The sequence below is a fragment of the Callorhinus ursinus genome, unplaced genomic scaffold (assembly GCF_003265705.2).
Source record: "Callorhinus ursinus isolate GAN/ISIS: 27379988/994484 unplaced genomic scaffold, GSC_fseal_2.0 scaffold12, whole genome shotgun sequence".
NCBI classification, from domain to species: Eukaryota; Metazoa; Chordata; class Mammalia; order Carnivora; family Otariidae; genus Callorhinus; species Callorhinus ursinus.
The window spans coordinates 30,981,187-31,125,365 of NW_027397074.1; the positions used below are offsets into that span (position 1 = coordinate 30,981,187).

Consider the following 144,179-nt stretch of genomic DNA (forward strand, 5'->3'; position numbering starts at 1 on the left):
GGAGGAAGGAAAGAAGAAAGGGAGGGAGGGAAAGAGAAACATGCAGAGTCAATAGTTATATTTATAATGGATAAATGAAAGGCGGGTATATTAGAATTTGAAGTTTTATTCAAATAGGTTATTGAATCGGTTTGTCAAGAATATTCTGATGTTCCTGACAAATCCTTGTACAAAAACCATTGCATTTCTAATTTTATGGCATATTCTTGAATCAGTTCTTTAATCAAAGGGAAGGGTGAAATTTAAAGACTATTTCTCATATAGTGTCTCCCCCTCTCAGAATTTTCATTTTTACTAATGTGACTGTAAATTTATTTATTATAGTTTTTTTTCCAGTTGGGTGTTTTTTCCTGCCCTTTACAAAAGTATTTATTCTCTTTTGCTACTTTTCTTAACAGATATTATACATCTGCTGGCAAATGTTATCATTCCTTCCCCTTTGAACCATAGTGTACACATCTTGATCCTTCACCACGAGCCCACCCTAGCACTTGACAGTCATTCTTTGTGGCTACGCTATGATTTCCCTCTCTACCTTTTGTTATTCTAGAAAAGGATGTTTCCAAAGGGAATACATTCAGTCTTCCAGAAGGGACTTTAGCATTGTATTCAGAAACTGATGAATCTTTTTCAAACTCATCTGTTAGATCAAACAGCATCTTACATCTCTTGGGGGATGGCTGGCATGGTAAACTCACGTGCGCGTTGCTGTTCCGTCACTCACCTTGCTGCATCCTCTGGCATTACTGCTGAGTTTTCCCCTTTCCCAGTCACCTTTGTGCTTTGCATTTGACATAAGCATTTCTCAGTTATGCCAGGGCACCGCTGTCATCTTACTGGCCTCAGTGCTTTGAGCAATACTTCCCAACTTAGTATCAGCTGTGAATTTCACTGCAATGCTTCTACTCCTTTCTATTGATTTAATTAGGTATCATATTTAACTTGCACCTTGAGGGCAGTTTCCATCATGAGGTCCACACACCATGGTAGTAGAATTCAAGTCTCCTGAATGCTGAGGAGTCAGGCGACCAAGAGAGTTTGTGCTATCTTCTTGGTACATCTTTTGTTTAAAGCTAGGCAGAATAGGTGACAAAGCACTGGCTTGTCCTGAGACACAGAAAAAGATCAAATAACAGCATCATGATAGAATCTTAGAAAACTAAGTGAATTAAATGATCCAGTGACATAAGTAACTATTTTCAAAAGCAACAGAAATGTTTGAGGTCAAATCTATTTTCTCCTTCCCCTAAATCTGGATTGATTGTATACATTGTCTGAAATAATGGGGTGTGTGCTGAATCTTTTATTCTTTCTTTTTTTCAAGCCTGAGAAAGCTGTGTGAATGTTAATATGTACTGAATAAATCCTGTGATCACTGTAGCACCTTATAATGATGTGTTCCCAAGCTGCCATATCACGGTTGATTATTACTTCTTTTTCTTTGCAATCCTTCATTTAATTTCCACTCCTTACATTGGTGTTAATACTCCTGACTATTTGAATTCATTTTTGAGTTCATGAGATGCTGTATCAAATGTTTTGCTAAAATCCAAATGTATTACATCTCCCACATTGCATTCATCCACTAATCTTGTAATTCAATAAAAAAAGCAATCAGATTTGTTTGGCATGATTTGTTCTGTGTAAACCCATGCTGCTTATTGCTCAATGGTGCTTAAATGATAAGTAGTGCTCAACGCAAATTTCCTCATCTAACTTCTCATTTTAGCTCAGAAAAGTCTATAGTGTTTTTTGTTCATAGATTTTTCTCCTGGCACATAGTTAGTTTTTAGGTCCTAAACACCAGAGAACAGCAAGAACGTACTACTCTCATTACAGTACCATTTTCCTTCTTTTGCTTTTCCATTGCTTGTTTTTTCCCATTTATTATCCCTACATTTTCGTATTAGATTTCCATTAAATTTACTATGTGAGCAATCCCTTTATTTCCGTTTTCCTGTAGTATCTTTTGAGGAAAGTGGTAACTGGGGGAGGGACACAGTGAGGACACAGTTTATTTCGAACATCTTTGAGAATGAGGGGCAATGCCTTGGCTATATTTATACAACCTCTTTAGCTCTATTCGTCACGTAAAATAAGAAAGATAGAGTTGCCTTTTATCTCTGAAGTCTGAATCTCATACTTGACGGATGATAATTGTTTCATTTTAATGGATTCTTTCATTTTCACTTGACCATAACTTAAATACTTGTTATGGGTTGAATTGTATCCTCCCTCCAAAAAAGAGGTATGTGGCACGCTAACTGCAGTGCTTTGGAACGTGATCTTATTTGGAGATAGGGTTTTGACAGAGGTGAGATAAATTGAGGCCATGAAGGTGAACCCTAATTGAATATGATTGACATCTTTCTGAAAATGGGAAATTGGACCAAGGGCAGAAGCAGTGGGAAGACAATGTGAAGAGATACGGGGGGAAGAGGCCAACCATTAGCCAAGGAGAGAGTCCTAGAACAGATCCAGCCCTCGGGAAGTACCAACCCTGCCAGCACCTTCATTTTAAACTCCCAGTCTCCAGAAATCGGCACAAAATTTCGGCTGCTTAAACTACCCTGTCTGTGTTACTCTGTTATGGCAACCTAGCAAATGCATAGAGTACTTGCCCTATCTCCATATTATTTTATTCTCATCATTGGTCCTCTTAGATTATACTTTTCAAGAACTTGGTAAACATTTCCATTTCTTGCTAACCACTGCTTTTATGCCCAGTACCACATCACCAGCCTTGAAGTTCCTGCAGGACTCAAAGAACTCTCGAAAGAAACGGGAGAACAAAAAGCAATTTTCCCATTCGGAAGAGGAACGATACTGTTATTTTTAGGGACTGTGAAAAAGCCTGGACACCCCGCGGGCAATTCTGTTTCTTTTTAAGTTGCCAATGACTTGAGGGAATTACTTCTCATCCATGGTACAAGGGCTTGATGGGGCCGCAAGAGAGACTCCTTGCCCTTTTACGGGCAAGGAGAAAACCCAAGGGCCTACTCTTCGGTTTTCTCTCCTGGGCTCTGAATCTTAAGTCAAGTGATGTTCGCAGGGGAAGAGGGTTGGTAATAATTGATTTCAGGAATGGTGACCTGAAAAGATTTATCATTATTTCTTGCTACTGGGATTTTTTTTTTTTTAACTAAGTTATCATACTCACTCTTTTACTTTGCCATCTTACTCTCCTTCTACTAAGCTCCTTTTCCACTTAGAACAGAGTCGCAGTGCATTCATTTTCATGAAGATATTTCTAAAATTCAGAAACCTTAAAATCCAGCTCAGCCCCACAGATACTCATAGAGATGCCTATGTCCCAAATGCTTATAACCTTCCACCATTCCTGGACTGATAAAATAGAAGATACAGGAATACAAAAAATAAATGTCTTGATAAATATTATGAGTCACCACAGATATGGGGGGGAGGGAGGTTAATTTTGTGAGGTCCAGGAAAGAGTCCCTCAAGTTTATCTGTCCCGGAGGGACGGTGTGATGATTCGACCACAAAAAATCATCGTGCAAGGCAAGCCAAAAAGAGCATTCTAATCAAGCCTTCTGATCTACAGTTCAGGTAGAAAGTGAATTTATTTTCCAGAGTTTGAGAGTGAAAAGTGGACACTGTTAATAATATGCAGGGACAATAAGTGAATTGTTCTGGGCAAATAGGGACTATCCCAGTATCCCAGGGCTTCTTAGGTAGGTATCAACCCATGAGCTCTCTGCTATAAAACAGTCACTGCCGCTGCAACTTTGAGGTGGGATGCATCAAAGACTGGAAATAACTCAGTGTTAGAAGATGCTTTATTCATCTCTACTGACCTTTTTAAGCATCAGTGGTAGGTTGGGGACAGGAGGCCACTTGGGGTGGGTAACAAGAAAAGCTACAGCATCTGCAAAATGGGGCCTCTTGGGTTTGAAAAACACCTCATCGGTTGGTTATTGTTCCTTGGAACCGTAACTAGTAACTAATACAATAACCCCTTCGTGACACAGTGAGAAATCCCAGTAGGTACATGTACACAGCAAGTGGGCATTTGACAAATATTTTTGATCAAGATGTTCAGGATCAGGACAGTCCAGAAGTTAGTCAGCAGTCTGCTCTGCCTTGATTTATAAATCAATTTGACCATCCTCCTGCCTTAGGGGCCACATTACCCTTAGTGATTAATTAAATGCTTCATTTTACGGTAATAGGCAGGACTGAACTTACACACTCATTATATTTAAAAAAAAAAAGTACCCTTGCTTCCCACTGTCACCAGCATTCTTAAGGCTACTTCTTTACCATACCCTTTTTGCATAGAATCTGTGCACTAAATGATAGACAATTTTAGCCTGATATACCACATCATATCATTCTCTAAGTGTGTGTTAGATTTACATGGGTTAGTCTTACTTAGTTTGAGTGCAGGGATCACTTTTTATAAATCTGTTGTATATTCCAAAAGGTCTACCTATGAAATGCGACATTTGCTTTGAATGCGGAAAGGACACAATCAGCTGATTTTATAGCAGTGTTTAATATGAATTTGTGGAAGATTCATATCAGGGGATTTTGAGAGATTAAATCAATAGATTTCCCATAGAACATAGAACAAACTGAAATGAATAATCTCAAGTCTGTCCTAATATGAACGAATTAATATTCACTCAATGAATAAATCAGTGTGCAATGCACTTTTCCTTTGGGATCTAAATTATCCAAATATTTATTTTCATTTTTCGCCTTGCTTTGGTTTTAGAAATGCTGCCTCAGGGTTTCTACATAATCACAGTTTTTTGTGAAAATAAGCAAACAGCAAATTGTGTGGAAAAAGTTATTTTTCATTTGATTCTATTTCATAATTTTGTTCACAGATAAGCATGCAAAATAATTAGAATGGCAACTTTGTGTGTTATTTGTAACATTTACTATTTACAAGCTCTTCATGAAACAAGTAAAAATCAACAAACAAAATTGGAATGTATCACATTTGGGCCTGGTATAAATCTGAGAAAAAAATTAAATATAATAATAGATTCTTATCTCTTCACATGCTACCCTTCCAATAATGAAGCAAAAGTTTACTCCATAAGTGAACGATTCTAAACAGGCCACCTTAATATGTATGTGATTGAGTACCATAATGCAAGGAATAGATTTTGAATCTATAAGAGATTTGGCAAGTCAGAGAAAAATATTCTATTTCTTTTCATTTAGAAAGTTCTTCTTGTTTAGACTTAAGGATATGGTGAGAAGGTGGTGGAGAGATGCCCATTTTATCTTGATAGCCTAGTTTAATTAATTATTGTTATTTAATCCAGCATGTTTGTGTTTTTTAAATGGTTTATTTATTTATTTATTTATTTATTTATTTGACAGAGAGACACAGTGAGAGAAGGAACACAAGCAGGGGGAGTGGGAGAGGGAGAAGCAGGCTTCCCGCGGAGCGAGGAGCCCGATGCGGGGCTCGATCCCAGGACCCCAGGATCGTGACCTGAGCCGAAGGCAGACGCTTAACAACTGAGCCACCCAGGCGTTTGTGAATTAAAAAAAAAAAAAAAATCATCTGAAATTATCACTCTTAAAGAGTTTAAGCATACCTTCAGTATGTTTGTGTTTTTATGATATGTTAATCACATCTGTCACTTCAAATTTTAAAAACATGAATGCAAAACAGCAGTTCACTGCTTGACATGGCTTGTGTAAAGTGACTGTTTTTATTTGTTAACATACACCTAAATAACGGAGTTATTTTCAAAATAGCCAATAAGCTGGTTATCTAAATGAACTTTTCTCCCTGCAACAATAATTGGGGCTCTGTAGACATAGTGTTTATGCATAATGTTTATTTTTTTTTTCTTTAATAAAGCCATCAAACTACAGGGTAAAACCAAGAACAACCTATTAATGAAGAAACTGCAAGTAATATGAATTACTAGAAAGCAGAAAAAGCTGCATGTTTTACCTTTTTAATTCTTACGTATAACAAAGTACCTCCTGTGGTATTTTAAATAATACTTTAAGAATAAAAGGATCTAGATGTTTTGGGAATAGTGGTGACGGTTGCACAACATTCTGCATGTAACAAATGCCACTGCATCACACTCTTAAAAATGGTTAAAATGTCAAGTTTTGTGTTATATATATTATACCACACTTTTAAAACAAAAAAATTAAAGAATTTAATATTATGATTAAGTATAAAGTAAAATATTTCTGCAGTATTAAAAGTAGGCTAGCATTTTAAGTTGTAGTTTAAAAAGTAGTGCCACCTGCATTGTCTTTCTCTTCTCCCATTTTTTCCCCACGTTTTTCTTCCTCCAATTAAATTCATGTTAAACTATAGGACAAGTACTTTTACTAGCTCTTCAGAAAATTAAAATGTACATAAGAGGTCACCATCCCCTTTGCAGTAATGTGACATTTAAAAAAATTAAGATTTCTATATAAAATAATTTCTATGCTTTCAGTTCTACTTTCTAAGTTAAAAATCTGTCTGTTGCTTCTTCTGAATCATGTAAATTCAAATTCACTGTGCCTTAAAAGTTTTCTGGAAAATCCATTACTTTCAGAAGACATATCTAATAGCATAAATCATGGGGGGCAGCGTTTACAACTTTCTGATGAATTTGATCATACATCTGTCTCTTTTGGTAGCATTAAGCTATATCCTTCTCCAGTAGGGGAAAAAAAAAAATAAAAACAAAACACCACCACCAACAAAGTGATACTTCAATCATTTTGATTTCTAAATGCTTAAAGACATGGAAAAAAAATCATAGTTTGATGTTGCTGTGTTTAAATAGCACTTGATTTCTTTGTCAGATTTTTCTATAAAGACTATTAAAATGGTTAAAGAAATGTCTTAAGTAAGACTGTGTTTCAGCAAAATGTGAATCATTGTTACATACATTTTTAAGTCGTTAGAAATTTAAATCAAGAAAGTAGTTAGATCCAAGTTACAGAAAAAAGTAGAGTTTATGAATTTGCCTGTGATCACATGACATCTTGACACAAGGACATTTTTGTTTTGCCACGAGCCTCAGCTTCTCCTCGATAAAGCCAATGAGTGATGGAGGCATGCATGCTGGCTGGCACATGGGAGTCACTGAAATAATTTAGATAGCTCCCTTCCCCAAATTTCTTCTCGATACAGTTGCTGAAAAGATTAAGTGAAATAATGTATTAAGAGAGATTAGAACATAAAACTAGAAAAATGTTTATCAGATGTCCTGGGACCTAACTTACCAGAAAGAGAATAATACATCGGAAGTGGGAGAAGGGCAGCAAAGACATTACTCAAGTGCTTTGGTCATACATTAAATGATTACAATGATTCAGATGGTTAGAAGCAAGTCAAAAATTTAGGCAACCTTTATCTAAGTTTTAGATATGCCACTTTAACTTAATAAGCCTTAAGTTTTAGATGTGTCACCATCCAGAGTGATAACGATCATACTTTCAGGGTCTGGACTTTTATTTTAGATTTAAATTTTGAGCCTATTTAATTTGCTATAATCACAAATTTCGTAGGGTGTTTTCTCAAACCATAATTTCAATTCATCCAAGTGAATTAAAAATGTCTTCCCCATAGAAACATAAATACCATTTTAGAATGGAAGTAAATAAGAATATAGGAGTCTATGTGCAGAATAAAAACAAACAAAAAAAACCTACGCTACATATGAATTCCTAAACCATAGCTGTTTTATATATAATTTAACATTCTAAAATCATTACTTCTATAAAGTTGTCCACTCTTCTTAGACTGTATTTTTCCATAATTTTTTTATAAATTAGTCTTTCTAAAGGAGTCTCATGTTAAAAAATTATATATTAAAGTCAAGCCCTGAAAGTACTAGTTCAGTTCTGAGTTATTAGGCCAAATTCTTCAGTATCATGTCCAACACTGATATTTTCTGGAATCTTGGCTATTATGAAATTCTTACCACAATTTCTTAATATGCTCAATAGGGTTTTTAATTTCCTTTTATCATTTTGACCTAATTTCTTTTTTTTTTTCAATCTCTTTCCTCCTTCTTCATGTCAAACTCCAATTGGAAAATAGCTTACTCATTTATTTTTAAATTTTACTTTTTCTCTTTTAAGATGCCCAGTACAAAACATTCAAATAGCCTTCTCTCTAATGTTTTGTCCTTATATGCTCTTGAAAGTATTGCTTGATAGACCAAGTCACTCATTTTAGAAACTCCCATCACCGGGCTAATTAAACACTATAACAGGGGGTAAAAGTTTTCTGTCCTTGTCATATAAAGTTGACTCATATTTTAGAATTGTTCTTTTGAGCAACAGACATACTCTATAATTCTCACCTAAAAAATAGGAATCCCTTACAGATGTTAAGACGGTATAGTAACAAGTCATTCTAGCACGAAAAGAAATTTATTTAAAAAATATAACTCTGGCTTGGACAACAGAATTAACTGTGCTACTACTCTGTAATTATCACACCTTACTTTTTTTTGTCTCACTACCTAATATTTACATGAGGGGTTATTAAATCATGTAAAGGCTTGACGCCATTACCAGATGCTTTAGTGGAACAGGCGAACTTTAAGAGAATGCTCTCAGTACCATTTCTCCAAAGTAAAACTATTTCAATGATAAACAAAAATGTTCTTCAGTAACTTCTAATCCTACCTCCGACAACAGAACTTTTTTTGCCCATAGGTAAATCAATCAGGGTTTTTACTAGTGTCTTCATCTACGTGACAGGCTGAGTAATAGCACCCTCCTCACGCCCCTCCACAGCCACGTCCTGACCCTGGGAACCCATGAATGATACTGACTTCGAAGATATGATCGAGTTAAAGATCTTGAGAGGGAGAGATTATCCAGGGTGGACCTTAAATGAAATCACAAGTGTCCTTAGAAGAGGTAGGCAGAGGAAGAACAGACTTTAGTAGACAAAGGGATGTGACCAGAGAAACAGATTGGAGTGACCAAGCCAGGAGCCAGGAGCTGGAAGCCAGGAACGTCAGCAGTCTCTAAAAGCGGAAGAAGTTAAAATGGGATTCTCCCCTGGCGCCTTTGAAAGGGAACGGGCCCTACACACACGCTTTGATTTTAGCACCTGTGGACTCATTTTGGATTTCTGATCTTCAGGACTATAAAAGGACACATTTGTGTAGCTTCAGCCCATTAACTTTGTTATAGCAGCTACAAGAAAGTTAAAACAATCTGTAAAAAGGAGGTTCAAATAAATGACCTCTAAAATCGATCCAGGATTTGAGAGACCTGATCTGCACTGTTGGCTTTGTGTGGATTTTTATTTTTCAGCATTTTTCATAGGCATAACTTATGAAAAGTCGTTTTTAATTAGTTATTCAGGATATACTATTCTTTGAATCTTTGTTGGAATCAGTCTCCTGGGTAATAGCTTGTCATCATCAAGAGGTGGCAAACACCAAGGGAGATATTTCTTTTAGTTTATTTTACCAAGTTGAAGGAAAATGTTATATTTTTAATTAATTTTCTACGTTTGAGGAGCCAATTCAATTAGAAATTCAAAACACGAGAATCTTGCAGAAATCAGCTGCCAGATTTATTAATCTATCTGAAAATAAAAACACAAGCGAACAAAAAGTAGAATAAAAACAGAACTTAAAAAAAAAAAAAAGAAAACGTTGGAATACATTTCCCAAAAGAGTTTATAATGCAAAGTTTTGAACCCTTCTGTATTGGAAATATCCTTAATGTTGGCCAATTACTCATTTTGTTTTGTGAGTCACTACCTTAAGCAGAAAAATAGTTTGTCCTTAAATATTATATAATTAACACCAGTTCTTCCTTGATCCCTTAAGATAACTCATAGTCCAATTCTTCCCCAATGGGAAATTAGAACTAGAATTTTAAAAAGAAAAAGGAAAAAGGAAACAAAGAAAAAGCGGGGAAAAAAAGAAAAAGAATCCTCAATACAATTTCATTTAGATGATATTTTAAAGACCCACTTTTAATTTCTCCTTCAATTTCTCCAAATACGTTAATTCTCTTTCCAATAAATCTTTAGCTGAATATTTTAAAATTTGTTTTTATTCTAAGTGCTGTAAATGGCCATATGAGCATAGTGGGGGGGGGGAGTTCTCATTTTTAAGGCATACTTATTAGCCCATAATGGGCCAAATGATATGTAAGGTATATGCAGAACAATCATTGAAATCACAGGTTACATACATACGTTGAAATTAAAATAGGCCCTTTTGTAGGATTAAATGTGAGTAGTATTGATGACGGTATGTGGATTTCCCAATAACTGTTTGATTTAGACACACAAGCTGTGATCTGTGCCACGCTGGGAAATGGGTAGCCAGGAAATCATCTTTCGACAATCTTTCCTGTGCTCGTCAAGAAGTGCTTTTATAGGTTCATTTTGGCTTCGTGTTTAGGATTTTCTTGTTTCTTAACATTTCACTGTAGGTGCTTAAAAAATGTTGTTCCTCTGGGATATTGATGGATTGAATAAAATTCAGGCTTCTTGTTTGAATGGTTTAGCAAGCTATTCAAAGATATTATAACACCACCTTTTTTTTTTTTGTCCAAGGTGAATGAAACAACATATCCTGCTTTCAATTATTTTTCCAAATGCCAAACACAAACAAAACAAAAACCTTTGAAACTTTAAATCTTTAAGTCTTCTTTCAAACAATCCAATCACATTTACACAAGTGTCCAACTGTCCAAAACAAGATGAGTATCAGTGCCAGCACTATGTCATACAGCAACTTCCTCAGATTCTTCGACAGTTTGTAAATAATTTTCTATTTCACCAAAAGTTACAAAAGTTTCCACAGTTTCCCTTAGCAAGCTGAAGCTTACTCCTCATTTGTCAATGTGCATCAAAGCTGCTCAGAGCATAGCATGGCATAAGCTATTTTTAAGCAATAAATGGTCTGAGTCATCTATTTTGTCCTGAAATGCTATCTGTAGTTCACTGCATTGCTTATAAATGGTCATAGTAAATTCAGCATGAAAGAGAATATTACAGAAAAGACAGCAGCAGAAGCATTAGCATTATCTAATATTTATATATGTTATCAACATAACACAGCAGTAAAAGGTTTAAATGCATATCAACGGGTACCATGTCTAAAAATTACTATAGTACCTATTTAGTGTATTGGATATTTTTCTTAAGGAGTGCTTGCTGTATCTAGAACAGCATAATATGTGATTTAGTACAGTTAATTCTTATCGATTAAATAATGTTTCTTTATGTACTCAAGGAAGTGAGATAGATTTTTTTTTTTTGCTTCATTGTGATCCCAGATTTAACATTTAAATGAAGATCTCAAAGGACCATGACATATCATTATTTAACTGAAATGGGCTTCAAAATATTTAAATGACAGTATGATTTGCGTCTCAACAGCAAGGTGGCACCAGGTACACGGAATGCTACTGGCCTGTGACTCGGTTTGGAGCCAGAGTCCAAAATTGTGCCCCTCATTTACAGTCATGGTGATCACTCAACTTCAGAGAGAATTACCCATTTTACGGTTATCCTCTGTGAGTCAGATAGCAAGCAAAACAAAACAAAAAACAGCAAATGCGATCTCTAAATACCTTTTTACAACAGGTGCAAAACCAGTCATTTCTAACAGGTAAACTGCCATTTACAGTAGTTTTTTTTAGTTTTTTTTTTTTTTAGTTTTTTTTGTTTTTGTTTGTTTTTTGTATACCTTGCAGAGACTCAGAAATGAGAGGGGAAAATGCCCAAGGCAAATAGTCTCCATGTGGATATTTACACAATGTGAATTAACTGTACCATAGATACCCAGAGAAAATGAACATTTTCTTATGTTGTTTGAAATCAAATAAACATGATATAGCTTCATCATACTTAAAACCTGTGGACCCCATCCCACGCCTAAGTAAAAAGTAATCCCCATATTCCCCCACCCATTCACCCATTATCCTCCTGTTACACAGAATAAATGTTTAGATTACACCTACCCACCCTCAAATAAAGTGCGCAGTCCATGGCAGACCATAGAATAATGCAACAGGAAAGCCCCTTTTTGTGTATTATTATTTAAAAATAAAATACAAACAACAAAAATCAAACGAAGATTGAAGAGAACTCAGAGAGTCTCTGCATCCTGCAAAAAGAGGAGAAGCACGAGGAGGCCCTGCGTGACTGTCACTTGTGTTAATACACGTAGCCTTCATTGTAGGGGTGGGGGTTGCAGCAGCCCCCTTCAGGCATGTAGGCCATGCTCTCGTCAAAGTGAGACAGAGGCACCGTGTCTTCTTCATTGATGTGGCGTTCCATGTCCGTCTTCAGCAGTGGGCGCTGATTATCTGGGAAGGCCATGGAGAACAGGGCTTCTGGATCACAGACAAATTTGTAGACATATCTCTCTCCGGCCACCTGATGAAAATACGGAAGAGAAAAACCCATCCTTATGTATGGTGACGGATGTTAACTAAGCTTACCAGGGTGATCATGTCACGATAGATACAGACAGTGAATGACTAGGTTGTGCACCTGAAACTGACGTAAGGTTATATGTCAATTAACCTCAGAAGAACCACAATCTTCACAATCCCCAAATGGGGAAGAGCAGGGAAAGGAAAGAACAAAAACACGGTTTAATATGTCAGAAAGGATGCATAACAAATGTTAAAAGATATCCATAAAAGCAAAAACAGTCCTTACTTTGTGGAATAAACTTCTGTCCAAGAGAGGGAAATGTGGCCTTGAGTAATGATTGACCTTGAGTAATAATTACATTCATTCCAGGCACAGCTAGAAAGCTTAGCGGTTTGCTTGTTTTAATATAAAGGTAAACTTACATTGTTATTTTGGGGGGGGAAAGATCAATGATTTCATGCAGGTATCTCACAGTGAAATTTTGTTTCCTTTGCTTTAAATGGTTTTATCGTTATTTATAAAATAACTGGACCTTTAAGGTGTAGTGTCTCCCTCTTAATATCACATTTCTGAAATTAGAGAAAACCTAAACTTCCAAACTTTAAAAGAAAAATGTGCTGTGTCCTTAATAAGACTAGACTAGTGACTGACTGATTCACAGGTGAACTGGTTCTTTTCTCTCTCTCTTTTTTTTTTTTTTCGTTTTTTTGGCACTGTGTATTCTCATCTAAAAAAAAACCCACAAAAGACGCATGGCCTTATCTAAATGAAAGACAGATCAAGAGGACGGCATCATCTTGGGTACGTCACTTTTAAAAATGAAGGCAAGATGCAATCGACAGAAGTGAAGGATGTGTGCAAAGTGTCACGCTGAAGTAAGAGGTGCAAAAAAGTGAAGGGAATTTAAAATATACAATGCATAGGGAGCAAATGAGAAAAAGAAATGTGAGAGCTGCCAGAAATAAAGGGGAAATAGCATAATTTGTAGGGAATGACATGTCCCAAACTTAAATTTTGAAGACTAATGTTTCTCTAAGAAATTATAAACAATTGAGTGAAACAAATGTGCAACCCCCCCCTCCATTAACAGAAAAAACTGAGGTTCTCAAAAAAAACAGGGGCGGGGCAGGGGTGAAGGGTGGGAGGGGGGGGTGCATATGAATACAATTCTTTGTATTGACATTGAGGTAAACCTTCATGTGTATGCAGAGATTAGTAATTTTAGAAAAGCGAAAATTACTCAATGCCTCTGGGTTCCTATGTATCAAAAAAAGGCACTGCTGGTTGCTTTGCCATGGAGAATGTTCAGTTCATGGTTTATAAACTATCTGCATGTGTTTGGAAAAAAACACTCTAGCAAAGAGTGCTACTCTTCTGGACTCAAGATTTAGAACACTGTTTTGTCCTGGATGTTTTTAGCTTATAAGGCGAGCCAATTTAGAGAATCCAAATAATCTGAATATTCTTAGGTTTGAATACAATGAACATTTAGCTTTTATGAATTTGTACATGTTGCTTTTTTTTTTTTAAAAGATTTTATTTATTTGACAGAGAGAGACACAGTGAGAGAGGGCACACAAGCAGGGGGAGTGGGAGAGGGAGAGGCAGGCTTCCCGCGGAGCAGGGAGCCCGATGCGGGGCTCGATGCGGGGCTCCATCCCAGGACCCCAGGATCATGACCTGAGCCGAAGGTAGATGCTTAACAACTGAGCCACCCAGGCGCCCCTTGTACATGTTTCTTAGTCAGTCCTCAGTTCCCCTGTTTTTGTGAAACAGAGGTGGGAATGGCTTCTTTGGAAAGCTTCTTGTAAAACTGAGAAGGAAGTCTCTAGGACATTGCACAGCAAACAGAGCAGTTGGTGTAAATTCACTTACTTTAGTCCCTTATAAAAAGGAAATTGAGTTCATAAAGGTGAAATTGCCATAAAAATAAAGACAGGCAATATCAGAAACAAAGCTAAGATATGAAATCCTAGTTTTCCTTTATTTCTTTATTCAAAGCATTTTGAGAAAAAAAAATAAATGGCCTGCAGACCTTAGAGCTTTTAATAACCTGCTTTGTTTTGTTTGGAGCCGCAGAAAAAGAGGTATTTGCTTCAGGCTACTGGTAGCTTTTTTATCCAACCTGTTGCTATTGGTTATAATTAGAAATGATTTGATAAATCACTGTGGGGAATTAAAATGTACAGCATGCGATCAAGATTATAAAATCTCTTAAGGAGTCTGCCTTAACTCATGGCTTCCTACTATTTTTTGTACAAAAAAAAAACATTTTTGGAACTACCACTATATTTATTGAACTGTGTTAAATGTCACGGAGTTTAGAACAAGGGCTGATAATTACCAAGGGAAATAATGTCTTTCATTATTAGTAATACAATTACAATCTAGAAAATGCTGTACATTAAATATACCCAAATCACAGTGCTGATATAGATAAAACATGAATTTTTTTTAGGAGATGAGTTGGAAGTTAACAAGGAAGTATCTTTTGAACTGTGCTTTGAAAGACTAGATATTTAAATTATGTGTTCATTTTTTAAATCTCAGAAGTAACATAAAAAAACTGGCGGAAAATTAAAAATTATAGACTAAACCAAAAGAAATGGTGATCTATCATGATATCATCCACAAATAACTGCTGTTAAAATATGTGCACAGATTTCTCTAGGCATTTCTAAGTTTTGAAATAGGAGGTCACACCTGTACAATCTAAAAGCCAAACTCCATTATTTCTTATCTCTTTCAGAACTACTGAAATAAACAGGGTTTTTCTACATGTTTAGATCCATTTGATTATTTTTATTTCAATTTCTAATCTTTCCAGGTAATTGTCCTGAATATACACCACATACATATATAATTTAAGTTTATAAACAAGTGTGGTCATACAAACATTTTCCCCTACACACTGAAAGATAAAATTCCACATCATAGGGTTGTCTTTTTTCTTTTTAAGGACGGCGTAATTACCCTCTGAACGATTCTGTTAGAATTTGCTTAGCCATTAGAATGGTACAGATGTTAGGTACAATCAGAAGGCAAGACATTCTCCACAGAGGGCATGACATCAGTGAGGCAATGAGGGAGTCACAGGTGTGTCAAATGGTAGCAAGTAAAATGGCTCAAGGCATGTGAGGAAGAAGAGTAAATATGTCTGTAAAAATGGTAGAAAGCTTTCATTTGTGTGCTCATTACAAGTAGACTTCAGTTTTGTATGTTTCACCATTAAACAGCCTATGCTTTCTTATATTATGCAGCAACACGCCAAAAGTTCTGTCACATACAGACATTTTGCTAGTCTATCTTAACTGATAAAGAAATAGTCGCAAATAGTTTCTTTTACCTTATTTCATTTAATAATGACAATAACTTGATGAAGTAAGAACACCACCATTTAGCAGGCGAGGAATCTGTTCAAAACGGTGATCCACAGAGAAGGCAGCGTGCAAACCTAAATCCTGCGTGCATCTTCTTTGACATCTGCGCACCACTGCCCAGGGGACCTGAGCACCTAACAGCGCCAGCCCTCTCCACAGCCAGCCCACTCCATGTGTCAGGAATTAGCTAGACGGTGAGGGAAATGAAAGGAATGGAACGCGTCTGAAAGGATTTGGCTGCAAATGGGAAAGGTGGGTTGGGAGGAAGGAAGGAATTAAAAAAAGGACCGCAGGGTCGAGGTGAAGAAGACAGGGGAGCAGGTAGGTAACGGTTATATGTCTTGAAGGCAAGATTCAGGGAAATAAGAAGTAAGTAATGAATTCAGCCTTATCTTTCAAGCATCTCGGGCACTGTAACTTCTGAGAGCTGGCAAACTCCAGAGCACCGATTCCCTTTGGTCTAAAAACTCAATGAAGCTGTTTCCTCTATTCTAGCATGTTTCATGTAGCAAATGGTCTGGTTTTTCTTGGCGTAATTACAGTGGTATAAAAATATGCCACAATCTGCAATATATAACTAAGTTTGTGTCCCCCACATGAACAAAGGATACAAAATAAAACAGTAATGTTCACAAGAGATAAATCATAAAATTAGTTCACAGTCTAGACAATAGGAATGAATACACATGCAAGGCTGAAGGATGTAACAATAACAAATATCCGACGTTTTATCTTTATTCATTTATTCATTACCTTCTTCAAAAAGTGTATATTTTGTTCTATGTGGATTCCATTTGTTTTATCTTAAGTTTTTTAAAAGCCACCTTCAAATATTTAGAGAAGCTCATTTGAAATAAAGTAAAACACATTTACCTTAACTTCATTCACCAATGAAATAATATCAAACACTTATTTTTCATAAAGGTTTAGGTAACGAAGCTGTCAAACAGCAAAACCAGGCAAGACTTCAGACAAGGAGGGGAAAAGTAAGAATTCAGTTAGTAATGGAATCCATAAACAAAAGCATTTCAAAATTATGTAACTGTGGAGAATGTCGCAGACTATCAACAACTTTGGGAATATATGGGACTATTAGTACTGAAACAACATTTTTTACCAAATACGGTAAAGTTGGGACTTCCAGAAAGTCTACTAGTTTCTATAAGATATTATTACATAGTTCTATAATGCCAATGAATTTATAAATAGAAAGGCTTGTCGTACCAAGACCAAGAGCTAAGCGTATGTTAAAATGAGTGAAAACCTTGCTTCAGCAATGCAAAGACATGTGGCTTTTAAAGTATTACATGCAGATTAATGTGCAACATTTCAATGAATTTTAATGCTGCTGTAGCTGCTCACCTTTTGCATGATTCCTTTCTCATAATAATAGCGAAGCGAACGGCTAAGTTTATCATAGTTCATAGCTGGCCTGTTTTTCTGAATGCCCCAACGCCGGGCCACCTGCCACCAAAACAGAATTACATTGTACTGTTAAGTATTACCTTATCAAGATATTTCATAAAACATTAGTGAATTAATCAGTTACTTCCAAGTCACATCCAAATTAAAGACATAAGTAAAGAGGCAAAAGCTATCATGATCTGAATTTTCCTGTGTCCTGATTTGCTTTTAAACCAGGCATGCAGTGATCATTCTGCGACTTCACAATAGAATTCTTTGTCACTATTGTTTTGGATACAAAATTAAATGGAAATAGGGGGATGTGTTTACAGTGGGAATGAACAGGCTGCAATTCACCAAAGTGAGGCAAGTTTCCCATTCTGAGATATACTGCCTGTTCCTTCCTAATTAGTTTTTCTGATAAAACCTATAGACCAAGAACAGCTTAGTGATCGCTTTGTAAAAGCGTTTTCTACGGTTATGATAAACTGAAGAAAAAAAAATACGCTGTTTGCTACCAAAGAAAAGAATGAGCAAGAGGCACTGCATGTTAACAGAGGAAATAGTATACAAATTCATAATCTGAACTGCAAATAATTTTTATTGCCCGAAGCAGCATCAGAATAAAACTGTAAATAATACTAAAGTGGAGAATTAAGCATTCATTTAGAGAACAGTAACTGGATACTGAAAATAAGAAGTGGAAAAGGTCACCATGTACATGAATCCACAAACAAAAATTTCTAAAGCAGAATGTCCACTTTGTTGTTTAGTGAAAAATCTCAGAGCTTCTGAGGAGGTGGCTTTGGAGGAGCAACTTATCTGGCAAAGCAGAGTTTTCCAAGGAACCCTCCTTCCTCAATGTATATATACATACCCCCCACACCTCACCACCACTCTGGGCTGGCTGAAGCATTACACTGAACCATGTAGCCTGCTTCTGCTACCCCAGCTAAAGGCAAGTTCCCATTAATTTCCGTATTTTATTCGTCTGAGCAGAAACTACAGCTGTCATGCATACCTAGGCAACCCCAAGAGTTGCTTTGTCACATATCCTAAAATAGACTGCTTTTCAGAGAGATCGTTCTCTCTCCACTTTATTATTTTTTATTATCTCTCCCAGGGTTTGTTTTTTTCTTTCAAAAATACTGATCCTTGCCATTTTCTAATTTGTATTTCCTGAATGAAGATACCATGTAATTTAGCCACATGCATCAGGATACTTCTTTAAGAGCAGAGAGATGTGATGTAACGGGAACATGACTACGTATCCAAGCAGTCACCATGGCAGGCACACCCAAATTTTCCAGAGATAAACTTCATTTTAATCTAAGTGTTCGAAGCAATAGTGCAATGGGAGGGTGGCAGTAAGAAATGAAAGCCATACTATCTAAATAAAATGTCTTTTAAAAACCTAACAATGATTCATTGTTTGCGTATAACACCCAGTGCTCCACGCAGAATGTGCCCTCTTTAATACCCATCACCAGGCTAACCCATCCCCCCAACTCCGTCCCCTCTGGAACCCTCGGTTTGTTTTTCAGAGTCCATGGTCTCTCATGGTTCATCTCTCCCTCCAATTTCCCCCTTCATTCTTCCCCACCTTTTTTTTTTTAAACATATAATGTATTATTTGTTTCAGAGGTACAGGTCTGTGGAACCCTACATCAAAAGCTAATGATGTAATGTATGGTGATTATCATAACGTAATAAAAAAAAAAACAAAACCTAACAATGGACATCAGCAAATCTTTAACAGATTTGGCAACTGAAGAGCATGCTAACCTGGAAGGGCCATGAAAATAAACTCTTAATATTTCCTTAAATTAAACACCAGTTTCTGTATACCTTTTCATTTATAAATGATTCTCCTCTAGAAATTCACCAGGATGCACCCAGAAAGTAAAATACTTGCAAACAACTTTAAGACAACCCTGTGGAGGGCGCCTGGGTGGCTCTGTTGGTTAAGTATTTGCCTTTGGCTCAGGTCATTATCCCAGGGTCCTGGGATTGAGCCCCAAATCAGGCTCCCGGCTCAGTCTGCTTCTCCCTCTCCCTCGGCCCCTCCCTCCCCGCCGACCCTGCTCATGCTGGAGTGCGCTCTCTCTCTCTATCTCTCTCCCTCCCACAAAAATAAATAAGTCAATAAAAATCTTAAAAAAAAAAGAATAAAAGACAACCCAGTGGAAGTCTCTAGAGAGAGAAAGATGATTTTTTTTTTTTTTGGATACCATAAGCAGATTCTGACGTTTAGAATGTCAGTTAATTCTCAGCACACGTGGGTATTAGGAGACATTTTAAAAGAATAAAATATATTCTTAGAGGTGTTTGGATTCGTTCAATGTCACATTCATCATAAGGAGAAGGGGGACACACAAAAACACCTCTGAGATGCAGACAAGTTATACAAGGTAAGTTCTAGAAACCTGCTCTACCACAACGTGCCCACAGTTAACAATACTGTACTGGACACCTAAAAATTTGGAAGAGGGCAGATCCCATGTTAAATGTTATTACCACAAGAATAAAAATAAAAAAAGACTGAAACTTAAAGTCAACAGATAATAAAACTAATTTCCAGGATAGGTTAGACCACCTACCAACTCAGAAAGCCCACTCAGCCCTCATGTGTGAGCCACCCATCACTACTATCTCCAGCACCGCTCAAAGCCAACGCAGCGTTCTCAACATGGAGTGGGTGTTGTGTTGGCAACACTTCCAGTGACTTCCTTATGATATGCCTTCAAGTGAAAACTTCAACTATTTGTAAGGAAAGTGAAAAGGCGACTACACTATAAAAATCTCTCTTGGGGCACTTGGTGGCACAGTCGGTTAAGCAGTTAAGGGTCGAACTCTTGACTGCAGCTCAGGTCAGGATCTCAGGGTCGTGGGATCGAGTCCCATGTCGGGCTCTGCGCTCAGCATGGAGTCTGCTTGTCCCTCTCCCTCTGTTCCTCCCCTCACTCACACTCTCTCTCTCAAAGACATGAATACATAAAATCTTTAAAAAAAAAATCACTCTTATTGTCAAATGAATTAAGTAGGAAAATGTAATACCTCAAGCATTAATTGATTTTTAAAAATCATGTTTGAATACCCAACAGTAAACCTGGAAACCACAATCAGGTCCCGGTTATCAGAGTTCCTGGTAACTCTTCTAGCTCAACAAATTTGAATGACTTTGAAAGACTTCTTCTCTGAGTCCTAGAGACGCTTTACTATGTTAATAATCGTTCCCCGAGACAATTCCCTAGGATCTATGATGAATTTGAAAATAACATCTCATTATCTCAAATATCTCAAAAAGAGAGATGTTAAAGAGCACGTGCTTGCTAATGTTACCCAAACACACTGAGCAGATCATCAGCCCAGGATGACAGCCTCACTCAATATCATTTTAAACTGCAAAATGAAATAGAAAGAAATGAACCAAGGAGTATCTCCTACAAGAATGGCTTCAGAGGCACCTTCCAGGAGCCATGCTGAGAGAGACCCTCAAAAAGTTCCTGTGTGGTATAAGGAGGAGGGCGACTGTGGGCCACAGAGGCTAAAGAAATTGCACAAAGACTTTCCAAAGAATAAATTTAAATGGCACAGCCATTGCCTAATGGAAGCAACTGCAACAGTGAGCAAAGAGGAATCAGAAATGTGATGTTTCATTGTGAACAAAAGCCTTAGGAGCCTTAGTACTTACTGAACAACTACCACTGAGTTAGTTACTCTTTGGAAATGGTCTACTGACTCTCAATCACCTGGCTGTTTTTTACTTTATGAGTCTTCCACAGAAAAGGTATCTAAATGTTTGTTGTACTGAACAGAGGTAACGGTACGTCTTTCCTGCATTTAAAAATCCCAGAAATTCAGAATCTGATGAAGTTAATGGTCATCTGTTCAAGTCTTCTATTCTACTTATTCAACCTGAACATCATGAAAGTCAACAATTGCTAAATAAAGAACTTAATTACATTCATAAGGATTTTATTCTTCTGAGATCAATAGTGACCAACATAATTCAGTAATTTTTCCACCTTAACAAATATATGGCAAAAATAAAAAGTTCTGTTTCTGCTCACTTCATTTTAGTCGTAGGTAAAGGGAAATAACTGATATAAATTCCTGTTGAATGTACTCAGTTCTAGGATGAACCAACTCTTGCAGTGATTATTAACATGTGTGATGAGGTGAAGAGCACACACTCCCATTACGTTAAAGGGCTTGCAAGTTACTTTAAGTGTTTCCAGTCTCCCTTTGTTAGTGCTTCACATTTTTATGGGTCTTTCACTTACATCATTTAAGCACATCTGCATAAAAATGAATTTCCTTTGACAGGCAAATTAAGGCTCAGACACACTATGAAATTCAAATACCCAAATACTTAGCCCATACTAGATGATGGGTATTTTCAAATTCTGATATCGAGCCCTCTGTGCATGTGTTTCATTAGCGCAATGGAGATGCAAAGCTAACCCTCTAGACTACTAGTGTATTGATATAATCTGAAGTAGACATAATTATGCTAACCAGCTCCTCTTATTTCAAACTTCTTTTAATACAAATTTGAATCAGACCATCTCTTAAATAAGGAAGATGACTTATTTTCTGGATATCAAACAAGGACATGTTATCTGATTATGAATGAATATATGGTTTCAGAGGGCAGAAAATTTAAGATGTATGGGCCCATTAGCCTCGGTTGTAGATGTCCAGTCTATACTAATCTAAACTAATCACTTTGGGTTCAAAATAGCTGGATATCTTCCTAGATTTTACACGTTTTTGAGGCGTTTAGACCCTACAGCCAATATAAGCAGGCATAGGCATGTTAATTGCAAGTCATCCAGGGACACCTGGGTGGCTCCGTTGGTTAAACGTCTGCCTTCAGCTCAGGTCATGATCTCAGGGTCCAGGGATCAAGTCCCGCATTGGGCTCCTTGCTCAGCCGGGAGCCTGCTTCTCCCTCTGCCTGCCACTCCCCCTGTTTATGCGCACTCTTTCTTTCTCTCTCTCTCAGATAAATAAATAAATAAAATCTTAAAAAAAAAAAAAAAGCTATCCATTGCTTTCTTGACTAATGCAAACTAAAGTCGATTTTAATAGTAGCTGAGAAAGCACCTTTAGTAAGATACAAATATTTTATATAAAAGTCACCTTTCTGTAAAAGTCCAAAATGCTATCGGTGGGTTATGCTGTAATAATAATAGTAGTTTTAAGCCTAAAGCCAGACCTGAGGAGAATAAAAATTGATCTGAGAAGTTTTTCAGGAAAACACTCCATCTGCATGTGCACGAGGGTCATATTCATTTCTTATTTTAAATGTAGACTTTTTTTTTCCCCTTTGCCCACTTTCTAATTCAGGTTTCCCTAAAGTTTTAAAATTAAAAAAAATATATTTTTAGCATATTAATCAATATTTGTTTCTTTATATTGTAATGTATCCAATTTTCCTAACAAAAAACTACTAAACCCACCTCTTCAGGCTCAATCAGTTTAAATTCCATGCCTCGCCCAGTCCACGCAATGAAATGAGAATTAGAAGGGTCATCCAGAAGAGCTACCAAAAACTGCCAGAGCTGAAGTGATCCCCGCCGCTGGTATGTGGGTCCTTCCCGATACATTCCTGGCTCCTGTTTGATGTCTCCTAAATTTAAAAATGTTAAAGTTTCTATTATTAGCAATATTACAACATTTACATAAAATTTACATTAAAGCAATCATGAAAATGGTTCAGCCACAACCACTTTACGGGTTTCTATAAAATATAACGTTACCACTTTAAATAGGGCTTTAAAACAGTTAAAGGCTTTAATGTAAACCAAGAACCTGTACAAACTTACAGGCAACTATATCTAACATATAAGGGTCAAAATAAATGCGAACGGGTGTAGAATAAATCCACGAATGTCATTTGCTTATTAAAATTTTGTATAACTATCTTTGTTTTCACTCATTTATTTAAAAACCATACCATCCAATCACACTTCTTGCTTTTATTGTTAATGACATTATTCATGGCTCTAAGCAACATGGAAAAGGGAGTAATTGATTTTAAGCTCTGGACATTTTATTTGTACAAATTCTGCAAACTAACCTTGTAATACTTCATTGGTCAGTACATGAAAAAATTTGCAAATTATAATGCAAATATTTCAAAGCAAATTTACTTTTATTTATTTACTTACTTATTTTTACAGATTTATTTACTTATTTGAGAGAGAGAGAGGAGGGGGAGAGGCAGAGGGAAAGGGAGAGAATCCCACACAGACTCGCACTGAGCCTGATGTGGGACTCGATCCCATGACCCTGAGCTCATGACCTGAGCCAAAATCAGGAGTTGGACACTCAACCAATGGAACCACCCAGGCGTCCCATCTCAAAGGAAATTTAATTCTTAAATTCTGAGTTAAGTCATCTGTACTTTATGTAAATTAGGAAAATCACACAGGTAAATCAGGGCATATCAGATTATCATCAGCCCACCTTTTTCCCACACCTTCATACTGGCACTACCACTTTCTTAACCGGCAGCAAATAAAAACTCCTTCATTTTTCTTTATCCCTTGTTTGCATTTCAGTCACGTGAATTTAGCTTGCTAGTCTTTTTCTAAAAGTGCAATCTAAAAACACATATACAGGAGCTTTCTGTAAATCTATCTTTTTAATCAAGAAAGGCTGGTTTGTGTTACATTTATTTGTTATCTACATATAGTATAAAAACCAGTAGTATTAAGTAGATTACGGCAATAAGGGTGTTAGTGTTGTAATTCTTCTGGTATAAATCTGGTCAGGTACCTTGTTTTTAACAAACAAACAAAAATTCAGTCATAACTCCTGATTATTTACATCTACCTCCAGTCAACCATCCCCAAAAATATGCGGAATTGGTCACACTGGGGATTGAGTGTCTAGGGCCCTACAAACATATCATTCATTGTTAATGCATGAATTTCTCTTCTCCACTATAGAAATAATTCAGACAGAATATATTCAAGCCAATCTATTCACAGTAAGTGTGAATTATAAAACAGACCAGATCAGAAGCTTCTTAAAACTTTCTTTTGGTTAACAGACAGACATACACCTCTTAAAATAATTACAAAAAGAACAACACTTTAAAAACCACAACCAAAATAAAATCATTCAGTCAATAGCTGCAAGAAATCATTATGTCATTTTGGTCTAAGCTAGATAATACAGAAGTGTCTCTTCATATTGATTTCAATGACAGTTTTATTTATTTCAGTTTTTCCTTCTGAGACAAATTTTTTCATGGGGGTAACAGCAATTATGCAGAGAGAGTGAAACACTGTCAAATTTTATAATCTCTAGATTGCTTCTGCCTATAAATGTGACGGACTATTCTAGCCTTGTCAATGAAAAAATAAATTTTGGCTTTTCTATTCCCTTGTTCTCTAGTCCTTATCAAATATAAAACTATCTTCCAAAAAACATTTTCTTAGTACAAAGTTGAAGAATATTTAAAAGTCAAAGGGAATAAATAATCAAGACAGATTGTTTCTCTAAACATTAGTGTGACTTAGGCCTGTTAGATTATATCATAATCCCACTTGTAGTTTTGAGCTCTTTTTATTTCCTTAAATGCCCATACTGGTAATCAAGATTTCTTAAAATGTTAAGCTCACTAAGAATGAAAAACAAAACAAAACAAAAAAACCGATGGAGGTCATTCCAAAAAGTAAAGGCTTTATGCTTTGTCTTAAGAGAAAAGGCTGTGTTTTAAGAACTGTGATGCTGTTAATGATGCTAACTAGCACATACCACACTAAAGCTCGAAGCTTAAAACTAACAGCTATTTAGAATAAGGCCAAAAAAGTGACCCCTACGGGAGCTTAACCCTGTGACCTTGAGTGAATGTAGCCATTTAAAGGAAGACTAAGGAAACAGATCTTCCCCAAATTATCATTCTTTCTGAGAAGGACCAGAGTAGCAAAAACCTCAGGAAGAAAGTAGTCTTCAAGAAACTAATTAGAGATGGAGAAGCAATCTGAGCATGCACTTTGCTGTTTAAATAATGACAATTAAAAACTTCTGAGAGCTACCAAGTCATTACAGCCATGATCCCCAAAGTTTGTGCAATCAGCTAATCAGAGGGTCCCTGCTCATTTCCTGTTAAACAATCAAAGCAGGAAATACGGAGCCCACTCTGAAGAACCACTAAATCAACTAACTGTTCACTTTTCCCCAAGCTTCCTCGTAGATGCTGACTTCTGCCACCTTTGTCAAGAAAAAAAAAAAAAATTCTAACTTGACACTCTTTTCTAAAATCTGGGACCTTTTCACTGCAATAGAGAGTGATATTAAAAAGGTAATGCTTTCCTAACTCCATCTTAAGCAATTACAAAGTAATTGCACATTAGTAATGAACATCTTCCCAGGGGAAAAAAAAAGGAAAAACAAAAAAAGAACGACTAACAATCACTAACTAAATGGGCAGCTATGTTGTTCCTGTGTTCCATAATGCATCTTTTCATGAACAATAAAAGGAAAGAGGCTGCATTAGTCATCTGTGCATCCACAGTAGCATGCTTTCTGTTCTGCTTTGTTAATTATGGGATCAGCTTTCAATAAATCTCGAACAACAAGCTGCATGTGCTCAGCAGGGCAATGGAAAGACCCCTCGTACTCTACACAAAGCTCAGCAAGAATGATAGTCTCTGGTTATATCTTTAAAAATGAGATCTCTCATAGGACAAAAGAAAAAGCTTCTAAATAGGGGAAGGAAGAGAGAATTTATAAAAGGTAAAGTTTAGCAAGAGTTGAATGCATCATAAATGATGTGCATGGAAATCTTTAAGTAGGGATGTCAACTGTTTTCAGGAGAGTCAAGGGTGATCTCTCCACTCCCTCTTAAAAAAATGGAACCTGAAGCACAATGAGAAACCTACCATCGAATTTCTCCGGGACAACACAGGTGTCATCGTAAAACTGCCTGGGGCCCTTCTCAAACATACAGCCTGTGGGAGGAAATAGGATACATTTATTCATGATACAAATGAAGCTCACAAGCAATTTAAAATACAGCCATTAACCACAAAAACTGGGGTAGAAAAGGACTTTGCCATTTTTTAGCTCCATGATCTTAGACACACTATTCAGCCTCTGTGTCTCTGTTTCCTCACCTATAAAATGGGAATAATGAATCACCTGTCTTAAAGGGGTTGTTCTGGAATTAACTGATTTAATACAGCAAGTTTAGAACAGTACCTAGTGCACAGTGATATATGACAAGTAGATATTTATATTATTACTACCCCAAGCACAAAGCAGGTAAACCCTGCCAAACCTAGAAATTACAAGATATCATCTTTTTCATTTTCTTCCAAGTTTTGTTATTCATGAGACAAGAGGAAAATCAAGACGAGTTACTTATATTTACCTTGCACAATTACCCTGATAAACTGAAACACATTCAGTTTACCTCTTACTTCCCCGGAGAAATATTTAGCTGGGCTAACCTCATGTTTTCATCTTCAACAGCCAAGACAGTTTTAATTTTCTTTTTTAACTTTCCTTTTTTCCTGTAACAAAACTAAGTCCACAGAAAAAATGCAAACTAAATCAAAGGCTTTTAGCAATCATTTTCTCCCCCATATATCCTTGACTGTGACCTTCACTGAATCATCATCTTTAATTACCAGGAAGAAATTTCATATACTTTAGTCACAGTTTTCTTTCTCAGATGTACTGGTCTCTACAGTGAGTACATAATAATAACAATAGCAGTGACAATAATTACACTGCATTTCTGCTAAATTTTTGGTCCCAAATATTTTGGATTTACCAGCTTATTATACTCTTCTTCAAATTAAGCATTTACTTCTATCAGTATCACTTATACCAAACAACCAGTATTAGACCTAACCTAAAGAAGATGAACCTATGCCATCTTACCGAGGAAACAGAACGTTTATGTCATGAATCATGCACATATTTCCAGAAACACTTTAATAGGGAATGTATCCAGAGAAGATCCTTTGTTATCCATTACTTTGCAGGTATCAAAGTCCATTAGATGAAAGCTTTCCCACCATGGTTACCATGAACACATCCACAATAAAAACTCCCTTCTGTAGGCCTCTTATGTGAAATTCCATTCTTAACAATTACTTGTCTAAAAATGAAAAATCCAGGATATACAAAGGCAAGTATATTTAAATCTACTCTCTTTTATTTCAAAACACAGACTTAGCTCTTAGAGCAAAACTGAAATTCCTCAAAGATAAATTTCAGTAGAGAGTAGTAAGGAAGGCTAATCTATAAAGCACATGTTCTGTTTTTAAAGGATGTGGTTGTTGACAAAAAAAAAGAATACAGAAATTCACTTTTCAGCTGTTTATGGGCACATGACTCTTAACCAAATTCAAGATAACATGACCTGAAACATCTTCCTTTTACTTTAAAAAGATTAAGTTTTAAAATAGTGGTTTAGGGAACATAAGTGATTTTTTCCATAAAATATAATGATTAATCAAATGACTGCATCTTTGGTACCTCTGATAATTTTGACTGTATTCACAAAGAATTTCAATAATAGAAAACTTAACTTCTGTTCTGCTGGGATGAGCCAGGAAGCCTTCTTGCCTCATATAAATGGAGTGGCAGCTAGGCACTTCTGAAAGAAGAAAAAAACATCAGTCAAAGAGAAGTTTGGAGCTGAAAATGTGCTGTTACCAACAGAGTGCAGATAGGAACTGACATGAGTCTCCCTGAGGGGAGCTTCTCAATGGGTAGATAACATTTCAGACAGGGCCCACACAGGAAATGGGAAAATGAGGGGCACCTCAGTGGCTCAGTTGGTTTACACGTCCAACTCTTGATTTCGGCTCAGGTTATGATCTCAGGGTTGTGAGATGGAGCCCCGCGTTGGGCTCCAAGCTCAGCAGGGAGTCTGCTTGAGATTCTCTCTCTGTACCTCTGCTCCTCCCCCAGGTTGCTCTCTCTCTCTCTAAAATAAATAAATAAATCTTAAAAAAAAAAAGGAATGCAAAAATGAGAAGCATATCATGGCAGACACGGATTCTCTTCAACAGGCATGTAAATTCAAAGTTTTCCCCACGTTTACTAAAGGGTGGTTCGCCTGCAGCCCCACATGAATGTGAGAGTGCCCTTGGAACAAATGGGGTCATGAGTAAAGATACATTTGGGGCATTTGTGGGATAAATTTGTATATCCCATGGTATTCAAAGCAAAGATCAACAAAGACTCAGTCATGGTTTATTTCAGGAACACTGTTAGAAATTATTACAAAAAGACAAAACTGCCACATCTCTTAAAATTACTCTAGTCTTTTAAGGTGACTGCTATTTTTCACCCCCAGATAAAAAGTATGACTGCCTTTTTATTTTGTTAAGCACACAGGTAATATTCAAAACAAATGCAGCTATAAAACAGAAATCCAACAATTTCATAGCAAACACCATTATGACGCTAGGAGTGAGGCCTTGCCTACCTGACCAAGTTAACTCATCACTGAGAAAATAAACTTGGTTAATGGTTAAACTTGAGTCATAGTGATGGCTGTGTATTTAACATGTTTAGTAGCGTAGGTATAGGGGAAAGGACAGACATATGGATTAGGAGACAAAAGATTAAAATTCGAGTTCTTAACTTACTTCTAATAAAGCTAAATGACTTTAGATAAGTCATTCTATATCTAAGCTTATATAAAATAAAGGGCTGGATCAGATATTATCTAAAGTCTATTACAGTCAGGGCGCCTGGGTGCCTCAGTCATTAAGCGTCTGCCTTCGGCTCAGGTCATGATACCAGGGTACTAGGATCGAGCCCCACATCGGGCTCCCTGCTTGGTGGGGAGTCTGCTTCTCCCTCTCCCACTCCCCCTGCTTGTGTTCCTGCTCTCACTATCTCTCTGTCAAATAAATAGATAAAATCTTTAAAAATAAATAAATAAATAAATAAATAAATAAATAAATAAATAAAGTCTATTACAGGCTCAAGTTCTTTGATTCTGAATAGAATGTCACTCACATGACCAGAGGTTGATTTCTGGTGAAACCAATGAAGTTGTAGCTTCAGGAAGGACCCTCCATTTACAGGAATCCCTTCCAATGCCCTGCAACTCATTTTGTAGATGCTGTTGCTTTTTCTTTTTCTTTCAGAAGGTTCCCCAAATTTTATATTTTAGGTCTCATGAACCTGGGCCCAAGCCTGTACATAACATATACAGATTCTACAGGAATGTTTAAATATATGTGACTAAATTAATTCTATCATCTGCATGTATCCTCAAGTTTTTGAAACTTTCAACACATACAAAAATAAACTTATAAAATACATAGGACAAATGTCCTATTTAATATAAGAGTATGTCCTCCATTCCACCACTTGTAGCAAGTACATGATTTCTGAACAAGGAATAAAGAACATATAAATGAATTGGGAGCTAAAGACCCTCATCTCTTCTTAACTATCCATCCACAGACTTTCATGTTATAACAGATAATTAGCACTATTTATTTGGCCTAGAGGTCGTTCTTTCTTGGTCTGGAATGTTCCATTTTTAAAGTCTATCTGATTTAAAAAAAAAATTGCCTGGTGATTAGTGTCAACCAAAATATGAGATAATTTTTCACAGAAAAAAGTTTACGTGGTTTTAGTCAAAACTATCTTAATGGCAATTCGTAATAGTGGTAACACTTAAAAAGTATGTAGAAATCAACAAGCTTATGAGTTGAAAACAATATAAAACTCTTTATCAAACATTTTAGAACACCATGCTTTCTTTATATAACATACGATCTAGTATGTAATTCTGACCCTGCGAAAGGCAGAGTTTATCTTGTTTCCTGATATCAGGAAACTTATAATGGGGTTGCAGAGTAGTTGAACTTCTGGGTTACCAAAGAGCTAGCAGTCCATTTTATCCATACTTTTTTAACCAGTGGTACTTCAAATTAATTTTTAATGTTATGTTGATTTATCGCCAGGCATAGGACCCTCAAAGCAGCTGGGCCTAGGAGGGACAGTGTTAATGACTCCGCTATCAGTTCAGCAGCTGTTTAGAGGTAAGAATTTTGTTGTAGCAATGTTGACAGCCTGCCACAAAACACTTTTACTGACTGCTGCCCAGCTGGGGTATGGCTGTAGGCTGCTCTCGAGGCAGCTAGAGGAAAACCTATAGATTAAACTCTATTATATGTAAGTGTGACTAAATGCAGTCTTTCCTCCCCAGAGGGGGACAAAAAGAGGAGGAGAGGAAATCCAAGCATTTATAAGAAACGCATGAGTCAAAGATGAAGGAACATCTTATAAAAGTGCTGTAACGTAATACAAAATAAGCATGATCCTGGGCATGTGACATCAAAGATAGAATGTGATGATCATTTCACTAATTCCCACGTCTCTACAGACCTTGCTGATTTGTTATTTCTTGTGCTAATTCTGTAATATTTTTTCATAAATTCTATTTATCAAGATGACATTTAAAGTACACTGATTTAGGGCCACCTGGGTGGCTCAGTCATTAAGCGTCCGCCTTTGGCCAGACCATGATCTCAGGGTCCTGGGATCGAGGCCCACATCAGGCTCCTGCTCTGCGGGAAGCCTGCTTCTCCCTCTCCCCCTCCCCCTGCTTGTGTTCCCTCTCTTGCTGTGTCTCTCTCTGTCAAATGACTAAATAAAATCTTTAAAAAAATAAAGTATACTGATTTAAAATTCATAATAAATTAATGATTTATAATAAGGTTAAAGACAGTACCTCCATTACAGTTCCAGAGACCAAACTTGTCATCTAAGTTCTAAGAAAAGCCATGAATGGCAATTTAGGGGAAAAAAAAAAATACATACATAAGAATATAATTGTGTCTTTGCCATCCTTAATACTATTGATTATACTCCAGAGTAAATAAAATTAACATCAGCTCTTGAAATTGAGACACTTGGCGAGCGTTGTTTAAATCCAGTCTATCCTTAAAATCGGTATCCCTTATAGAGTCCAGAGAAGCCTGAAAAAATATGACTAAGAGGAGTTTATTCCCCTCAAGTAACTAAAGTCATGTTATCCTAAAGTGGTATCAGTTAATTTATGACTATCAGAGTGGGTCAGACTCTAATCAAATTGTAGAAACATTTCCAAAGTGATTATTCAATCAAATGACTAACATGGTTAATTAGGAGCCATAAACATTGCTCTGAAGTTCATCAAAGTAATGACTTGCCCAGAAAAATTACTGCTAATTAAATTGCCTGCTGCTTTCATTTCTACCTTATCTAATAAAAAATCCAACCAATGAAGTTTGGCATTACATTTTAACTTTTGCTAAATGCTCAACTAAGAACCAAACTAGCTAAGCGGGGACTTCAAAGGCAAACGTTCTGTGGTAGGAAATGGAGGCCTTGCATACATATGCATTCATATGTTTTCATGGAATAAAGCTCCCAAAATTCAGCAACAATAACGAACTGCTGTTTAACTACCGCACAAATGTTACTAGGACAGTGTATTTATTCTGCTCTATTGTGTGTCCGTAGCTTGTGACGTTAGGGCCATGAGCACAGCACTGTGATTACAAATGTGCTCCTTGTCTTCTAACAGACCTGACTTTGAACCTCAGTTCTGGTATTTTGTGGGAGTATGACATTTTGTTAGTTTTTTCACATCCTCAGCTCTCAACTTCCACATCTGTAAAATGGGAATAATACGTGATATCCTTCAAAGGGTTGTGGAGAGGAACCCTATGGGCAACATTTCACTTAGTGCCAACAGTGAGGATTCAAGATACGTGCTTATCGTTAACAACAGAAACTATTTTTAAGTGTCCCTCATGAGTGTTTAAAGTGAGTGAACCACAGTACTTAAAACTAAAAATAATTATGTATTTACATTTTTATATCTTAATTTGCTGTTCTTAAAACAATTACTTAGTGAGAAGGATGAACCTGTGATATTTAAAACATACTGATTTAAAATTCATTACAAATTTATGATTTATCAGGTTTAAGTGAGAATCTCTATTACATTTTCAAAATATTTGGAGGTACCTCTTTTGAGCTTCTTTTTACAATGTTATGCCCTGAGGTTTGCTGCTAAATGACTTTGGTTTAAAAAGTTTTTAATTCAGGGGTGCCTGGGTGGCTCAGTCGGTTAAGTGTCTGACTTTGGCTCAGGTCATGATTCCAACGGTCCTGGGATGGAACCCGGTGTGGAGCCCCATGTGGAGTCCCACCTTGAGCCCCCAGAGAGTCCTGTGCTCAGCGAGGAGTCCACTTGCCCCTCTTGCTCTGCCCCTCCCCTCCACTCGTGTTCTGTTTTTTTCAAATAAAAAGTTTTAAATTCAATCTATATATTGAATTATGTAAATTTAAGACAAAGGATTTTATATTATTTTGAAATGTATGGATCAAAAAGCACTACAATAGGACACTTAGCATGGGCCCAGTCAGCTTGCTGAAACTAAACTGCCTGTAATTTGTCACACATGAATTTGGGGGATGGTTAGCTGATCTAATATGCTACAAAAATTCAAAGCAGCAAAGCACTGTTGTCATTTTAATGCACTAGTTAATGCAGGGGCACTTAAGAAGAACAGTAAACTAACACCTCAAACTATCTGATTTGATTAGTCTTCACCTTTAGTAACACCATTAAAATTGCCTTTAAATTAAGATAGTCAGGTATGAAACTAAAGAGTTGAGTTTTCTGTCTCTTGCATCTTAAAGCCATATTGGGAAATACAGTGCTGATTTGGGGAAAATGCCTCTCTTTCACTGGATGCTTTTGGTTAAATGCTTCTAGCAATAATGTGTGATAGCTTAATTAGGCATTCAAGTCTCTGAGAGTAAATGAGAAATCCCTATAAAAGAGGAATAAGTCCAGTGTTGTATTTTAACATGATCTTGCCTTCATATGAGCATGCAATGGAGAAAGATGGATTTTCTATACACTTGACCAACTCCTCGAGGAGGTAATGGGAACAAAATCACAGCTACCTAAACTTATGTGTCATACATTGATGATGGTGGAAAACTTGGCACATTAAATGTCCAGGGCTAAAATATGTGTGTAGACATACATCTGAAATTATCAGATACTTTGTGGAAAATGTGTGCATGTGTGTGTAATTCAATGCACACAGAGGAGTCTAAACAAGTTTTTCAAAGACATGTATCTATTATCTTAGGGAATATTGAGTTGTACCAAGAACTAATGACACTATTCTCATTCAAGAAAGAGGAGCTTTTAAAACATTATATGTTAAAAAAAAAAAAGATAAAAAAAGAGGAGTTTTATGACATATCTTGCCCAAGTTTTATCCATCTTAAACTTCATGTTTTACTGTTTTGTTTGTTTCTTCCCATTTCCTGGCACAGTGTTTAAAATCCAAAGCTTTTCTAGAGTGCATAAATAACAAGAGCTTTGTGAAGATGTAGTTAAATGCAAATGCATTCACATACAGTCTAGTGTAGCATCGTTTTACTATGCGTTTCCACTTGCCGCATGAAGAGATTTCACGTAGCTAATCGAGAAAATTATATTTTATAAAGTTTTCTGAAAAGGATGTTAAGGGGAAGGAATTTTTGTTTACACCCATGTGATCTCTCTATGAGCGAACAAATCTAAAAGTAATTAACTCTATAAATAAGGCCCAGCATAAGTATGTCTGAATTCACTTGAGAAAGAAGGCCAGTGGGGTGGCACAAAAATGAAGTTTTTTAAGACCTGTTTGTCATCAGTCACAAAAGCTCCACATGGATGTAATAACATCTTAGTCACTGAACCTCATATAAAAAAAGCAAAATAGTTGGACTTGGATGAAATCTTAAGAGAATGATGAAGTTAGTATGACCTCATTCACACTTAGATGGGATCTTTTCCATTAGGATTTTTAGTAAACTGTGAATATAAATAATGTAAAATCTGCAGAGATATTCTCTTCCACTACAGCTCAGAGATAGACTCTACTGTTGATAGATTTTGAGGACAGAAAGAGCACCACGTTAGTCTTTATAGTGTAGTGTTTGCAAGATATCAAAAAAAAAAAAGTAATGTTGTTATCTGCATTCAGGTACTTTTTAAAACATAAAGGCTATGTAACATGAAGTAACAGTATAGAATAGTATTGCTATGAGACAACAAACTTCTCTTGTAAGCGTGTGGGTTTTGGGGGGAAACAGTATCCTACACAAATAATGACCAGATTCAGGTTTAGCTTATATGATCTGGTAGGCTGACAACTTTACAAGTTTTACAAGCCTGTGAAGTTTTATTAAGTTAGAGTCAAAAATAAAATTGAAGTGATAGGAAATATAAGTACAACTGTAACCTTGACTGTTTATTAGATAGTATTGTACTCTGACAGTTTACAAAAGTTTAAAAGAAAACACAAGAAAAGATGCCATTAGCTGCTAAAACAGGGCCACACGAGAATTCTGAAGAGGGGAACGTTTTAAGGTTGAGTTTCCATACTGAATCATTCCCCTTCTGGAATCTACATCATGTGCAGAAAACACATCATGAATTGCTTTGTCTTCTCCCTTTCATCCCTCCTTGGATCACTGCAATATTCAGATATTTATTCTACTTGCTTCGAACATGAATATACTAGTATGGAGTTCTGTAGGATGGCTTCACTCCGCTGCAGAGAGAATAGTACTAGATCTTGTTGGTCTTACACAATAGGACTCTATTCACCGAAGAGTATCTCTCTCACTTTGTCTTATCCTCTAGCCCCTAAAACGGTATTTGCAAGCGTTAGAAATAATAATGGCTTACTCAAGGACTAGCAGGTTTTCAGGAAATCTCTAGGAGTCAAGATAAAAATCATACGGACAGAAATCCCTTACTCTTGCCTGGACCCCTACTACTAGAGATATGAGTAACTTTACAAACATAATCCTATCTAATCCTTACAAAAACAGAAAGGTAGAGGAATTATGTGCCCCTTCTTATAAATGAGGAGATGAAGGACAAAAGGTATAACAAAACATGTCTGCTGTGACAAAGAGAGGAAATAGTCATCGGGCTCAGAATTCAGTGTAATATTTCCAGTGTCATACAAAGTGGGTGGTTTTGTTTTTTATTGCTAAGAATAACAAAAACAGGCGGGTAAAGCAGTGCACAGTGGAGGCCCACACACTGAAATGAAGGGTCACCAGGATGGAGTATTCCAAGATTCTTCTCTAAATTTAAGAAAATGGTAAATAAATCACAATGACACATGCTTGTCATTCTCAGTTTTGTTTTGGTTGCTTTTCACATCTATCTTTGAATATCATTCCTTGTAAAATTTTCCAGATGGTATTTGAAACAATTAACTAAAAATTCTCTCTCACACACATGACAAAAACCACAATCATCTATTTAATGTGATAAAAGTTCCTTGAAAACGTTTCAATTAAGTTAGTCATGTGTTAGGTAAAAGTATTTTGTGGAAAAAAAAAGTCTTCCTTTTCCTCTGAACTATTAAATAGTAACTCACTTAAGTATACAAATCCTATAAGTGAAAAAAAATTCTATAACCACATTCTATAATTAAAAATCTATATTCAAGTACTTTTTAAAAAATAAATAATATTTATCTTACCTCTCTTGTTCACATTCACGAAACACACGTACGCACATGCGCACGTCCGTACACACACACACACACACACACACACACACACACAGACCCAAATAGGCATCCTTAAACTGTTTCATTTAATTTCAAATCTTGGTTGCACATATAAAAACAGTTGTATGTTCATTTCGTCCACTTGCAATAAGCAGTTCTGGCCTAAACATCCTGATGGTTTTCTTTAAAAAGAAACTAAAAATCCCACACTATAAAACTCCTCTTCCCCTCCCCCTTTTAATTCCCTTTTTTGTTGTTAGTACAAGTCACAAGCAGATTATCCCTCCCTTCCCCCTTTCCTGCCTGTAAAATCCAAGTTAGACAAACACTGTGTGGCTGAAATGACATATTTGAATGGAATTCAGACCCACCAGTTCCTGTTTATGTTTCTGATTTGAGAATGTTGTCTTCTCATTCACTATACATTAGGAACACTGCAAGGCCATAAATAGTGTTGGGTTACATGCAGGCAGAACCAATGAGCATTAATCATTACTTCCAGTCAACTGGCAAAAGCAGCAGCTGATGGAACACTACACCCTTCAGCTCTGTATAAATGGACATTCCAGAGAGTAACAGTGTGTGTATGTGTGTGTGTGTGTGCGCGCGTGTGTGTTTCCTTTCAGTCTCCATTTTATGAATGAAACTCCAGGCTCTATAGAGTCCATTCATGTAAGACAAATGCTTCCAGGGCTCTGCCCCCAGGGATCAATCAGTCATGGGTAAAACTGATATGATTGGTTTAAGACAGCCTTCAGCCTTCCATTACTGACTTAAAATGCAGTCCCTGTCCATTTGACCTGTGTTAATGCATAAAGAGTAAATCCAGACCATAGTCTCAATTCTCAAATCAAATCACTAGCCAGTGCCACTTACTGTAACTGTAGATTTAGAGCATATTTAAGTATTTCTTAGAAAAAGCGATAGAGTGGACCAGAGTACTGTTTTGGGAGATTTGCTATTTTAACTCAGAAAAGTGAGGAAAACCCATATGAGGCACACGGGGCAATAAAAAGCAAAGTCACGTTGTGAGGCCAATCCCTGACCTCTACTGTAATAACAAAATCAATTAGGAAGATATCACTGTCACTTTTCACAAGTGAAGCACCTAAAAATCAGAGATTAAGTGATCCACTAGTCCACAAATCACTGGCTGAGTAAAAGAAAATTATCTTTGGATGTTAGAGAAACAGAATGTTAACATTTTCTGAAGGATCAATAGCTCATTCCTTTAAATTCCCAAGTGATTCTCCAGCTGAATTTCTTTAAGCAATAGTTTTAAAGTTAGGATGGAAAAAAACAATGAGCTGCCATGTTTTAGGAGAAAATGTAGCCATAAGCAAATGATGCTTACTAATGGAACAGGGCCAAGGCTTGGCCTTTGGGAGTGTTAAATATCAGGTACAAAAAGCCAAAGTTCATGAAACCATAATCATCACTGCACTGGAAATTACTAAAGATGGTAATGCCTAAAAATATCTAGAGTTTTAGAAGGAAAAAAGCTATTTATGAGCAATTATGGGAATGATTTGTGAAGAGTCAATCGTATACCAAACACTGTTAAGCACATAATAGGTTTTATCAGCCATCTGTAACTTGGTCCTTGACTCCAGAGGGAAGAAACCACTTCTCTCTTCCAGGGGCCTAAAGCCATACGGGAAAACAGTTGCAGTCAACAATCTCTGTATACATCTCCACACAATTTCTCATGAAATTTTTACCATGCCTGTTGAAGAAGGAATGAAGAGAAACATAAAAGATGCCTAGTCTTTGGTTTTAAACCTGTGAAGGATTATCTACTGTGGCGTCATGACAATTTAATATGTACCTTCCAATTTCTAATATCTGACAAATAAAAGAGGAGAGAATAAAGTTACCAACATATTTTAGAATTCAGAATTGAAATATCTGACAGAGCCAGGCGGGGAGATAATAAAGAATTCTACAATCTCCCAGCCAGAGAAAATATGGAACAGAGGCAAGACCACTGACGAGTGAACATACAGCGAATTATTAATTCCTAAACGACACTCTTTATTCAAGGCCTTAAATTTTTTTTCTTCTACTTGAGGTGGTTCAACGATATGTAAATAAGGGGTGAAATTAAGCTGAATATTTTCAAATGTAATATTTCATATTTAGAAATTTTAAAATTATCATTATTGGCCATAGGACCTTCCATTTTGGAGATGAGGAAGCCTGCTGGTTTATGGCAAGCCTGGGCGTTTAAAGTAAGTATCAGGAGCTCTTACTCCCTCTGTTCCGTCTGACTTTAATTAGCATTTTTCAACAGTTTCCTTTTGTAATCACTACATTCCTTGTGTTTCTTGAACAATATGTTTGGTTGTTTATTTATGTGTAACTCAATTGTCCAGAAAAGATGTAAGAAGATTTATTAGAAAATATGCATGAGGTCAATTTCTCTAAAATACATATCTCCTCTTGTAAATAAATAATAAAAATCATTTAAAAAAAATAAACACTGATGACAAAATTTGTGAGATACTACTCTAGTCGTAGTAGTGGTAACACTCATTCTGGTAATAGTTTAGAGCTAAACTACTAGGTAATTGTGGTCTTCTGAATTTTGTTCTCTTGTTTTCACTTTTTTGAAATTTTCTGTCAGTGGAATCAATCGACGGAGGCCCTGAAGAATCTGCTCCAAACTCATAAAACACTATTTATTTATATTTCCATGTGGCTGCAGAAAATAATTACGTTCATCTTGCTCTCTCATCCACTGATTCCAACCTGTAACTTTAAAACCTTATTATAAACTTCGCAAGGGGAACCCCAAGCAAGGCTTACTAGAAACAGCATTAAAAATTACTTGACCAGGGTGCCTGGGTGGTTCAGTCGGCTAGGCGACTGCCTTCAGCTCAGGTCATGATCCTGGAGTCCCAGGATCAAGTCCTATGTCTGGCTCTCTGCTCATCGGGGAGCCTGCTTCTCCCTCTGACCCTCCCCCCTTCTCATGCCCTCTGTCTCTCTCTCAAATAAATAAAATCTTTAAAAAATAAATAAATAAGTAAAAATTACTTGACTACTTTTCCTATGATTTGACTAAAATGAGTAGCCACCAACACAGCAAAAGCACAGAATAAGAGTGACAATGGAAAAATCTTCCTCCCCTGCCATTTTAGAAACCCAAGAGGATTTATATTTAACTCTCTTTGTCTAAAGTGCCAGCTTGGGCCTATATGAGGACCAGATATATTTGTCAGCTCTGACAGCTGAGAGTTGAATATGTTCTTAGTTTTCACATACTTAACATGAGGTAAATATGTTTTCAGTATTTATTTCATCATTTCTCTACCTATATACAATTTTTTCATATGCTAAAGACAGAAAATCTTTCTTTAAATTTATGAAGGCTTGTCTATTGGCTTTTACTAAAGTCCTAAGGTGACAAAGAAGGATATGGGGGAACTTGGGAAGGTTGCTTGGATGAAGAATGGATTTAAAAATGGAGGATGGAAAAGTCCTACCATATTCTTCCAGATGTAAGCTTTCCTTGTATCTGTTTTATATAATGCAGTCCCTCATAAGACTTCTGGAGAAAAAATGGATTCAGCTGATAAAAGTTTGAAAATGACTGCTCAAGTTAAATTCTAAGCCTTTGAGAGCTATCAAAAAAAAATTTTTTTTAAGATTATTTTTAAGTAATCTCTACACCCAACATGGGGCTGGAACTTATAGCCCCATGATCAAGAGTTTAATGCTCCACTGACTGAGCCAGCCAGGCGCTCTGAGCTACCAAAACTTTTAACAAAGAATGGGTGATACCCAATAAGAAGGCTCAGATAAACTCAAAGTTCATATATAATCCAAGCATTTTAGAGCTGGATGATCTGTTAATTAGCTAACTTTTCCTTCTAATTATTACTAAGCCTTTTCCAGAAGACCTATTATGGAAAGTTACTTCTTTGACAATCTCAACTATTGACAATGTTTATATTTTTTTAAAAAGAAACAGAATGCATTTTAATCCTAAATGTTACTGAAGGTCCCATAGTTTCCTCTCTTACAACAGTGAACACCTAATAATTAGAATAAAATTTGGGGACCATCTAATGTAAAGGAAAAGCACACATTAGGTCTCAGTGCAGATAATTTCATTGCTCTGAATCAGGTAGAGTTTTGACAAACCACAGAGAAACTGAATCCAAAAATTAGAGTATAGGATCAATAACATAGGTAAGAAATGGTGGACTAAAGTACTTTATTTTGGGCAACTATGTAGAAAGACAGTGGTGAACAGTGTACTAAACTAAGAAAATTTTGGTTCCAGTTTTAACTGTTTCACAAAATACCTGTGTACCTGGAGATAAGTTAATAGGAATGAGCCTCAGGCATTTTATCTGTACAACTGAGGCGTGGGGAAGGAATGTGAACTAGATAATATCCAAGAGCTTTCAGGAGTTTAAAATTTTCTAATTCTGTGAAACAACTCTTTGTGTCAATTTCCCAATTTAAAATCAGCATTCACAACATTCGCTACCATATGTATTATATGCCTCCAAACTGAAGGAAGGCCTTCAGTACCAGCAGAGTGGCCCTACAAAACATCATTAAAAAATATAAAACAACTAATGAATCATTGAACACTATACCAAAAACTAATGATGTACTATACAGTGGCTAACTGAACATGATAAAATATATATATAAAACATTTTCTTCAGGAGACACATGATGTCAGCTTTCTCCACTACCCTCTCCTTTGACTTCTTCCTCTCCTGAAGCTCAAACCTTGTCTGCCATTTTCTGATTTCAGCAACTTTCTTCCTGCCCTTGAAAGTTCTCCTTTCCTCCTCTCCATCCCCAGCTCTTAAACTGCTCCACCTCTTGGCTGGGAGGCATCGTTTAAACTAAGGAGAGTAATAGAATAGGCCCTGAGGGCTAAAAACATCTTATTAATGTACTACCCCTCCAGTCAACTCTTAGGTTGAGATTTTTTGTGTATCCCAAAATGCAAAGGAACAAAGCACTAATTGTGGATTGCAAACACCACGCAGGGATGAACTGGAAACCCACCAAGTAGCATAATAATTTTGGTCCCACCTCTAAGGCACTACTGGACACAAACTAATAGCAAATCAGTTAGCTTTGCATCATGTGAGACTATAATATCATCCTTTACTTAGCACTCTTTTCACTTAAAGGACTGGACACTTCTGCAACTCCAAATGGGTTGATATTTTAAAATATAATACTTATTCTGTCTGATTAGAAAAGTGGTACCTAAGCATGGTTAAAATGCCAAGCACTTTACAGACAAAATAGAAATTGCTTAGAATATCATCACCCATATAGAGCCACAGTATGTCTGTATTGGGTCTTATTTTGAATGAGCCATACATTACATATGTAATATTCTTTTTTACTCAGGTTTCATTTCATTAAATTTTTTTAAAGATTTTATTCTTAAGTAATCTCTATACCCAACATGGGGCTCAAGCTCACAACCCTGAGGTCAAGAGTCACAAGCACTAGCAACTGAACCAGCCAGGTGCCCCTTATTAAATTTTTTTTTAATATTTTTTTTTAAACCTGACTTCAAATGGCTGCATAATATTTCTCTAATGGATAGCTATAACTTATCCTACCTTTCAGTTACTATATATTTGTAACATTTCTCTCTCACTAAAACATTCATTGTGCTTTCTATTCCCTAACATAATTTCCACGGTGAAATGACCTGATTACAGTGTATGAACATTGTGTGCTGATATTTTCTTGAACCAAACTTTAGTTTAATCTTCCCACCACCCCCCTAAAAATACTACCATGTAAACTACAAGGAAGGAAGGAGGGAAGGAAGGGAAAGAAAGAAAGAATCAACTAACACAAACAACTCCAATGAAATATGTTGCTCTGAATATATAAAATATTTGCCTTCTTGGGTATCGTGAATCTGCAAAACCTCATATGCAAACATGAAAATGGGAAATATAAAATATAAAAATAACTATGATTCTATGAAAGTGGGGCACTGCATAAGGAACTCCCATGGAAGCATTCAATGCACATTCAATTAATGTAGTCACTTGGCCGTTAGGGCAAGAAAGAGAAAATCATGTTGGATTCAGGAAAAACAAACCAACTAACAAAAAAACCTGTGTACTGCTTTCTGCAGTATTATTAGGCTAGAGAAGATGAGAAAGAAAACAATAATAACAGATGTGATTATTTAGAACTCAATATCCTAATATAATCGTGATCACACTCTACGAGGTCACCAAATTGTCCCTAAATACACTTTTTTTATCTTCTCCAAGTGTCCTCTGATACAGGTTTTCTCCTCTTCTCCTGAATAAAAATTTCTACTCAACTAACATAATATTTTGCATTTTTTTTAGCTTGAATACTCGGCAGTTGAAATTACATTCCTGTAATTATAATTATAACTAATAGACCTTCCATTTCCCATGTCATAATTAATGTCAGGCTTTATTAGAGCATAATCATGCTGCCTTTTCACTTACAAAGCTTCTTTTTATTTTCACAACATTTATGTTATATTGAATTAAGCAATAAAGAGTTCTAGAGGCCTTCTGAAAGGAAAACCTTTGGATCACAGATGCTAAGTAAACTATGAAACGTTTCCGCATTGTTCTTAAATCACATAAACTATTTTCTAATGTCCCATTTGCTCAACCTCAGTAAGTGAACCAAGAAATCAATGATCCAGCGATAAGTACATTAGATTCCCTAAAAAGATTATTTAATGTGCTCTCAGCAAGAATGAAAAAACGAATGACCACAAAACAAAATATTTGGAGATCATACTTGTTGATTGCAATGTATGAATGTATGACATATACAGACATGTCAACCAACTCAATTGCAGCAACTTAGTGGCCAGGGAAATACATTTTGATACTTGCATATTAATTTTTCACAGGCCCTGGTTACACACTGTTACTGAAGTTTTTTTTTAGACCACAACCAGAAGACACAATTTTAGGACTTAACTATTCAAACAAAATAGAACTGTATCCTATTGGCAATACTGAAATTAGAATTCAAAGGTGCCATACAACTTCTTTAGCAATCCGCAATAGAATTTAGAGGGAAGAAAGGAATCTAAATTAACAGCTTCCCAAAAGTTAAACAACTATTCTACAAGTCATTTGCAAGGTATTTTATTATTTATTTATTATTATTTAATTGTGGTACACTTAACAGAAGACATGCCCTACATCCCTCTAAAATAGGATACTGGACAGTTATGGACAGAATGATTATGTCCCCCACAATTCACTGTAGATGCCCTGATGCCCGGTGTGATCGTATTTGGAGATGGGGCCCCAAGAGAGGGAATAAGGGTCGGATTAAATCAGGAGGGTGGGACCCCATGATGGAATCAGTGCCCTTAGAAGAAGAGGAAGAGGGATCAGAGCTCGCTTACTCTCTGTCACATAAGGGACACAGTGAGAAAGTGGCCATCTGCAAGGCAGGAAGAGGATCCTTCCCAGGCATGAAATCTGCTGGCACCTTGACCTTGGGACTTCCCAGCTTGCAGAACTGTGAGGAATAAATGTGTGTTGTTTAAGCTTCCTGGTTGATGGTAGTTTATTAGAGCAGCCTGAGCTAAGCTATGCCCTATGCTTTTTAGGCTACATCTGTGCTTTTGAGGGTCAGACAGTGACTGATTCTGAAGTTCATATTATGTATGGTCCACTAATAATGCATCTTCTCAAGAAAAGGTACCTATGCTCAACACCATGTTATACGTAATTTTACATGTTACATAAATATGAGGAAAAGAGATCTATATGGAGCTAACTATAGAATCAAGAAAATGGTTTCAATATCAATCTTGCTAAATTATACACATAAAAACATTTCTAGAACACACAGATACTCTCTAAATGTTATGCCCTATAAGTCCTTTTGAACAAATTATTTGGGCTATTTTATATGTATTTTCTATGTAAAGTTTCTTGAAATCATGGTGACTTCAAAAAACCGTGCAGCAAATAAAAATATGGTTTGAGGGGGGAAGAGAAGATCAGTTAAAAGGATTTGAAATTTATAGAGAAAAATGAATCCCATCTATAAAATTATTAGATAATAGGACAGAATTATGGACAGAAACTATGGACAAATATACAAAGTTCTAAACATGAAACTACGGTACATTTCAGGTACACTTAGTCTCCAAATTACAGAGCGTGAGAGGCAAGCATTCAAATAAAGTCCCTCATGCCATATGTTTAATTTTTTTTTAATTGTAAACCAACCAACAAACAGATAAATAAATGTTTTCTCCTCCCATGCCTTGAAAATATACCATTCACAACAAATGGAAGGCCACATCAAATTTAGAATTTGAGGAAATCTCTGAGATTAGCCCTGGAATAGGATGGTAGGGAACCAGCTTCTAGTCTTCAGACCCCGGCTCACCCTGCTTCCTGCTTCTTTTCCTATCCCCATAACCCCACATTGTGCCACATACCATGGGGGCCTCACACACAGGCAAAGGGGCGCATGCAAGCTCCATCCTCATTCAGCTACAAATAGCTACCTGGTGGCTACTTCTTTGGACCTCGGAGTGTACACAGGAGTAATGTGCTCTGCCTTCAGAAAACTAAGCCTGGGATGAAACTGCTCAGGCTCTGGAAGTGGACTTAGGGCCTGTGAGGCAGGGAATTCATGGGTCCTTGGTAGCTGGTGCTCTTTCTAAAGGTGGAGGTCTGACCTCCGAGTAGGCAAGTCCTCTGACAATCCTTTGAACCTCTTGCCCAAAGAAGAAGGGTGGCCAAAGGGAGACTCTGAATTGTAGGGCTCCTCTGAGTTGTAGGGCTCCCCTTTGCTGAGCTTCAAGAGCAGTTTATAAAAAGCAGGTAATTTTATGCAAGTTAAAAAGTCAAATTAGAGATAATTTTCTTTCCTCAACTAGAACTGATAGAAAAACTCAGCAGTTATTCCTAGAGGAGCAACAGTCCCCTCTCAAAGAACAACCATAACGTTGCATCTAAACAAGAGGAAATTACATTGTTTTCAAGTATTTCCAAGTCCACAACCATCTATTCACATGTTACAATAATGTTAATAACATTTTATAGGAACATTGTACCCTTCTTATAAGCATTAGCTTTGATTTCATACTTTCTTTCAAAATTCCTGAGATATCTGAAAAGCAGACATCCTGATTTTGAGATTGTAATGGGTGAAAGTGAGAGGAGTTACATAATTCTTCTAAAGTCTCAAGGTCACATGTTGGCGAAGTTGGTGATAATACTCGTAACCAATTTACATTTCCTTACTTTCAGAAGACCCCCTTTTTTCTCCATCTTAATAAACTTCTCTGGGAGGGGCGGGGCTTTCTGGCTCAGTGACACCAAAGCTGAGCTCTACGAATAAACCATTCTGAAACTCAGACGTTGTATTTTTGCTCTTCTTCTTCTAATATGTAAGAATCTTACTTTTGGACCAGTGGAATCTTGCCATCAATAAAGGGAAAAACAAACAGTTTTAAGCACTAAATGAGCTAATACAAAAGAATATTACTTTCTGGAAGCATTGTTATTAAATAATGCTGCAGTAGCAAAATGGAAAAAAGCCCCAAATCAAGAAAAGAATTACAATGTTACACTCTTGGACTGAGAGTGTGCCTAATTTTACAAATTACACCTTTTTTTGGGACTGGTTTCGTTTCTAGACACTACTTCAACCATCAGCTCAAGCCAAAATGATCTGATGGTCCAGCTTCACATAGATTCAAAGAAGGGATAAAATCAGAAAGATTCCACACCAAATGGTCATGAGCTACCCCATGTGATGCAAAGATTAATCAAAGTGACAAACAAGTGAAAAGATGTCTTAAATGTAACTTAAAGCACGGGCCTACCTGAATCATATGCAAAGTCTCTGGGTTCCTGTTTAATCATCAGAGGAGGAGGGAAGCTTTGCCCGGCAGCACCGCCAACCATGGTGTTGTGTTCATACACTGGGTCATGGTACTCCTGCTTAAAGCCTTGAGGTGGGAAGGGGATGTTTGGCTCAGACATCTGCCGTTGGTACATAGGACGGCCTTCCCTTGGCATTGTTGGCAGAGGAGGAAAAGAATTACAGGGTTCAGAGAGCTGGCGGCGAAATCTGGGAAACAGGAGAGCATGTTTTAAGTAAAAAGTTAACAAGGAATACTCCTTAAAATACAGATACAATATTCAACTTTTTTGTTAATGAGCATGATACCAATTAACCCGAAGTGCAAATCTTTTGCTTTTTTAAGATTATTTATTTATTTATTTATTTATGCTGGGGGGGTGGAGAGAGAAAATGAGTTGGGGGGAGGGACAGAGGGAGAAGCAGACTCCCCACTGAGCAGGGAGCTCAATGCGGGGCTTGACCCTAGGACCCTGGGATCATGACCTGAGCTGAAGGCAGACACTTAACCAACTGAGCCACCCAGGCACCCCTGAAGAGCAAATCTTTAACAAGGACTGGATTTCTCCTTCCTGGGTCAGTAGTACCATGTTTTTTTATCACAATAGGACTTGTGTTCCTTGATAAACTGTCCCTTGCAGCACCATTTTGGTACACCACAGTGAGTTAAAGGCGTGCTTTGAGTAGGGATAGGAGAATACTGTATTATTTTGTGAAAACACACCCCCTAACAAGCTAAAATGCCCAATTCTAAACAAATTGGAATATTTACCAAATTTTCAAATTAAGAGAGTCTCAAGTAATTATAGACAAGAAAAAATAAACCAGGAAAAACAGAATCTGATTCCAAAGTACATCCCCTGCCTCTTAATTGTTACCACACTAATCAACAAACACCAAAAAAAAAAATCAACCAGGTTTTTATTAACCTACTTATTAACTAGTTTTCCTTCCCTTACCATCAGTTACTGAGGAAGCAAGAGAGGAATGACCCTCCTCTCAAATGCGCAGGACTCTTAAATCTTCAACAATGTTCTAAATAACATTGTATTCCGGTGAGAAATAAAATGGGAAAATATTAGACAGACTAAAGCCCAGGCTGGTTTTTAAAAGACCACCTCTCTACCATCAAACTGCAGTACAGGACACATCAGCTTCCGATAGCTTCAAACAAAGTATCAGATTGATACAAATGAGCATCAGATATACTGATGGAAAGAAGATGTATGAGCAGAATAGATTGGGGACAGGTTGTGCTGTGGGGTCATGAGGAATTTCTGAGGCCTCAGTAGAAGGCCGACAGCGAGTCCCTCTCTTCCTTCTCGGTTATGCTGTGTAACGATTGGCTAATCACATAATCGTTAGGTTCTGTGTTTCTCATCTATAATATCATTGACCCACCACAAAGATGTGGATTAATTAAAGATTCAAAAGTACTCTAAAATGCCCCAAGAGTGCTTAAAAATAACCTACTCAACATTTCTATGAGCAAATATAAACCTATTAACCGACCACCCCACCACCACCCCCCCCCCCCCGCCAACACTAAAAGCATTCCGGAGACTTTAATTTGGAAAGTTAACATTTAATTTTGGTAACGGTTGGTAAATGAAAATAAGGTAAAAGCTAAAGAAGGGCAAAGCAAATCGCTTTAGCATTTCCACAAACACTCCTTCCTCTCTATCCTGCCACGATTTAACTCTAAGTTTACTGGCTGCCATAGAAAGCACTGAAATTCCACCTACACCTGCAGAAAATAAACTTAGAAACTCCGATATTGCCAAACACGCTGACTGGCACTGCATTCATTTCCCTTCTCTTGCTTATTTCATTAGCCAAAAAAAGAAACAGAAATTATCATTAAGAACTGTCAAGGAGTGAATCAGAAAATTGTAACTTGAAGTTAAAATAAGAAACCAGCTCACTTGTGAAAGCCTTAAAAGGAAGTTAATAATACTTAGACTAAAAGCTTTGTAAGGAATCAAACCATTTGTTTTTACGAGTCGACACGATTCTCGTCGGTACCTGCTGAGGACCACATATATATGCAACACGCAGCCTTCACAGGAAGCTACAAGTGTCTCGTGCCATTCTTAGGAGGCACTGGCAATGATAAAGGTAAAGTGACTCAAGTAGCTTCTGGAAAAGAGTTAATGCGTAAGGAGAGCACGCTGATGCTTCTTGGATACAGAAAAACAGTGTATAAGTGGTGGGAAACACTGAGAAAGAGAGACAGGGCTCCTGCACAGTGGGTTCAGGGACAAGTGCCAAAGGGCTGGCCCAAGGAACAGAATGAGCCTGAGGAAAGGAAGCAGGGTGCAGCCCAGTTGGCCATAAAGCATTCCCAGAGTGAGGTGGGGTGCCCGGGATGGAGGGGGCTATTTGGAGAAAGGATCTGTTCCCAGAGCAAATTTTGCCATTTATAACCGAGGAACTGTCATTGGTTGGCTAGAACCCTCCAAGAAATCCTCCTCAGAAACATACGGCTTCCGAGATTTTCCTGGGATTGGCCAGCTGGTACTGTCCTCAAAACTCAGTGGGGGGCAGTGGGAAAAGACCCCGAGCTTCCCTCTTCTAGTTCCGGGCCGGCTGTTCTCAGTCTCAAATATTTGACTTCAAGTAGAGAAGCTAAAATGGATTTGGCTAAAGCCTCTCACGTTAGGTCACCGAAACCCAGGCATTCTGCCTGTTCAGCAGTCACCTTCCCGAACTGCTCCACACAAACAGCCGACAACACAAGCTTGCAAGTGGGAGAGGCTCACGAATGGGGGACTCGGGGAAGTCACTGCAAGTGGACAAAAGAGGACTTGCTTTTGTTTGTACTCTTCCTCCCTTCCAGTCCTGCACAATGTGCATCTGTTCAATGGCCCACCCTGCAATAAGATTTCTTTCATCTGTATTTACAAAACTGTTTACACAGATGCACATACCATCACGGTCTGACAAGGTCTCCAGTCTACGGAGTGAGAAGGGGATGATCATAGGAGGCATTTCATAACCAAAGCACAAAAGGACTCAGTGATGGAAACAAAGGTGGCAAAGATACGGTTTAGTTGCACATTGTAAAGACTGCTTTAATCTTATCCATCATACCAAAAGAGAGTTAACTGAATCTGAGATTGAGTCACATTAGTAACCTATAAAAAGTAGATCTGAGTCCTCCCGTATTTTCAGAAAGTTGCCAGTGACACATCTTCTGGTTTCCTCTGCTGATCCAGAGGATTCCTTTGGCTAAGTTATTTTTATAATGGTGTGTCAGAGCCAGTTTGCACTGGCTTATTGTTAAATTTTCAGAAATACGGCAAGCCAATTGTTAAACAAAGGATTATTAAGAATTAAATGACGTCAATTTATAACTTTCTAAATACTGTATTAAAACAAAGGCGATAGGTACTCAAAACTCATCCCTTGCCAATTATTTTACTACATATTACTACTGATTGTGTTCCAGAGCTCACGTCCATTTTATCTGTATGGTAGAAATACTAAATAAAGCTGTGTTGCTACTACTCATCTCTTTCTGACTCCACCTCCAGAGCTGTCAGAACGATAGCTCCGAGTTGGAATATTTACATCACAGACGTATCAAATGCCATAGATGACGTCTTTGGGCTTTTCTCCCATCAGGCCCACCGTTAAACCCTTCCCAGCACACCACTGGCTCCATATAATTAAAAGGCAGAAGGGAAAGGAAGGATGCTGTATACAATCAACCTGTGTTTTAAGCTGTATTATTAAAAGTGCTAAAGGTACTTTAATATTTTATTTAAATATGAATTCATCTCTACGAGTCCAGAATTATCCACCACAGCATGCTCCCTAGCTCCACGTTCTGGCTCTTGCCTTCCTTCTTTCTAAGGAATAATTCAGTCTCCAACTCTTAACTTTATATTCTCAGTGTCCAGGGTCATGCATCTACTGCCATTAAATATTCACCACTTGGAAAGGACGGAAAATAGTTTTAATCAAATAAGTTCTATTCTGCAAAACTATGCACAGCTAAACCATTCAATCTAAGGTAAAGAACCTAATTCCATAAGCCACCTACTAAAATTAGTCTCCTAACTTTATAGAACAAGTACACACATATGCTCATAAAAATGGGATGATCTGATTTAAAGTTTAAGTGAGGCAATTTAATTCAGGCAAAGCGAAAGGGAAATGTTCAAATGCCGGTATATAGATTAATTTTCCACTGTAGCAACCAATTTAAATGTTTATAAAAGGAATGTTTATAAATGACCTTCTCCACAAATTATTTGTAACTATGGATAGGGCAAGCTCTTTCTAAAAATATTTTGCAAAGATGTGCAAAATTAATATGCTCACCTTAAATCTGCCATAGGTCTTAGGAATTAGTAATAGACCTTTCTTCCAAGATGCTAAAAACATTAAAAAATATATAGTACTTGCAGTTTACCTGTGGTCCATAGGGTAGCTGCTGTCTTGTATGGGCTGCGAAGGAGGGAGGTGAGCTGGGAAGGCGCGGTCAGGCTTCGGAGTGTGAGTGGAGTTTGGAGATGCATGATGTAGTGGGGATACTGGGGTGCTGGATGGTGTTGGGGGGTTGGAGGGCCTCATTCCCACTTGTGGCTTCTGATCATAGGCACTACCCAAGGAACAAAACAGAAGAGAACATCTGTTTCTTTGGAACGATTAAACAATTTTTCTTCCAACCCAAGAAAAGCAAAAAATATTCTAGGCTCAAGTCATAAGGAAGTGAGAATTCTGTAAGTATCGGTTTTTTATAATCCTAAAACATGTAATCTGCAGAATCACCCACCACTTACACAGAAAATAGGATAATTAATATATAACTCGGTATTAGCATAAATATAAAACACATATTTTAATACCTACCCAAACAACTTAGTATACGGAAAAATCACTGTCTATGACAGCATTGGAACTATGGAAATAATTATTGATGTATCTATTCTTGGTATGTTTCCTTGAGCAAGTTGGATAGATCTTTTCTAAATCATTAAATATTTCTGATACTATCATTGTTCCATATTACATAAGATTTTAGAACAAGACACTAACCTCAATTTCATAAGATGGAGACCAATCCTGGCTTGCCTTTATTTATGATAAAATTCTTAAGAAGGCAATCCTTTCATCTTATTTTCATTTTTTAATATGAAATAAATGATGCCTGGCATTAACTTCCTCACATGGGATAATAAAGAGTAATGAGGCAAATTAAAATGTCTCTGATATAGTTAAACTTTCTTGGAGTATAAAAATAGGTACAAGGGCGCCTGGGTGGCTCAGTCGTTAAGCGTCTGCCTTTGGCTCTGGTCAGGATCCCAGGGTCCTGGGATCAAGCCCCGCATCGGGCTCCCTGCTCAGCGGGGAGTCTGCTTCTCCCTCTCCCACTCCCCCTGCTTGTGTTCCCTCTCTCACTGTGTCTCTCTGTCAAATAAATAAATAAAATCTTAAAAAAAAATAGGTACAAAATGAGATTCTTAAAAAGAAAATCCTATTGTCATAGTCTAACTTTTAAACAAAATTACCAAGGAATAAAATGAGTAAGCTTGTTTTTATATATACTATGGATTTAAGTTGCTTTCCTTTGTTGCATTTCCTCTTGGGAATATGATTTAACTAATTTTTATAATCTAAAAAATATTTTACTAAGAATAAATTTTACTTAAATTTCTGAATAAGAAAGGTATTTCTAGGTTAAAGTGATATATCTTTTAAATAAAGAGTGATTATCAATACATAGTTTTTCCTTTTTAAAAAAGAAACACTCTTTTTGGGTTAACTTCTGAAATAATTTATTCAGTTGCTACATCTATACCACAGAATTACATCCAAGCGCAAAAATACTTCACAGAAGTGTAGAGAAGTCAACTGTTGGCTTTAAAGCAAAGTCAACAGTACTCATATTATGTTTGGTTCTACCTATTTCCTTTACCAATATTTCTGAATGAGAAACCCCTTCTTCTACAAAATAGTTTGCCTGTCTTATTCCCATGTAAAAAGAAAAAAAAAATCTATCTTCTGCCCTAGGACACTACTTTTTTTTCTCCATGAAATACTGTATTGAGTTATATTGTTCATACAGAAATGGAAGTACTAGGGTTTAATCCATATATCACTGTGGAAATTATTGGTCCCAAGAAGGACCTCAAAATATTCAGGTGACTCGTCTACTATTAATTTATGAATGTCAGACAGGTCATACAAAGCAGATGCAATTTCATAATCACACTTCTGATCAATGCTGAGATGCAATGACAATTCTTTGCCTATCTGGTTCATTAACTTGAAATTTTTCAGTATGTTAAATAACTATTCTGTGAATATACAGTACTCTTAAAGAGAAAATGCAAAATTTAAAAACACTATAAATAAAACTCAGATTGATCAACATGATTTTAACTGAACTCAGTGTGCTTTAATGGCTTCTACAAGAGATCTTTTTAAATAAAAGCTTTGCAGTTTCAAGTGAGCTGGCTCATAATTTCAGGCTCTGGTGATCCTCATAGAAAAGCAGATATAAAAGACAAGTTTGCAAGAACAAATAGCAATAAAATATCCCAACACTGGTCAGCTGCCATGAGATTGCACAAATCTAAGTTTCTTGAATCTTAGGTATCTTGGACATAACATTACATGCTGTAAATATATGAGAATACAGAACACTTTTTTGTATCATAATGTATATGAACTTGAATCTATGTTAACTTCTAAAACTGCAAATATTTGTAATCATTTTTATAAGTTTCCAAATGAGCTCCTTTTAAGAACTACGTTTCTACTGTAATTGAGAATAATGATACTCAATATACAGAGCCAACTTCTCTCCTCATGCAATTAGAGGCCAATATGAAAAGTAACAGAATGCAATTTACTGTGAAGGGTTTTTAATGAACATATATGTTATCAAATCTTCTAACAAATGAACAAAGTAATTTTACTGCTCCACCCTTTATTATCATCAAAAGGAACAACTGGCTTTTTAATAGATAATAGCCTGTACTAAGCCTTATAAAATACTAACTTTATTGCAATTCTCCATGAACGCATCTTATAGATCATCTGCAAAGCCTGTCAGATAACTAATGTACTGCTCAGACCTGCCAAATGTTTCATTTTTTTCTACAGACTCTATCTAAAGTGCATAATGCATCCATTCTAATCAGAACTTTCAAGAGCTGTTCATGCCAAGTAAGACCCTCTTTTCAAACCCAGGATGCATCACTACAGTAGAAAAGCAACTAACGATTTGGATGAAAATTATTGCTTTAAAATGATTCTAAAAGTGTTTGATCGGATGGTGTACGGTTCTTCAGAGTTCAGCTAAACACATTAGCTAATGAGCTTGTTATGTGCTGAAGATATAACTCAGATAAAACAGAACTTGAGAATTGATATTATTCCGGATTTTTTGTTTTAGTAAGAACCACCACCCTCGCTATACATCTGATGGCTTTACCTGACATTATACAGGCACTTCTCTCCATAGCTGAATTTAAAGGGCTGCTCCTGACTGCAGGCAGAGCCTAGTTCTGAACATGGACTGTGGGGTTCCTTCTTGATTTTCAGTGGTAGGCCATGAAAAGCCACTAGAAAACAAACAAACAAAATATCCACACAAATGAAATGTTGTTAGGAATTAAGTCATCTGTTTGACTTCTCTTGGTTAAAATGCCACTAACATTTCATACTGAAAAAGAAAAATCACATTTAATGAATTTCATGGAAGAAAAGATTCTAGAGAATCCCTGTATTTTCTGCTTTCACTGCTTAACAAATGCATGCTTGAACTCCCATTACTTAAAGTGAATTGCTTATAATTTGCTTAGCTGCTATTAATAATACTAAAAGATCAGTTTTCAGAAAGTTTTGAAAACATTTCCAAAAAATTTCCAGTGATTAAAGACGAAAAGCCTCAACTAATTATCCAAGAATTAAGTGAGGACTGGAACACAATTTTCAGCATTACTGAAAGGAAAATATCTCAAGCCCATGAAGAATAATGGTTTCATGGAATGACAACTGGACTATAAGAAAGAAAATCCAAATGCAGGTCCAGTTGTAACTGATGATAATTTGGGCAAAAAACTCAAAATCTTTGAGGCCAATGTTCATCTATAAAATAAAGGTAAAAGTACCTGCCTATCTACTCACCAGAGTTATGAGATAAAATGTGAGAAATATGTGAAAATTATTTGTCAAATGACAATTTTTCTATATCAAATGTTTTATCATTTTTCATGTGACTTAATGGTTATACTTATATTCATTAATGCTTAATATAATATAAACATCACATAAAATATGAAGGCTAGAGGAAATATGTATGTTTGGGAAGAATCAGCTTTAAAACCAATAAATAAATAATGCTATGTATGTTTTTATTCTTTTTCCTATTAAAGATCTTATTAGAAGTTTTAGTATAAATGGAAAATTAGTAAAAAGAAAAAGGAAAGCACACATGAGAATGGATTTTATTTTCATGTACGATATGCACAAATATTACTAATCAAGGGATAAACACAAGAAGAACACACATTCTGGAGATTTATTCTAACTCCTATAAGAACTGGAATTAAAACACAAAATACTGTTTTCTATAAAGGAAGATATGACAAGAGAAACTTCATGATTTATGATGCCATTCAATCTTGATTGTGACATGACAGCATTATAAACTTGTACTAGTTTGAACGTCATATATAATTTAACATAGTAATTTGATATCAAGAGCTACCAAGCTATAGGCAAATACATGCTATTTGTTTGGATATGTACATAATTTTGACAGAAATGTTCTATGGTACTCAAGAGCCATCTGAAACATTGTAGAATATACATTTGCCAAAGAAATAAACAAATTTCACCTAAATTAGTTGTCTAAGAAAAACTTAATAGATAGTGATAAACTAATTCCACTGGGTGGTCTATTTCAAAATATTTTCTTGATACACTGTGAGTTTAACATACCTAAAGTAGAGAGTAGAGGAACAGAAACAAAGGAGAAATTACTTGTATTTTCATATGTCAAGGGTACTCATGCTCTTTAACTTTACCAAGTCAGAAAGTTATAATTTATTATCCACTGAGACAGAAGAGATTTAAGAACATGAGGTCTTGTTAGGATTCTAATTTGAAAAACAACAACTATAAAAAGGCAACTTGGTGACAAATAAGACATCTAAATATGAACTAGATATTAGATATTGAAGAAATTATTGTTCATTTTGTTGGATGTGATCATGGAATGGCAATTACACACACAAAAAAAGATTTAAAGTTAGAGATTCATAAAGTATTTGCAGAAAATAATAAGATGCCTGGGATTTTCTTTAAAATAGTCTAGAAAAATGATGTATGAGAGAGAAATCAAATTAGAAAAATACTGGTAAATGTTAAAAGCTGATTGATGGGTAGGTGGGAGTTCATTATATTATTCTCTTTCCTTTTAACTAAATTCCAAATTGTACAATAAAAACTTTTTAAAATGTGAAAAAATCCACAAAAGATTTAAAGTAGTGTAAGAAAATTCTCTGCCTGTGTGTGTGTGTGCTGCTTCTTAGAATGACAAATATTGTATGATGAAATCACTGACCATACATGTGTTGCTTTCTTAACAAATAGTGTTCAACTAGTTACTACTTCTTTGAACATATACAGTAAAATGTGTATGCCCAAGTTTAGCACTTTGGATTACATATTGGGTTTTACACTTTCCTAAGAAAAAACAGCAGCAACACATCGGAAACTCAGTTTGTCATTCATAGTAGCGCCAAATCATTATACTTGAGAAATCGGATCTAAATCATATGAATAAAAGTAGGTGAGACCTCAAGAACTAATAAAAATACAGTATGATGCAAAGTTTATCTTATTTATCAAAATACCAGGTTCATCAGAGACTACTATATCCAATGGTAGTATATTTTAAAAGTCTTTAGGACCATGAGGGAGAATGCAGTTAACAAACAGGACACTAAAAGCACTAACCATAAAATAGAATAACCTACAAATTATGCTTCACTGAAATTCAGAATTTCTCTTCATCAAAAACACTATTAAAAGACTACAGTGTAAGCCACAGACTCCAAGATATTTTGTATAGGAAGACCTGACAAAAAGCTCATATTCAGCATAAGAATTGCTACAAATTAATAGGACAAAACAAATGACCCAATTAAAAAAGTGGGCAAAAGCCTTGAACAGGCAGTTCATAACAGAAGACATCCAAATGGTAAAACAAACAAATGAACAACAAAAAGCCTATGTAAAAAGGTGGTCAACATCTTTACTTATCAGGAAAATGCAAATAAAACCACATAAGATAATCATTATACACACACTAGAATGGCTAAGCTGCAAAAGATTGACATTACCAAGTTTTGAAGAAGACCTAGAGTCAACAGGAACTTTTATATATGCTGCTGGGAGTATAAATTTGATATCAACACCTTGGCAAACTTTTTGGCAGTATCCACTAAGGCAGCAACATAAATGTACCCCATGATCCAGGAATTTCCCTCTTAGGTATATATCCAAGAGAAGGGACTGCATATGTTCACCAAAAGACATGTCTAAGAATATTCATAGCAGCTTTATTCAACATAGGAAAAACTGGAAAAACTCAAATGTTCATTAGCAGGAAAATGGGTAAATAATTCATGGCATATTCACACAATGAAATACTATTCAGGAATAACAAAGAACAAATTACTGACACACAAAGAAATATAGATGTGAAGTTGAGTAAAAAGTCAAGCACAAAAGAGTATGTAGCATTTGAATTTCAAGAACAGACCAAACTGAATGAGAGAAAGAATTCCCTTCTGCTGGTAAATGGGAGTGTTAATTCCTGAGAAAGGGCACTAGCAACCTGCTACAGTACTGGGAATATTTTATACCTTGCTCTGAGTGGCACTTCTATGAATGTATACATATGTAAAATTCACCAAACTGTGCAGTTAAAATTTTACATTATCACAAATGCATATCTCAACTAAAAGGTTAAAAAATGAGGGGCATCAAGCAATGCTACACGACTTAAAATATTTGAATATGTCTGGCCTCCTGTTCCAACAAAGACATCTGAGAACGGGTCCTTGGAAGTGTGTTTTAATTTCATAGGATAAATGATTCCAGATGAGTCAGGGGAGGAATGACAAGTCTGGGGTGCCATCACAAATGGTTGTTAGCCTAACAGTAGCCTCCTATCAAAGTGTCTACTGACATTCACTTAAAAGAAAAAGCATGATCCATCCTAATGGAGACACTATCTGGAGCACTATTGCTTTCAGACATGAGCTCCCTAACTTGACTTCAGATGAAGAGATGCAAGGATTCCCACAATGCTACTGGAGGCAAGTTGATCCCTAAACTTAGGATGTTCAAATCTGACCCATCATCAAATTTAACCAGGTACTTTTGAAAACAAAACAAAACAAAACAAAAAAACAAAAAAAAACCCCAGGGATTCCCATACCTCAGATGTTGAATTATGGTTGAATTATGCCCCCTCCAAAATTCATGGTGAAGTCCTAACCCCAATACACCTCAGTATGTACCTTCTTGAGAAGATTAGTTTAAGATGAGGTCAATTCAGGTGGAATCTAATCCAATATGACTCATGTCCTTATAAAAAAGCATTAGGATATAGAGACCCTCACAGAAGACAATGCCACATGAAGACGAAGGCAGTGATGATGCGATGCTTCTACAAGCCAAGGCATGCCAAAGACTGCCAGCAAACCATCAGAAGCCAGGAGAGATATGTGGACTGTCTTCTCTCTCCAAGCACTCAGAACTACCCTACCAACACCCTCATCTTATACCTCAAGCCTCCAGAACTGTGAGACAGTAAATGTCTGTTTTTTAAGCCACTCCATTTGTGATACTTTGTTACAGCAGCCCTAACAAACTAATAGACCACTTCTTGGGGGACCTGGGTGGCTCAGTTGGTTAAGCGACTGCCTTCAGCTCAGGTCATGATCCTGGAGTCCCGGGATCGAGTCCCACATTGGGCTCCCTGCTCAGCAGGGAGTCTGCTTCTCCCTCTGACCCTCTTCCCTCTCGTGCTCTCTATCTCTCATTTTCTCTCTCTCAAATAAATAAATAAAATCTTCAAAAAAAAAAAAAAATACACCACTTCCAGAAATGACGATTCACTAAGGCTAGGCTATAGATCAGGATTCTGTATCTTACAAACATTTCTAGGTGATTTTCATAACTGGGCTAACTTCAAATCCACTGTGATGCTTATCCATACCTGGATCCAGTGTGTGCTGCACCGAAATAGATCCAGTACTTGCAAAGACTTAAAAAAAACAACAACAACAACAAAAAACAAACTAACAATGTCTTTCTTTTCAGTAGATACCCACACTTGAGGATTTCCCAGGTTCTCCAAATCCAGAGGTTTTGGGCTTCCCTACTCCTAACATAACTCCACAACATCAATGTGTCTCTAACACATGCAACGTGTGTGGGCCTCTTAATCATCATGGGCCCTTGGAACTGTGATTTTTTTTTTTCTAATTGTAAGACAAATAAGTAATCCAATGAATTTGAGTTGGCTTGGAATTTTTAATTGCTGTGGGGGAAAAAAAGAAGCTAACCTGAAGATCTCTAACGTTTTGCACAAGAACCACAGGCGACTTTATTTTCCCCATTTTCACTTCCCTGCTTCCTAGAGATCCTGTATCACAAAAGTGACTTCTCTTATTTATTCTTAAATAAGGATGGTACAGAGACTCCCACCAGAGCGGGCTGAGCCGAGAACGCGCTGGGTATTCCTTCACCGGGCTGAGAGTCTGAGCGTCTGCTAACAGGCAGTTTTCCAGCTCACTGGCACAGGCACGAGTGAAAGCAGCACATTCATTTTGTGCAATTTGCTTTACCTTCCCACATGGAGTTGGTGCATGTAAAAGGCTGTTAAGTACTAAATTATTCCTTATCAAATCACCATCATCTGGAGTCATGATCAACACTAATTAAATTACTTTCACTGAACACAGCTCCAGCCTGCTGCCGAGGCTGCTAGGTACATTTCATTTCACTTACTGTACGGTCCTTGCAGGGTCTGAAACAGGGAACGACATGTGTCTGCATTGTTGGTAGTTTTAATTAAAGTGAATCTTTCCTTCTTCCAGTGTGTCAAATCGAGTGAGTTAGCTTCTTCATTTCATTTACAAAGAAGCAATAGTTCAAATAATATTACTTTGTATCTTTATCCCTGACTTCTTCCCACAGTTTCAGAAAATGTATCTATGAAATCTACAGTCTTCAGGCATTCCTCAGATGCGTTTCCATGCAAACTTCTATGACCCCCAGCTCCTCCGGACAGCCAGATCTTTAGGAGGAGAAGCAGAAAGAACACGCAAGAACTGCATCTTACATTTTTTCTTTGATGAAGGCTTGACCTTTAAAACCACATCTTAAGGCTGACTAATGATGACTGAGTTCTTCTAATGGTTAAATTTAAGAGCCCCAAAATACCAGGACTTTTAAAAGTGCACTTCCAAAATAAACTTAACCACTTCTTAATTTAAAAGTTTACTTGGGGTTATGGTACTCATCGTAAAGTACTGGTTAAATTAATAATTGTTTTCATTTTAGAACTATGAACTTTGAGGTACCATCTTGCTTCCTTTTTTTTTTTTTTTTCTGTCTACATTCTAGAACAGAGACAAAAATCTTGTCCTCATTCTGCTGGAGCAGAGAAATGCCCTCCACCTTTCCATAGAGCAACAATGCTGACATATAACCATGTCTTTGGTTCAAGCTACATCTGAACACCTTAAAATAAGGATGAAGATAAGGACTTTAAAATTCACTCATAGGAGAATAATCTCCTAAACAATCATGACATTGGAACATTTTTGTACCATTAAATTGAAAACAGACCATGTTTGTTTTAACAGGCTGGTTCATGTTAGTCCGGAGAATAAACAATTTAATCTGTACATTGAGTTTCTGTTTATATTTCTCGAATGAAGAGCACGTCGTCTTCTGATACATTTAAAGAAAGATAAGATGTTTAACTATAGGTGTGACTTACTGAACTGTGGTTGAATTTAGAATCACAATAGAAAACATTAGTTACAATGCTTTTTAAAAAACCCTCAAGTTCACAAAGTATTACAAAGTTTTCAAAGAATCTTCACCTACTGCATTAATTCTCATCAGTCAAGACAAAAGGACCTTTATTATATCTTCCACTTCTGCAATTTTTTTTCCTAAAGGCATAAAAAAGCTAAGCTTACTATCTCTCCCAAGACCTAGCACTAACTTACAATAGGTTAAGAATAAAGAGCCCTAGACTTCTGGTGACAACTCTTGAATTCTTGAGCGCATCATTCAAATTTATTTTGAATAAACACAATTATTATTTCCTTCATGTAGAAGCACCACTGGAACCTCCTATCAGATATTTATCCGTTCAGTCTTTCATTAATTCATTTACTATGGCCCAGATACTATGCCAGGTGCTGAGAGGAGACAGAATATAAAGGTATAGAGCAAGGATGAACAGTAAGACACAGTCTTACCTTCAAGAACTCAAAAAAGTCCAATTAGAGCTTTATTTAGTTTTTTAAAGTGTTTTCTCTCACAAAGATACTAGCCAGTCTCCTTTAAGTTTGATTAATTCATGTGTGTGGAATGCATGTTTATACATATATGACATTAATAATATATTCGTGCCACTTGTATCCAAAACACTTCTCAGAGTATTCATTCCTACTTCTAGGCATTCTGCTTTCTTTCAATTTATTACTGTGATCGAAAGCATTTAAAAATTCACACCACTCATATTCCACTAAGGAAAAATGCTGCCATCCAGAATCTAAAGCTTCCCCTAGAGTCTGATAACCAAAATGTCACAAGTGATGGGTCCCCTTCTATATGTGGACAGTGGATATAATTACAGTGATAAGTTGCCTTGACTCTGACCTTTCACTCTGCTTTCCTCGCAATCCTTATCATAAGAGTGAAACAGAGGAGCAATTTCTATGAGTACAAAACAATTACTCTGGGAAGAGAAACCCATCACATTTTAATTACTTCTTCACTAAAAAGAACTATGTCTTTGAATCAAATCTGTAGCCTTTAAAAAACATTTTCAAATCTGTAGTTCTTAAACAAAACTGACTTAGGAATACAGAGCCTTTATGAGAGTCTCCTGGAGTTTGACGTTGAGATTTCTGATCTGCTCAAAAATTCTGCTTTAGAATAGTCGGCTTTATGTTCCTGAATAGGGGTTGGCAAATTACAGCACATGGATCAAATCTGGCTTCCCACCTGTTGTGGTAAATGAGGTTTTATTGGACCACTGTCCCACCCTTTCACTGGGGTAGAGTCTAGGGCTGCTCTGATTTACAATGGAGTATTTGTGACAGAAACCCCACAACCTACAAAGCCTAAAATATTTACTGTCTGGGGGCACCTGGGTGGCTCAATCGGTTGAGTGTCCGACTGTTGATTTCAGTTCAGGTCAGAATCCCAGGGTCCTGGGATCAAGCCCCATGTCAGGCTCCTGAATCAGCAGGGAGTCTGCTTGAGGATTCTGCCTCTCCTTCTGCCCCTCCACTGCTTGCGTGTGTGTGTGTGCGCGCGCGTGCACACACACACACACTCTCTCTCTCTCTCTAATAAATAAATACATCTTTTTTAAAAAACATTTACTCTCTGATTCCTTACAGAAAAAAAGTTTGCTGACACCTGTTCTAGATTAAGCGAGATTATGGTATATATTGAAAGAGAGAGAAAACATAAAAGTGAATAGGTAGAATAGTGACACCTGCTACTGATAAGGTTTAGGTAAATTAGTTAATAAAGGCCAATTGATTTTACTTTATTAACTCTTTGTTTATATTGACTCTCAAAACCAAGTGTGCAGCCTTATGTAGCAAATTTATAGGGGTATACACAAACAAGATGATGAAAAATGACATGATACTCAGCCTCTAGAACAATACAAATTTATGTTCTTTGAGGAATTTTAAGGCATTTATATAAACCATGGTTATGTATAACATATAATTTTTTACACTTGTCTACAAAATATAACTGAGAAAGTCAAAACAAATCATTTTGTGGACACTAAAGTGCTTGTTAAAAAAAAAAAAAAAACCTTTCACTTGGCCATAGCAGCAAATTAAAAAACAACAACAACTCTGTAAAAGTGGAAAAAAATAAATGGTATACATAAATTAGATTATTTCAGACCAGATACAAGCATGGCATGAAAAATGCATGCAGCCTTTTACACAAATATATGTAGTTGGGAATACACTCACTAGATGAAAAGCATTCACTTTGAGTTAATATCATTTCAATTTCAGGTGATAAATGGATGGCAATGACCTCAATTAGTACTCGGTTAAATTCCAGAAGCAAAGGGGAAGGCCTGTATACAAATAAAGACAATAGAGTCACATGTTCTGTAAATCCATCTTCCAAGACCCAGAAAAACAGAAGGCACTTCTGCTGCATCTGAGCCTCTCAAAGAATCTTTTCCAGTACATTTACCTCTTCCAGGCCCTCCCCGCCCCCACTGTGCACACATACCACTCACACATACGCGCACCAACATCCATTACTAAAGGGCCTAATCTCAGATATCAGCAGAGTGCCTTTATGGGGCCATTAAACCATTTCTCTTGTTTACAGTGCCTGAAGAAAGATGTGAATTATGTCTGTGACAAAACAAGTGATAACATTTCTAAACTGCTATCAAAATGCAAACTGAAACACATTTAAGGACAGGGACCCTGATTCGAGTTTTCATGATTTTCCATTATTTGCAGCTTCTGGAAATACATTCAACTATAATATTTCCAAGACAGGAATTTAGACCACAGTTTAGCAAGGTGATATTTATTTTTTCTTAAATAATATTCTTTAAGTGGGATAGTTATTTAAAAAAAAAAAGATGATACAATGTTTTCAAAGGAATATTACCAGTTGGCCTGGATCCCAAACCTAGTCTGCCCTTTGATGTTATTTTGGCAATATATAAGATGTGGCTTAGTAGCAATCACAAAGGCAAAATAAGGGAAACTCTTACCCTTGTTATGAATCTTAAGAGTTTCTGGATTATAGAGGACATTAGGTATGGTCCAGTTTTAGGGACTGAGCTAGGGTTTGTACTCAGAAACCACTGTACTAAAGAAATCACAAGTAGAAGTCAACTGGGTAAAAAGATTAAAAAAAGAGGAGCTATGTTTATTAGATGGCAAATGGTCATCAATCTGTCCTACCTTGCTCCTGGAAGTTAATATGCAGCACCTGCAAGGAAATTCCTGGGCAGACTGAAAACCAGGACTTAGCTTAGAGAAACCATGAGTTTCTCGAAAGAAGGTCTCAAACTATTTTTTTTTTTAATTTAAAGATTTTATTTATTTGAGATAGAGAGAGAGTGAGAGAGAGCACAAGCCAGGGGACAGAGGGAGAGGGAGAAGCAGACTGCCTACTGAGCAGGGAGCAGGAACATGGGGCTCGATCCCAGGATGCTGGGATCATGACCTGAGCCTAAGGCAGATGCTTAACTGATTGAGCCACCCAGGAATTCCCAAACTATTTTTTTCCTAATATCAAACTCCTATACATCTCAGTTACTACATACTCTATTGCAGACATTCCTGAATGGATCAGCCAAGAGTACTTCTGAATAAAAGAGATGTACTTTGACAAAGTCTGGGAACGATCCTACACCTCACAGCCCCATCCAGAATCAGGAGTCCACAGACTTGGAAACCGGTCCTGAAGTCAGAAGCCAGGAATCCTCATAATCTACAGAGTAAAGCCTTCTGATGATGTTACAGCCTCAAAAGACAGTTATTTCTTAAAAGTATTGTGTAAGACTGTTGAATCACAGACTTGTACCTCTGAAACAAATAATACCTTGTATGTTAAAAAAAAAGAAGATAGTAGGAAGGGAAAAATGAAGGGGGAGAATCAGAAGGGGAGACGAACCATGAGAGACTATGGACTCTGAGAAACAAACTGAGGGTTCTAGAGGGGAGGGGGGTGGGGGGATGGGTTAGCCTGGTGATGGGTATTAAGGAGGGCACGTTCTGCGTGAAGCACTGGGTGTTATACGCAAACAATGAATCATGGAACACTACATCAAAAACTAATGATGTAATGTATGGTGATTAACATAATAAAATTTTTTTAAAAAAGAAAAAAAATAAATAAAATATCTGCATCCAAGAAAAAAAATACACTTAATAATTCAACTTTCTCTACATTGCCGAGTGCCATTATGCCATCTTAATAGGCAGAAAAGAATGGACAAATGTTCTGGGTTTGGGCCTTTGCTGCTTGGACTCTGAGAAACAAACGGAGGGTTCTAGAGGGGAGGGGGGTGGGGGGATGGGTTAGCCCGGTGATGGGTATTAAGGAGGGCAGGTACTGCATGGAGCACTGGGTGTTATACGCAAACAATGAATCATGGAACACTACATCAAAACTAATGATGTCATGTATGGTGATTAACATAACATAATAAAAAAAATAGCACTGATACAGAGATGCAGCCAGTTACTGTTACTCGTCTGAAGGTCATTTATGTACCAGTCCTGATGATCTAAACCAGAGGTTGCCAATGTTTCCATTTGGCTCATGGAATGGTTTCAAATAATTTCTTGTGATCTTTTTTAAAATCACCTTCAAAATCTCTTTCTGTTTTAAAAATCCAAACTTCTGGCTTCTCTAGGAAAAAACACAATATCCAGCAGCACTAAGTCCACTTTCCAGCCTGAAAAGCAGGGCAAGACTTGGCTGAGGATCAGTACCAGTATCAGTTGCTCCTTCTGTGTTTTCTTATTTGCTGCAGTCCCCACCCCCCCCCACCACTACACACCCTATTATCTCTTGCACGAAATCCACTTCACTCACTTAGATCCTTGGCATGCCAGTTTCCTACTTTTTAGAGAACACATAGGTAAGAAACCATTAGTGCATGTGTTTCCACACACACACACACACACACACACACACACACACACACACAACCACCTCTAAACAACAAAAATATTATAAAACTCCCATTACTCTGTGTCTTAGATACTCAAGTACTCCTTCTCCAGCAATAAAGCATAGTGGCAGAGCTAAGAGACACTGATATCTGCCCGGTTTCAAATCTTCCACTGCCACTTACCAGCTAGAAGAAGGGGCAAGCCAGTTAACCTCTCTGTGTTTCACTTTCTTCACTTATTAAAAAAAAAAAAGGAGCTACTAATAATACCTGCCTCATGGAGTTGCTGATATGATTAAATGAGACACTGTAGAAAGTATAACAGGAAGTACTCAATATTATGAGCACTCGGTGTTGCCATCACTCAAACCCGTAACATTGAGAAGAGAACACACAGGTCGGAAACAAAAGAACAGAGCAGTTAAGGGTGCGGAGGCTGAATCTTGGCTTTGTTATGTACATGCCAAATGACTTCTGGTGAACTGAGTAACTGCTTATGTGATTCAGTTTCTCCCTATGTAATACGAGACCTTCCTCTTGGGGTTGGTGTCAGAATTATGTGAAGTAACGCGCATGAAGACTTAGAACAGTCCCTGGAACATGGCAAATACTCAGTAAATGTTACTTACTACCACTATGAGTTCAACCACTTCCTTTCCCAGAGGCTAAAGCAAGACTTGAGGAAGTAGAGTGACGCCGCAAGAACATGACTTCCATTCTGCAGACTATTATTTCCCTACTTCTTCTATGTCGTCCTGTTCCCAATTTTATTTTGTGCCCATCAATTACACACCAAGAGCAAAACCATTATACATGGAGAAGAATCTGTGAGGAAAAGGCGGTCCGACAGAAGAAAAAAAGCAAACAGGGTGGCCTCGCAGAAGGAGCACTGGATTAGGAATCAAATACAGTTGACCCTTGATGAATGGTGCAGGTCCACTTACACGTGAATGTTTGACCAATACAGGACAGAAGTGTAAATGTGTTTTCTCTTCTAATTTTCTTAATAATGTTTCCTTTTCTCTAGCTTTATTGTAAGAAGATAGTATATAATATATAAAACACAGAAAATAGGTGTTGAGACACCTGGATGGCTCAGTTGGTTAAGCATCTGTCTTTGGCTCAGGTCATGATCCTGGGGTCCTGGGATCGAGACCCACATCGGGCTCCCTGCTCAGCAGGGAGCCTGCTTCTCCCTCTCCCTCTGCTGCTCCCCCTGCTTGTACTCTCTCTCTATCTCTCCCTCTCTTTCCATCTCTCTTTGACAAATAAATAAAATCTTAAAAAAGAAGAAAATATGTGTTAGTCGACTAATACCATAAGGTTTCCAACCAACAGGAGGCTATTAGTAGTTAAGTTTGTGGGGGGAGGGGGAGTCAAAGTTATACATGAATTTTCCACTGTGCACTGGCTCAGCATACCTAACCCCTATGTTGTTCAGGAGCCAACTGTAATATCTACCTAGTTCCTACCTCACATGCTATCCATGAGCACACAGTAATTAGCTGTGTGCTCATGGATAAACTGTACAGCCTTCCCAGGCTTCCATTCCTACCTATAAAATGAAGGCATTAGATGAAGCAATCTTTCCTTGTAGCTTTAAAATTTAATGTCCAGGTGTAAGTACCTGCTTACTAATCAGAGAGAAGAGGAAAATGTAAAGATTTGATACAAGAATTCAAAGGGCATAACATTCTGAGTTATGCCACACAGAACTCTATATACTTCATTAATAATTGAGGGCATTACTGCATTTTAGCAAATAGTAGTCACTAAAATTTATAATCATGAGCCTTAATCACCCTGAAAAGGCAAAATCAGGTGTAATCCACTATATTCAAGAAGGGAGGGTACATAATGCACATTAGAAAGGTGTACATGCAATATGTCAGCATTTTAAAATGCTCGATACTTTAAAAGGTGTTTCATGGACCACCTACTTCCCAGCTGATACAAGTAATATATTATTATATTAATAAAACAAAAAGCAGAAATCAAAAGAAAGTTCTATTTCTAATTTTAAAAGCATCACAGGCACCATTAATTGAAAAATAAAGAGAGTACAAAATGTATCGATTCATTCCTCTAAATTGTAAAGCCCCATCCTATTCTAACAGTACTTCAGCAGTAGCGTCACTAAACGATCCTCATCTTCACAGTCTAATTGCCAGGAGAGAAGTGCCCTGGGAGGAAACTGGTCCTTCCATCTGGAGAAGGGTAAGAACAGGGAAAGGAAGGCCTAATGTAGGAACAAACCAAATCTAATCAGTTTGCATTTTGCACTGGCTTCAAATCAGATCTTCCTACCCCTACTGGTCCAGTAGATGGAAAGCAGCATGACACTATTTTTTTGGAAACAAATTCTGTACAGTGAGCCCAAACATACAGCACTTCATATCCAACTGGCAGGAATAAAACCTGAACAAGCTGCAGCTATTTGAGAAACAGATCGAATAAAATGAAGTAAAGTTCTGAAGCAAGATGCCCAACCAAATCCGTACCGCTCAAAAACTGCTCCACTTAATAAACTACCTAATTACGACCTTGATGAACATGGAAAACACCTTGTGGGCAGAGATGGTTTCACTTCGCTTTAATATGGATGCTCTGTAAGCCCCACAAAGTTACAAAAGTACATATTACTTCCCTGCCTAGTAATTCTGTAATTCCTTTCTAATAATAGAGAATATTATTTGGAAAAGACTGGGCAGTACTTACTATTCCTAGCTGATGAGAGGCTGGAAGAGCCCATCACTACCTGATGTTTCTCGGTCTAGCATGAAGAAGTTCTGAGGAAGGCTCTGACAGATGGGCCCTGCACAATACCCAGACACCAAGAGTGCTTTGTCTTCACTACCGTGTGACCGTGAAAACAGGTCCTTCCCATAGGAAGAACATGTAAGAGGTGGGCATCCTCTATCCTGCATCCTCTGCTCTCTCCCAAACCACTCTCTGGAGACTATCAATCTAGATCTCTAACAAACAGTTCAGGGAAAAAAACCTAAAGGGGTAGGGTAAGTATATTATTACCTGAAATCCACTGATACACACACAAAAAAGAAGTAGACAGATAATACACAATAGAGAAGAATCAATGTGGATGGAAACATCCGGAGATATTTTACTAAGAAGTAAAAAGAGATAAACATGATCTTTAATTTTCCCTTTTTCTTAAATCACAAACACAGGAGGCTCCGACCTACAATTTTACACTCATTACTCCACAGACCAGACTAACATGAAAAGACAAAATGAAGATAATATTTCATTGCCAAAGAAGACTGCCAACTACTAATATGCCTGTCATCACTTTGGAATAATAATTACTAAAAAGACCAGCAGTTTCTAGGGTTTGTAAGCTTCACTCACTAAGAACAAGTATTCCACCAAGTAAGATTTTTATGAAATAAAGTATAACTATTGCATCCGGTATCATTTTAAAAGCAATGAAGTAAGTAGTGATACAAATACTTGCTTGAATGAATTTATTCCTGTGTTCTTCAGAACTAAAGCAATAGAATTCTAAATTTAGAGGTCATTTACATGCATCAACATGATCTGAAAAAGTCTTTAAATAAGCCCAGAGGTAAGAAAAATGGTACATGGCCTCGAGAGTGAATACCACCACCAAGCCAACTGAAACTCTAAACTTGCACACCTCCTTCACAAATCCAATAAAATTCTATTATTGTTTGGCTTCTTCAAATATTTGTGCTCTCCTTGTTTTAATATGTATCCCCTCATTTGGTGAACCTGCACTGCTTGGAAAATTCTATTTTCTTTCAAGTTAGTGACTACTCACTTTTCATTCATAATTTCAACATATTTTTCTTCCAGGCCCTATGTGAAAAGAGCCTGTAATTTGCATGACCTTAAATTGACCTCTTCAGTACTTCACTACCAAAATAACCCACTGGATAGGAAAGAAGCAACACTCCAATGCTGAAATACACCTGCAGCATTCTGATGTCACACTACTGAAGACATGATTGAGATCAATTCAGTTATTATTAGCCACTTGGCTCCTTGTTCAAAAAGATCCCACTGGTAGACAATCAAAGTTGAAAATATGTTCTGAATACCAGAGCTAGAAAAGTTTGCCCAAAAAAAGAAAGCCAGCTGGCTAGTGCCAAAAAAAAAAAAAAGTACCTTTTCAGTAAATGCCAATAAAACTTTACAGGCTGCCAAAATAACAATGATAGAATAATTACAAAGGACACTTTGCAATTTTCCTGACAATAAACACGTTGTTCTTAAAAAGAAATTATCTGTCACCTGGCCTCAATTGTTAAAGCTGTTAATACGAGCTATGGTAAATCCTACAAACAGTTTATTTGAACCGACTACAGATTTGGCACAAAATTTTTATAATTTCTTCCCCAAAACAAATCTTTGGATTTTCTTTAAAAATGACTTGTAATAGTAAATTCAATGTATATTAGAGCAATTTCCATGAGGAATCACCATTCCTACGGAAAAGCTTTTACCCAAAGGGTTTTGCCCATCTTTAAAAATGTTCACTTAAATGTATCAGATTAAGAAGCCCCCCCCCAAAAGGAAATGGGAGATATGAGAGTTGTAATAGTAAAGACTATGACTTAGGAGCCACATTATTAACCTCAAAATAGTCTTAAAATAGATCAGTGTGCAGGAGGGGGGAATCCATCAATATTATTTAGAAAAGTGCACTTCATTCTTCATACAGCAGGTAATACTGAAGTTGACCAAACTTTCTCATACAAGTCCATGAGACTTTCTTACAAAGACTCACTGCTATGTACCAATGTTTGCTTCCTCAACTGTGACAACACCATCATCACCTCCAGATGCCAATCAAGCCCTTTGTGACATTTCTTAACAATATTAACTTAAAAACACCTATAGCTCAAGAGTGATATCAGAATAATGAACCATAAAAAGCCTCTAATGACACAAAGCCCAGCCTTCACCAACAAAACAAGAAACAAACCACTGAATGGTAATAAAGAAAACCAACCCAGAGAGTTATGGATAGGCTTAACCACAGCCATGAAATGAACAGTCAAGAGATACCATGTAAGATCCACCATACAATGTGTTTTGCATGAAGCAAATATGAATGATCGTGTATACACAGATCACATTTCCATGGCTAAAGGATATAATCTTAAGAAAACAGTCACTGGAACAGAGTTTTAGAAATATATTAGCATTTGGTAAGTAACTTTTGAGATTTCTTGACATTCTCATTTCTTAATAGATTGCTTCCTTTGAAGATAAGCTTCTTCTTAAAAAGGTGTTATATGTTAGATTAAAAATTATCTTTTTTTTCTTAGTGGAACACATCTCCAATTTTTAACTGGCATAACAGTTGGGAGTTATAAATCACAAATGAATCAAGTCAGATAACAGCATTTCATAAGAAGTTGAAGAGACTGTTCTTGTCCACCTCCACAAACTTTACAATGAGCAGTTACTGAGAAGTACTTTAATCATGGATATACAACTTGTTAAGTCTGATTTCTCTACCTTGCAGCCCAATTTATATTAAAACAGATTTATATAAAATTACAATTATATTTGACTTAGTTGATATGGATCTAGGAATATATAATTATTAGACTAGCTCAAAATACAAACTCAAGTTTGATGCCACTATTCTTTAATTATATAGACTTGTAACTAAAGACATTTTCTTCATTTTCACTCTATTTACAGTATTCCAGAAAGGCTTCCTAAGTGTGTAGAAAATGATCCTTAAATTTTTATTATACTTTATAGAGTTGTTGCTGTAACTTCCTAGCTAGTAGTTCAAAAGATGCCTGTTTCTGTTTTTTCGACTCTAGAGCCTCTCCACTGCACCATCCCGTAAGTGCATTCTTGAGACTACATAACAAGAGAAACCTCCTCATAGTAAGATCATTGTGATCCTTCAGGAACCAAGCCCTGTCTGATGGGAATCAAGAAAACTCACCAGTTACCAAATTTGGCTCCCTAACAGTAATGTCATGGCAACATTCCAATGTATATATTTTTTTTACTTTGAGCTGCTAACTGCAAATAAGGGGAAATTAGATTACTACCTTAAACATAAAATAAAGAGCATAACTAGGTAGCAGTGTTGTACAGGTGTTATCAGAAACAGAAAATCGCAGCACAAAGGCAATAATATTTGAGGATTACAAATCTTTTTCTGTCTTTGGCAGAGCATTTTGTGGTAACATCAAAATTGCACATCAAATCCTCCTCATTCTTGCACCATGCAAGTCTTTACGTTATTCATAGTATACAGACACTCTAACTAGGATGGAAATTCTACATTTGATTTGATTTTCACATAAATTTCACTTAAATATTACAGTCACTAATCCTTGTGGGTTTTTAAAATTTAGATGTAAGGTGTATATAAATGGATCTCTATTCTTCAGTGAAGTGGTATATCCAAACACTCAATGTAGTCTCATGTTTAACTGCTTTCTTCTAAACGGTCAAAACTATATTTACTGCTCTGTCAACCTAAAGCACTACTTAAATTTAGCCTTTTGAGACTCTCAGATGTTACCAGCATGCCCATGTGAAGGAACAGATATTACAAGGCCTGCTATAGGTCACCAGTTATACAAGATTCATCATTTTTCTATAATTTAGTGATCAAAGAGGATGATAAACAATGACAACAGCATTCTTCCAAGCCCATTAATGGCTTACCAACACAACACAATGCAGGAAACTCATGTGTAGAATGGGATTTTTACATTTTCTTTTACTTTCATATTCTAAAATACACTCTAATTCTTTAGAACACAGAGCTCTGCCGATGGGTCTGCTCTTTAACTCTGCGTATAAGGTGACCAGTAGGTGTGTCAAATACCATAGCCAGATGATATATGCAACAGCTTATATTAGCACTTAAACACACAAAGAAGATTTATACAGTCCTCCCTTTGTAATTGATAGTTCCAAGAAACGAGAAAAATATGAAGATGAAAGAGTCCTGCTCTCCTTCCATGTGTGCAAATAGAAATGAACTTTGGAGAAACACATGGATACCACCTGCAAAACGACTGTGTGATCACAAACATAATAGGCCTGGTTTGCATTCTCTTCCTTGCCCTTTGAAGTTAATAGAAGCTTTGTAAATTGAGGGTGTGCACAGGGGTAAAAATTAAATCAGATAAAGCATGATTTAAAAGGAGTCCTCCCTTACAATGCATGCATAAATTCTTGGCCAGTAAACATTTGTCTGAATTACCACATTAGATTACACTAACATAATTATAAAATTTCTGACATGTGCATTATGTGTTATTTGTTTTAAATACAGTTAACTACAGTGTGCCTATACGCTAAAACATATTTGCTCCCCCCCAAAAATGTATTATTCCCCTTTGGTTTTTTTTCTCCACTTTCTCCTCCTCAATAATGTGACATCAAATTTCATGCTCAGGAATTTCCAGGCTGGCTCATTTGTTCTTAGGATAAACCCGAAATACATCTGATTGAGTTTTGCTGACCCATAAAATTTGACTTTCTCTGACCTATCAGACTTCATCTCCACCATGAGCCCACGTACATCTCTATCTCCAAATGCTGCTGCCATTCTCTGGAGGGACAGAGAATGTACTTGCCTATTTCACAGCAATTAACACCTGGTCTTTATCCAGCCTAATTGGTCCTCCCTTCATCACTGTAGAAATCACACAAATAGTGAAGAGCCAACTGAGGTGTGGTAAACAGGTACACTGAAAATTAGGTACCAAGGAGGATTAAATTCCACTTCTATGACTAACTACTTGGGTACTAACTTCTTGTCACCTTGGGCAAACTGTTTAGCCCTAACCACCTTATTTCTGGCACTCAGCTTAATCTGTAACAGTGTAGGGTTATTGTTAGGAGTGTCAATTCCAGAGTCAGATCTGGAACTTGGTGGCCATGTGACAAGACACAATCCATTTAACTACTCTGGGCCTCAATTTTTCACCCCCCAAAAAGCATATGATAGCTTCTACTAAAGAGGGCTGTCGTGAAGGGCTTGGAAGAGTATCCACCAAAAAGTAAGCACTATACAAATAAGAGCTATTCTTATCCACCAAATAGAGAGATCCTGGGTGGAAAATCTCTAGGTTCATTTTATCTCTAACACTTCATAAGTCTGGGTTTCCAATTCAGGTCATGTATCATTTTATCCATGAAGCCGTTCTCAACTATTCCAATCTATGTTGCCCTCTTTAAGGAAAAAAAAGAAAAAGAACGGGGTTTTCACAAATTTGTAATGTATATGCTGCCACAACTGTAATGTTTCCTCCCTTTGGGTTGGTAATGAAGCAAAATGGAAAGAAAGCTAATGTTTACTTTTTGGAGAACAATTTACTGATTCAAGCTATCTACATTAGCTATCCTAGTAGCATTTGGTAGGTAGAGGAAATGACATCACAAACCAAACTTTTTCACTGATAAATCAATCAAATGCAATCATTTTGATTTCTTTTTAACTGTATTATTGGTGTTACTCTTTTGAAACCTGTAGCTTATGAAATCCTCTAGCCTCAAAACAATATATATGTTAAATATACACTGACAATGTCTTATTTCTACAGAACCACTGAGTTATCAAATACTAACCCGTGTGCCAAAATTTTGACATAAAATATCTCATTTAATCATTACATCAACCCATTCACTTTCCCTAACTTTTACTTAAGAGGCTCAAAAAAGTTAGGTAATTAGTCCAAGATCACAAAAATGGTGAACTGTGGAACTAGGAAGTGAACCTACACAAGCTGGGATCCAAATCCAACATGTCGCTTTGTAAGGTTAGAGCTACTTCCAGATCTTTCCTTCAGTGCTGAACAATCCTCAAATGTTAGTAATTCTAGGTATGGCTAGAATCTGTTTTTCTTACATTTAGTATTCAGGGGCCAACTATTGAAACTCTCAAATTTGAATTTTTTTTTTCCTGTGGCTTTTGATTTTCCTTGGAAACTAAAAATATAAGAATTTGTTATCCCAGAAGAATGAGTATGCTAATCCCTATGAAATGCCTTGGATCAAACATATCCAGTCTGGTAGAAGACAAACCACTGCCTAATACTTGATTCATTGGAGTAGAAGCTATTTTATAAGGATGATCTTAGGTCATTCACAATTTAATCAGCCAATTACTTTCATAGGGGCTTCCAGAAGGCCATCTCTAAAGTCAAATATCATTTCGTCACAAGTGGTGTTACAGCAAGGGTCCTGTGGATTAATTTTTATTATTTAAATAAGAGATGATCATAAAATTAGCACCCTTCTAATACAGTTCTCATCCTGATTATTGCTATTTAACTAGTGAAATTTTTTTCTTCAGGCTGAGTGAACACTATAATTATTATTGCTTTGCATTGTAAAGGTTGCATCTTAATTGAAAAATCAACACTTTTTTTTCCTTTCAGTGAATACATCAACTTCAAAATCAACAAAAACATTGAAGATGAAGGCAATTTTGCTAGACCCACAAATTAGAGTGTCCTCGATCAACCAGAATTCATAACCCGTAATCTTAAACATAAGAGGTTAACTGATCCGATAACCGGGCCAGTATTACAAGTACCGAATGTCTTCAGGCTCAATTCTCTGCTTATAAATCCCTGTGGTCAAAGAAACGGTAGGTTTGAACAAACACTTCTGAGTGTCTTCTGATAGTGTCACTGTGGAGAAGTACTGAACTGCACAGTGTGATCAACAGTAGAAGGTCAAGTTGTTCCTAAAATTACTTTACAGGATGTACAGAAACAGCCTAGAAGTTGGCAGGTATAGATATCATTTCTGAGTATGGCAAAAACAACACAGAAAAGTAAACGGATCACAATGAATGCATTTCATCATAAAAATTACAACGTGAATTGTTTATTTTGTATATTTCATATATATTTGTGCATATATATGGAATAAAAGCTTATACCATTGCCTTTTATGTCCACACATATATGTCTATTTCATATAAACACACAATGTTATACGTGTGTGTGTATATTTGTGTGTCTAATACTCATTTAAGGTTCAAGTTATCCTAGAGGAAGGTAAAATTATCATCCCTGTTTTATGCAGGAAGGAACTGAAGCACAGTAAGGTAAAACTGCTTCTACAAGGTCACATACTATTAAGTAGCAGAAATTTGAACCCCACTGTCCAAGGTCCAATACCTTGCTCGTATGTAGTACACTGTACTCAATCCCCTGAGAGAATCCTATCACTTCATATTACATGACATTAGTGTTTATAGCATTCATACCATATAAGAGCTTGAAGAGATATTTAAAAATAGTAAAAAGTACTTTGGCATTTTGTCTGATAGTAAAAAGTACTATCAGACAAAATGCCAAATGGGATGTTCGATTAACTTCAGCATAATAGTAGCATATGTTTCTGACCTAATTATATGATGCTTATAGATAAATAATGTCCCAACCAAAATTTAAAAATTCTCTTCTGAGAGCACCATTATTTTGTTAAGCAAACATTCAAGATTCCTGAAACCGAAGGCTTATGTATACAGAGAACTTAAGCACACTTCTACAATTCAAATTATGAGGATGAAGATTTTCACAGAATAATAGGGAACTAAGAGAGCTGTCTACTCCACCCTTGCTTTCCAGATATGTGTTGCTTTGTACATTATGTTATAAATTAGAAGAAATTTATAAATAAACATTTTATGGGGTTTTTTCCTTAATTTATATCATACATATAAATTTATACATGTACACACGCACTAGGCAAAAATATTTATATGAATTTTTTTTCACTTGTAGAGTCCTAGCATTTCAATAAATGAGTGGTTCCCACATTTTGCTATGTGCACCATGTATAAGAGCAAATGTTCCAAGATGAGTCTTGGTTCTGATGTATGAATTCTCAACTGTTAAAGAGAGAGAGGGAGAGAGAGAGAGAGGCAGGCAGGCAGGCAGGCAGGCAGGAAGGAAAGAAGGAAGGAAAGAAGGAAGGAAAGAAGGAAAAGAAAGAGAAAGAGGGAAGGAAAGGAAAGGAGAGATTGAGATGATCGCTACTCTTGTTTTTATCTTTCATTTCATAGGATCTAGCACAATACCTGACATTATGAATGTCTGTTGTCTAAACTTATTTTTCATTATGAGGAAAAAATGCTTTCTGGTTCTTAACCAAAAAAAAATGCTGCATTTTACCAAAATAAAGATGCCAGATCTATAGATTCTAAAACTGTTATCTGCTTAACTATATGGTTAATATAAAAATAAGAGTACATTTTTTTCTGATTTCATAATCACAGCATTTGTGTGCATTTTACTATGCATACAATTATTGCAATTTTGCATGAAGGGTTTAGGAGGCACTTTATACCAGTCCTAACAACAACAACAAAAAAGGTTTCATATATTTAGAGAGAAAGAGGATGGGGGTGGGAAGCTGCTGATGAATAAAATTTGACAAAAAATTTAAGAAAAGTAAGAATGTAATATTTAAAATAAAATAAACAAGTTCGTGTATGTGGGTCTCCTTATGTGCACATCACACATGCATAAATTCATTTGACGGCTTCTAAATATACATAAACAGATAGTTCTATAGATTCCATAAGCACATTATCCAAACCTTCAGAAGTTGCCATTTAAAAGCCAAGGGCCTAAATTTTCACTTTGATCAATGAGACAGCTTTATCACAAGATGAGATGACAGAAGTTTATTGATTAGCTGATAACCTTCTAAAGCACCAGCCTCTAATCTGCAATAAAACAGTGAATGTAAGGAAAGCTTTCAAAAAGGAATACAAGGTTTGATTATCCTAGAGGAAAACAATGTGGAGAGGCTCAGGATGGCAAAACATCCAGAAACACAGAGCAATGACATCCATTTTCTTGGCTTTCCCAGCAGACCCGTGAGTTGAGACAACCGTGTCACGTGACATTCTAGCCCCAGTGCCAAGAAATCAAATCAACATAATAAGGCTGTTGTGTCCATGAGGTTGGAGAAAAACAACCTCAAACAGCAGTAAGAGTTCACTTCACAGCGTGACTGCCATTTCAAAGGAAAAGCTAACACTACTGAAGATAACACTTCAATATTACCCATACATCTTGATAGGAACGAGCCATTTTTAACCGAGTCCAGGGGTTTGACAGAACTTTTGCTGAATAGTATTTGACAGAACTTTTGCTGGCTACTCTGTGGCTCAAAGAAAATCTCAGATAAAGATCTTATGTTTGGGCCTTAAATATCGGGACTGAAAGGTTCGGGGGAAAAGTGGGCAAAGGGGGGGATATATTTCTTTCTGATCAAAATTTATCCAGAATTTGGTATTGGCTTATAGAACTTGATCATAATGAGAAAAACCTAAATGACTGTAAACTATGAATTATATACAAATACATCAAAATTGATATAGTAGATAAACAAAAAACTGGCATAACGAGATATTGAATTGAATTCATTCCCTCCTAAAATATATTTGTGTTATTGAGGTAGCTAAGCTTAAAGTGCCTTCTTTAACAAGAAAATGGTTGACAAAAATATTTCTTACTCCAGTGTTATAGAGTATTTGATAAAGAAAAGGTCACCAATAAATGAAAGAATCTAAGTTTGTATAATTCTTATTTGCTATTTTCCCAACACACAAGTAAGGGCATACAATCGTTCTTGTTTTAAAATCACAGAGCCAAATAACCTTTCTGGATTTCAGTTTTTCATCTTTAAAACAAGAGCACTGAGATCTTTAATCTCTGATGTCTCTTCACTCTGCTGCTCTGGGGTTCTCGTGAATATTTACTATGACTTTGGGAATTCCGTGAATCCTCCTACTCTGACTAGTACTAACACAGATGCCTCTACTGTTGTCACTACTTCATCATCCGCCCAAAGGTTCTTCTCCCACAGTGAGGAAAATATACCATGTCTGAAACATTTTCAGACAAAAACTGCAGTTACACAACAGGCAAATATATGATGTATCATAAATCTCTCTCAAATTCTGGATAAGAGGAAGTCTTTGAGGCAGGGAAAGGCAAGCCCTAGAGCCTAGATGAGAAATGGGACAGTTCCAAGTACCAAGTCCTCCCACCCTCCTTCAACCATAGCTATTAGCTCAGATAAGTTCACAGAACATCTTTCTTGGGACAAACCCCTATGGGAAGGTTCTCTTGGTCCCTCTCAATCTATCATGCCTTAATAAGAAGAATTTTCAAACAATATCCATGTCCTATATGAAGAACATTCTCTGTTAGTGATGAATTTTTTTTTTTTTTTTTTAAGAGTAGTAACAGTTGGTGCACAAAGGAGAGGTCAAATGTTTTCATCTCTCAGAGCACCCGGGTGGCTCAGTCAGTTAAGCGTCCAACTCTTGATCTCAGCTCAGATCTTGTTCTCAGGGTCATGAGCTCGAGCCCCGAGTTGGGTTCTATGTTGGCCGTGGAGTCTACTGAAGGGGGGGAAAGCTACCCCCCAAAAAAGAGTATCAACAGTTTTGAAACTTTTACAAGTGGGCTGAGTACTGGCCCTCGGGGAAAGGAGATGTTCCTAGACTATGCAAGTTGGAGCTGGGGATCCAACCTATATGATTTCAATCACCTGAGGCCTTAGTTGATTATTTTATGCCCTACGTTTCTCTATAAAAAATGGGAAAAAATACCGAGTTATTTCAGAGTAGTTGCGTTAAATAGAGATTACCGAGAAATGTATTTTGAGATAGGAGTATCAAATAATATTTATTAGAGAGCCCTAATCTGTTAACAGAGACTGATCACTGATAATGTTACATAAATGCAAATGGCTTTCCATTATCCCTCAAAGAAAAAACAAAACATGGCAAAATACAAGCAGAATAGTTGCATTAGATTTCAGACAACTTAAGCCACCTGTGCATGAATATGTCTAAAACACTTTTTTAAGACTCTAAATACCCGAGAAGCTCGTCATTCAATTCACTGAATACCCACAAAATGAGAATTATACAAAGATGTGTAGTAGGACGTGATCCATCCTCTATAAGCCAACTTAAATAATATTAACGTTGAGATGTATATAAAGCATTTATGACCACACAGAATTCATTAATTCTAAGATAAGCAAAGAATAAATGACATTCATAAATGAAATGATTCATGAATGAACAGAATCTTTAAAATGAGTATGATCTCAAAAAGTAGAGTAGGTCAGTATTTTGCATATATAATTGCCACCAGAGTACATGATTTATTAAGAGACGTAAGATAACCAACCCTCTTAGTCCCTATCACAGGGATTTAAGCATGGGCTAAAGAGGTGTGGACATAGCCAATGACAGTAATCCACTGGAAAATCCAGTGGCCATACCTTTGAAACAGAGTGCTTTTTGTAGAAATAAATATAAAATTAAAAAAAAAAACAAAAAACAAAACAACGTAATAAGCACATTTTCTTCAGAATGTAATAGACCAGCATCTGAATATACCATGTCTCTGCATAAATGCTGACCCCTATACAACTCCACATCCCTTGACATGGGATGAATAAGACTTTATTTATTCAAATCCATGCAGTTTGGAATATAAGTTCCATGAGAGCAGAGGTATTTTTCTTATTTGTCCAGCACTGTATTATCAGTGCCTAGACAGAACAGGGCAAAGGACAGACCAAAACATGTTCATTAAATGAATAAACATTTAGAGTCTTGTCAACCTACTTAACACCCTCAATAAAAAAAATACAACTACGGACATTTGTATCAATAAATAATTTAAACTAAAATCTCATAAGTAAAATGAGAACTGTTACACTATTAAGATTTATTACTCATTTTAAATCATAAAAATCAAAATAATGAATATGGCTTACATTTCTAAGAATACAATCATTCCAATTTTGCAAACAGAAATAAGAATACAAGATTTCCTTATAGTAAGACATAAATAAAGGAGCAATCACAATTCAAGTCTCTTTTAGGGATTTAAAAATCTCCCCTAATAAGACTGTAAAGTCAAAAACTAGGAGCAACTATGAAACAAGCCTCTGACTGGTTTAACAATGTGGCATCTACAGCAAAATGAACGTCTTTGCTAAACCTTAGATTTAAGTAAGAGTCAAAGACTGCATATAAAATCATTGCACAAAGGCACTTTTTCTGTCTTAAAGTTTAATCAGACATTGTATAAACAGGATTTTTAATCTAGCCATTTCTGATATACTGTCAGTAATTGAGTTTTGAGTTAACATCACCCTTAGCTACTGTCAAGTGCAAGTAATGCTTGTTGGGGTGTAATTCATCAGGTTTTAAAAAAGCAACTATAACTGGTACATTCCTGGGTTTTGGCACTACAAAAAAAAGGGGGGGGAATGCAACCACATGAAACCAACCATTTTTACTTATTGAGACACAGCACAAACTCTCGTTAAGAGAAAATTCAATAACAGAAGCAAATATGCACTGTGCATCTCAATTAGATGTTTAACGTTATAAAAGGGGAAAAGTGGCAAAATGATAAAAATAAAAATGATAAAAACACTAAACACACAGGACATGCAGGTTTACATGTACTACTTTAGCTCGGATTACTTCTTCTTTATATCTGATTTCGTAACATTTACATGTTCTATGAAATGGTGGTCCAGAAATCTAGTCATTTTCATGACTGCTTTGGCCTTATTTGCAAACACTAGCAAATGTTTGCATTCGTAATCACCACTATGCATAAGTATATGTATGTATGTATATTAAAAACCCTGGAACAAAGAATATAATATTTGGTTCTGCAAACAATTTCCCACCATCATCCCTTACCTAAACTTTCCAACAAATACTGTTGGGCTCTCAGCCAAATCACTCCAGTAATCACATAGCAATATACTTATTTAATATTAAGCAAAACTTAACCGAAGATGGCACAGATCACTTGTCTCAAAATAATTTGTTACTAATTATAGGCAGGGTAAGTGGAAAGGATTTGTTGGCATACTTCCATTGATCATGTTTCTGAAGTGAATTTCTAGGACAATGTGTTCAACTAAAGGCAAAATTTAAGAGGATGAATAAAACAGGAAAGAAAAAGCTGAAAACTTAGGGTGAAATATACAATTTCGGCTTTCAGCTGTAATATAGCCAGAAACTCTAGTTTTGTGGGGGGTTTGGCATTGCTTTGTTCTTTGGTTTTCACTTTGGCATTAAATCTGAACTATCTACCTTAGAAGAATGAGCTGATAAAACTAACAATTTTGAAAAGGATCTACCTGAACAGACTTTATTAAAACTGATGCAATTTTCTAGCTATAAATATATAGTCATTTACAGTAATTTCTAATTACACATATTTCACCATTGTGATTTTTCTAAAATCTACCTTTTTATATTCAGCAAGCATTCCCTGTATTTAGATATTATCTTTCCTTTTTTTCCTTGAACGTGGAAGAAGTGCCATAGAATCATAATGTGTTCTGGGCTTGAGAGATTATTTACTTCCCTGTCATTTTACAGATAAGTAAATAAAGGTTAACTGACATGCCTGAGGTGTATGATTTAGAGTTTGTTTCTTCTATGGAACTTGACAGACTTCCAGGATGTTATCTAAAACAAAATTTCTTGTAAAGGTAGCTTTTTTTTCCACTGGGTTTATTTTCCTTTGAAAAATATGTTCTTTGTGAAACAATCAAGCACCAACCAAAATGTTTGTTTTGCTGAAAAGGTGGTCACTGGACTCTAAACCGTGCCCAACATAGGTGAGATGCGCACTAACAGTGAAAGAGTAGACCGTCGGGCGATGAGTACCCCCAGTGGATGCATCTAGAACACGGTAGCGCCACCAATGCTTGGTTCTCCTTAACTGGCAAGGGGAGGATTCCTTCTAAACTAGAACTGATTCTAGTATGACAGGGATCTACAGTGAGCACTTTCTGAGGGTAAAGGAAAGTAAGTAAAAAATCATCTTTGGAACTGGATAATACAAAAACTCTATCAAAGATTATAAAAATTAACAATGTCAACAATATCATTTTTATGTAGACTTCATTTTTTAATTCCCTAGTATATTTACATAACAAAATGAAGTGTATTACTTCTATAAAAAGTTTCAGAAACTCTATCACTTAATGAATTGTATACATGAACAGGAGTCCATCCTACAACTTAATTCCAAGACTGATACTGCTGTCATTGTTCCACAAATAAGTAAATGACATGATAAGCAACATATCTAACTTTATGTTGCACGGAAAGCCTGCAACAGAATCATCTAACAGCTCGTGAGAAATTTGAGGGCCCAACTCCAGACCTGAAGGGCAAACTCTCATAGGACAGGGAACATGAAGCTGCATTTGAACAAGCTACCCAAATGTTTGTCCATACTCAAATGTGAATAAGATTACTGGACTTATGTAGAATTCCATAGCTCATTACATTTAGTAAAATAATTAAAACACATCTCAAATGCTTATTTTCCTGAACGGGGTGCCAGATAAAAATCTAAAATTGACAAATCAAGAAGCTGCAGCGTATGGATATTATTTAGCATGCGGGACAAATGAAAGGCATCAAAAAAAAAAAAAAGGTTGCTGTAGAGAACAGGACTGTGTTGAACAATCTTATTTGTGTTTTTATTCCCCACTCTGTGAACATAATGCTTTGATAAAATATAAAAAAGAAAAAAGCGAAAGACAAAAAAGACAAAGAAACAAATAAACCCAAAACAACTGAAACAACAAAAACCATACACAAAGGAAACAGAACCTTCAAGAGCGGGTTATAGCTTAGATCTCAAGTAATACTATCTAAGATGAGGAAGGCACGAGGCTATTCATCCTTGAAGTGGATAGTTTGAGTCTGTACAGTGGCATGTTTAAACATGCCTCAGTTTTTTGTTTTCGTTTTTTGTTTTGTTTTTGTTTTGTTTTTTTTGAAGAAAACAAGACACAGTAACAAACTCATGTTCTCAAATCCCAGAAATGGACTTCCTCTTTGAATGTATGCTCACCTTCGGGTAAAAGAAGCCGTAGGAATGAAAGACAAAGTCTTCCCGGCCAGTCATATCCAAAAATTTAATCAGGCAAGAAAGGTTTCAAAATTAGTAATAAAAAGCTAACTTTTATCAAGTACTCACTATGTGTGTAGAAAGGAACACAACACAAGAAGGTGGCTTAGTAGAAAAGCAGAAAAGTAAGGAACACAAGCCACCAATGGAACTTCCCAATGCAGGGCAAGGACAGGTTAACACAAAAGAAGTTATTTAGTCAGGGTCTGCACAGAGACTTCTCTGACTTCAGTGTCTTAAAAAGCAGATTGGTAATCATTATCTGTTAAGTTGCCCCCCGCCCCCTCCCGATGTAACTGCAAAAGGGACCCAAGTACTATTAGATTTTTTTTTAATTCCTAAGAAAATGAAGTATAGCTATGACTTTTATTTACTTGAACAAAGACTCATCCATGTAATAGTGGCTTTAACAGCTGAGATCCCACACGCTGGTTTGCCCTGATTGTTTTCAGTTGGGTCACTAGTACCCTATTACAAATTTCAGTCGAAGTACGCAAACTTGCAAACTTGCAAACTTTTAATGTTTACTTTCTGATATATAAACATATCAGAGTCAAGGTTATTGTTATTCCTTTAATGACACTATTCTAACTGACTTGCATTCCAGTGTTCTTTCTTGAGTACAAGAGAAAGGAGTAGAGTTATAAAGACCTATCCTGCTGGGAATTTTTGCATAACTCTGTTTATACCCCTGGGACTGTTCTGGGAAGAGGTAAAAGGTAAAGGGAACATCATCTATCCTGTGAATCACTGTAGAGAAAACAATGAAAAGAACCAATGTAACCAAATGGAAACAAACTAGGTGGAAAAATTATAACATATTACTCTAATGAAAAAAAAATGAGAGGTAGTAGATTTCAAAAGATGAGTGCTATAACTACATTTAAAGTATGTGATTTAAAATGTAAGATTATTAATAAACACATATTACAAAAATTCAGTTTATATATAAATTTGTGTCTACTTTGGAAAGATAAGGCTAATTTATGTTCTAAATACTCTTTAAATTCTTTTTTCTGAAAAGTCAGCTTTCTACTTCCTCTGGACTAAAGAATATCTTAGAGTAATTCTGCTTTTTACAGCAGAGTGTCTGAGTTCTGAAAAGATTTGTTTCTAAGAAATAAACAATTTGTTAGAGCCAAGTAAGCTTTTCTCTTAGCCTCCATTCACTTCCCAGGATGGACTTGTAGGAAGTTTTTTGTTTTCATTTGCCTTCACTGTCTATAAGTGCTTCAAAAGTCAGCATCCTTCAAAGGTTAGCAGCAAGCTATAGGTCTTTAGAGTCTAGATTTCCAGTTGACACATTTTGTAAGTAAAAGTAAAGAATGGGAAGATTTTTAGAGAATCTCCAAGTGTTATGGTTTAATCTCATTTCTCACAATTTTGAACGCTCTGTTCTCTCTTCTTCCACATACATTTATACCTCACGAAGGTCAAATGTATGCTCTATAATCCAGGGTTGAACAGACTGCGGCTGTTCATTCTCCTAACCTACATTTACCAAAGGACTAAAGCAATAAAGAGAGGCATTTTATTTGATTGAGGTATGTAAGGAAATCTGATTATTTATGTTTGAAAAAAACAGCCCCATAAAGTCTATAGACGGGCCACACAGAGGGGGCAGGGTTTCTTTCTATTCCTAGCGATAGGATCCCTCTGATCCACTAAGCACTACCAGAGAAGAATCAAACATTTGTAAAAGGCATTTAGCAGACAATCTAACCTTTCAGTTCCAATATTTGATAACCTCCTTCATCCAGAAATCCTTAGAATTTAATCCATATACCCTATTTCTCTTTTTGAATCATTTCCCTTTGTTCTGTTCTCAATGAACATTGAAATTAGCTGTTCACCATCTTCAAACAATAGTCCTTTATGTCAGTGGAAACGTGAAATAAAGCACACCTCCATTTTCTTTTTATTAGACTATTTCAGATTTATTTTTACCTTTGTTTAGAGGTTTCCTTTAAAATTAGGTGTTTTATTCACAAGTCCCGGAGCCATATTTGTTAAATTGTAAATATTCATTATTGAAGAAAAATAAAACCTCAGCATTCTGAAAAATGTTTGTTTAAACATTCATGGTTTTAGCATGTTTTTCCAGAATGAGACTACATCTAGCGTGTTAAGGCATGATCATATATTTTCTACCTTAAGAAGGGAATTAGGACTCTGAAAACACTTAGGAGGAAAAGAGCATGAAGAAGCTGACCACATTTATGTGATCACAATTTTACTTACTGTGCTTCTATAACATGCTAGGCAGGACATGCTCCTAATCCTCCAGAGGTTTACAGTCTTATTGAAGAAATACATGTATCTAAAATGTTACAGTGAGTACAAGACATAAGATACTGTAGAGTCTAACTCTGCAGGTAAGGGTAGCAAGAAAAAGTCAAGAAAGACTTCAATGTGGTGAAGTCTAAGCTAGGTCTGGAATAGGAGCTCTACCAACACCACAAAGGAAAAGTAAAAGTTTATAAAGCAAAATGAACAACATGTGCAGAGGCGGAGAGACATAAAACAGCTCCATCTGTTTGGAGAATTGAAAAATTAGAAGGGCTCAAGCTCAGGGGACAGGGAGGAACCAGGTGCTAGGATGGCAAGAGTTAAAACTGAAACAGCAAGTCAAGGCCCAGATGGTAGAGTAATGTTCTGTAGGACTTTGTTCTGAAGAAAGTTTAAGGAGAAAATTAACAAGGTCAGACAGCAATGCATTAATGCCACTGCAGAGAATGGACTGGGAGGAGGGAAAACTGAAAAGAACACCACCAAAAGGCTTACTCACGGGATCAGTCAAGGCAGAATGTGGATGTGAACTCAGTCAAATAGAGGGAAGTAGAGACCACAAAATTAAGATATTTTTGAAAGGTAGAATCAACAACTTGGTAAGCAAGTGGAGGTCTATGGTAAAGAACCGGGAAGAATTGCAGATAAAGATTTTCAGCTTAGATGGTGATGCCATCAACTCGGAAAGGCAAGGGAAGTACAAAAGAGACATTAATCAGGAAAAATAATAATAATAATTTCCACATTGGCCTGGATGAGTGGGAACTGTCCACGGAGCAACACGTGTAATGGTGTTTTATGCCGATGCTTAGCTAAGGGCTGAGGGTTGAGTCCCGAGGTGTTTCATTTTTTCTCACTTGGCACAAGGATCACGTGGTGGATCAGGGGAAGATGCCCAGTAGACAGGGGCAGGGGGACACCCAGGCCAGAGATAACAGTGTAGGAGACATCACTATACAGAAGTGTGCTGGCCACTACAGCAACCAATAGCCACGTGTGGCTCTTTAAATTTAAAGTCATAGAAATTAAATAAAACAACAAATTCATTTCTTCAGTCCCATTAACCACAGTTCATGTGCTCAGTGAGCAACGTAGCTAGCAGCTACTATACCGAATAGTCAGAAACAGATTATTTCTATCATCACAGATAGTTCTATGTGACTGTGCAGGGATGGCCCATGTTAGACAAGAGCAAAGCCTTGGGGACAGAACCCTGGGGAAAGTGGAGGGAAGGAAGATGAGTGGAGGGAGAAGAAGTAATCAAAGTAGTTAAAAGAGAAAGGAAAAACCATCCATGGTGGACCAAGAGAAGAAAGAGTTTAAAAGGAGATAAAAGAGTCAAGAATATGAAAAACTGAAAAGAGGTCAAATAAGAAAAGGAACAAAACTTTCTTTCTGGTAGTGATTTTACCCTGGCATTCGGTATAGTACTGGAACCATTACCAGTTTCTTCAGATGTAAAATGACTCAATGAGAATAATTCTCCCACTCAGATGACAGGTTTAGCTTTTAGAAAGAACTCCAGTGTCCCACAGAAAGAGAAATTCTGGAAATGTGACCATTCCCCTCCCACATTTTAAAGAAGAAAGGAAGGCCTTGCCTAGCCATCATCCTTGGCTGTCATCTTTCTGGAAATTTCTAAGGGTATCTAATCAAGGTCTATATCATTGCTGAATAGGCTTCTTGAAATTGCCTAATAACAATATTCAGACATCAAACAGCACATAAAATTCTCTTCTTAGATCAAAAATCAATCTGGCAGAACATCAGTTACCAGGGGGTTGGATAGTGAGGAGTTATTTTTTTAAGTACAGAGTTGAGAATGAGATGATGAGAAAGTTCTGGAGGTGGGCAGTGTTGATGTTTACACAACAATGTGAGTCCCACTGAGCTGCACACTTAAAAAATGGTTAAAATGGTAAATTTTCTGTTATGTATATTTTACCACAATTGAACAAAAAAAATTTTTAATGAAGCTGAACTAAAACACAGGAGGAAATCTGGATGTAACTTCTTACAACCAACCCTTGACACCTGGGAAATTTAAAATACCAAACAGAAAAGCGGAAAACATTGCTCACAGACATCTGCTCCTCGAAGTCACATAGGTATTGGTATTAGACGTGTGAGATTACGTGTGAGAATATGAGTTTGATAAGCTGTAAGGCAGTAAGCATCTCTAGTTGCTGTTGATACTGCCCCCTGTGAAACCGTCAATGGTCCGGAAAAATGAAACAAGTTAGAGCTCTACGTGGTAACTAACAGAATGAAAATGTATTAGGTCACTTTCATCATCAAGATGGCATTTATACCCCTTTCTTTACTCTTTACACATCAGGTCAACAGCTACAGTTAGTTGGTAGAATGGCAGAGCATAAATATGAGGAGGAAAGCCGGAGGCAGCCATGTTTATACGGGCATAATGCTCACTCAGGGATTACTGGGAGGCGACTATCCCATGAATCACAACTCACGCATTCTCTGACAGGCCCTGGAGCAAGGCTCAGGGAAAGAAATACTGAAGGGAGCCTAGGAGAAGCTATGGGCTACTTCCATTTGTGTCACTGTAACCAGGAGGCCAAAAATGAAGCTAAAAATTACATCAAAGCAGGTGAAAGTTCGTGAATGTAAAATAATACAAGCCAACAAGTTTTTATAAGTTATTCAATACATAGTCTCACACAGATCTTCACTACTGACTTTCTCCCATCAGCATTCAGACTTTTTCTCATGAACGTACCAAAAAGCTGGATGTAAACATTTGCACATTCATGGGTCACACCCTATTTCTTCTCCAAAGGTATTAACCAAATACACAGAATAGGACCATCTTTTAATCAAAACAGTTTTCCTTAGCTACTCTTTGGAGCTCCGCTCAGATCATACAGGGATTCTGCTGATGTCACAACTTGACAAATAGAATCACCTCATGACTATACGCTAAAAAGGTACCAACATAACATGAGAACAGACAGTGGAGGTAGAAACCAACCAAAGAGAAAGAATGAAAGAAGGAAACCAGAAAGACAGAAAAATTCAAGAGATGAGTCATACTATACTTACAACTTTCAGCCTGATAGTCTGGCACAAACTGCTCATCATTGTCAGGTACCTGAGCTGAAGGGAAAAAAAAAAAAAAATTAAAAAAAAATTAAGAGAGAAACTGCCAAGGCATAAGGAATGTCAAAGTAAGATCTTTCTCGGCTCAGATCAAACCTATGATTATTTGCCAGTGAGCTCCTATTTAAAATGGTATTGACAGCAATACTTGGGAGGGAAAATAGAAGCAACCATTGATGTCAACGAGAAAACCTAAGTGTCAGAAATATAATTGTGGCAGTTGTGGTCCTTCTGAATATCACATGCCAGATGGAAATAAAAGAGACATACAAAATAGAAGAAGCTACAGGATTTCTATTAGCAGGGGGGCTACTTTGCAAGAATGAAGAAGTATTTCAATGTATCCATTGCTAGTGCTGCAGCAGCCTAACTATATTAACTAGAGCATCCTTTCAAATGATGTGCACGTACACACATCCCTCTGCTTTGATGGGAATGCCTGCTTTGGGTATATTCAGTCAACTGCAAATGAGGCTACCATAAGGAAAAGTGCTTGACCTAAATTTGGCCGAAATATGCTACAGAGTTTTTTTTTTTTTTTTTAATGAAAGCATATCCATTGATTTTGGTCACAGAGAAGAAAATAATATATTGTAGTGATTATGTCATAATAATAAAATTATAAATAATAAAAATAAATTCCATCTTTTCATGCAAAATAGTTTCCTGGCAACTATACGACACTCGTGAAAAGAATATCACTATTTAATCAATCCTCATGTCAAATAACTTCCCTATTTTTAGTAAAGGAAAAAAATACTAAAGAGCAAGGACTTAATGCACTCGGCAGCAATCAAAACACAAGTACACTTTTTCACTTCTAAAATATTTTCATCACGGTTGATTTTAGACATCAAAATAACCTATTCCAAATTGACAAGATATTACTAAAACAAACTTTCAAGTGCACACACAAATAAACACAAATACACATAAATGACATAAAATAGAAGTTAGTTCCTTTTAATTTGGTAAAAATAGAGGAGCTATCCTATTTAACTTTAGCTATGATCTGATTACTAGTATTACTTTACTAATAATATCTAATACTGAAATATTTTATCCAGTCAAGTCATGTTAAAATAGATGTCAATTAATTTTTTAAAAAGAGCCTACTGTGAATGGTGAATGTTTATGAATATAATCATTCTCTGCGGAAAAAGTTTCAGGTTGGTAGTTGAATGAGTTAAAAAAAAATTCCCTATAAAAAGAAATTCTGTATTTAAAAATTTATACAAAAAAGAAATACAACATAGATAAGATTATTCTTTTGTATCAGCTTATTTAATCACATTTTTAAAAGCAGAAATACCTGGCTGAATAAAACTTATGTCATGTTATTAAGAGCAGAGCCAATGATCATCTTGCCGATTGTTAAAATATATACAGCCTGACATTAAATTATTTCCTAATGTTGTCTGTACACCAATACATCAGCTTATTAAATAAAGACAAATTCCTTCCTCTGCCACCAAAAAAATTAAGAACTTTCTCTCAAGTTATAAATGATCAGCATACAATGGAAGAAGAGATTTTTTTTTCCTCCTCTTCACATTCCACTAACGTCTGCTACCATGAGTAACTAAAGCCATGCAAACTTCAAGTCACAGTTTTATGACTTCCTATCTGTGTAAAGTGTGTACACTATTTTAACCTGTTTGAACTGTATTTTATTCATCAGTTTAATAGTGGTAATACGGGTTTTCTGTGATGATTAAATTAAATCCTAAATGTTACTTATTTTTTCCAAATCCTCACCTCCCACCCATTTCTTTCAAGTCACACACACAAAACTACTTCAGTCATTACAATGCAAGCTTAAAATCTTCACTTCTCCTGAATTATATTGGAAAGGGATAAAAATAACAGCTAAAATGTGTACATTAGTATTCTCTTAACTGTAAACATTTTTGACATTACAGCAAGCTTCATTTTTCACAGATTCATCTAAGTGGAGAAATAGCCTTTAAAGTAAGTCTTCACACCAAAAAAATACAAAAATGTTTTCAATATCTATTTAATAAATAACAGCAGGTAGACAGAACCAAATCCTACACATTTTTTCCACCATACCCACATGTTTTGGTTTTCCTCCTAAATTAACAGCTAAACAGACATAACTATGGAGATGCAAAATTATCAACCACAGCAATTACTATGCTTTTAAAAAAAGCCAATATTTACAAGAATCTAATAAAAATGTAATATCTCTTTACAGGAATAGTTAAAAATAGCTGGTAAGTAACAAAAATTATTTGTAACTAAATATGCTGGTATGAATGTCCTAAAGGTCAGACATTATTTTTTCCTTACTATCACATCATAAGACAAAACTGCAACTCTGTGATATGTTTCACTGCAAGAAAGACATAAAAATCACTGGTAGATATGTGGTATGTGTTGGGATAAGCATGGGGGGGAAAAGCCAAATTTTAGAAGAAGCTGGAAGTTATACTTCACAAATATAAAGAAAATAGGTCCATAACAATTTGTAAAAAGAATAAGAATTGCTATAAGAATTGCTATTTCTGTTCTAACTCCTTAACATACTGAATAAATACTTCACACTTATGCCTGAACATATTACAGCATTTTAACAAAAAACATATGACTCACATTTTCACAGAAGCTAATCTTAAGAAACGGAATAGACCAAATGAAGCAGCATGCTACTTAAATAGACAAAGGCTTAAGTATACTTCTAATTTCAAGTTAGAGTAAAAGGAAAGCAGTTAACGAAAAACACACGTTGGATCTGGGCAAGGAAAATATGACAAAGTATTGCCACACTCATATCATACGTTTCCTTTTCTCCTCAATTCACGGGAATTCTGTGAAGTAGCAAACTACAGCCGCCTGAAAATTTGTGGCAAGCCATACCAACTCCAAAGTGGAAAATAAACCATAGAGGCCAACCTTTAAAAAACACTATTTTCACTGCTATCTATTATAAACTAGGCTTGGACTAATCACCTTTGGGGAATGAAAATGTTTCCCCACACTATGTAATTAAAGAGGAAGGGGAAGAATAAGAAAGGACAAGGGGGAAAAGTATAGACCAAAAGACCAATAAAAGGCTTTCAAGAAGATTAAGCATGTGGATTTTATTGGTAATAGCTGGAGCAGCTCTATCAGTTCATTGCACATTAATAGACAAGTTGCCATCAAGTCTCAGGACTCGGGCTTTAAAAGGGTAGTATCTGCTCTCTCTGCTCCTTGCTTTACCTAGATTATCCAAAGTTGTTTTTTTTTTTCTCTCTCTCTCTCTCTTTTAGTGCATAGCAATACATATTATAAGAAACAAACTCATGAAAATTTTAATCATGATCTAGATGTCACAGAATCACTAACCCTCATTTTCAGTTTCAGCATACTTTCTTAACTAACATTTCTGGGGGTGGCGGCAATTTTTAAATAGAGTCCCTTTATTGTATGCTTAAACTTTCAACTGAAATACTAACAACTTAAGAAAAGGTAAGAGTTTTAAATATTTTCCAAGGTTGGCTGCAGGCAAGTAAAAAGCCCCCGCTCTTTACAAACTAGAGGTCCGTGGAGTTTTCTTTTAAAGCTTGGAAAAAAGTGGAAAAATTACAAATGGAACAAACGTCAAGTATAAAAGGGGTTAATATTTAATTAAAACCAGTTCTATCCACTGTAACAATGACCTGGAGCCAAACAAGGCGGAAGATGTATGAGTCATTCTTTCTGCCTGTGAATGAGACAGCTGATCTCCTCAGCAATTCCTCCAGACAAGCAGGCAGAACTGGAGTTCTGCCTCCATTCACAAAAACACAGTCCAGCATGAGCCATGTGGCCCAACCGCAATCTTTTCATGTCACACCCTTCCAGAGAGCTAAAGCAAGTCAATGTGAACTTGCAATAAACACACCAATTTTATTGCTCTATCCCAAATACAGCTCAGATCCATTAAGGTATACATTTAAATAAATGACAAGTTTACAGAATTAAATCTATCTATAGCTAGATAGACATCTCTCTCTCTCTCTCTCTCTCTATATATATATATATATATATTTAACCCATCCGGCTTTATAGAGTAAGTTATCACAAAAACATAAATGTATAAAACTAAAAAGGAAGGAAGGAGGAAAGGAAGGAAGGAACTAAGAGAGTGGAGGGAGCAAGGGAGGAAAAAAGTCACTGAAGAAATGTCTTATTTTTCTTGCCTATTATTCAGATTTTCTTTATCCTGAGATTATAATAGATTATTGCCGAACTTTGTAGCATTTCATTTTGAATCAAAGAATTAGCAACAAGTTTCCCTGAATAAACTTGAATTTTATTTTAAATAAAAGTAAAACAACAGGAAAATCAACCTTTGCACGGTGGTATTCTGTTTAATCCCGAAATGAAGCTTCAAGCCATGGAACAAAATAATCATGAAGCCACTAAGCCTGGTTTTATACCACATCCGCTTTTAAAATTAAAAATGATTGTACTGATGTATAAGCATTAATACAACAGTATAAACATATTTAAAGAGACAAAAAAGGGGGGGGCTATTTCCCCATGACAGAAACATCTTTAATACTTGATCCTCTAAAAGAAGGAAAACAGTAAGTTTCAACTGTCTTCAGTCTCACATCAGCTTCCACTCCTAACTCTATACTGACCAGTGATTTGGAAACAAGCATAGCTTAAGAGCTGTTGTTTCTATTTCCTAGTACTGTGGAGGTCTGACATTATTATTATTATTATTATTATTATTGATTTTAATTACAAGCTTCTACACAGGTCAAAGGAAATGAAGTTATATCATGAAATTCAAGAAATGACACATTTCTAATAACTGAACCAGAAAAGCAGTATTTCATCAATACTGATTAGGACCCTCTGGAAAAGGTGTATCTAAGCTATACCACATCCAAGTTCTATTTTTAACAAACTTTTTTTTTATTTTGCAAGTAGACCCTAGATGAAAAGACATTTATGTAATTCCAATAAATACTTCAAATATAATAAATTTACTCCACCTGCTATCTTTTAATCAAGTCCAAATAAGAAGTCTCCCTTTCATATTTCAGAGTATTTCCTGGTACAACAAAAAGAGTAGTAGAACCCCTACCCCTACACACAAAATGATTCTTGCTCAATCAAGTATGGACTTCTGTAATTTAATGCTTAATTCTCATTTCCTTTTCTATGTAAACCACATAAAATAATGTAGTTTTTAAAGTGTTTAGCTCTCACCGTAGCACAAAAAAAAAAAAAAATTAATGAGCACATACCCAATTTATGTTCCATTTTAACAAGAAACAGTATAACTGTTTGAAAAATCAAAGTGAGTACATTATGACTACTGGGCATTGTGGATGACATGGAGAGCGAGAAACAAGAGCTCACACTATTTAAAGGAACTTCGTGAGAAATTATTTTGAATGTAAATTTAGTATCAGCCATTGAAGTAAATGGAGAGGATATAATGACATCTCTACTGTTAAGTCAACCTACTATTTGAAGGTCACACAAAACAAAAGAAAAAAGAAAAGCCTTGTCTGCATGAAGTAATAACCTTTGGTGAAGAAAGGTTGTTCTTGGAGATAAAACTTTGATTTCAAGTGTGGGGGCAGCAGGGAACTTGACTTACTATGTCACACCACTGAAAACCATCCCACTCTGGGGCAGCGAATCACTGTTGACTTTTGTCCTTAGTGTCACTGATGAAAGGGAACCTCAAGAACGTCTAGATCCGCACCAAAAACCATGTTCAAAAGTTGCTATGCATTTATGTTAGATACATATGAAATTTATTATTTCTCTTCAAGTTGTGTTAGCAGGTAAGTTCTAATCAGCAATTTTAGAAGAATGCAATCCTTTTCAAACTCAATTTTATATCCTTCTGTTTCTCTCCCTCACACACAAAAGGGTCCATTTTAACCATGAATTTCTAGGACACCACCCACTAAAGCACCACTTAAAACAGGCTGTTAAGAATAAGACGTTACCATGATGCTGACAGGATGGATATATAAACTCATGATTTCATGGGATCAAATAATGGAAATTGCCTTTCAGTCAGTAGCAATCTAACTCAAAAGACAAAGAATCAATAAAGAATTGTACATAGTAAAATTATAACACAAAGTAGCTATGGCAAAATTTTAAAATAGACACATCATTTTTTTTTTTTTAAGTGCTACTGTGGTCACTGAAAACGTTATCTTTTCAATTTTCTTCAGGATGAGGTGTGAATATATTTAATTGTGGTAGATACGTTAAAAATGTTTAAATGGCAGTGTCAGTACTCAGAAAGTGATACCAATGCAAAGTTACATCCTTTACATATTTTTGATCTCCGTTTGGAAATTAAAAATATATTTCCAGGCATCCCCCCAAATTACAGGACTTTAGCAAATTGAAAATACTGGCTCCAACCTTCACCCTCACAAAGTCCTATCTTATCTACCCTAATTTGTCCTTAGACATAAAAGACATTTCATAATCCATAATAATTTACCTATGACTAATCCATATGTTGCACTTCAGATCTAATTTATAAAAATTCTTATAAGAAAAAACAAACATCTTGAGATATATCATTTCCCAAGTATTCAGGGCTTTGATCACTTTTTAAAAACATGATTTTCTTCTGACACAATTTGACTCTCACGTCTAATAAGATTTTTAGACCTGTATAACTTCTCAGTGGGATTCTAACTCACGAGAGAAACTCAGTTAATTGCCAATGATCTTTTTTAAAAGGGTCAAGATGCCTTAAAATTCCATGGTCACTTTCTTGGCTACCCAAGCATTATGAAAAGAAATATATAAACAGTCCCTAGTCTGCCAATTTGGCAATGTTTTAATTTCTGGATGTCCAGAAGAACAGAAATGAACAAATCTAGCTACAAATAACCTAGCGTAGTTTTAAGATCTCTTTTGGTTCAAGATGTGGGATAAGTCAAGTTAAAATGCTAAAGCAAATAATATAATGATATAGAATTGCTAAAAATAAAAATAAATATGCAGTCTATTAACAAATAGTAAAAAAAAAAAAAAAGAACTCTCTTTCCATTATTAGATTTTAAAAGTCCTATTAACAATATTTTGCTTATATCATGATAGGATAAATTAATGTAAACTAATTTGAAAACTGTTTACATTATTCTAAAATGCAGTCTTATCCAGTTTGCAAACAGTCGCCCACCTGGGTATTCAATAAAACACCCCGAGGATTAATTCCTTAACTTATTTAAGCTTATGAATTATTTTCTATGTAAAAGTCCATGTTCCTCCAAATACATCAGTCATTTTCTAGGTTTGTTTTATATAAAGTTAAATCTTCAAATCTGATTTACAGGTATGTTAAAATCATGGGTAAGAATATATTCAGTGCAGAGTTTTAAAAGATTAACTTGGATAAGTTATTCAAATCACTTACCGAGCGACAAATAAACAAAACAAGTCAAAAGTCAGAGACTGTACTAAAACTGATTATAAAATGGCAAGAGTCTCTCACAGAATCCACATTTTAAAATTCCAGAAACAGAGTTGCTATGCACATGCAAAATCTGCCAGCAACTGCAATGACTTGGAATCAATGGGACTTAAACATCTAAGAACCAACAAATCTTCGAGAACAATTAAAATAGATATTTCAAGTTATTTTAGGTAAGCGAACCAATTTCCTCATGAATGTAATGTCCTCACAATCTTCAACTTTGCAAAACTAACAGATCAAAGTTAACACAAGGACCTCTGCAAATTTTTCTTGAAAAAGTTAGGTTTCAATATATGGTTTATGTTGCAATAGTAAGTAATCTATTGCAATAAGTTTCATTTACAGAGACAAGCAAAATGACCTTTAAATATAACTAAAATTTTCATTAATACTTACCTTTTATGAACACGCAAATACAATCACCCTTTCAAAGGGCTACTAGAAGAGCTGTTTAACTTAAAAGATCTATAAAGACTGCAAAAGCTTTTTGGAAAACTAGAATATCAGCAAAACAAAGAAACTTATTTTACATGCTAACAGCAACTTGATGAACTGCAAGCAAGACCACCGATAAAGCACTGCAGTCTGGCTCAAAGTAGCAATAGCAACACTTGGGTTCCATTTAAAGAGACTCTCTCCCTTGTTTTAACAACCTTAAAAATCTGTTCCAAAAATTGCATGTTTCCCAGATAACATACAGACAGAGATACAAATCATACTCAATGCTTAAATAGATATAACTTTCTCTTTGTGCTTCCCATAAAACACATCATAGGACAAAATTAGTATTTCACATTTATGACAAATCCAAAAGAAAAATTTCAAATTATGGACACCAACAAAAGTCCCTCAGCATTAGGCATTTCTCAAGTTGTATTAAGCTGTACTGAAGCAGTATCTCATTGTTCCTACAAAATAAAGTTTCACCCAATAAAAGATACAATAGATTGCAACACAAAATTTTACTAAAAAGTAATTAAAAACAAGAGTAATGCCTTTACACGTCACCTTGCTATATTAAATAAATCCTAATAAAAGTGACACAAAAGCAAAAATCAATTTCAGCAAATATCACATAACAGTAACAAACAGAAAACCTTTCTTTAAATCCTCAAATCCCCCAAAGATTTCTTTTAAAGCCATAGATTTCCTAAGTATTGGATACACACCTAACGTTCTGTGCTGTGAACACGGTGGAAAGAAGACACTTGCACTTAAATCTTGAAGCATCCCGTCCTGATGAACCCAGAGAAACTAATTTCTGCCATCAGAAAAGTCCTCCACCAGAACACCAAATAATGATATGCGCTGCTGTAAAAGAAACAGCAAGCCGGGTTCTGGCTCTAGGAGGTCTCTCGAGGTACAATAATATAAACCTGATCAATTGCAATTAAAATCTGAACAGAGGCTTAGAACTTGAAGTCTTGGTGCATTAGTTCTTGCCAAAAGCAGATGTGATTGTGAGCTGGAAGCAATTTCTCCTGGTAATTTGTGATGACACTGGGTAGTGCAGCCCCGGATTCCCCAAAGACAAACTCATCAGAGACTCTAATGTATGCATGACACATGAGGTGGCTCTTTTAGAGCTCAATTAATTGGGCTGAACATTAAGACAGCAAGTTCAGGACTTTTTTTTTCCCCCCTTCTAGAGTTGCTTTTCCCCTCCTTTTAAAGCAATTTTTTTGCCTTACCTTCTGCAAGCCATGTTTCCTGTAATTGACTTAGATCTTGAAAGAGTTCTAAAAAACAAGTCAGAGACATAAACAAAAGATTTGAAAAACCTTTAGGCTCCATTAAATGGAAATGTTTGTCATGAAATTGGTACTGAGTATCAATTTAATTTGGGGGGTAGTCAATATAAGAAGAAAACAGGATTCATGACTTAAATAGCTCAATAATCCTGTCATTTTAATGGCTATTAAGCAACACTTAAATTCTTTTAGTGAATTAAATAACGAAGGCAATATCTTCCCCTTTTAACAAATAACTTAATAAATAAGCTCAGGGACACTAGACACACATACACCAGGATTCACAAAAAGGCTGAGGTGAAGGTGTGTCTATCCGCGCAAACCTTTCTTAAATAGAGTCAACTCTTGCAGAGGAAAGAGTAGAAAGGCTGACCATCACTTTCTTTTTATCTTCTGAAGCTTGTAGAAAAGATGAAACAGTACATGGTATAATTCTTAAAGCACTGTATGTCTTGAGTTTCAATGCCTCAAAACTAAAAGGGACAACTTTTAAATACAAGATCTTAGAGGAAAATTTCTACATTAATAGATTTACAAAAGTCAAAGTGAGATAATTTCCTGGCACCTGTTTATTATCAAGTCCAAAACTGTGTATTCTGTCATTGTGGGAGAGAGAGGGTGTCCAATATGTATGAAGATTTAAGTTTCAGAATTCAACATGCCTAATCAAAATGGCAAACTGAACTCTGATAATTAAATCTAAGTATATTAAGTTCATTATGAATGCTCCCGTATGGCTGGAATACTTTATAACATACTGACCTCCTAACAGTGCATTAAAAAAAAAAAATCTGTAACCTAATTTCCCAAATAGGTATTCTAATTATAAATTAGGCCTTAATTATGATTCAGTGAACACTTGAAGGCCTATAAACAAGATATTATGACCTCACCATGTAGTCATCAAAATCATCCATGAAAAGTTTGATAACAGTAAATGGTTTTAGTGTATGGGGAATGGGAAAGCAAACAATGATTTACATTGTTTATTTAACTTCTAAGAAAGTAGAAGGGAGAAATTAAGTAGTATACCTAGCTGCTTACTTTGTCCCACGGTGTTGGATATTTTAAAATTGTTACCTCAGTGTATGGGATTAGTTGTGTGCCATATGGACAAGAGTACTTAAACACAAAAGAATGATTAAAAGAAGGATGTCACTGCTAAGTGTTTATTTCCTTCTTTCATTAGTTTTGTGACAGGGCCATAAAATATCCTCCAATGCAAACTGTCACATTATGTTAATTGCTCCAAGTAAAAGTCTCAGTTAAATGCAGTAATTTGAAAGATTATTATTTTTAAGCTAAGGCTGAAGTGCTCCTCTCCTTTCTGAGGGTGGGGGTATAGGTAAAGAGGGGGGATTCAGCCCCAAATCAAACCTCACCTTCTGAATCATGAGCCAGATCTCTGTTAATGAATTTTCTTTTTCTGACATTTGTTGGTTTCTCGTTACAATTTCTCCCACGCTGATTCTACAAAGGGAAAGAAAAAATCCTTTAAAAAAATTGTAAACCTCAGATGTCACACACACAAAAAAACACATGCATACATAAGTCTGCTGGATCCTCTCTCTAAATAGAAAAATAAAAGTCCAGAGTATCAATTCTAATATTCATTTTCAGCGTTCACTTGACAGTTAAAGCTTAGGCTGAGAATTCAACAACCAGGGAGAGTTGCTTCCCAGCGCCAAGCCTAACACACTACTACTTATCAGTCATGTATTCATGGCATCTCAGCATCAAAACAACATTAAGCAATCACACTTAAAGTCGTTTTTAGCTGGATCAAAGCTAGACTAAAATACCGTGAATTTTATTCTCTCTGATACCACCCCCCAAAACAAAAATAAAAAGAGTGGTGAAATAAAAAACATGAGGAAAAAACGAGACGATAAAAAAAGAAACAAAAACACCCCATGTAAACAAAAAGTGTCAGCATTTGTCTCAACTTCATTCTTTTCAATGTGGCAGACAAACCCAGCCAAAAACTTTGAGTGCAGCAGCTGCTGCTGCCCTCCGTCTCCTCTTCCACTCATCTTGGGCACTTTAATCAGAACAAAAAGGGGGGGAGGGTCTTAAAAACAAAACTATGCCTTATCCAAATCACTGAAAGGTAAGCTCATTTTGAAGACTGGGCTTCTAGAAGCAGAGTCGCCCTACAGTGGCAACAAAGCAGATAAAGTATCTGCAATCCCAGCCCCCCTTCCCCCCCCCCTCTCGTTCTCTCCCCCCCCCCCCCCCCCCCCGTTGGAGTCAAGTTTATAAACAGCAACTTTCGAACTGATCACTCACATTGGTGACCATGTAAGGCACTTGCTGGTCATAAAATCCATCCATTCTGCTGCTCTTCGCAAATCTCAGCTGAGTGTTTTATATTTTGAGCATTTAGCTGGAGATTTCCTCGGGATCTGGACTTCTATCAACCTAGAGGGGAACAAGATGGCTTTTAGGCTAAAAAAAAAAAAAAAAAAAAAAATCATGAATGAAGCTCTTGAATTTGCATAGCTAATTACCCTCCGACAGTCCCATTCACAAAAATAACCCTCCCTACACCGCCTCCTTCACCTGGATCCAAAGAGAGCCAAGAGAGTTCACAATTTACATATTTTCGGCAGTAGCAAAAATCCGAACAAGAGGCGATGTATTTATTTACACTCTCGATGTTTCCCTGCGCGGTCGGTGTACCCCGGGCAGCTCTGATTCGCAAACGTGTGCAAAACTAGCAATGGCGATCAACGAGACTTGCTTTGCACCTAACGGGACTAAAGAGACGGAGACACCTCTTTCATAAGGATAGTTTTTGCAACCCACAACCATGCAATTATCTGGAGAGACATAAAAAGTTGTTGGAAAGACCCACCTGAAGGCCACGCTAGGCGAACGGCTGCAAAAAATTCCCTCCAAATTTAATAAAAACATTAATTATTGCCCAGTACTTCCCCTTTGGAAGCCGAAAGCGCCTCTGACAGAGCTCAATTCGGTGGTTTTTCCTCTACTTCTCCTCCAGGGGCCTCCAATCCAAACTGATGGATCGCTGCCTCCCATTGGCTCCGCGTCTCTTTCACAAGATCAGATTTCGAGCTGTCAATCAGGCGGCTTGCTGCCCCTTCTCGTGGATCTCTCGCGCCCCTCTTCCTAGCGGATGCTCCGCGGGCTGGCGCAGTATCCACAGCCTGCAAACGCCACAGAGGAAATCAATTGCCTTCCTAACGCTCTGCTTATTGTTAAGGCGTCCGGGACACTGAAGCCCTGTGTATCGAATCGCTAGTATTCCTTTCCTTCCACTATTGGGCTGATGCCCTAAATCACTTTTGTTCGGTTCTGGCATATACTCTGAAATGCGACCCACCAAGCCCATGCCTCCTTACTCCCTCGAATCCTCTCCCTCAACATCTCCAGCCTCCACCTGATAAGGAGCCCACCTCGCTCTACAGACTCGTTCCCACTAAGCTTTTGGCCCAAATTCTTTTCCCGTTCTTCAACACCCAGCCCCACTTTTTAACGGCCACCCTCAAGTAAAACAAGATCCTATCATTCATGGGACAGTACAATAAAGAATCTGTGAGTAAAAGCACCTGGAAACTGAGGAACTGCTAGTTAGGAGCGGTTGCGTTGGGAGGGAAATTTAGCAGGACCACAGAACAATCTAGGCGAGATAAAGTATATAAAAACAAACAAACAAACAAAGGTCCCACGTGTGCCCTGCGACAAGGTGCTTCTAGTCCACTGTGGAGGTGGGCAGGGCCAGGGAGGGAATGGGGTGGCTCGGATATCCTAGGGACCCGCACGTTTCCTGAGCTTTTGTTATGTACACACGGAGGCGGAGGGTGTCACTTACTGTACTTGACGCTTTCACTTCCTCTCCAGCTTTTTAAACCGCTAGAGCCCGGAGCTGGGGGCGAGCGGTGATGGGGCTCGAGTTTCAAGGACAATGATCGGGACGTTAAAAAGTGTGGGCTGCAACTCTGAAACCACTTGCCCTGACGCGCCTATGAGGCTTGGAGCTGTAAAAAGTCACTTAGGAAGCAGCCTCGGCCCAACAGTGGATGGGAGGCCGTGGGGATGGGACCAGCGACTTAGTGGTGTTGAAATTCACTTGTGATCCTGATGGCGACCAGAGCTAGAGACCAAAGGACGTTTCCGGCAGCTGTTCCGCCTTAGGGAAACGTGCTGCAGTTCTCAATTTCTATTTGAAAGTTTCCTTCCTTAAATGGAACGTGATGGAGACGCATTGAAATGAGAGTGTGAGCCCGTAAGACTCAATTCCGGACCCATGGAGGGAACTAGGAGGGTAAATATCTGTCAAAAAAAAATTTTTTTAAATAAACAACAATAGAAAAAGTATTACTGGGAAACACCCAATAACTGTGGACAGCAAGGACACCTACCGTGCATTCCCTCAAACTAGTTAATCCAAGTAGCGGGTGCAAACGCGAGCACCTAACAAACATTTTGGGCGGGAACTGCACTTTAACCTCGGCCACGGAGGGGTTCCGGGCACAGCCTGGGTCTCCAAGAGGAATAGTGAGGCTCTGGGGTACATTCTGAGGGTGAAATCAGGCGAGAAGCCAATAGCAAGGGTGTCCCGCCGCCCAGCATTCCTGGGATAAACCAGCCTCTGTAACGTGAGCAACAGTTTCCAAAGACCTCAGCGGCCAGAGCCTGACGGGTATCCAGGGTAACCGAGAGGGGGCGGAGCTTTAGGGTAGGCCCCCGCGAGGTTCTCGCCTCAGCCAATAACGTATCGTATGTTTCCAGCCCATTGTTGTTTATTACTGACCCCGCAGCGCTCCGCTAGGAGATTGGCCGCTTCAGGGGGAAGGGGCGGAGCTTCTCCCGCCCTTGCAGCCACCTTTCGGCTCCATTCACAAAATTCCGGCCTTTCTTGGTCACGTGGCTGGGGGCGTGGAGGGGCAGGGGAAATGACACAACAAAGGCCCAAGTTTCCCAAACCAAAAAACTTTTTTCTACCCCTCTACCTACTCTATGATACGTCCCTGAACAAATACTGTCTGAAGAAAAGGAGGCTTAGGTCTGAGGACAAGAGGAAAAGAAATAACTCGGAAATTAAAGGAATGCTCACAGGGCGACAATCTCAGGGCGCACTGCCTACGAGAAAAGCTGCGAAAGAGGAAAGGAAGAGAAAAGGAGAGTGGGGAGAAAGCATAAAGACAGACTAGTAACTTGCTTGCTGCTTCAAGCCATTGCTTTTAGAAGTGCAAACAGTTCAATCGCAGATAGATTTCTCACCTAACTTTCTGTAGTTTTCAATTTTACCTTTAATTTAGCCCTCAGTTTTCTTGTTAACTTTTTGAACTTTCATTTAGGGATACTGCAGGATTTTTCTGGTTGAGAGTTTTAGTTTCCATTTCCCAAGTCCTCACTCTTTCACAGGCTCCCAAAAAGCACTACCCCTTCTCCCCCACCAACGCTGGACCGGCAAAAAGAAGCGGCGCCCTAATCCTCCGATTTTACTCTGTAGTGAGAGGGCTCCATGTCTCCGCCTTGGGATTCTTTAAACGCACTCAGCTCTTAACTATTTGATCTTAACAATAATTGAAAATGATGTTATGTGAATAAGCAGACAGTGAGTCTCGCTACAGCTCAGTTTTGTTGAGACAGCACAATTTTTCTGAGATAAATGCCCCCCTCTAGCAAGTGAAATATTGGACCATGCTCTTTTCTCCCACTTTCTCTTCTGCCCTCTTTCCTTTTTGTGCTGTGATACCTAGTGAAACACTAGCCCTTAGCTTGGCTTCTGTTTATCTTCTGTGCTTGGCACTGGGAAAAAACCAATAGACCTAGATGCCAAAGATATTTCAAGGACTGAAAATTTGTTTTTCAGAAAAAGTTACCCCTGTGGAAAATGTCTAGAGAGGGAGCTGTTCTATCCACAGAGAGGAATGTCAAAAGTTGCACAGAATTTCCACTACTTTTGAAAGTGAGTCTTTAAAAAAATAAGCTTAGTAAATGCCAGTCCTTGAATGGAAAATTTAATTTTGGCAGGATTTCAGGCAAAGAATGGCAGAGCAGAGGCCAAGAGGCTTTGACATTTATTTACTTGTATTTTGAAATCCCATTTGGCTTTTGAAATAGGAGCTCTTGAGAGAAAGCCCCCCCACTTAAAAAAAATCCATATCCAAGCTTGGAAAGTTCTTAACGTTCATATAAGCTACTTAAATCCTTACAGTTTCTTTGCTGTTATTTAATAAAATAATGTTCATTAGTGGCTTTTCTGCAGTTAACTTATTATATAGCATTATACTGAAAATGCATGATGTTAAATTATGTGAATTTCTAAAAGCAGCAAAAACAAAAGAGAAAAATGATACCGCTTGTTTTAATTCATATGATTAAAATTAAATAAAATTTGTTCAAATTGGGTTGATTAAGTAAAATAGTAACTTTTATAATTTGTTTCTTAAAAATATTATATAAAGCAAATTGTTAATGGCCTAGTTTGGGCAGAACTACATCAAAGAGTTAAGAAAAAAATCGACTACTAAGTAGCCAAATGTGCAAAGGAAATAAACAGATGACTATAATTCTAAAAGAAAACTGAGAGACCTGCCAGGATGGTGAAAGATAATTAGTGGCTTAGTGGGCTCCCTGTGAAAAGAAAAAGTAGGGATTTGATGGGAGGGTGAAGCCTAGGAAGAAGGGAAGAGTATCAAAGAAACTGACGCTGTGTAGAATGTCTTGGCTCCCACTCTCAAACCTGCCATTGTCAGCTTGGGGATATCTGCAAATTCCCCAAGAAGAGGAAATGCAAACACATGATTAAAAAATTCTTAACTGTACTAGAAGTCAGAATATTATGCATTTAAAAAATAAAGAATGTTAGCCCTGCATCAGGCTCCTGGCTCAGAGAGGAGTCTGCTTCTCCCTCTCCCTCTGCCTGCCCTTCCCCTTGCTTGTGCTCTCTCTCCCTGTCAAATAAATAAATAAAATCTTTTTTAAAAATTAAAAAATAAAGAAGGCTAAAATTTTTTTTTTAATACCCAGGGATGTCACTATTGGGATAAGGGCACTCACATATATTGCTGGTCAGAATGTGACTTTATGTGACATTTTTAAAGTAATTTTACAATATCTACTGGATCCTAAAATTAGACCCCATAATCTGATTTGGAATCTACCCTATAAAAATAAAAACAATGTGTTTAAGGAGTTTTACTGAAGTATTATTTATAGAGAGAAAAATTTAGAAGCATTTTCAATACCCATCAATAAGGGAATGGTTTTCGTTTTTAAGTTTTTTCACTCCCCATTAGCTAATATAGTGTTATATTAGTTTCAGGTGTACAGTATAGTAATTCAACACTTCTATACATCACCTGCTGCTCTTCACAAGTTCACTCTTTAATTACCATCACCTATTTAACCCAACCCCCCTCAGCCCTCCCCTCTGGTAACAATCAGTTTATTCTCTATAATTAAGAGTCTGTTTCTTGATTTGTCTCTCTCTCTCTCTCATTTATTTTTTTCTTTGCTTGTTTGTTTTGTTTCTTAAATTCCACATGAGTGAAATCATATGGTGTTTGCCTTTCTCTGACTTATTTCACTTAGCATTATACTCTCTAGCTCTATCCGTGTCATTGCAAAAGGCAAGATTTCATTCTTTTTTATGGCTAAATAATACTCCATTGTATAAAAAGTTTCCCCACAATGAAGGAAACAATCAACAAAACTAAAACTCAACCTATGGAATGGGATAAGATATTTGCAAATGACATATACAGTAAAGGATTACTATCCAAAATATATAAAACTTATAAAACTCAACACCCAGAAAACAAATAATCCAATTAAAAATGGCCAGAAACAGACATTTCTCCAAAGAAAACATTCAGATGGCCAACAGACACATGAAAAGATGCTTATCATCGCTGATCATCAGGGAAATGCAAATCAAAACCACAATGAGATATCACCTCATACCCATCAGAATGGCTAAAATCAACAATACAAGTAACAAGTGTTGGGGAAGATTTGGAGAAAAGGCAGCCCTGGTGCATGACTGGTGGGAAGGCAAACTTGGGCAGCCACTGTGGAAAACAGTATGGAGGTTCTTCAAAAATTTAAAAATAGAACTACTTTATGATCCAGCAATGGCACTATGGGTATTTACCCAAAGAGTACAAGAATTCAAAGGGATACATGCACCCTCTATGTTTACAGCAGCATTATTTAAAATAGTCCAACTATGGAAGCAGCCAAGTGTCCATCAATTGATTGATGCATGGATAAAGAAGATGTGGTATAAATAAGGGAATGGTTTTAACGAAGTATGATAGTTTCATGTTTTGGAGTTCAATTCTGGTTGTGTAGCTGTTAAAAAGTATGCAATGTCCTTGGTTCACAAACTTGAGATTGCATAAGAAACTCCCTGTTAAAACCTCCTGGGTAGATCCATAGAGTTTCTAATTCAGTAGGCCCGAGCTGGGGCCCAGCAAACACATCACATACAAATTCTGTTGCAGGGGATTTTGTTGTAATTGGTTTCTGAATCTTTCTTGAGAAACACTGGGTTGGACTTCTACTAAAATCCCTAAAGGGAGGCCTACATGTTTATTAGCAAGAACATGTTTGGCTTGACCCACATGATGTTGACCCTCATGGGGAAATCACTGTCAACTTCTAAAATTCAGATTTCCAGTATTGCTTGACGATTCAGAGGATATAATAACACTGAGTCCAAATTCCTTCATGGCTACCATTAGCTGGAGCCGAACACGGCTACTCATTAAAGGGTAAAGGTGCATGGGCTCTCAATTTTGCTATGGTCCACATTCTTCCCCTATCCGTTTTTCTTGTTTATGTTACCCAGCTGACCCCTGTAAGCATTTGCATGTGTCAACCCTGATTTACATGTGACATATCATAGTCAAGTGAAAACAGCACAAAACAGAGTAGAGAGAATAATATATCCTTTGTTCAAAATAGAAAATAATGCACATAAAGGTGTATGTATATACACATATACAAATATATATATATATATATACATATATATATACACACACACATATATACACACAGGCACATATATACCAGTGTTTCTCAACATTGTTTCATTATTTCCCCTTAAGGAAACTTTTCAGACATTTTTTATTCCTAACTGCCCTCCTCCCATTAAATTTTAAAATCAGAAATATACTCTATATCTGTTCATGTCCTGTAATTCTTTGGGAGTCACAAACCATTATAATACCATCCATTCCTCCGAGAATGAATGTTCAACACTTGGGGGCAATATCACCCCCACTGAGCATGTACAATATATATCCATACTTCTTTTTTCTTTCTATAGATACTATATTTACCTAAACGTTTTAATTTTTTATCAAAAAGGATACATCCATTTTTATTTTTAGTCACATGTACCTCTAGTAGAACGGATTAATGTGAAGTAGAAGATAACTGAATTCTTTTTCTAGTATTTAGAATGGTTGGTTACAATATGCATGTATTATAGTCATGTTTTTTAATCCATTGATAAGAATGAATGATTTAGTAGTTTAAATTAGAATTAGTTTTGTAAGAACTGAAGAAGTTTCCATTTGTAGAACAGCAATATATGTAGGTGGTCAGGGGTCATAACTTCTAAGTGGTATATAATTTGGAATAATTAATAAGCAAAGAACAAAATACAAATCCTTTACTTTCCTTTAGAAAGAGGACACCTTACATTTCTTTTAAAACCAAAAGCATAGCATTGGTAACTTTAAGACAAATAGCAAAAATAAAAATAAAATAAAACAAAATAAAATAAAGTAAAATAAAACAAAAAACAGCAAAACAGCAACAAAGTTCATCAATTCCTACTCTCATAGTTGTTTTCTTGACCACAACAAGAAATGAAGATATGGTTGCTATGCTTTCCTCAAATGTAAAAGACGGATTAGTTAACAAAGGCAGAAAGGGTTCTAAAGGTCCATTTTAGAAATGGAATTTTATTCTTCTGGGACACAACTTGATTTAGAAGACTCTAAATCACTAACAAATTAACCTTTTATGTGTATTAGACATATCCAGGCTGGCTTCCCAAGGTACCTCCTCTAGAAAGTCTTCCTGGAAAGAGTTTGTTTTACCCAGTTAAGATCCCCAAAAGAGAATTAGGAGAATTCCTCCCCATGGGCTCTCAAAGCTGACATTTTTCCATAGCTCTAAATTATGTGTAAATGTTTCTTACTGTCCTTTATTTGATAAACTCTTTAGGATCTTGATTACAATGGTGTCCTTAGTCATTGACATATAGAAGGTGTTAAATGCTTGTTTCAGGATGAATGGAACAAATGGATAGCACGCTGTTGAACTGCCCTGCTCTACAAATATAAACAAATTTCAAATATTTAAGCAATGTTATAAACAATGACTTTCTGAAAACAAACAAAAATTTACTGGACAATTGAAAAAGGCTGACTACCTGAGTACAAATGGTTTTTAGATAAAATTTGCTCTTAAAATTATTGTCAAAAAGAAAATTAAAAGCTGTACTCAACTGAATATATTTCTTACATTTGTAGGTTTATCTCATATTAAAAAAAACCTTCTTTGTGATTTCTAAGGCAATGATATTTATGTGGCCAAAAGCAAAGTATCTGAAATATATAATTCAGAATTATAGCTTGTATGAATATGATCTTTCTAAAAAATTTATTAAATGAAGGGTTTGTACTCGCTGCCCTTAGACCTCTTATGAAAGCAACCCCCTGACTTTCTTGTATTTAATCAATGACTATGTTGAGTTCAACCACAGGCAGGTAGAAAATAACAGTATAGTAGAAAGAGGACTGGCATCAGAGAGTCATGGATTTGAATACTGGCTCCAACACAAGCCAATCACTTTATTTCTCTGAGTCTCAGCTTCCACATCTATATAATGGATATAAAATCTATTTTTCAAAATTGCTGTGGGGAAGAAATGAGCTAATGTATTTAAACTGAAGAGTTGGTACCCCATAAAAGTCACCTTTCTTGTCTGTTGGAACTTTTTTCTAACTTAAGACAATAGACTTCAACTCTCAAGTTAGTCCGCATTGATGCCATAGTTATATCCTTATGACATTCTGGATGACTTTTAGAAATGTCCTTGACACCTGGGAACACTCAGCCTGACTTCCTACCCATGTTTGAAATAATTTTCTACCTTCCCATCTACGTGGGGGCCAATTCCTGGTCTCCAATACGTATCCTGCTCAGGCCAGGGACTGACACACCAGAACCATCCCCCTGGTCTCTGGTGGTTGGCTGACTTCATGCCTGACACAACAGGCCAGTAATCTTGCCTTTAAGATCTCATTATTGAGTTCAAAAAGTCTAGCATAGTAGTTGAAGGAGAGAGAGAATTGACAGGAGTGCACAACTGAGGAATTCATCTCAAGAAAGTAAAACAGAATAGTTGTCCAAAACAGAGCAGTTTCTGAAAAGGGGGCAAAAGAATGGCCTCATGTCCATAACTTCCTTAAAACCTAGAAAGTCTTCCTTGAATGAGGGTCACAAATGATACTTAAGTCAGCTTCTTGGTATTTGAAGAACAATGTGTCTTTGAACTTCATAATAATGATTTCACTTCTTTGTGATCTTCCCGAATTCCCTTTTATATTTAAAATGTTCCTTTTGTCCTGAATTCCTTCTCAAGTTTAAAAATAGCCGTTTGACTACAGGCATTTCATGTAAGCACATCAAAGAAAGCTACCAATCTTCTTTGTATCTGTATGACACACTCTAAATAAAACTCAGGTTTTTATTCTTGGTTCACTTTTATATTCCAAATTGAAGTTACTCCCTGTTTCTATTCTGTCAAATATTATCAGTGCTTATTGGCTTATCAAATATATTTTGAGGCAACATAGTCCACCCAGAAAAGAAGTTATTTATGAATGAAAGCCTTACCTTTGTTGGAAAGATGGGTATCATTTGAGTCAATAAAGGAAGGCATTATCAGAAAGGCATTCAGGAAGCAGAACCCCATTGCCTCAGGTATGTGTACAGATGAGACCTAAAAATAAATTTTGCATTTAGAATTAAAACAGATATTTTTTTCCTATACATACACACATTCTCACACCCCCTCCTACTGAAATCTACTCAGAATTCTTCAAATAATAAGTGCTATCAGTTAAAATAGAGGAAAAGGCCATGGCATTCATTATAAATAGCTCTTGTTATTTGACTCATTCGTGACATAACTGGAGATACCAGTGCTTGGATTTTGGATAATTTAATCTTACAGCAGGAAGAAGCATCAGTAGCTTACCTAGTCTGATATCAGTACCATAACTAGTCTTATTCTGCAACACATCCAGCTATACTTAATACAAATTTAATTCTTACCTAAGTCTTCTATATCTAATGTAATTGTCAAGAATACTCCACACCATTATTTCTCAAACTAACTGCAATGAAAGACCCTCATTAGTTATCTGCACTGAGTAACAAATACCCTCCAGATTTAGCAGCTAAAATCAATCTACAATTATTATCTCACAGGATCTATCAATCAAAGAATCTAGAAGCAAGTCAGTTGGGTGTTTCTGGCTCAGGGTCTCTTTTGAGATTGTAGTCAAGCTGTGGGCTAGAGCTGCAGTCATCTGGAGGGAAATCTGCTTCTAAGCTTGCTCATGTGGTGGTTGGCAGTCTCAGTTCCTTGTGACTACCGGCTATACAGCTCAGTTTTTCACCATGCGGATTTCTCCGTAGGGTTGCTGATGACACGACTTCCCAAGTGCAAATAATCCAAAAGACAGAAAACTCAAGATGGAGGCCCCAGTCTTTTATTATCTAATCTTGGAAGTGACAAACCATCAGCTCTGCCATATGCTATTGGTCACATAGACCAATACAATGTAAGAGAGGGATCGCACAAAGCTGTGAATATCAGGGGGCTGCGATCATTTGGGGACCATTTAGAGGTCTCTATAAGACTTTTTTTTTAAGATTTTATTTGAGAGAGAGAGAGAGAGAGCATAAGCAGGGAGGGGGGTGGGGGGAAATGGGTAGAGCGGGAAGGAGAGGCAGGCTCCCCACTCAATACCAGGACCCTGGGATCATGACCTAAGCCTAAGGCAGATGCTTAACCAGCTGAGCCACCCAGGCACCCCTATAAGGGCTTTTTTCTCTTAAAAATGTCCAATCTAGCACAGAGTGAACAGTTGCCATTCTAATTTATTCAAAATGGCTTCCAAAATTAGACTTAAGGCTCTAGGGCAACAAGGACTTTATCTTATTCATGGTTGTATTCCTACACATAAATGAGTGATAACTTGAAAGATTAAGTAAACACATCCTATTTTTAAAGCTGCTAAAACAATGTTCCAGGCTAAATATTTGTATCCCCCTGAAAATGCATATGTTGAAGCCCTAACTGGAATGTGATAGCATTGGGAGATGAGACCTTTGGGAGGTAATTTGGGTTAAATTAGATCATGAGAGTGGGGCCCTCAAGACAGATGAAGGGCTTTAAAAGAAGAGAAAGGGATCTGTCTCCCACCCTTTCCCTCCCTCAGTCCCTCTCTTCTTCCCCCCTTCCCTCCCCAAAGGTCCCTCTCTTTTCCACCCTCTCCCCTCCCCCTTCTTCCTCCCTCCCTCTCTCTCTCCACAAGCAAGCCATGTGAGCACACAGTGAAAAGCCGAGCTATGAAGAGAGATCACCAGAACATGACCGTGCTGGCACCATGATATTGGATTTCCAACATTAAGAACTGTGGGAAAATAAATTTCAGTCATTTAAGGCACTATTCTGTAGTATTTTGTAATGGCAGCCTGAGCAGATTAAGACACAAAGGAAATCCAGAACTTCGAGTAACAATACCATTTAGGGATTCAATACGTCAGGGTTGGGATATGTCTAATAATAACTAAACTAAATCCCTTATGCTGAAGTTTATTTCCTCCTATTAAATTCTCTATTCAGCATTACCATAGTGTACCAGACATTGTATTATATGAGAAATACACAAATATAACACCCTCAACCAAATGGGAAGCATAAACTAAAAGTAGAGATAGAATAACAGCAAAACACCCCTTTGGAGGGGGCTTTCATGACATCCCCCCCATGTTTCTCCTAACTCACTCTCTCTTTAGTATATTAATCTTTTTTTTTTTCCATCACAGGATTTAGCTTGTTTAAAATTTTCCTATTTGTGTATATATGTGCCCCTAGTTTTTGTGTGCTTCCGGACCCCTCCTCTCTCCTCCTCCACCTACTACAAGATGTAAGCTTTGGAAAGTAGGGTGGATCCCGGTGGTCTGGACGATTATTTTATTTACAAGCCTGCCTAGAACTGGACTTGGCTCAAACTAAGTATGCACCACATACACATTGAATGAATACAGTTAACTAGAGGTATGTTCATGGCGAGATGAAATCTTTTACTCTCTTCTATAAATCCTGTCTCAGAATGTCCATGATAGAGCCTCAAATTCTACTTTCTCTTGTTTATGCCTCCGCTTCGGGTCTTGCCTCTCAGGGTTTTAATCACAGGCTTTGCCTTCTGCCACGTTTGGTAGTTGTGGAGCCTCAGAATGAGCCCAGTATTCTTGCTTCTGTGCAGTGATTCTGCTTTTATCATTTACATTACCTAATTTAGTTTGGAACTAAGTGATGTCAATGAGAGTTTTGCATGAATAAGGATGGCAAATGAATCTGTTCCAATTAAATGGAAATTAAAGAGACATTTTTGAGGACATTTATTCTAGAAATTGATCTGCTTTGCAATTAGTCTCATGTAAAATTATTTTTTCATTAGTCATGGAAATCACAGGTACCCCACTAGCCCAAGATGAGTAAAGTAGACAATTTCCTCAGAATTTATAAAAATTTGGATGGGAAAAGTTTTGTTTGTTGTTGTTAAATTAGACTTTTTTTGTTGCTAATTTTTAACTGTTCTCATTTGTGAAACATAGCAAGGTGAAGGATGGGTGGGAAGAAACACCGAGTTCGGCTCTGGGTATTGGGCACTTTACATACTGCTTGATTTTCTCACTGGATCTTGAGAACAGTATTAGCACTAGCAGTGTCAGTGGCCTTTTTTATAGTCGAGGAAACCGATTCTCAAAAAAGTGAAAGGATTCACCGACAAGTCACAGAACCAGTAAGTGGAGAAACAGAGCCATGAACCTGTTCATTGACTCCCATTCAGCTCAAGACCATGAATGAATGAATGGATGCTGAATCACTGTTCAAGTCTGATTTCAATTACTTTCTAATGTGTAGTCCTGACAACTGTAATGATACAATTTCTCAAAGTTTCTCAAAGTTTGTCCTGAGGGAAGGATATTATCTTAGATTACTAATAGGTGTTAAGGGGGGAAGGGGTTTGCGGGGGGGGGGGGGGGGGGGGGGGGGCGAGTTTGAGAAATGCTGAGTTGAATGCAAGTCAATTTAAAATAAAATACAACAAATAACCCTTTGGCACTTCTCAGAGCCTTTAATATGCTAATGTTCCCCATGAAGTAAATTTCAGTGGAGGTGGTTTAGAGCAACCTAGAGATGGGAATGGTGAGGGGCTGGGGTTGAGACAGAGTAAACTTACCAAAAGTATTTGAACACCTAATATTTTTCCCTGGCAGAACATTGCGTAGGCCTAAAGCTCTATGGATTAGAGTTGGTGAAATACTCGTGTAAATTATCTTGAGCAAAAACAAAGCAGCAAAGCAACAGTAGAAGGAGTCTCCCACTAGGGCTACTAGTTCTACTGATTCAATATCACCAGGGGCCATAAAAGACGTTCTTTCCTAAGAAAAAGTTAGAATATGAATAGGAGAAAATTAATATGGATTAATATTGATGAAATGATTCCCTCCACCCACCCCGCTGCCCCTGTGCCCCTGTGCCTCTACTCACATTTCCATTTTTGTTTTTTCTTCCGTAGTGCCCTAAGGCTATCAATCTCTCAGGTACCTAGAGCCTTAATGAGCTCATTCAGGAAAAAGGAGAAATTGTTTGTCACTTAGAATACCAGAAATCCTTTATAAAAAGTTGGGGGTTCTTGAGTAGTTCATCAGTTTGGTCCAATTGGGGATTGGCAAAATTAAAAAAACAAACAAAAAACTATATAAGGGTTAACATAAAGTTAACAGTCTTTATTTTGCCAGATAAGAACCCAGGAATAACAAAAAAGGCCAGGGTGGGGGTGGGTAGATATCAGTGGAGAGATGGGAAATACTTACCTTTAACTCTAAAATTCTTTTATAAAGGAAGAATACATTTTAACAAAACATTTTAAAAGTACAAAGAGCATATAGCTGAAAAAATTCTAAAAATTAACTGCTATGATCTCATACCACACATACACATATATGCATGTGTATATGTGTGTGCAGGTGCCTTAGTGTCTTCAAGCTGCTAAAACAAACATACACTGGCTGATTTATAAACATTAAGAATACAAGTCCAAGATCAAGGCACCAACATGGTTGTCTCCCAGGGAGAGCCCTCTTCTGGATCACAAATTCCCTACTTCTTTTGTATTCTCACACAGCAGAGGGTGGAGACAGGATTCTTGCAACTTTTATAAGGATGTTAAAACTATTCATGAGGGCTTTACCCTCATGACTTCATCTAATTCTATTTATTTCCCAAAGGCCTTACCCTCTAATACCATCATATTGGTGGATAGGGTTTCAACAAATGAATTTGGGGAGGACCTAAATATGCAGTCCTTAACAATCTGTGAAAAGATTTTACTGTACAGGCAATTGATTGTGAGCCAGAAGTGAGGAACCACTATCCTAACGTGAATCCCCAAACCGAAGTATGGACCCTCGATCTCTTATTTGAAACCCTCATTATTTTTCAGAGCACAGAAAATACATACCTCAATATACTGCATATTACATAACACTTAAAGGGTATGGAACTCTGGAATGTGACATAGCACTATTTCTCCAATAAAACATGGATATACACAAACAATGAATCATGGAACACTACATCAAAAACTAATGATGTAATGTATGGTGATTAATGTAACAATAAAAAATTTAAAAAAACATGGATATTCACAAAAAAAGTCAGTAAATATAGATTGTAACAAGGCTTGACGTCAGTACAAGCCAGGATGCCATATTTAAACTACCTTTTAATTCTCAGAGTATTTTCAGATCTACATCTTCAATCCCCAACCCCCACCCCCAATATGGCTCTCCATTGAATTAATGAGGCTTTGTGAAATAACTTATGTTATGAATAGTTAATTCTATATTCAAGATTATTATATTCATTATATTTATTATATAATCAATGTTACTATATTCATTTTTTCCTTCTGATTTTAGAAGAAATTCAAATCGAAACATTTCTGTGACCCCCTAAAATATGGTGGGCCCTTGGCACTGTATCTGCATGCTTAATGGAGAAGTCAGCCCCTATTAAGAACAAAGATTCTGTAGCCAGACTGCATTGGTACAAATTGTAGCTTCTCTGCTTAGCAGATGTGTGACTGGAGGTAAGTTACTTTACTTTTCTGCACCTTCATTTATTCTGCAAAATGGGGAAAATAAAATATCGACATCACAGTGTTGATAAAAGGATAAAAGGAATTATCTTTTGTCAAGCAGTTAGATCAATGCTTGTCACATTCACTTTCTCCCAGATTATACACATTTATTTGATTATTTAAAAAATTTTGTTATCACAGCTGAAATTTTTCTGAATGGAAACAAGCTGCTTCTTGTCTAGGAAGACAAATAATAATAAAAACGATATGCTCTATTCAGCTGAGAGGAGATGGGAGGGGAGGAAGACAATGAGAAGGGACACATTCCTGGGGCAAGACTGCCTGATGCCAGAGCTCGCTTCTGCCACTTAATAGCTGTGTGTGATCCTAGGCAGGTTGTTTCATCTCTCTAAGCTCTGCTTCCACACTTCTGAAACGGAGATTAAAAATAGCATGCCGTTTACAAGGTTACTATTGGCTTAAATGACCATTTAATGATATACTTAATAAAAGTGGTTACATAATAAATAATAATAAAGTCAACACTTATTTTTATTTCTTTCTAACTTTTCTACTTCTCCCTTTTTACTGCAACCTTTTTTGGGAACCCAGCTCACAGTTCCAACTCTATGGCGTGACAGCAATCAAGAGGGAGACTACAGTGGTCTCCTGTTCCTCCCTTGATCCGAAGTGTGTAAAGAAATATGAAACGTGAACACTAAGGAAATCCTACAATATAAATACAAACTGTCATTAAAAAATTATCTTTCTTGGGGTGCCTGGGTGGCTCAGTCGGTTAAGCATCTGCCTTCGGCTCAGGTCATGACCCCTGAGTCCTGGGATAGAGCCTCCCGTTGGGCTCCTTGCTCAGCAGGGGGTTTGCTTCTGCCTCTCCCTCTGACCCTCCCTCCTGCTCATGCTCTAGCTCTCTCTCTCTCAAACGAATAAATGAAAAATCTTTTAAAAAATTATCTTTCTCACCATTCTCTCATTAATCTCCACAAACACAAATCCTTTCTTAATTTGTATTATCAATTTAGCTATTACCAAAAAATCCCCAAAACAAAACAAAACAAAACAAAAAAGGGGGATGAGGGAGGTAGGAAGAAAAATATTAGGATGTAGGAAAGAATGTTAAGTGTAATCTCCAATTAATTTGCTGTACATATCATTGGTTCTAAAGAAGAATCTCAGGTAAATGACCATTATCAAGAAGAACTGAGACATTTATATGCAAGCCAATCCTTAATATTTTCAAGATAAAATACTATTTGGGGCAAAAAAATACAGTGAAGGCCCATGTAAGAGTGGGGCCCTGGAAAGTGTTGAGTCCTCTCTTAAGTTAGGACAGGACTGCTTAGATGTTTCATAATTCTCTCCTTGTCTCTTCTATTCTCCCATACTTCCGCCCCCCGACCCCAGGCAGAGAACTTTATTAACCATGTTTCAACCTTTATTCCCAGTTTTCTTCAGCTTAATTAGCTGCAAAGAATGAATTGTGTATAAGCAAAAACTGAAAAGAGCTGCAGTGTCCAAGGGGCTTGGGCTTAAAAATATTAGAGGTCTAGATTTTATCAGATTCATGAACAAAATTTTAAAAAGCAGTCATAATATAAAATAGCAACCCCCAGTAACTTCTTTAAGTTTTGTCTTCTTCAGAAGTTGACTCAATTCAGTTTGCTTCCTCCTTGGAAGCTTCATCAGAATTCTTCAAAAGATCTAGAACTTCATCATCATCATCCTCTCCAGTAGCAAGTGGGGCTTTTTCATCCACAGACTGTGTGGGCAAAGCTTCGGCCAGTCTTCTTCAACTAGTCAGACTGTCTGCACCAAGTTGGTTTAAGATCCTGAGCAGTATTTCTGTCAGCTGCTTTGTCTCAGCCTGTAATGGTGACGAACTTTGGCGCTGTTAAAGTGGATCATTATTCCTTGGTTTGTGAACATGTTCACGTCTTCAATACCAGAGATGTTGTTTACCCCAAACTTCTTTAAGGAAAACTAAAGTTTTTTTATCATCTGCTGTAGTCATTCTATGAATCACCTTCTTCTTTCCACGAGCAATTCCTTTCCCACCAATGCACACTTGTGCTTGCAGTTTGGTGAGTTTCTCCCGGTTCATGGTAGTTTCTTTCATCTTGTTGGAGCGGAAATGGGACCGAGTGGGGGAAGAGGGTTGGCACTCAGGGGGTCTTGGGCGGACTGGCTGAGATTAGATGCACACATGCGGGGACGCAAGATGGCAGCTAGAGCTCTCCCACACTTTTAAGAATGAAAGGGGTGGGATGTATATGTGTATTTGGTATTCATAATTTCATTTTAATGGTTGGCTTGTGTTCAACAAAAGTCTCTAATTCAATGAAGTGGCTTATCTTTAATGGAAGAATAACAAAGGAGGGGAATTTGCATTTCCCGTTTGATAAAATGAATACAATATATGGAATTAGGAAGTGGCTACTAATATTGTCAGGAGGTGGTTTATGTACTATTGCAAAAGATTTGCTTTCCAACTAAAGTCCTATATACTGGCATTTTCTACAAAGAAAAGAGTTGAAAATTTTGAATCTGATAAACTGCATGTATATAAATATATAAACACTTTTTAAAAATATGGGGCGGAGGAAAGTATTGACAACATATTTGTCTATTCATATGAGATTTTCCTACAATTTGACTGCTTAGCTTATTTTCTGAGGGTTAAGGAAACCAAGAATGACTTCACTGGCGATGTAAAAATTTCATAGACACTTCATAAGACAGGCTGCCTCCCACCACGATATTATTTATTTGGGGTTATTTATATATGTATTTAGCTATTTGTATTATTATTTCTTTAGGGAGTGGGTGAAATTTATTTTATAGGCTAAAAATTCTTATACTTCCGTAAGCACAAAGTGTAGCCAGGAAGTTCTACTGAGAGGATTAGTCCTTCTTTTTTTTAAAGATTTTATTTATTTATTTGAGAGAGCGAGAGGGTGAGATCATGCGTGGGTGGGGGGTGAGGGAGAAGCAGACTCCCTGCTGAGCTGGGAGCCCAATGTGGGACTCGATCCCAGGACCCCGGTATCATGACCTAAGCCAAAGGCAGACGCTTAAATGACTGAGCCACCAAGGCACCCAGGATTAATCCTTCTGACTTTATTTTCATAGATTGAAAGATAATGGCTTAAGATTCTTTATGTTCTAGACTTAATATTGCCTACTCTCTAACTCTGTGGAACTCATTTAATGATGTCTCTGCTTAAGTTTTTCTAACTATAAAATGGAATTATCACCTTTTTCTGCTTTCTTGCCTGCCCTCAAATCCTGTGGACAAATTTGAGTATTCAGAGCTTAAGTGAATGCCTTTATTTTAGTCTTATTAAAGCATTGCAAGCAATTCCTACTGATAAAGGTTAAATGTGAACAAAATATGTATTCATATTGTAATTGTACAGTTATTGAACTGATTTCCAGAAAACATCCCAAATCTTTAAATTTGAAAAAATGCTGGCACTATGATATTGTGGGTGTTTGGTTAGCAATGGGGACATTTCTAACATATGCCTCTATAAAAGGGCATTTCTTAAAGAAAATCATAAATAAGGGTTCTGGTCCAAGGTGGTGATGTAGAAAGACCCTGAACATAACTCCTCCATAGAATACACCATATTATTCCTATTTCGAGAGCAATTCCTCCTGAAGAAGAACTGAAGGCTGACTGAACAACTTCCACACAACAAAAGACAGCGCGAATGACAAAAGAGAATAGCAAGAGAGACATTCCATTCCTTCAAGCTTACAAGAAGTAGCTGTTCTGCCTAATCTATATGAACAAACACAAAATGTCAAGCAAAATGGGGAGGCAGAGGTATTTGCTCCAAAAGAAAGAACAAGAAAATTATGAATAAAAAGATGTAAAATATGGCAGCATATACATAAAATATGGAGGAGATAGTAAAAAACATGGTTTTTTAAAAAAGAATATGTTCAAACTTAAATGACCATGTGATACACCACATCAACAAAACAAAAAATAAAAATTATGTGATCATCTCAATAGATGCAGGAAAAGCATTTAGCAAAATTCAACACTGTTCATGATAAAAACTCTCAACAATGTGGAAATAGAGAAAACATACCTCAACATAATAAAAACCATATATGAAAAATCCACAGCAAACATTATACTCCAAGGTGAAAAACTAAGAGCTTTTCCTCTAAAATCAAGAACAAGACAACAGTGTCCACTCTCTCCACTTTTAGTTAACATAATACTGGAAGTCCTAGCCATTGCAATCAGACAAGAAAAAGAACTAAGAGGCATCCATATTGGTAAGGAAGAAGTCAAACTCACTATTTGCACTACTATACATAGAAAGCACTCAAGACTTCATCAAAAATCTATCAGAAGTAGTAAATGAATTCAATAAAGTTGCAGGATACAAAATTAATACCCAAAAATCAGTAGTGTTTCTATACACTAATAACAAAGTAGCAGTAAGAGAAATTAAAGAAACTACTGCATTTACAATGATACTAAAAATAATAAAATATCTAGGAATAAACATAATCAAAGTGGTGAAAGACCTGTACTCTGAAAACTAAAAAACAGTGATGAAAGAAACTGAAGATGACACAAAGAAGTGGAAAGATATTCCATGCTAGGAGGACTAGAAGAATTAATATTAAAATGTTTATACCACCCAAAGCAATCTACAGATTCAATGCAATTCCTATCAAAACACCAATAGCAGTCACAGAACTAGAACAAATAATACCAAAACTTGTATGGAACCACAAAAGACCCGAATAGGCAAAGCAATCTTGAGAAAAAAGAACAAAGCTGGACCTATCACAATTCCAGATTTCAAGATAAACTACAAAGCTGTAGTAATTAAAACACTATGGTACTGGCACCAAAATAGACACAAAGATTTATAGATCTATAGATCAGTAGAACCAAATAGCCCAGAGATAAACTCATGCTTATATGATCAATTAATCTATGACAAAGGAGGCAAGAATATACAATGGGGAAAAGAGAGTCTCTTCAATAGACTAGTCGACATCATGCAAAAGAATGAACTGGACCATTTTCTTACACCATACACAAAAATAAACTCAAAATGGATTAAAGACCTAAATGTGAGACTTGATACCATAAAAATCCTTGAAGAGAGCACAGGCAGTAATTTCTCTGACATCAGCCATAGCAACATTTTTCCAGACAGGTATCCTAAGGAAAGGGGAAAAAAGCAAAAATAAACTGTTGGGAGTACATCAAAATAAAAAGATTTGCACAGCAAAGGAAACCATCAATAAAACAAAAAGGCAGCTTAGTAAATGAGAGAAGATATTTGTAAATACATATATTATTTATTATTATATAAATACATATTATTCTATATTTTACATATAAATATATATCATTGTAAAAATGATATATGTGGTAAGAGGTTAATATTCAAAATATATAAAGAACCTACACAACTCAATGCCAAAAAACCTAAAAAATGGGCAGAGGACGTGAAAAGATTTTTTTTTTAAGATTTTATAAATTTGACAGCAAGAGCTATCACGAGCAGGGGGGAGGGTAGAGGGAGAAGCAGACTCCCCACTGAGCAGGGAGCCCAATGCAGGGCTCAATCCCAGTACCTTGGGAACATGACCTGAGCCAAAGGCAGACGCTTAATTGACTGAGCCACCCAGGTGCCCCATGAAAAGATATTTTCCAACAAAACACACAGATGACCAACAGACACATGAAAAGATATTCAACATCACTAATCATCAGAGAAATGCACATCAAAACCACAATGAGGTATCACCTTATACCTGTCAGAATGGCTAAAATAAAAAAGATAAGATATAACGTGTGTTGGCAAGAATGCAGAGAAAAAAGAATCCTCTTGCACTGTTGGTGACAATGTAAGTTGGTACAGCCACTACAAAAACAGTACAGAGGTTCCTCAAAAAATTAAAAACAGAAATACCATATGATTCAGTAATTCCACTACTGGGTATCTACCCAAAGAAAATGAAAAACACTAATTTGAAAGGTATCTGCCCCCTTATGTATTTATAGTAGCCAAGATAGGGAAGCAACTTAAGTGTCCACTGATAGATGAATGGATAAGGAAGATATTATACACACACACACACACACACACACACACACACACACACACAGAATGGAATATGACGTGGTTGTAAAAAGGATGAAACGTGCCATTTGTGACAACATGGATAAGCCTGGAAGGTATGATGTTAAGTGAAATACATCAGTCAGAGAAAGACATATATGATTTTACTCATATGTGGAATCTAGAAAACAACAACAAAAAAACAAACAATAAAGTAGAATCAAACCTGTAAATACAGAGAACAAAGTGATGGTTGCCAGAAGGAAGGAGGATAGAGGATGGGCAAAAGGCATGAAGGGGAGTGGGAGATACAGGCTTCCAGTCTTGGGAATAAAAATACAGCAGAGGGAACCAGTCATGTATATTGTGATATCATGTATGATTACAGATGGGAGCCACACTTGTGGTGAACATAGCCTAATGTATAGAGATGTTGAATCACTATGGTATACACCGGAAACTAATGTAACACGTATGTCAACTATAGTCAAATAAACAATTAAAAATATATACATGATTTTGCAGCTTCTCTGGTGTGTTTTATCAGTTTAAGTCATTATCTCTTCTGAGATCTAGATCTTCTCTAGAAATTCTAATTGATATTGGCATTTCCATAAATACTGGGGTTTTTTTTGCTTACCATGTCTTCCTGTATACCTTGGTATGTTATTTATTTTTCTTACTTGGAGTCTTGAAAGCTATATACATTGTTTTTAGTTTTTCTAGTATTGCTATTACAAATTTAATTAATATAACCACATTTATAGTTGTCATTTACTACTTCTAGAAATTAAGTAAAAATAAAAAAGAAAAATTAAAAAAATAAAAAATAAAAGGAAAATATTTAATATGTTGAGAAAACAAAATAGGCTCGAACTACTACTTTTCACCTTCTAATAAATTAGTTCAGAAATTCCAGTTCAGTCTCCCTACATTTCCAAAGTATAATCTTTTGTTCAGTTAAATGTACATACGCAGAGGGGCACCTGGGTGACTCATTCAGTTAAGCGTCTGCCTTCAGCTCAGGCCATGATTCTGGAGCCCTGTGTTGCACTGGGGTGTCAGGGCTCCCTGCTCAGTGGGGTGTCTGCTTCTTCCTCTGACCCTCTCCCCTCTTTTGCCTTCTCTCTCTTACTCTCTCAAGTAAATAAATAAAATCTTTGAAAAAATGTACATATGCAATAAAAATGAAGCTTCTTTTGCTAAACATTGATATAAGTGTGGTATCATTACTTCTGATTTTGAAGAAGAGGAAATGATGTAAATACATACTCTTTCTGACCTTAGCCTAGTACTTCCTACAATTCATAAAACCTTACCGATGTTTCAAAAAGAAAAAAGAAAGAATATCCTAAATAAGGCAAACATACATTCCTTATATTTAGTGAAATGAATATAATATATATAAAAAAAGGATGATGCTTATTTCAAGACACTGCCATTGCCTAAAATACTTTCAGATTTCATCCTTTGTAGATGTCATCAATGCTGGCAACATATTTTTATTGAATAATTTTAATTTAAGAGAGCGTTTGAGTGTGGGTTTTTTTTTTTTTTTCAAACAACTTAAACCATTTGGAGGGCCATTTTGTGAATAAAAAGAGGTGGGTAATGTTGCCTTTGTTCAAATACTGGTGTGAGTTTAAAGTCATAGTATTGACACTTACTTTGTTGCAGAACTCAAATAGACTCTGAAAACAGTAAGAGGGGAATTCTGAAATTGTTAGCTGATGCAAGAATGAGAGACTTTAACTGGTGATACTGACAGATGAATGGCAGTGAAGATGGGAGTTCTCAGGGTATTTGGCTAAAGTCCAAGAAAATAAAGTATTTGAAAAAATTATAATTATAATAAAAAATTCAAATTAGCTAAAGCTTTGGCATCTCTCATTACAATCTTTATAATTTGCAAATGATACCACTGAGAATCAGAGAAGTTAAGTAACTGAACCAAGTCCACAGGGTTAAGGTCAGAAACTGGGAGTCGAGTTAGTATACTTGACACACAGTAGAGTGTGTTTCCCACCACATCATGGTGACAAGTTAACTGGACTCTCTCTCTCTCAAAGTAACTAAGCTTTGTGAAGACAAATCCCTTGAATGTGCAGTGATGTACACTCATAAGTGCTAAAAAATAATTGATTTAAAAATTTTTACTCCTTGGGTGGGTAAAAACAAGTTTGAGAGCTTTAAATTTTTCTGTGCATTAAAAAACCTAGAGAATTTGTATCTGCAATGATCCATTAACACTATTTTCACTCTCTCTCTCTCTCTATAGTTTGAACTTTGCTTTTTGATGCTTAGAGGGAAGCAAAATAATTCTAATTTAATTATTCAGAGTTATGTTTATAGTTCATTTTTAAGGAATTTTTTATTGCTCAATACTTGTGGCCATTATAATTTTTAGTTCCTAAACTCACAAGCAATACATGTCACATTCTTTCTTGTCATTAAATCAAATTGAATCTGACTCCAAACTCCTTGCTTGGTTGGTAAGAGATCGGATGTCAGTCATTTTGGCAACATCTACCTGCCTTTCTGGGACCACACAGGAATCCAGGGATTTTACAGGATGACTAGAAAAATGGGAGAAGGTCTCAGTTCTTCAGTCAAGCAGGACTCTGATGACCTACTCAATAGGCAAGCCTATTTCTTCTTAAAAGTAGGTAGTGCCAGTCAAAGGTAGCTTTGTCAAGTACTTTAAGACCTGCCTTCTTAGAAGACCCATGTTCTCAACCAACCTCCCTCAGGTTCTTCCATACTCTTGGGGGTTCAGCGAGGACTGACATATGGAGCTTCCTAGTTAAGACAATCTTTTCCTACTTTGCTTTTTTTAAAAATATTTTATTTATTTGACAGAGAGATAGAGAACATAAGCAGGCAGAGAGGCAGGCAGAGGGAGAGGGAGAAGCAGGCTCCCCACCGAGCAGGGAGCCCGATGCGGGACTCAATCCCAGGACCCTGGGATCATGACCTGAGCTGAAGGCAGCCGCTTAACCCACTGAGCCACCCAGGTGCCCTACTTTGATTGCTTCTGCTCTCCTGCATCTTCCTCCATTCCCTTCTCTCCAGTCTCCGGTGTAATTCCTCAATAAACTGAGACTTTTGAAACAGACACTGGGAGGGAAGTTTATCAAAGAACACAAATTTTAGCTACTTTCTAGACTGAGGAAGGGAGTGAAATAGAGATGCCAAAATAAAAATAGCTCTTGTTTTTTTCTGATCCTTCCATAGCAATGAAAATTAGACACAAATTAATATCTTACATGACCCTGTCACACGTTCGACACTCAAGACCCTCACAGATATGGTCTATATACTGGTCACAAATAATGGCTAAACACAATTAATTCTTTATCACTATAATATCCCATTATCAGAGGTAATCCTGGAGCTGATGCAATTCTAATTCTTCATTTAAAAAAAAAATGAAATTAAGAATCAGAGTGAGATGTCCTGGGGTGCGTGGGTGGCTCAGTCGTTAAGTGTCTGCCTTCGGCTCAGGTCATGATCCCAGGGTCCTGGGATCGAGCTCCGTACAGGGCTTCCTGTGCCATGGGAAGCCTGCTTCTCCCTCTCCCACTGTGTCTCTCTCTGTCAAATAAATAAATAAAATCTTAAAAAAAAAAAGAATCAGAGTGAGATGTCCTTTTCTTATCATCACGTACATCCTTTGGTAAAGGTAGTATTAATAACCAGCCCAGCATTCTTTGTACTGAAAAATTCAAACACTTTTCCTTATGAATATGGATAAATGATGGTAATGAAAGCCACAGAAAATTTTAAAGCACCAACATAGTGAAAGTTGACTATAGTTTCAGGTAACTTGCACATAGTTCTTGCCTGATCTAGATCTGAGCCCTAGTTAAAAATCAAACAATACAACAGCGAGTAATCATATAGAAGTAAATGACTTATTTTTATTACAAATTACTTCAAGTTAGAACATACTTCCTGCCTCTCCAGCCCACCTTACAGAGACAACAGACAATAAAAATGCTTAGACTGGGATAAGTGAGTTTTTTGTGTTCCCTCTTTAATGATAGAATGATAGTATGGGGGGCTCATTTTCCTGGGGTATTTCTCTTACCTGCTCTCTCTGTATGGCAGTTGGGGGCAAACAACACATCTGATGGGACCCACTCTTCAGAACTCCTGGATAAAAGAGAGAGAACCAGAAGTTATTAAACTGTATGTGGCAAAATAAGAACAAAGGCCAAACTGCAAGGCTCATTTCAACATAAAATTAATAATAAAGCTGAGCTAAGGATTTTTGGTAGGCAATCCAAACAGATATAAAATAACTGACAGTTAAAGAGAATTCAGAGTTAAAGAGAATATTGGATCTTTAAATCTGCGGCAATGATACTTTTTAAACAACTCTTCCTGCTGAGTTTTCAGACCCAGACTCTTAAGTATAACTAATGTATAACAGTTACTAGTTGCATATTTTTCCAAGAAGAAAAAAATGAAACAGTTCATTGAGCCCTAAAGTTTATTTTGAGCTTTCTAAAACTGTTCTATCTTGTATACAAGGGACTAGAAAGGAATTTAAAGGTTTGACCATCCCCGAATTGTTAAGAAAATGTATAGCTAAATGCATAGTTATAGATCTTATTAAGTATCATAGCAAAGGAGTAAACTTTTTGAAATAAGATTGCGTAATATAGCCTAACAAACTGTTCTTATATAATATTTTACTTAGACTATAGATAATCACTGGCAAGCACTCAGGGAGGCAAGGTATGGTAAAATTAATAAATGTTGAATATTTTGTTCAATGATGTCATTTTCACATGGAAGACAATTTAAATGTCTAAAATATTCTGCAGTGTATTTATATAAACATGCTACATGAAGTTTCCTTTAAGGAAGTATTTATTGAAACTGATTTTAGGCCACATGCATCAGATTCAACCAGGGTAATTATTAAAAATTCCTATCTTAAGCAATTTTCTCATGAATTTTATTACTGCAGATTAAAAATTATTCCTTTTCATTCTTCTGTTTGGTGGTGCAAACAGGAAACAAAATCGAAATCCCTTAATATTTTTAAGTATAGTTTTACTCATTGAATAAATGGCATGAATGAAATCACTGTAATTTCTCACACTGGTAGAATTATGAGTAATATAATGATTAGTATATCTTATAAAAATTTTATCAAGTATGAAGACAAAATTAAATATATTTTTTCCAGTTTCATAATGGAGATATAAAAACTAAATTTCAATAGTGGTAAATTTTCACTTATTTTCTTTTCAAGTTCCACTTGTTACAAGGAACATGTATAATCATATCTATAGAAATATTTTAACATACATTCATATTTCAGGTATGAACTATAAATGTAAACATAATAAAAACTAATTATAAAGATACATGTGGTAGGTAGATCACTGTTCTTAATTCTTCATATTTTTCCTATGCATCCATGTACTTTGCCATGTCACTTGGGAGTGCCCCTCATCAGAAGCATTTATATCGGGTCTTGCCAAATTACTTTCTTTGGCCAATGGAATGTAGGCATAAATGACAGTGTGACAGTTCAGTCTATTTCTTAAGGTCCAGTGATATACCAAGAAAGAAATGCCTCAGGTAGCTGCTGTCCCATTAGCTTGGCCCCCAAAAAGAAGACGTATGAAGAGAACCTGAACCCAAGTGTAGCTAAGCCCAGCTGAAATGCCTCCTAAAGCGGAACTCAATGTAGTTCAGCTGAAGCACAGTCAACAGACTCCTAAGTATGCGGATCAATGCTTCTCATTGTATACCAATAAAAATTTGTGATTGTTGATCATACACCATTATTGAAGCAAGAGAACAAACTTATACAAGGTTATACAATATACTTATGCAAAAGTGAAAAATAAATATACTAATTCACAACAAAATAAATGTATAAATCATTTGGACAAAGAATTAGTCCAACATACTACTGGACCCAGTGTCATCCTTAACAGCATGATTTGGGCAAGTTATTGTAGCTCTCAGATAGCTCAACTGCAGTGCTAGTTAAATGGATGATTTCTTTTATTTTCCTTTTTTTTTTTTTTAAGATTTATTTATTTGAGAGAGAGAGAGCACACAAGCCAGGGGAAGGCCAGAGGGAGAGGGAGAAGCAGACTCCCGCTGAGCATGGAGACTGACACGGAGCTCATGAACCTATCATGACCTGAGCCAAAACCAAGAGTCGGACGTTCAACCGACTGAGCCACCCAGGTGCCCCTTAATGGATGATTTCTAAGGTCCATATACATTCAATAAAGCAAGAATGGCTTTGCATTCTAAGAACGACTAAAGTGCCAAAAGATAAATATTTTATAAGCTGAGTGTCTCTAGAAATCCTTATGGCAAATGACATGTTACTATCATTCATTCATTCAGTGGTTACTTTAGAACAGCCATCTTAAGACCAGAATAATGCCAAGCACCATGAGGGATGAAGAGGAAGAGATGATGTGCTTTTGTCTGTAAGAAATAAAAAACCTAATAGGGGACATAATACAGAAAAAGAAAAATCTAAGTGTTAGAAGAGTGTTATTAACTAAGGGCTTCAAGAAGGTAATCTCTTCCAGCTGGAGAGATTAGGAAAAGCTCTTGGGAGGAAGTGGTGTTCAAGCTGGATCTTGGTGGACATGATTTCAACAGGAAGAAATTTAAAGTCATTTGTTGACTGAAGGAAGGGCACTGAAGCAGGCAGAATGTTATTTGAAATGGTGAGTTTCTCTCTTTCAGTGGAATATACTGGGTCAGGGACCAGATGGAGATATGACTAAAAAGAGAGGTAGGGGCCATATTTTTGGGGATTTTAATTTCCACATTCAGAGGCTTAGCATTTACCTTTTAGAGGATAATTAACAACTCAAAGATTTTGAAAAGAAGAGTGTCTAATGAGTGCTTTAGAGAGATCCAAGTGGTCAAGTGCTGGGAGAAAAGAGATAAAGGAGACTCCAGGGAAGTTGGAAGCAGTTTTGAATGGGCCTGAGCTGGGGGGGGGGGGGGGAGGAGATGGAGTGGGCATTTTAAATACAAACCTAGCAATGTGTTCTTCCCTAGAACAAAGCATATTGAGGAGATACAAAGATGGAATTACTAGAAAGTGATTTTAAACTGCTACTATATAAGAAAACAGCATTAAAAAATAAAAGAAAGAAAATTCTGGGGTTAACTAATGTTTTTCAAACTTTAATATGCAAAAAAAATCACCTGCAGTTTTTCTTAAAAATACAGACTCCTGGGCCTCAAGCCTAGAGATTGTGAAACAGTTGGTGCTGAGAAAGACCTAGAATTTGTATTTTAATAAGTACTTCAAGTGATAATGATGCAGGCGGTTGGTTTGTAAATCATTCTTTGACCCTGGTTGGAACACATAGTCGTAACAATGAAAGGAAACATTTATTGCCTACTTCCCATGTGGGAACACTTGGCTAAACGCATGCATGCAATATCTCATTTTACCCTCATGATGAGCCTAAGATGTAGCTATTAACACTATTCTCCAACTTATAGAAGCCAAGAATTAGAGGGATTCCACAGCTCTCTGAAAGTTATAGAGCCAGTAAATGATAAATTCAAGATATGATTCAAAGACTGTCCAACTTCAGAACCCACATTGGAGAAGTTCATGACATTAAAGACTTGAGCTTTTGTCTTTTTTCTATTTTTTCTTCTTAAAACTTTCAACTGATTGGGAACAGTGCCACATTTAACAAGATTGTCTGATTAAATTTACTCTAGTAAAAAATTTCATTCCTAAGTAGAGAAGGACCAGCTGGAACATAATCAGTCATCATAGTGGGATGCCCTAGATATGAAGATGCCCATCCTACCAAGAATAATGCATATGCACATAGCAGTTATTCTAAAATAAATATAGAAAATTTCTACAGCATGTGTTATTATAACCATTTAAGCAGAAACACAAGAACTTTAAAGTGGGACATTATCATTGCCTTGAACATTTTTCCTTCATGATCTTAAAACTGACATCTCAAAATAAATCACGATCGTGAAGCCTAAGCATTAATTGTCTAAAGGAATGGGCCACAGTAAAACATGCTAAAAGTCAGACTTAACTTTATTCTTCTTAAATACCTCTTGGCTCCAAACCCTGTTATTTATTTATTTATTTATTTATTTATTTATTTATTTAAGACTGAAGAGCCAGTCATTTATCTGTATTTCCTATAATAATGGAAGTAGTAGTAACTTACATTGCTGTAAGAAAAGGAAATGGATTAAATATGTTACGTGACAGAGTCAAAAGTCCAATGAACCTAGTACTGGCATTAATTCTCCCCCCTTTAAGAAAGAGGCCTAGAGAGGGAGCCATTAATAGAGGTTTCCTCATAAAACTTAATAAAAAAAGTTTCCAGAGTTGGAGCCAAAATTGTTATCTGCCGTCAGTTGTAATTTTCCAGTTTTAAACCTAATAACTGTTCAATGTTGTTATTTGTTCTGGAAGATGTGACTGAGGAAAAGGTGGTGTTGTCACTGTAAACTGATAATAGAGTTTTTATTTGCCTTTCTTATCACTGATAGTCTTTCATTTAGTGACATTTCTCTCTTGCTCCCAGAGGTGAAGATGATAGTGTTAGAAGTTCCTTTTAATTTTAGACTTAGTAATCCAAGTCAATTTATGAAGTTGTATCATTTTGTTCTAGGCCCTTTAGAGTGGCTTCTATTTAAAACTGATGCAGAACTGACTCTGTCCCAGGCACTATGCTAAACTCTATGCAGGGCACAGGTGGGAACTGATTTCTCTGCTTTCCATTCCATTCATGTCCAGCTTGCTGTGTATCTTCTTATGTCCTTAAGGAACTTATTAAACATTAAAGAATAGGGAAAAATAAAAAGCCTACTCTGAACCATGAGCAGAAAATTTCTTACAGATAAAGAATATATATTTGAAAAATATATAAAATAAGTGTTATAGAATTTAATTCCCTTAAAAGAATCATTCGTCACCAATGCTGGACACTCGGACATGACAAAAGATACACTGGATAACCCTTCAAGGTTGCAGTCCACATATATCCTCTGGTCTACACTTCAGTATAAACCTTTTGATTGCTTGATAATGGGGAGAGAGCCCGGCAGCTTTTTATAGAAATGGAAGTCTGAGAACAAGGTGCCAAAATTATAGACTTAGGATATGATTATTTATTGGGAAACCAAAGAGAATCAACTGATATTATTTAAAACCAACGTATAAATATAAAAAGTGGATACAAGATAACTGTATCTACATGAATAATACTCTTACATTTAATCAAAAAATACTTTGAAAATAAAAATAATATCCCACTCCAATGTCCACTCTCACCACTGTTATTTAACATAGTACTGGAAGTCCTAGCCACAGCAATTAGACAACAAAAAGAAATAAAAGGCATCCAAATTGGCAAGGAAGAAGTAAAACTTTCACTATTTGCAGATGACATGATACTCTATATAGAAAACCTGAAGGATTCCACCAAAAAACTGCTAGAACTGATAAATGAATTCAGTGAAGTCGCAGGAAAAAAAAATCAATGTGCAGAAATCTGATGTTTTTTTTTTTTAAATAAGAAAGGCTTTATTTTTAAGACAAAACAAATAGCACAAACACACATCCAAATGCACATGAGTAAGTTCACTGGGTTTTATAAAAGAGAAAGCAGCACTCGGGTGTCAGTTATAACTAGAAACATCAAGAAGATGCCCCCTGATTCTGGTGGCATGGATACAACATGTGCTTGTCTAAGAAGTCATTCTGGGGTGGCATCAGTGTGGAAATGCATGACAAGAGTGAGGTGATACAAGGCAGAAATGCCGGTGGGTGAAAGCTTTAAGCCCCTTTTCACCACCCTAATGTGCTTTTGTTTTGCTCTGGGGAACTGAAGCAATCAGCAGGTCACCTTAAAGAGAACTTAAATGTCAAAGAACACTTTCAAATACCTAAAAGAGATTCAAGATTGTTACTAAAGTTGTACAGGTAGGTCAGTAGGAGAAAACAGTTTATGTTCTCAAAACCCAGGTTTCACACAATATGAAAAGAAGAGACTGATTTTAGTAAAGGCTGGTCTTTTTCATGATGCGCAGGAACTCCTGCTCATTGACTACTCCATCTCCATCTCGATCAGCCTCATCGATCATTTCCTGTAGCTCCTCATCAGTGAGGTTCTCACCCAACTCCTTGGCCACACGCTTTAGATTTTTGAATGATATCTTCCCAGTTTCATCATCATCAAAGAGCTTGAAAGCTTTCAGAATTTCTTCTTTGGTATCTTTCTCGGACATTTTCTGAGTCATCACAGTCAAAAAGTCACTAAAGTTCATTTTTCCTGTCCCTTCCTTATCGATTTCGCTTATCATTTTCTTGATCTCTTCTTTCTTGGGTTCAAAGCCCAGTGCCCTCATTGCCACCTTAAGTTCCTTAACATCTATGGTCCCAGTTCCATCAGCATCAAAGAGATCAAAAGCTTCCCGGATTTCCTGTTTTTGCTCTTCAGTAAGCTCTGGCTTAGGACTCATCCTTTTTCTCTGGGCAGATGATGCCATGCTTGCCTTCTTAAAGTTAGAGGCCATTGCTGATGGACTCCGCTGCCGGTTGTTACGGCAACCGACGTACATACTGATTCGGCGCCGTTCCCACCGCCCCGCCCTGATGTGTTTTTATACATCGATAATGAAGTGGGAGAAAAAGAAATTTAGGAAGCAATCCCATTTACAATTGCACCAAAATCAATAAGATACCTAGAAATAAACCTAACCAAAGAGGTAAAAGACTTGTATTCTGAAAACTATAGAGCACAGATGAAAGAAATTGAAGGGGACAGAAAGAAATAGAAAGACATTCCATGCTCATGGACTGTAAGAACAAATATTGTTAAAACGTCTACACTACCCCGGGGCACCTGGGTAGCTCAGTCGGTTAAGCGTCTGCCTTTGGCTCGGGTCATGGTCCCGGCATCCTGGAATCAAGGCCCACATCGGGCTCCAAGTTCAGCAGGGAGCCTGCTTCTCCCTCTCCCTCTGCTTGCTGCTCTGCCTACTTGTGATCTCTCTCCCTCTCTCTGTCAAATAAATAAATGAAATCTTTAAAAAAAAATGTCTACACTACCCAAAGCAATCTACATACTTAATGCAATCCTTATCAAAATACCACCAGCATTTTTCAGAGAGCTCAAACAATCCTAAAATCTGTGTGGAACCGCAAAAGACCCTGGATAGCCAAAACAACCTTGAAAAAGAAAAGAAAATCTGGAGGCATCACAATTTTGCACTTTATTTTTTTATTTTTTTTAAAGATTTTATTTATTTGAGAGAGTGAGAGAGAGAGAGCACATGAGAGGGGGGAGGGTCAGAAGGAGAAGCAGACTCCCTGCTGAGCAGCAGGCAGCCCGATGCAGGACTCGATCCCGGGACTCCAGGATCATGACCTGAGCCGAAGGCAGTCGCTTAATCAACTGAGCCACCAGACACCCACAATTTTGCACTTTAAGTTATATTACAAAGCTGTAGTGATCAAACAGTATGGTATTAGCCCCCCCCCAAAAAAAAGTACAGAGATCAAGAGAACAGGATAGAAAACCCAGAAATGAACCTGTAACTATCTGGCCAATTAATCTTTGACAAACAAGGAAGAATATCCAATGGGTAAAAGAGAGTCTCTTCAACAAAGAGTGTTGGGAAAATTGGGCAGCAACATGCAAAAAAAGAAACTGGACCACTTTCTTACACCACATACAAAATCAAATTCAAAATAAATGAAAGACCTAAACGTAAGACAGGAAGCCATCAAAATCCTAGAAGAGAACACAGGCAGTAACCTCTTTGATATCAGCCATAGGAACTTCTTTCTAGATATGTCTCCTGAAGCAAGCGAAACAAAAGCAAGAATAAACAATTGGTACTACATCAAAATAAAAAGCTTCTGCCCAGTGAAGGAAATAAGCAGCAGAACTAAAAGGAAAATTAAGGAATGGGAGAAGATATTTGCAAATGATATGTCCAATAAAGGGTTAGTATCCAAAATATATAAAGAATTTATATAATTCAACACCCAAAAAATGAATAATCCAACTAAAGAATGGGCAGAAGACATGAATAGATATTTTTCCAAAGAAGACATCCAGATGGCCAACAGACACATGAAAAGATGCTCAATATCACTGATTATCAGGGGAATGCAAATCAAAACTGCAATGAGATATCACCTCATACCTGTCAGAATGACTAAAATCAGCAACACAACAAACAACAGGTGTTGCCAAGAATCTGAAGGAAGGGGAACCCTCCTGCCTTGTTGGTGGGAATGCAAACTAGTGCAGTCACTCTGGAAAACAGTATGGAGGTTCCATAAAAGTTAAAAATAGAACCACTGTATGATCCAGCAATTGCACTAGCAGCATTATCAACAATAGCCAAATTATGGAAAGACCCCAAGTGTCTGATATATATATGTGTGTGTATGTGTATGTGTGTGTGTGTGTGTGTGTGTGTGTGTATGATAGAATATTACTCAGCCATAGAAAAGAGTGAAATCTTGCTATTTGCACCAACGTGGTTGGAGCTAGAGTGTATTATGCTAAGCACAATAAGTCAAAGAAAGACGAACACCATATGATTTCACTCATACGGGAATTTAAAAAACAAAACAAGCAAGCAAAGGAAAAAAAAAAGAGAGGCAAATCAAGAAACAGACTCTTAACTATGGAAAACAAACTGATGGTTATCAGAGGGGAGGTGGGTGAGGGGCTGGGTTGCATAGGCAATGGGGATTAAGGAGCGCACTTGTTGTGAGGAGCACTGGGTGCTGTGTGGAAGTGATGAATCACTAGATTGTACACCTGAAACTAAGATTACACTCTATGTTAACTAACTGGGATTTAAATAAAAAAAAAAAATCCCACTCCTAATAAAACAAAGCAAATAAAATACCTAGTAGCAAACCTAAAAAAGGAACAGAACCTATCTGAAAGACCCATAGAAAATTATCTTTTTATATGACACTTTGCATAAATGGAGAGATGACAGAAATGAATACTCAATATTGGAAAAATGTTAATCTATTCCAAGCGGAGCTATAAATTTAGCACAATTTCATTCAATACCCAGTTATATTTTCCCGTAAGAATAAACAAATAAGAACAGGTCCAGATATTTTGTCTTAAGAAGAGTATTTGAAGTATAATTTAAAATGCATTTAATATTATTATTAATGCAATGTGGTATTCACACAAGAATTAACAAACAGATAAGTGGAATGTAAGAGAAAAATCCCAAAATACACCCTAACATGTATAACTCAGAATATAATGAGTAGCACTTGAATTTGGAAGGAATATAATTAAATATTTACTACTGAGATAATGAGAAGGAAATGCAATTAAATATTTGGTACTGATATAATCATTTAGAAAAAACATACATCAGTAGTTCCCAATCTCATACCTTACCATAATAAATTAAAAATATATGAAATAAAAATTAAATGAATGGGATACTAGTTTTCTATTCATCAGATTTGACAAAAAGTAAAAACAAGATGGCAAATATAAAAGTTTGAACAAGGAATTGGGTAACATGTACCAAAAGCCAAATACAATGTGTATAAAAATGTGTGTCTATGTGTGTAAAAAATATACACATAGACTAGCTTTTACACACATAGACTAGCAATTCAAGTTTTAAGAGTTTACATTAGGAATACAAAAAGGCTACATGTGAAAATATTTATGTATAGGAATTTAATGTATTTTTTTTAAGGGGAGAATTAGAACTGACTAAATGGTCAACAGTTGAGGAATCATTTGATAAATGATGATACAACCATGCCATGGAATGTTACCAATGATTCAGAATGATGATTGGAATGTTTATTTGAACATGTTTGTACAATGTGCCAACATTTTCATGTGTATGTAAATGTAAATTTTAAAATACACTTGATCTCTGAACAATGTGGCGGTCAGGGGTGCCAACCCCTGTGTAGTCAAAAGTCCACATATATCTTTTGACTCCCACCAAAACTTAACTACCAGTAGCCCACTGTTGACCAAAATCCTCACTGATAAACAACTAACACATATTTTATATGTTATATGTATTATATACTGTATTCTAACAACCATAAAGTAAGCTAGAGAAAAGTGCATTTATGGTACGGTACTGTAAAAAATTCTATGTATAAGTAGGCCCAAACCTGTGTTGTTCAAGAGTCAACTGTGTTTACAAGTAAACGTATCTTGAAGGAAATACATAGACAGTTTAATAGTGGCTATTTCTTGTTTGTAAAAACACTAATATAATGTTCCTCATTTTCATCATCCTGCTTCTCTGGATTTTTTGTTATTTTCCAAAGTAGAGTCTACTTTTAAAAGGGAACAAAAAATTCATTATTCCCTCTGTCCTGAAAAAGAGAGCAGAAGGAAAATGAGGGAAATAAGTACCCTGTCACACAACCTAAAATGTCCTTGCCACTCTTATGGCCTTCTCACCGAGACCAATTTTGCAGGAGTTCATTCCCAAGTTACTAGAACCAGGACTCATTCACTGAGTTGTAAGTATCCTTGAGGGTAACACAGAGGAAGTGGAGCCTAGCTGACTTAAAGGATCTTAGAAAATTCTGTTAACTATATTGTATAAATTTTGCCCTGGCAGTTGAACAATAACTTTGTACAAGACAAACTTGCAGCATTCAAAAAGATTTTTAAAACTGCAATATTTATTACTCTCTCCAGCCTCTTCCCAATGTAACTTTCTTTCATTATAACCCACAGAACAAAAGGGCAAGTGGAAAACGGACTGACGTTTATCACATCACAGGCACTAGTTTCTCTTTGATATGCCAGGGCCAGTCACCTGCACATTCTATGTCATACATTTCAAATCTGAGGGACCTTGCTCCTCAGGTGGTGATCGGGTAGAGCATCTCTGCAGCCAGTATATCTGGATTGAAATTCTGGCTTTGCCTCTTAACCAGTTGTGCAAACCGGAGGACACTGTGCATCAGTTTTCTCATTTGCAGTCTGAAGATCTTAGAATCTCTATGAGTTTTTCTTTTTTTTTTTTTTAAGATTTTATTTATTTATTTGACAGAGAGAGACACAGCGAGAGAGGGAACACAAGCAGGGGGAGTGGGAGGGGGAGAAGCAGGCTCCCGGAGGAGCAGGGAGCCTAACATGGGGCTTGATCCCAGGACCCCAGGATCATGACCTGAGCCGTAGGCAGACGCTCAACTGGCTGAGCCACCCAGGTGCCCCTATATGAATTTTTCTGATTTTTAATGCTAACTCAAGTTTCTTTTGTAAACACGGTGTTGTTTAAACCAAGCACATATGCTGGTGGGTCTGGTCCATAGACCACCACTTAAGTGACCTCTTGGGACCTTCAGAATAAACTTTAAGCTCCTTGGGTTGGCATAAGAAACCCATTTTTGATCTGGCCCTGTCTTTCCTCATTTTGTCATAGACTGCTTTCAGATCTTCATACACAGCACATACCTCAGTAGCTGTGCATGCAATAGCCCTCAGTATATAGTTCCATTCTAACTCTTCCCTTCCTGAACAACTCTTCACATACAGACCCCAGAACTACCTTCCCCAGACGTACTTACTACCCCTACCTTAGTCTAAGCTAGAGTCTCTTCCTAGACCTCCCAGAACACCATATGTATTACTCAGTCACAGCACTTAGCAAATTATGTAGTAATTGTAGATTTGCCTTTCTACACTAAACTATAAACTCTTTGAAGACAGGCACTGTGTCTAATATTGTAAGTTTCTAGCACAGTTCTTTGCCCCCCCAAAAATGTCAATAATTTTCTTGTCTTATGTCCCTTCACACCTAGCAACAATGAACAATTCACACTTTGGTGTGGATTTCTCACAAGTCTTAGGCGTTGCTCATTATCAGGTATTTCTATTTATTGTGGGTCCCCTACCTTTTATCCATGTATGATAATAATGGCCATTTTCTTGTCACTTCATCTTTTTCTTCCAGGCCCATTATTCCCTGCTCTACAAATCTTACTAACCTGAAGACACACAAAGCATGAAGAATTCTGAATTTGTGATCCCAGGCATTTTGTTTTCATGTTTACTTTTTTCTTCTTTTTGCTCTCTAGTAGGCTGACAGAATGCATAGAACCTATATGGAAAGGACAGAAGAGGACCCATTTGTTAGAAATATGGGATATTTATAAATTGAATAAGTTGTTCTGAATCTAGGAGAATTGGCTACTTAACACTCCTAAATTAAGAGCCAATATTTGGGGCGCTGGGGTGACTCAGTCTGTTAAGCAGCTGACTGTGGCTCAGGTCATGATCCCAGGTCCTGGGATTGAGCCCCACGTCAGGCTCCCTGCTCAGCGGAGAGCCTGCTTCTCCCTCTCCCTCTGCCCTTCCCCAGTGCTCAGGCTCTTTCTCTCTCTCAAGTAAATAAATAAAATCTTAAAAAAACGAGCCAATGTTTGTAGTGTTATAAATTGCTTTAAGCTTCTATTGATAACTATGTCACCTGGTTATTTGGTATAAAATGAAGATCTATAAATAACTCTTTAACCTCAGTTAAGACTAATTTTTCTTTTTCTTTTTTCTTTTTTTGGTGTTCACAGGAGATATGGAATGAATTCAAGGAACAAATAATTAAAACATAATACATACCAACATTGTAATCTAGGAGAGCTGCAGAGCCTTCTTCAGTTTCACCATGGTCCACTTCCTCATCTGGTCCCAGCATTAGAGCAAGCCTGGCCCAAGATCATATCTCATCACCATCTCAAAAACCTGCTAATATTCTCAATGTAAATTCCAGAAGGCAAGCATATTTGGAATCAGAGTCTTCTGTGACCTAATCTGGGATAATATCACATGATTTTTGCTATATTGTCTTCACCAGAAGCAAGTCAGTAGGTCCAGCCCATACTTAAGGTTGAATACCAGGAGGTGAGTAACACTGGGAGCCAACCTAAAAATGGCCCACCATGAGCAAACTGCACCTTTCCATTACACATATGACTTTCTCTCGCAATTTTTTCCTTAGTCACTCTGCTTTAATTACATGGGCTCCTTTGCTATTCCATGTGAGTTATACCTTCTCAGGCCATCTGGTCTACAAAGGTGAAAAGATTTTTGATTTTTAAAGGTCGCATCCAAATTCTAAGAACTTGTCTGGAGCAACAAGAATGGTAGTGATCTCATATAAACTTCACAGGAATCCACTGTCCTGAAATCAATAGCATGTTTAGAGTCTAGCTGCTGAGAGTGGGCTACATGATGTACTGACATGAATTTATAGTATTGTGCATGATGGAAAACATCTGACGTGTCCTATGGAGTTGGCTTTGAGAACAAAGAATTCTCTCCGACCAGTTAAAACTTCATCAGCAGGTAGGAAGTGAGTCTCAATTATCCCAGAGCTTGTTCATTAGTTAAGAGAAGAATGTCATGGTGGCTGCAGTGCTCAGAATAGTCAGAAGAGGGGCACCTGGGTGGCTCAGTCGTTAAGCGTCTGCCTTCAGCTCAGGTCATGATCCCAGGGTCCTGGGATCGAGTCCCACGTCGGGCTCCCTGCTCAGCGGGAAGCCTGCTTCTCCCTCTCCCACTCCCCCTGCTTGTGTTCCTGCTCTCACTGTCTCTCTCTGTCAAATAAATAAATAAAAAATCTTTAAAAAAAAAAAAAAGAATAGTCAGAAGAGAAATACTATGTAAAAAGTCAAAGTACAAATTCAGGTGGAAAATAAAAAAACATAAGGCTAACCACAAAAAAAATAATTACCAAAAAACAATAGATGAAAAAATGACTATGAAAGTTAACCAGTTGAGCTTCACAGGAACTTGAAGCTAAAACTACAGGCAACCTGCAGAGTCTTTGTAAATGAAAAGAAATGTCAGTACGATAGGATATGGGTAACATATACCATTATTACAGAAACAAGACCAGAGATATGAACCTAAATTGTGACTATGAAACGATATACACCATTTATCTGCTTTGATGGAACAGTGATAGGAAGTGAGAAAGCTAAAAGGACAAAGATATCATAGGAAGAATTCCATTTTGATAAAATATTTGCCTTTGTTCCACCAGATCTTTCATTAGTAACTCTTTATAAAGGTTGGCTATGTTAGCACACACACCTTCAGACAAAGATCAGGCTTTGTGGGTTTCCAGTGAACTTTATAGATACTTCATAAATATTAAATAATTTTGATTCAGCAAACAATGACAGGATCTTCAACAACAATACTACATTTTCCTGACCATTATGGGATAAACAGATCTGTAAAAAAATAACTGAACAGTATATTTATTTTAAGTATTTATTTTTTATTAATGTACTATCTCCCACAAAACATTTGTGACTAATTTAATATGAAATTATATTTTCTACTGAAATATCAAGATAAAATTTGAGTATTATAATTACTACTGTAAGTATGAAACACTAAGAAAGAATATTTGAAAAGTAATTTTACCGTTTGATTAAAAGTTACAGAACTTTTACAATGCTTATACTGTAAAAAGTTGACTATAAGTTAGATTACTAAGGCAAACATTTCCAATTGCTACATAGTGCATAAACAGTAAGGTTTTTAATATTATATATAATAGGAAGAGGTCATGGTTTTGATTAAATGTATCTAATACTAACTAATCATATTCAGAGTTCTCTTTACCTAACACTGTTTACCTGACATTTAAAAATTAAATAGGAAGAAATGCATCTAAATCTATGCTACACATTTGAAATTGATAGTTTATATTTGGTATAAAAGGGATAAAATTTATAGTCCTGAGTGACAATTTTATGTAACAAGGCATGAGAATGTAAAATTCCATTCAAATTCCTTTCTTATCACTATTCATGAAAACAGCATTTCTCAGCTGGGAAAGCTAACAGTGATATTACATGGTGACATTATTTCAGAAGAGTTGTCTACGATGCAGAATACCTAATTTTTTTACACATGAGTAAGGACTATGTAAAATTTAGCAATTAATTTGCATTCTGTATGCAATATTTTAAAGGGCAAGGTTAAGTATTTTTTGAAATGTTATAAAAACCTAAAATTAATTTAAAAACAAGAATTTAATATTTATGTACCTCTTTCCATCCGAGTCTTTCCAAATAGCTTTTTCAAAAAGAATAGTATATCTTGATATACTAAAGACACAAACACTATTATTGTTGTTTTAGTAAAAAGGAAACTGGAGCATGGAATTGCATAAATGATTTTTCTAAGGCAATCCAAATAAAGCATAAAAGTAGAGGAATCATAATATAGCCACAGCTTCGTATTCCTCATTTTAGTGTTTGATGCTTTTTCTTTTAAATATTAAAACCAGTGGAACAGCCTGATAACAACATGAGCAAGGGACAAAGCTGTTAGCTGCCTTCTGTACACAACCTTACAAAAGCACAGTCAATGCAAGACCACGCAATTTAATCCCCTGTCTTTATGGACAAGGAAACTCAAATCTAGTTGGATTGTAACTTGGCAAGGCCATAAAATATGTTAATAGGACAGAGGAGACTCACACTCAGGTGTCCTTTATTCCCTGAGTAGTGCTGTGTCCACCATGATTAAAGAAAAGAATTTAATCAGTTTCCCAGACACTTTGATCCTTTATGTTATTAGATGGATGATAGAGTTTTTGTTACAAGAGATTTTGACTTTAATATGTTTCAAATATGATGTGTAGAGCAGGCATTGTTTTTACTTGCCTGTTATACTTAAGGGACAACATAATTTTAATAAGCTTTTTAAAAATTTTTTATTGTTATGTTAATCACCATATATGACATCATTAGTTTTTGAGGTAGTGTTCCATGATTCATTGTTTGTGCATAACACCCAGTGCTCCATGCAGAATGTGCCCTCTTTAATACTCATCACCAGGCTAACCCATCCCCCTACCTCCTGCCCTCTAAAACCCTCAGTTTGTTTTTCAGAGTCCATCGTCTCTCATGGTTCATCTCCCCCTCTGACTTACTCCCCTTCATTCTTCCCCTCCTGCTATCTTCTTCTTTTTCTTTTTTCTTAACATATGTTGCATTATTTGTTTCAGAAGTACAGATCTGTGATTCAACAGTCTTGCACAATTCACAGCACTCACCATAGCACATACCCTCCCCAATGTCTATCACCCAGCCACCCCATCCCTCCCACCCCCCACCACTCCAGGAACACTCAGTTTGTTTCCTGAGATTAAGAATTCCTCATATAAGTGAGGTCATATGATATATGTCTTTCTCTGATTGACATATTTCACTCAACATAACACCCTCCAGGTCCATCCACGTCGTTGCAAATGGCAAGATCTCATTCCTTTTGATGGCTGCATAATATTCCATTGTGTATATATACCACTTCTTCTTTATCCATTCATCTATTGAGGGACATCTTGGCTCTTTCCACAGTTTGGCTATGGTGGACATTGCTGCTATAAACATTGGGGTGCACGTACCTCTTTGGATCCCTACATTTGTATCTTTGGGGTAAATACCCAGTAGTGCAATTGCTGGATCATATGATAGCTCTATTTTCGACTTTTTGAGGAACATCCATACTGTTATCCAGAGGAGTTGCACCAGCTTGCATTCCCACCAACAGTGTAGGAGGGTTCCCTTTTCTCCGCATCCCCGCCAACATCTGTCCTTTCCTGACTTGTTAATTTTAGCCATTCTGACTGGTGTGAGGTGGTACCTCATTGAGGTTTTGATTTGGATTTCCCTGATGCCGAGCGATGTTGAGCACTTTTTCATGTGTCTGTTGGCCATTTGGATGTCTTCTTTGGAAAAATGTCTGAAGCCCATTTCTTGATTGGATTATTTGTTCTTTGGGTGTTGAGTTTGATAAGTTCTTTATAGATTTTGGATACTAGCCCTTTATCTGATATGTCATTTGCAAATATTTTCTCCCATTCTGTCGGTTGTCTTTTGGTTTGATGGACTGTTTCTTTTGCTGTGCAAAAGCTTTTTATCTTGATGAAATCCCAATAGTTCATTTTTGCCCTTGCTTCCCTTGACTTTGGTGATGTTTCTAGGAAGAAGTTGCTGCGGCTGAGGTTGAAGAGGTTGCTACCTGTGTTCTCCTTTAGGATTTTGATGGGCTCCTGTCTCACGTTTAGGTCTTTCAACCATTTGGAGTCTACTTTTGTGTGTGGTGTAAGGAAATGATCCAGTTTCATTCTTCTGCATGTGGCTGTCCAATTTTCCCAACACCATTTGTTGAAGAGACTGTCTTTTTTGCCATTGGACATTCTTTCCTGCTTTGTTGAAGATGAGTTGACCGTAGAGTTGAGGGTCCATTTCTGGGCTATCGATTCTGTTCCATTGATCTATGTGTCTGTTTTTGTGCTAGTACCATACTGTCTTGATGATGACAGCTTTGTAATAGAGCTGGAAGTCCGGAATTGTGATGCCGCCAGCTTTGCTTTTCTTTTTCAATATTCCTCTGGCTATTCGGGGTCTCTTCTGGTTCCATACAAATTTTAGGATTATTTGTTCCATTTCTTTGAAAAAAGTGGATGGTATTTTGATGGGGATTGCATTGAATGTGTAGATTGCTCTAGGTAGCATTGACATCTTCACAATGTTTGTTCTTCCAATCCATGAGCATGGAATGTTTTTCTATTTCTTTGTGTCTTCTTCAATTTCTTTCCTGAGTATTTTATAGTTTTCTGAGTACAGATCCTTTGCCTCTTTGGATAAATTTATTCCTAGGTATCTTATGGTTTTCGGTGCAATTGTAAATGGGATCGACTCCTTGATTTGTCTTTCTTCTGTCTTGTTGTTGGTGTATAGGAATGCCACTGATTTCTGTGCATTGATTTTATATCCTGCTATTTTACTGAATTCCTGTATGAGTTCTAGCAGTTTTGGGGTAGAGTCTTTTGGGTTTTCCACATAAAGTATCATACCATCTGCAAAGAGTGAGAGTTTGACTTCCTCTTTGCTGATTTGGATGCCTTTGATTTCTTTTTGTTGTCTGATTGCTGTGGCTAGGACTTCTAATACTATGTTGTATAGCAGTGGTGATAGTGGACATCCCTGCCACGTTCCTGACCTTTGGGGAAAAGCTCTCAGCTTTTCCCCATGGAGGATGATATTTGCTGTAGGTTTTTCATAGATGGCTTCTATGATATAGAGGTATGTACCTTCTATCCCTATACTCTGAAGAGTTTTGATCAAGAAAGGATGCTGTACTTTTACATGCTGTCAAATGCTTTTTCTGAATCTATTGAGAGGATCATATGATTCTTGCTCTTTCTTTTGTTAATGTATTGTATCACGTTGATTGATTTGCGGATGTTGAACCAACCTTGCAGCCCAGGGATAAATCCCACTTGGTCGTGGTGAATAATCCTTTTAATGTACTGTTGGATCCTATTGGCTAGTATTTTGGTGAGAATTTTTGCATCCATGTTCATCAAGGATATTGGTCTGTAATTCTCCTTTTTGATGGGGTCTTTGGTTTTGGGATCAAGGTAATGCTGGCCTCATAAAATGAGTTTGGAGGTTTGCCTTCCATTTCTATTTTTTGGAACAGCTTCAGGAGAATAGGTATTAATTCTTCTTTAAATGTCTGATAGAATTCCCCTGGGAAGCCATCTGGTCCTGGGCTTTTGTTTTTTGGGAGATTTTTGATGACTGCTTCAATTTCCTTAGTGGTTATTGGTCTGGTCATGTTTTCTATTTCGTCCTGGTTCACTTTTGGTAGTTGATACATCTCTAGGAATGCACCGATTTCTTCCAGGTTATCTAAGTTGCTGGCATAGAGTTGCTCATAATATGTTCTTAGAATTGTTTGTATTTCATTGGTGTTGGTTGTGATTTCTCCTCTTTCATTCATGACTTTGTTGATTTGGGTCGTTTCTCTTTTCTTTTTGATAAACCTGGCCAGGGGTTTATCAATCTTGTTAATTCTTTCAAAGAACCAGTTCCTAGTTTCGTTGATCTGTTATACTGTTCCTTTGGTTTCTAGTTCATTGATTTCTGCTCTGATCTTTATTATTTCTCCTCTCCTACTGGGTTTAGGCTTTATTTGCTGTTTTTTCTCTAGCTCCTTTAGGTGTAGGGTTAGGTTGTGTATTTGAGACCTTTCATGTTTCTTGAGAAAGGCTTGTATTGCTATATACTTTCCTCTCAGGACTGCCTTTGCTGCATCCCAAAGATTTTGAACAGTTGTGTTTTCATTTTCATTGGTTTCCATGAATTTTTTAAATTCTTCTTTAATTTCCCAGTTGACCCATTCATTATTTAGTAGGATGCTCTTTAGCCTCCATGTATTTGAGTTCTTTCCGACTTTCCTCTTGTGATTGAGTTCTAGTTTCAAAGCATTGTGGTCTGAAAATATGCAGGGAATAATCCCAATCTTTTGGTACCAGTTGAGACCTGATTT

The 144,179-nt window shown here is 36.7% G+C and overlaps 1 protein-coding gene and 2 pseudogenes across 8 annotated transcripts; all 3 read right to left on the reverse strand.

Moving 5' to 3' along the window:
- Positions 1-4,859: 4,859 nt before the first annotated feature.
- ETV1 (ETS variant transcription factor 1) lies at positions 4,860-101,113 on the reverse strand. Of its 8 annotated transcripts, none has more exons than XM_025872974.2 (15): positions 101,056-101,113; positions 100,078-100,390; positions 99,783-99,979; positions 99,510-99,668; positions 98,603-98,690; positions 97,161-97,208; positions 87,951-88,004; positions 53,098-53,227; positions 50,068-50,256; positions 45,610-45,857; positions 27,722-27,790; positions 26,064-26,132; positions 22,629-22,798; positions 17,119-17,220; positions 4,860-12,373 (listed from the first exon to the last, which is right to left on the reverse strand). In XM_025872974.2, the coding sequence occupies exons 4-15, from the start codon at positions 99,552-99,554 to the stop codon at positions 12,152-12,154; spliced, it is 1,434 nt and encodes a 477-aa protein (XP_025728759.1). In that variant the 5' UTR covers positions 99,555-99,668; positions 99,783-99,979; positions 100,078-100,390; positions 101,056-101,113; the 3' UTR covers positions 4,860-12,151. The 8 variants fall into 8 exon arrangements, with proteins under 8 accessions (XP_025728759.1, XP_073754994.1, XP_025728760.1 ...); XM_073898893.1 differs by having other exon boundaries at positions 99,510-99,641; positions 101,056-101,112; XM_025872975.2 differs by lacking the exon at positions 99,783-99,979 and having other exon boundaries at positions 99,510-99,641.
- A 15,223-nt stretch (positions 101,114-116,336) lies between these two features.
- LOC112825150 (transcription factor BTF3 pseudogene) lies at positions 116,337-116,798 on the reverse strand (annotated as a pseudogene).
- A 13,539-nt stretch (positions 116,799-130,337) lies between these two features.
- Positions 130,338-131,409, reverse strand: LOC112825192 (centrin-2 pseudogene; annotated as a pseudogene).
- Positions 131,410-144,179: the final 12,770 nt, after the last annotated feature.

What these genes read in the sequence shown, in the direction of transcription:
- ETV1 (XM_073898892.1), bottom strand. Translation starts at nt 99,253, where the DNA reads ATGAGTGGAAGAGGAGACGGAGGGCAGCAGCAGCTGCTGCACTCAAAG. An exon ending in GCCACATTGAAAAGAATGAA is followed by an intron (nt 98,691 to 99,166) that starts GTTGAGACAAAT and finishes TTCCCTTTGTAG; the next exon opens with AATCAGCGTGGGAGAAATTG. An exon ending in AGACTTTGCATATGATTCAG is followed by an intron (nt 27,791 to 45,609) that starts GTAGGCCCGTGC and finishes TTCTTCTTTCAG; the next exon opens with AAGTGCCTAGCTGCCACTCC.